This window comes from Sceloporus undulatus, chromosome 5 (genome assembly GCF_019175285.1).
Source record: "Sceloporus undulatus isolate JIND9_A2432 ecotype Alabama chromosome 5, SceUnd_v1.1, whole genome shotgun sequence".
NCBI lineage: Eukaryota > Metazoa > Chordata > Lepidosauria > Squamata > Phrynosomatidae > Sceloporus > Sceloporus undulatus.
The window spans coordinates 148,734,768-148,878,946 of NC_056526.1; the positions used below are offsets into that span (position 1 = coordinate 148,734,768).

General features: G+C 39.1%; 2 protein-coding genes across 2 annotated transcripts in view; one reads left to right on the forward strand and one right to left on the reverse strand.

Annotated features, from left to right (window-relative positions):
- Window positions 1-19,874: 19,874 nt before the first annotated feature.
- FREM3 (FRAS1 related extracellular matrix 3) lies at window positions 19,875-118,254 on the forward strand. The gene is made up of 24 exons (XM_042469683.1): window positions 19,875-24,999; window positions 26,176-26,265; window positions 61,595-61,741; window positions 65,768-65,998; window positions 66,244-66,369; window positions 76,219-76,470; window positions 93,053-93,202; window positions 93,831-94,040; window positions 95,352-95,549; window positions 96,215-96,379; window positions 96,697-96,879; window positions 97,383-97,513; window positions 98,611-98,769; window positions 99,517-99,820; window positions 101,566-101,697; window positions 102,453-102,784; window positions 103,869-104,061; window positions 104,980-105,084; window positions 105,795-105,922; window positions 107,960-108,094; window positions 110,225-110,351; window positions 114,141-114,328; window positions 114,424-114,570; window positions 115,389-118,254. Exons 1-24 carry the CDS (start codon window positions 19,875-19,877, stop codon window positions 115,917-115,919), a joined length of 9,489 nt encoding a protein of 3,162 aa, XP_042325617.1. The 3' UTR covers window positions 115,920-118,254.
- Window positions 118,255-121,198: 2,944 nt separating this feature from the next.
- SMARCA5 (SWI/SNF related, matrix associated, actin dependent regulator of chromatin, subfamily a, member 5) overlaps window positions 121,199-144,179 on the reverse strand; it is a 38,906-nt gene continuing 15,925 nt past the window's right edge. Inside the window, exons 5-24 of the mRNA XM_042468472.1 lie at window positions 142,201-142,301; window positions 138,987-139,166; window positions 138,139-138,294; window positions 137,893-138,024; window positions 133,028-133,096; window positions 131,663-131,772; window positions 131,322-131,548; window positions 130,753-130,874; window positions 130,514-130,666; window positions 130,082-130,214; window positions 129,208-129,356; window positions 128,942-129,061; window positions 128,720-128,830; window positions 128,310-128,423; window positions 128,020-128,142; window positions 124,864-124,996; window positions 123,874-123,992; window positions 123,337-123,549; window positions 122,050-122,160; window positions 121,199-121,489 (exon numbers count right to left, since the gene is read on the reverse strand). Of these exons, the coding sequence (XP_042324406.1) occupies window positions 121,424-121,489; window positions 122,050-122,160; window positions 123,337-123,549; window positions 123,874-123,992; window positions 124,864-124,996; window positions 128,020-128,142; window positions 128,310-128,423; window positions 128,720-128,830; window positions 128,942-129,061; window positions 129,208-129,356; window positions 130,082-130,214; window positions 130,514-130,666; window positions 130,753-130,874; window positions 131,322-131,548; window positions 131,663-131,772; window positions 133,028-133,096; window positions 137,893-138,024; window positions 138,139-138,294; window positions 138,987-139,166; window positions 142,201-142,301 (2,642 nt within the window). The 3' untranslated portion in view covers window positions 121,199-121,423. The remainder of the gene's footprint in view (window positions 121,490-122,049; window positions 122,161-123,336; window positions 123,550-123,873; window positions 123,993-124,863; window positions 124,997-128,019; window positions 128,143-128,309; window positions 128,424-128,719; window positions 128,831-128,941; window positions 129,062-129,207; window positions 129,357-130,081; window positions 130,215-130,513; window positions 130,667-130,752; window positions 130,875-131,321; window positions 131,549-131,662; window positions 131,773-133,027; window positions 133,097-137,892; window positions 138,025-138,138; window positions 138,295-138,986; window positions 139,167-142,200; window positions 142,302-144,179) is intronic.

Here is a 144,179-nt window from a genome sequence, read left to right on the forward strand (position 1 = left end):
TTTGATATTGTAAACTCAGTTGTCATAACAAGTCCCCAACAGCAATCTAGAAATGCAGACAGCCTCATTGATCTGTATCACCAGATGAGTTTGTTTCATCAGTGTTCATCTCAACTAGGGGTGTGTGTGGTGTGTGGTGTGTGTATTTGTAGAGCCAATGGGTTTTACTTTGCATTACAGCAGCTCACAAGAAGACATTATTCTGGAAAAATCAATTTCCCACCACCCTAGAATGGTTAATTAATTTTGCTTTGTTGTTGTTTCAAGGACTCCCAGATCCAGTGGAGGAGTATGAAGTGGACTTATTGCATTTGTTCCCCTCCTGAAAAAGCTGACATGGCACAACTTGAGATTTGTCTCCTGCATAGAGACCCAAGGAAGCAGCCCTAAGTATCAAAGGCAGAAAGCCTGTCTATATCAATTGTTGGAGGGGGCACGCATTGGAGTATGCCACTCCATTCTTGTCATGCTGTGGAGCTATCCATAGGCCATCCATGAAGATGGTTCAGAAATGTCAACCAGAACTAGACACTATGGCACAGCTGTCAATACACCTAACACAAGATCTGGCATTGAAAGCCCCCAATTTTCTCTACCTTTAATGTTATGAGACTTGGATATTAATTGAGATTAGCTGTTTGTGGGCTGTTTTACGCTTTCTGACTATAGTCGCTGGAAAGTGGACTGAAAATCCCATGTATAAAATTTGGTAAAATAGTTTTGCCACCATGGCAAAACAAGGTAAGAAATCCAAAATATTTCCCAATGCACAGCTAAAATAAAAGAGATTAAGTAGTGGGTGGATACTACTATAATGCTTAACTTGCATGTAATTTAATCTATCAATATACTGAGCCAGAAATTCATTGGGACAAAGATTTGCATTAAAAGCATACTGTTGGATATATTCAACCTGCTTGTTGAACAGGTTTCAGTCAGTGATATTCTGATGCTTTTTTTCAAAATATTCCAGATGCATAATATTAATCTTCACAAATGTTTCAGGCAATTGTTAAAATAAGGGCATCTAATGAACTTCCTGGAGCCTTAGCCTTAAATAGCCCACACAGGCTGCAGTTCTGCTTAGATAAAACGACCCACCAAATTCAGTGGGGCTTTCTACCAGTTCCATACAAGTCTGCTTAATATTGCCTTAATTGAAAAGGCAATGCCCACATTTTCCTTTATTTATTTGTGTGGGAGAAAAATGACATGGCTCAACAGATGAATACAGAAAATATGAATAATTCCTCATAATGTGTTTTCTTATTAGGTTATTTTTTAAAGCAAAATACAATAATTATGATACTGATTATCATGTAAAAATCTAGCATCTTTAAGCTCTACAGATGCTTCCATCAAAATTAAGGAAATGGGGAATATCATTTACAATTCCGGTATAATCATGCCTCTTTAGTGTCTTGTCAGTTTAAAGATTTAATACATTGTAGTATAATCTAATAATCTTTTCCCAGCTACAGAAGATTTACTGAATCAACTGTACTCTGTTCTGGTCTACTAACAGCAGGATTTAGGCCAAGAAAAGACAAAAGATCCCAGCCTCTGGATTGGCTAGTACAGATTGCTGTATCATTTTAAAGGCACAGTTGAATAAGATTAGCTATTCTCTCTTCCCCACCCTAGAATGCATCTTGTATGTCTAAAGTCAATTTATGTCTAAAGTCAACTAGATATAGTGAGTCTTGGGTTCATTTTTCATGTCACTTGTGGATCACAATATTGCTTTGGGTAACTCATAATGGTTTATCTGAAAAATGGGAATAATTGTTAGCTCATTCATTGAAAGTCCACTCATTCTTTTTTTGTTAATAATCACAATATCACCCTGTAAACATGTTCTCTATGTTCATGTGTTCTGTGAGGATGAAGGTATTGTGGAGATTAGTGAAAAAGGTATACTGCAATGTAATTACTGTCTGTTTCTCAAAGAAGAGAAAAGTAAAATTTTGACAAAATGGAAAGCCAACAATATCTATTGAAAGATCCGATGGATGCTTATCTTTACCTTCTGGATACAAGTAGAAACAGTGAAATTAGGAAGAGCTGAAAAATTATCCATGCTCCTAAAATTAGAGAGAGAGAGAGAGAGAGAGAGAGAGAGAGAGAGAGAGAGGTGGCAGCAGTCTTTCTAGAGCAAATCATAGCCAAGCTTGATGAGGAGCCAACTAAATCTGCTCTATATTTAACATACAGTAGGTATGAGATAGATTTTCAAGTATCTGTGAGAGAGCAAGTGGTACATACAGTAAGACCAGCATCTGGTTTCATAGGTCTTTACCAAACATAACACTGAAATAATGTCATACATCACTTACCAAGAATCTGCAATATGCTGTTAAAGGCCACTGTCCATGTGTAAAGCCTGATAAAAATAAAAGCGAGGCAGTTGATAGCTGCCAACAGAGCACATGAAAAGGGCAAGCTTTTGTTTGGTGCTGAATTCCCTCCTGCTATTGTTTTTCCTATGCACCATGCCACCAAACAATGGCAATTTGATTCACAGTCTTGATACACATAAGGCTCCAAATGTCTGCAAGTAAGAAATGGTGATGGGTGCAATTGTTGTAGTCCTTTGCTATCCATGGGGGATCCATTCTGGACTCCCCCGCTCCATGGATATCTATTTGTCCATCCATCCATCCATCCATCCATCCATCCCAAAGAGATGCAAAATCTTTGGTTTGTCATATTTTGGTTTATATTACTCACCAGTTCAATGGCCAGTGTTAAAGGATTTCTAGAACAGAAGTCCAAAATATATTATTTTTGAATGATGTTATGTATGCATTATCCCCAAAGTAACTTGTGGCAGGTAACAATGTGACTTACCATCTCTGGTTGTACTTTCCCTGAAGAAGCAGGTTCACAGACTGGACATACTCCTGGTTCTCTTTCTTAGTGTTCAGGTGTCATGAATGGCCAGCAATGCTTCTTGGACATGCCATCTCCCATGCCATTTGCATCCATTACTTCAAGAAGTCTAATCTGATATCCAAGGTCCAGTCAACTCCAAACAGGATCACTGTAATGCACATTTTATTTGGCTGCTCTTGCAAGACAGCCTGGGACCTTCAGTTGGTTAAGAACAAGGGTGAGAAAGGGCAACCTCTAAAGCCTCTTTTTTCAGTCCTTAAGCCATCCTCAAGCATTTCCTTCTCCTGGAAAACTCCAAGAAAGGCAATTCACCTTTCAAATAAGTTGCAGGCCCTCCCACTACTTTTAAACATCAAATAACACCTATTTTAAAAGACTAGATATGAACCTCTGGCACTTGTATTAGGTTCCTCGTTTTGGGAGGATTTCAATTTTGGAAATGAGGCCCTCAGACGGTCCCAGAGACAGAAAAATGATCCCTGGACCTGTTCTACCATATAGCTTTCAGTGTTTAATCTTAAACAAGATCAAATTAAACATGCTGGTCCCTTATCAACTTCACTGGTTGCAGTTTGTTTACAGGCTCAATTCAACATGCTGAGACTGAACATCAGTGTCTGAAGGAAACACTTACCAAAGAATTCTTCTCCTCTGTCACTTCTCTTTTGTTTCTACTTTGCTGTATTGTTTTAGTCTTTGTAAAACATTGTATACATTTTAATATATTTTATTGGATATTTAACAGTATGATTATAAAGAAAGAAAAGACAAACACAAAGAGAAAGAAAAAAGGATGACGGATATAAATATGGGCTAGAAATATATATTAGTATAAACTAGTTGTTCTTCCAAAAACACATTTTCTTGAAGTTGGCATCTATAAAATACACATTCATAAACAGCTACAGCAGTGAGATCTTCTGACCACTGGACAATAGATGGAGAATGTTTATCTTTCCAGTCTTATAGTAAAAGACATTTTGCAATACCAGGAACATGCAGGATACAACCACATTGATGATTAGTTAAATTCCATGTTTTGGTGATATAATTTATATGTGTCAACTGTATACATAAATGATGCACAACAATAATCACCACTTAAAAACTGCTTCTCTCCAAATAAATGTTCCTGGGAATTTCTCTTCATTTTGACCCCTTCTCTCTTCACTTCTTAATTCACACAATTGGCAGATGCAAGCATGCAGGACAAGATATTTTTCTATGTGGTGCCCAGATTAGGATGATCTTGCAAGACAGATGGGAACCAAGATGACAATGGAGGAGCATGATTTATTTTTGGAGCACCATGGGCTGTTTTTCTTTTTGGTAAAGATACCAAATGGGCATTGCTTTGAACCTCCAAGAGAGGTGGCATGCCACCTTTACTGCTCACTTTAGGAGAACTTGAAAACAGCTCTTTTTTCATTAGGCATGTTTAAAAACTTCTGGCTTATAATGTATTTTAAACCACCTGCTTCTATGGCAGTTTCATTTGCAATTTGTTTCATTATTTTATTGTTGTGCATCTTATGAACCACCTTTAATGTAAGTCATTACCTCCCAAACTGTATTCTTGAATATGACTGTTAACTAAATTTCTCTGCCCATAACAAGCAAGGCAATGACAATGATTTTTAGTTTATTTTGCAAATCTATTTTAAAATTTATCTAAAGAAACATAAAAGGAGGGAGAAAAACATGTTTTGAAATGTTTAGTCTTACCTGCATTTTCTAAAAGCCAAACCAGACATTTTCAGTGTCAACACAATTGTCTGTATTCCTTTATTCTTTTATATGCTCTTTTTTTTGGGGGGGGGGAGTGTTCATTTTCTTTTTTTGACATGTGAGTTGTTTTAGAATACCAGGGTGACTTGGAGGCCTCTCATTCATAAGGCCAAAAGTTAAAGCCAACTTGATAGAAAATAACAGCAAGAATAAGAACAAACAGCAAAGAATCGATAGACAGAATCATGCTGACTGGATTAACCTTAAATTAGCCTAGTTATTAATACAGTTTCATATTAAATTGACAGTGATCATTGATTGGCAGTCCCAAATAAGGATTTAATGATTATTTTTAGCATTAAAACTTTTATCCACTGATAGATTAAAAATACATGTAACACCATTCCTCATTGCATAATAATATGAGCAATGACCCTCTATTTATAGTTTTTGTTAACTTGTATGGGCAAAACATTTCTCCATCATTTTATCTGCCCAATGTATTAATAGCCAATTAAAATTGGCAGCTGTTAAAAATAATAACTCAAAGGGGAGAAGCTGCTTTATCACAGCTGTCGGGTCAACTCCCTGTTTTAATAAATTGTAAGGCAATTATGTGAGTGAAGTTTGTACAAAACTGATTAGAAGGCCGAGGGTCAGAGATCGAATGCTCTGCTGATCAAAGATATGGAGGTACTAAGATATAGCAGAATTGGTGATGTTCCCCTGAACTGGAATGCAGAATTTCACCTGCCCTAATCATTTCTGATGGGAGTCTTCTCTCCTCCACACTGCAGAACTCTTGCTTTGTAAGGAATCCCTGGATTGTTTGGTTAAAAGCTTACAATCAAACAAAACGTGTGTTTCCCTACTGCTAAATACAGGGTTGTACATCTGAGAACAAAGAATGCAGGCTATGCCTAGAGGAAAGGAGACTCCCTTCTTGGAAAGCAGCCCATTAAGAAAAAAGGGGTTGAGGTCTTTTTCAGATAACTGCCACAATATGTGATCTGTGTACTACTACAGTGAAGAGGTCTATTTTAGCCCATTAATATAGAAGAAAGGATTGTCCCAGAAAGCTCCTCAATAGGAGAGTTATGGGCCTTATCACAGATTATATTTTTAGAAGAGCACATGGGATTTTTTTAAAAAGTATACCCCTGCCCCTTGTGAATGCAACAACAAATGGATATTTGAAACTAACTTTTAGGGTGTGTTTTTTTCCTAAGAAGAGAAATAATACCAGCTTCATCTTCTAGTTCAATGTATAAGCTCTGGAAAACACCAGGCTGGCTTCTGTGATGTATGAAGTGGTCTATAGACTCAAGAGAAACAGAAAAATCAACACATTTTGTTTAATTTCATGGCCTCATCTGTAGTACCGTGTTCTTCTATAGCCTCTTTTTAAGAAGGCTATAGAAGAGGTAGAGCAGGTTAAGAGAAGGGTAATAAGCACAATGAAATGTATGAAGAACAGAATATATAAGGAAAGGTTGAACTAGAGCTAGTCATGTTCAGCTTGGCGAAAAGTAGACTGAGGGGTGACATGACTGCAGTCTTTAAATACCTCAAGGGCTATCACAGAGAAGAATGGGTGGGCTTGTTCTCTGCTGCTTCAGAAGGTAGGACCAGGTCTAATGGTTTGAAGTTGAAGGGTAGATTTTGATGGAACATTAGGAGGAACTTCTTAAAAGTGAGAGTGGTTCAGAAATGGGACCAATTGGCTAGAGAAGTAGTGAGGTCTTCTGCTGATGTTTTCAAAAAGAGACTGGACAGTTATCTGCTGGAGATCATGCACTGAGCAGGGGGTTGGATTCAATGGCCCATGAGGCCCCTTCCAACTCTGTGATTCTATGAAACACACAGTTTGAGATTTCTAAAGACAGTACACTGATGATGCTATATAAATATTATTGCATATAAAAAGAGAGGAAAACTGTATTTTTATTATCCTATGCTTGAAACCTTCAGTAATAGTAAAAGTGCTAAGCAATTCAAGTTTGTCTGCAAATCTAAGTTGAACAGTGAAGCACCTACATTTTGGATTAATCAACAAGCAAATTTAAAAGCTAACTTATAACAAAAGAGATGAGAAATCGTTTTTATGTCTCATGACAATGGATTTATTTACTGAAGCTTAAGTATATTAAAGAATGAACAAAGTTAGCACTGTAGATATCACAAAGTCTGGTAGCAAAGAGGCAGTAACATTCCATTTCAGATGTAGCAGTAAACCAGAGTTGACATATTGGACTTTATTGCTTGTCACCCATAGAGCCATAATGCATAGAGTAGCCATGCACTATACTTTACACTAGACTTTCATTTAGAAGTCATTACATTCAGCCCTCCATATTCGCAGCCTTGACACTCATGGTTTTGATTATTCACGAGGTCAAGACTGCTAGCCCTGGCATTCCTCCTCCTCTTCCCTCCCAGGATCTTCCCCTCAGGACAAAAAGCCCAGGAGCCAACTCCCATGTTTTTCCTGGCCAGCCAGGCAGCAATCCAGCTGGGAAAGGGGGGGAGGAGCCTCCATCTCCCCCAGGATCTGGTTCCCTGCCCCTGGTTTGCCTGGGGGGCAATGGGGTAGGGAATGGGAGGGGGAGCCTCCATCCCCCCCCCCCCGACTCTTTTCCTGTCCCATCGCTCCCTGGCCTGTCCAGGGGGCAATGGGCCTGGCAAACAGAGAAGAAGCCCCCCTCCCCCCCCCCCCCCCCCCGGACTCTTTCACAGCCGGATCACTTTCGGAGGCTTCAGAAAAATCGCCAGCTCATTAAAACCACCTGCACTAATGAGGACTGATGATAAAAAGCCTGAGAAGGACACCAGAGCTTTCATCAGAAGTTCTCCGAGTTCTCTGGAGAAAGCACCTTGTTTCCTGAGTCAGTTCTAATTTCTCAGCTTGACCATTTGGACTATAGACAGACCTGATCATGCTGCTCTTCTGGGACCTTTGACCTGGACTGCCTGACTTCACTCTTATCTTGACCCTTTGGCTTATACTCGGACTGATTCCTAACTTCATCTGCCTTTGCCTGTAAGTCTGCCTTGCAAGACTTATCTTGCTCCGCAAATTCTGTGTAAAGTCTCTTTGTGTTTGTTTGGACTCATTATCAGCTGTTGGCTGCTTTCCCGGACAGCCATATTCAAGAGCAGCCCCACATAGTGTGCATTGCAGTAGTCTAATTGGGAATTTACTTGTGCATGGACTACTGTTATGAGAATGTAGAAACACACAAGGCAAGTGCATAAACATTTCATTTTAGACAATACTATCTTACACTGACCTGGTACAAATAGGAATGAAAAGTCCTGAGCTCCCAAAAATTTCAGGATGGAGAAAACATCATACAGATCTCTGAAACAAAACCAGAAAGCAGATGAACAAAACCTGGGACTAACAGGGTTCTTTTTAATCCACCTGGAGGCAGCTTGGGAGTACTTACCTAACATCTACGTGAAGGACACCCTCTGTTAATGAAGTTGTAAAATTTGGGGCTTGGAGCTGTTCTTTGGAAAATTCCTTCAGATCTCACCCATCATAATAATCTTTAAAATGCTTAATTTCTGGCATAATTTATGACAAGTACTTATCATAATGGAACACCTAGGTTGTATATATCATATTTAATGTTTCTTACCTATTTATTTGTATAACTCATTATGCTATCACTAGATACATATAAAATTCTTGCAGTACATGGAAAAGACCGAATAGAAATTCCCTTATGTTTAAAGATCCAGAGATAATTTATCCCACACACTAACAATTATCCAGTTAAAAGCTACTTTGAAAGTCAGAGATAGCATGTCAGTACAACACCTTGGAATTAATTGGAAGCATGCCAGCAAAAGCTGCCCTTTAAATACCAAGTGTATTGCATAATGTAAACATGCTACAAACTGACTGCACACCATTTTAAATGTGTTTTGCTGCAATGGTGAGCAAAGTCAAGTGTACTTCAATATATCATAAAGTGATACATTTTTACTCACAAAAGCAGCACAGCATAAACCCCACTCCAAAAAAAAGTTAATAAGAATTCAAGAGAGATTAATTTCTATCAAATGAGATCTAAATCCAACTGCTAATCCCAATTGCAGTACATCTACTGAATCAATTAAAAATTGGTGCAGCTACACTTCTGTACCTTGCACTGTTTCAGTGGATCTACTCTATTTTGGACTAGCAATTGGCTTTATGGTGAAATCACCACCTCACAACTTGTGAGGGCTAAAATATGTTGCTTTTAATATGCAGCCTGCTGTGATGTCAGTACATTTTCCAACTCAAAACAAAGGTGGAGGGGGGAGAGATGGTCTGCCTCAGGACCATAGCGTAATGGGTAGAAGAACTTTACTCCAAAGATGGAGAATTTCTGCTCTGTGAGAGTCCCTAATCTGCCTTGAAAGCTTTCAGAAATGAACACACACCTGCTTGTCTGGTTTTCTACTGGATTTTACTCATTTTTAGTCTCCATTTCAAACCTCCGACACATTTAATAAACCATTCTCTGCGTATTTCAAAGCTTTCATGCTTGGTAGAATGTACTCTGAGTTTGTAGTGTTCCAAAAGCTTGGAAAAGTTACTCTTTAGGTTTGCAGTTCACAGGGATTCTGGAATTTCTAAGTAAAAAAAAGGAACTCTCAATTGTGATCTCAACTGTTTTTGGAGAACCTCCTCTAGGATAGTTTTTTTGTGGGTTTTTTGGGCTATGTGGCCATGTTCTAGAAGAAGTTGTTCCTGATGTTTTGCCAGCATCTGTGGCTGGCATCTTCAGAGAATGCTGCCATGGAAGTGAGTAGGGTATATATATATACTTTAGGATGGTTTGCTGCTGATCTTGTAACTCATGGAGGAGACTGAAAGACAAACCTATTTCACCCATCTGTTTAAGCACCTGTTTGGTCACAGCTAACAATATCATGGAGAGAATTTAATTGCCATGATTTCCTGAGTTGATTCACTCATGGCTAAACTTTGGTGAAGTTTATCACTTTGCCAATTATGGTTCCGATAGCTGCAATTTGCATATGAAAGAAGTTCCCATGGAAAAAAAAAGGAAGCTATCTCTACTGCAAATGACAAGCATGTGCCCCAGTGTGGATCAGTAAGCAAAACCTTAAACTTCTCTACTCTTTCACAGGTCTAAAACCTGCTCTGGGAACTTTCCAGAACCATATAGCAGATGGTACTAGGGCTAGAGGAAATGGGAGAAACCAGGAAACATCACAACTCTCTCTTCCTGCTGTCTGAAGTGCTCCCACTGGTGAGAGGAAACCCGGAACTAATCCATAGAGAATCTGCCCTACTACTCTTTTACAGATAATGTTGTCCATCTGAGAAGCTAACAGTTCACTGTTACACACAATGGCTAAATTAATGTGGAAAAGGAAAATGATACTAACTTCACAAAGCTTCTATTTGTATATGTTTACCACCAATCCTTTCAAGCATAAATGAATTGTTTCAAATGATATGAAACACAGTTGCTGAAGCAGGCACATCTCAAAGTTGGGCCACCTGTCTGCTATTTCATCATATAATCCAGGTCTCCCTAAGACCGCTGAAATAGTTCCAGTCTCAGTAATGTCTTCCCACAATTTGTCAAAGTTAAATGAAGAATTGGATATCTGCCTGTCCAATAATTCAGTACACTCAGAATCCTTCCATCTGTCGTCTTGATGTCTGTTCTTGATGTGACTGTGAATAAAGGATCATAGTGTGACGAGATGCTGCGTTACCATAAATCAGAGTTTCTGAAAGACCTTTCTGTTCACATGGCCTGCAGTTGGTAATTGCCATGGTAATCTTCTCTGAAATATCAACCCCCAAATACATCAAAGAGCCACCCCAGGAAGCTACTCTACTTACTCATCACCTAAAGGTTAATTTGTCTAAAAAGATGTTTTCACAGCCAAAATAATCTTTACTGAGGTGATAGAAATCAATTTCACATTAACTCGAAAGATTGGCCAAGAACTTTTTCCTCCCATTTTCATACTCAGATTCTTGCAAGAAAATTTTATGCAATGCTGCCAGTTAACCAAGGACATTACCACACTAGCCACATCCTTGCAGCAATTGTGCTAGTTTTTAAAAATATAGAAACATACCACCCATTATTGCACATCTTCACAATCATGTAACTGAGGCTGCCATTGTGCTCTTCTCCTGACTGCCCCTTAGCCCTGCCTCCCTGCTCTATATCCCACCCAACATGCCTTTTGTTTGATTGATTGATTAATTTTCATCAAGAAATTCCAAAGTTCTGCTACTGTGGTTGAAAAGAAATAGAAAAAAAATTTACAGGCAATCGGCCTGCTTGGGAAAAGTGGGGGACAGGGGAAAGGATGAGACTGGAACACCATAAACTAGCTGCCAATATTGCAACTGCCCCATGAGCAACTTTTTGCGCCTGTGGACAACTGCAAGCTTATTGATGGGCTTCCCGCATCAATGAAAGGACATACAGCAGCTATGCGTCAGGGACACAGCAGCTATGAGTTGGAGGCCTCTTCGTACAATGTATCTCTAAATGTGTTTTTTTTTCCAGGTCTAATTGTGGTTTAACTGCTGTGTGCAGTAATCTCTGAGATTGTTAGAAATATCACACCGTTATTCCCCCCTCCCCCAGTATTATATCTCTTATTCATTTACTGCAATTAAAAAGATGGTTTACAAATGCTTAGAAATATACAGCACACACACATACACCCCAAAGCAATGACAGTTCCAGGTCTCAAAGAATTTGGCAATATATTCACTACTAACATTTCAAAGCAGATTTGACTGAAATATAGACATAAGCCCTATTGTAAAGAAATATGATGGCTTTATCAGAGATTCCATGCTTTTTTATAATCAGAATATTAGAAATGAAGTATAACAGCATAATCCTACATTCTAATGTATTTGTATATTTTGTTCTTATGCACACATTTGGAAATAAGTGCAAACTGAACACATCATAAAACTGCAATCCTATACAGAGTTAGGGATAGCTAGTTTCATACACTGTATTGTCAGTTAGCCTTCTGGAATAAATTTATATTCTGGTTTTTGAAGTTTTTTGAGTCCAGCAGAACTATAAGTAGCCCGTTGGGATCAAGCTCAATGATACTAGGAACTGAATCCTTGATTACCTGCTATAATCAATTTTCTAGGCATTTTGAGGGGGAAATCACTCCTATTCACTTAAAATTTGCCATAACAGTTACCATGGAGTCTGAGGATGTGTCTAGTACATCTTCTGATAAGGCTTCTTGGGATCAATTTCAGTTGTGGCCCTTGCCCATCTTGGCATATGAGATCTAGGAAAAGTGGGTCGATTGGGTGGCTCCAGAGGGTAGTAGATGCTCAGTACAGAAGGAGTGGCATGCTGCTACATAAGCTACAGTGCACCCTTTCTTAAACAACTTTTTGGTCACAGAAGTACCAGTATGTGAAAACTATCAACCCTGATATTCTCTTTTTGGGTACAGTTCTTGAGCACATGGTGACTGAGCAACTTTAGACATTCTTAAAGGAAGCTGATTATATTGACCCTTCAGTTTGTTTCAAGGCAGAGTATGGTAAAGAACCAGCCTTGGTTGCCCTGAATGGTAAACTATTTCAGGTAAAAGGCAGGAAGAGTACTACCCTGTTGGTCCTGCTGGATCTCTCAGCAGCTGACAATATGACCAGCCATGACATCTTAGCAGACAGGTTCTGTCAGATGGCAGTGAGGGGTATGGTGTTGTAGTGATTCCACTCCTGCCTCTAAGGCCAGTTGCAGTGGCATTGTTCTTATGCACACATTTGGAAATAAGTGCAAACTGAACACATCATAAAACTGCAATCCTATACAGAGTTAGGGATGGCTAGTTTCATACATTGTATTGTTGGTTAGCCTTCTGGAATAAATTTATATTCAGTTTTTGAAGTTTGGCATTTCCTGTTTGGCTTCATAGCTATTAAGAGTTTCATCTTATCTTATGGTACTATTTGAAGCCACTGGCTGACATTAGAAGTGTTGAGGTTGAGTGCCATGAGTATACTGATGATGCTGAGCTTTTCCTCACCATGTCATCAGAGCCAGCTGGGTAAATGCTAGACCAGTGCCTGGGTGCTGCATTAGGCTGGATGAGGGCCAATAAACTAAAGCTGACAAGATGGAGGATCTGTGGACTGGTGAATATTAAGTATGGGGATTGGGTAAGCAACCCCTATTGGATGAAGCTGCACTTCCCTGAGCAAGTAGGTCCATAACTTAGGAATACTCTTGGATTCATCTTGCCCTTGGAGGTTCAGATGGACAGCTGTGGTTTGAAGGGCTTGGAATCAGCTTTCACTGGCCTATGGCCTTTCCTGGATATGGATAGCCTAGACCCAGGAGTCAATGCACTGGTAACCTTCCAATTAGATTATTGTAACTGACTCTGCTTCTGGCTGCCTTTGAAGATGACTTGTAAACTACATTTAGTGCAGCAGGATTGTTGACCAGAAATTTTATATAGACCACATGATAACCAGCCTCCAAGGAATTGCATTTGCTGCTGATACAACGCTTGTCTGAATTCAAGATGGTGATGATGACATTCTGAGCACTAAACACTGTGGAGACTCAATATTTAAAGGACCACCTCTCTTTCTCATGCGCGCGCTATATATACATACATATACATACATGCACCTGCCTGAAGATTGCTGAGGAGCCCTCCTCTGTCTCCCATCAGTGGGACCAAAACATTGTGAGAGGACAAAGTGAGGCTTCTCTGCTGTGGCGTCCCGGGTGTCCTTGGAGGTCTGATTGGCACTGGTATTGGTTTCGTTTCGGCAGCAAGCTAAACCAAAGCTTTCTGTTAAAGCCTGCAGGGCCTAATTAATTTTCACCAACATGTACATGTCCATGGTTTTGAACTGTTTTAATCTTTTAAGCTGTTTTAACTTGTTAATTTGTTTAATATACCGTACTTTAGTTTGTCTAAAATATGTTATTCTTTTAACATCAGACTTTTTAAAACTGTTTAAATTGATGTTGTTGTACACCACCCTGAAATCCTATAACAATTTAAATAAGATGTATACATAAATAAGTATATAGGCAAAATGATAACAGCCATGTACAAGAAAAAAGTGTCATCAGATATGGAGAAACCTTGACTTTTAGAGAAGTATGAAAAAAATGTTTTGGGGGAATCTACCCACAACAGCCCAAAGAGGGCTGAGTGAGACAGGATGCTGATTGCCTGTGGGGAAAACTGGGGCTGAATGGAAAACCATGTGCTAAGTGAAATGGACTAATAAGGTAGGAAGAATAAAGAAAAGGCTCATAGATATAAAAAGGCAAGAGAAAATAATTCAATTGCCTATAAAGGTTATTTCCTGTTTCACACTGAGACGTTATGTTTCTATATGTAAAGGGTCAGAAGTGAAAACTACCCATAGAAATCAACAGAGAAATCCAGATTTGAATGTAATCATGACTGGGCTCCAGCGTGTCCATTCCCTCCTTCTTCCTCCCCCAAACCCAAAAGACCCCAAGCAAAGAGAACAGTTTCTGCTCTAAGAGGCCTGTTACAGACAGGCCAAAATAAAGCTGCTTCGGGTCTCTTTGGAGGTATGCTGTTTAAATGATGCATGCATCCTAAGAATCTGGTAGCTGCACCAAAGCTGCACTCCAGTGCTTAGGAATGGAGTGTGGCTTTGGCACGACCTCTGGACTCTTAGGTCCCATGCATCATTTAAATAGCATACCTCCAAAGAGACCAGAAGCAGCTTTATTTTGGCAGTCTGTAACAGGCCTCGGTTATCTAATGTGAAACACTGAAAGAAACAAAGAAAAATTAACTTTACAGTGCAAATTCCAAAGCAAGTGCAATTCATTGTTCCCTATGTTTCAGGTCAGAAAGGGTTATGTCTTGGAAAGAGTGACATATTACAGTTTGGCAATGTAATTCACACTAAGCAATGCATGAAAACCTTGGAATAGTTTACAACAACTAGGTCGTGCTCTGGATTCAAACCAATTTGGAATCCAGAACCAAACTGGGCTGGTTTAGACAGAAGATGTGTGGATTGAATTCAATGAAGTACAATGAATCGAAATCTCAGTGGTCCTGAAAATTTATTAGAAATTGAAATTCAAAGATTGGCAGCTGTAGCTCTTAATGACAGGAAAAGATTTTACCAGGGTTTTCCAAACACCATGTTACTGAAGTACTATATCATGGGGTTCATTCAGTGTTCTCTGCTAAGAACAGCTATATTGATGACAATATCTGTGACACCTGGGAGTCTGTAGCCCAGGATGCTTCCATAGCCTTCTGCCTCTGCCACTCTGTATGCCCCATACCATCCATGTCTGTCCTGTTGTACTCTCTATGACTTTGCTGCCAACTGAGCAGAAAGCAAAAAATTATTAGACTGATTTCCATTCTTTTCACAGGCCTTTCAGAACTTACTGCCTTTGGGGAAAGGGCTTTTAATATGCTCTATTGTCAGTACTAGAGATCTAAATAGTCTGAAGGCATGTGATCACATGTAATCTCCAAAGCTAAGAAGGATCAGACCTGGTTAGTACTTGAACAAGGGACAGGTGCTGCTAGCCATATTGCAGAAGAAGACAATGGCAAACCACCTCTGAATATTCCATGCCTAAGAAAACCCTATAACATTCATGGGGTTGCCATAAGTTGATAGGCAACTTGTAGGTATATGCCCACCCATTCTCAGTATGTCTTAGTTTTCTAATGGAGATGCTTTTAAAATTGCTTTTAATTCTAGTGATAGTTTAATTATTCAGTATTTTAACTTTTGTATCATTCTTTGGTAATGTTAGCTTTTGGGAATAGAAGTAAATAAATGTTAATAAAACAGGGCTGGGAAAATAAATAAATGAATATCAAGGAAAGTATATTGCATTGCTCTCCTCTGTGAGCAGAGCACCAACCTCTACAATCCTCCCCCCCCCCCAGTTTATAATCTTCTAAAATACTGCAGTCTTTTTAAGTAGCACCCCTTCTACATTGTGTGACATTTTCATAGCAGTCGCAACCCTCTCCTCAATATAGTAGGCTTAAAACATGCTTTCCCCCCAAATTGTAATGACTGCTCCTACATAAAGCTTTCTGTGTCTATTCAACTGAAACTTGGCAGACTCAATCTCCTTATAAGAGGTGACACTTCTAGTCAATTCCATCCAATTCTACAATGAAATAATTAGCTTCTTGATGGACTCTGCATTTCTAGAGCTACAATCCTATACACATTTCTAGGAGATTAAACCTAACCATCCCATGGTGAGACGCAAATGTGAATATATGTGTGTAAGCCAAAATGCAGTTCTAGCAACTAGAATAAATTAGGAAATTGGGAAATATAATTAACTGTGAAAACCTGTACATGTCTATTCAGCAGTAAGCCCCACTGAATTCAGTTAGTTCAACGGGACTTACTCCCAGATATAGGTAGGACTGCATCCTAAACTGACCTAAAGAGTCCAATATCTCAATCCGAGAACTGAGCTGACTCATTAAGAGAGCCTGTTTTTTAATGTAGAAATCCCCACACACAGAGAGATTGACAGCCCAGAAAACTAATTATTTAAATGAATCCCATTTAAGCCAGAAACATCCAAAACATGCTTTGTTATGTTCCAAGTTAATGAATCCACATGAGGCTGCCTAGAAAGAAAGAAGCAGAAGGAACAGTGCTCTGGTGCAACTTTAACCTGATTTTTTTTAATTGCAGGCTTTGAAAGTTCCTTTGGGAGGAAAAGTTTTGAGAAGGAGCATATGGTAAATATATATTAAGTTGTGTCTGGTGTGGTTCATGAAGATCTGAAAATGAAATAGACATAAAAGTGAAGCTTTTAAATTGCATGGCCAATTCCCTAGTCTTTTAACCCAGGAGAGATGTATTTTTCCCTGGGCAATGAAAAAAGCAGAAAGAATTAATACCTTACATCGCCAGCTTGATACAGAGGGGAAGGAGTGCAGCCAGTGGGACACATGTGGCTACCACAATCATTTTTGCACTCACACAGGCGAACAAGCACATCTTTGCTGAGAAAAAGGTTCCCAACCCAAAGTGATTATTTTTTTGCATTGGGAAACCTCCAGGAAATCCAGTTTTGCACTCAAGCAGGTCCTAGCAGCATCCCCAATATCAGAAGTGGATTCTGTATCACTTCTGACTTTGATTTTTTTAAAGGATACTTTACAGCCTTTTGGCAGCATACCATAATGACTACCATTCTGGAACCTTATTTTATTCATATCTACTCAAGGGTGAGCTCCAGGTGAATTTAGATTACAGGCACCTATTTTTAGAATGCATACTTTTTAATCAAGTACTCTAGGACAAAAACAATTTTGATCCTAGCACATTTATGACCGAGAATTCATTTATTTCACTACTTGCTTTCTCCTTCCCTCAAGGGCTGATTTTATATTGAATATGTAAATTTATGGAGGCTTTATTTCCAGGGGAAATGAGAGAAATCAGAAAGAAGAATTCCATTTAATTTGTCCCACCCAGTACAGCCATTTCACTGTGGCTCTTATCCAGAGTTGTGGATGTGCACACTAACACAAAGCTTTCTACAGGGAATCCTCTTATGCCGATGGATTTCTTTTCCTTGCAGTTATTTAAACCAGCGGTTGAGTACTTGTGGCCCTCTTAGTATTCAACTCTAACTCCCATCAGTCCCTACCTGAATGGCCAATTGTCAAGAATGATGGGAGCTGTAATCCAATGGCATCTGAGGGGCTGTTGGTTTATCATGCCTAATTTAAATCCACACTACTGAGTCTTCACATATGCAGGACCAGGGAATTCTGATAGTGAGCAGAATATGTGTAGTACTCTCTAAGAGGCTCAAAAGGATGAGAGGGACAGAATATGCCACAGCATGAGTCTCATTATTGTGGGTTTATCTTACAGTTTTATATTTCAGACTATAGTAATATGATTCTAAGAATGTACATTTCTGTTGGCAAGAATAAAATTTTGTTTTCTTCCTGCTGGTATATTATGTAAGCCTGTGACCTCTACATTGCAGCCAGTGTGGTACTGTAGTTTGAACGTTGGACTAGGACTCCGCGAGACAAGGGTTCAAATCCTGTTCAGTCATGGAAGCTCAGTGGGTGACCTTAGGCAAATCATATTTTCTTAAACGTATGATTTTACTTTTGCTCATTGCTTATGTCACAACTCTTGCCATTACATCAAGTGATCTACAAGAATGATGACTTATGAATAACACAGGGGCCAGTGTGATGTAGTGGTTTGAACACTGCACTACAACTCTGGAGACCAGGCCATGAACCCCACTGACTGAATTTAGGCAAGTCACACTCTCTCAACCTCAGGGGAATTTAGGCAAGTCACACTCTCTCAACCTCAGGGGAACCTCTGAACCAATCTTGACAATAAAACCTCATGGTAGGTTGGCATTAGGGTTGTGATAAGTTGGAAACTACTTGAAATCACACAACAAGAACAACAAAAAGTACAAAATACATTACTAGGGATTCTGTATGATGTGGTATAGTGAACCAGTGTGGCATAGTGTGGTTTGAGTGCTGGTCTTTGTGCATGGAGTTGATGTGGCAGATGCAGCTTTGCATTGGGACTAGCCTGTGGTGAGGGGAACAGATGAATGTAGGGCACTCCCATGAGGATGGGGTCAGATAGTGTTGAAGTGCATGTAGTGTGTCAGGAAAGCATTGTCTTTGTTCAATTCATTGTCTTTGTTTCCTGACACACTACATGCACTTCAACACTATCTGACCCCATCCTCATGGGGGTGCCCTACATTCAGCTATTCCCCTCACCACAGGCTAGGTCCATTGTAAACCTGGATCTGCCACTTCATCTCCATGCAATAAGACCAGTTTCCTCTGTCTTTGTGCACTAACAACCATAGTTAAAACTGGACCTGCAACTTCATTTCCATACACAAAGGATTTGTAATTTGAATTCACATCCTCACATACCAATGGCATATATATGTCTTTCCCTGGCTTCCACTCCACCAAATGCATCTGAGGAAGTAGACTGAAGCCTGTGAAAGCTCATGCTGCCAACTTCTTTCTTTCAGTTAGTATGTAGAGAGATCTTGTAGCCCCTTTGAGATTATGTAGGCTGAAGTCTACAAAAGCTCATGCTGCCAATGTCTTTCTTTCAGAGAGTCTCAAAGATGCTGTGAGATCTTGCTATGTACTAACTGAAAGACAGACATTGGCAGCATGATCTTTCCTAGGCTTCAGTCTACTTGCTCAGATGCATTTGGAGATGATGATGAAGATGATGATAAATGTAGAGAGGTCTTGTAGCACCTTTGAGTGTAACTGAAAGAAAGAAATTGGCAGCATGAGCTATCCTAGACTTCAGTCTACTTCTGCAGATGCATTTGGATATACAGTAGTAGTAGTAGTAGTAGTAATAATAATAATAATAATAATAATAATAATAATAATAAATGTAGAGGGATTTTGGAGCAGCTTTGAGACTCAGTGAAAGAAGGGAATTGGCAGCATGAGCTTTCCTAGGATGATATTATTGTTGTTGTTGTTGAAGCACCTTTGAGACTTGCTGAAAGAAATAGGCAGCCTGGGCTTTGGGAGCCTTGAGTCGGCTTCCTCAGATGCAGCGGACTGGAGCCTAGGAAAGCTGACGCTGCCAATGTCTTTCTTTCAGTGAGTCTGGAAGGGGCTGCAAGAAAGATCTCTCTGGGGACTCTCTCTGTCCCTCGGAGGGTAACGGAGCCTCCTTCCCGGGAGGCCTTAAAACTAGAGCCCCGGGAGGCAGGCAGGGAGGAGTGGGAGGGAGGGAGAGAGAGAGGGAGACTTCGGGGGTCTTTAAACAGAGGCTGCCAGGACAGAGTCCTTTGGCGGGAGGGGGCTGGACTGGATGGCCCTTGGGTCTCCCTGGAGGGGGAAAGAGAAAGCCAAGGGGAAGGGTCCCTGCTAAGCCCCCTCCCTCTTGCCTGGCTGGCGGAGGTGGGGCTGGCTCCTGGGCTCCCTTCCCGGGGAGAAGCGCCCTCCCTGCCTGGGGCCCAGAGCTCCCTCCCATCCCTGCCTGCCTGCCTCCGGGGGTCTCGTCGTCTGTCTCCTGGGGAGGAGGAGGAGGAGGAGGAGGAGGAGGGGTCCTTCCTTCCCTGCCTGCCTCCTTGGAGCCGGGTCCCAAAGCCCGCCGGAACTCAGAGAGCCAAGGAGAGCGCCTTGGAAGCCGCACCAGAAGCAGCAGGAGCCGAGGCGTCATGGCCGGAGCCCGGGCGCTGCTTCGGGGGGCTCTGTTGCTGCTGCTGCTGCCGCCGCCCTTCCTCTGCAGCCTCCCCGTCGAGGGCCAGGCCGAGGGCGAGGCCGAGGGCGCTGCCGCCGCTTCCGAGGGGCATCTGGTGGCCTGGAACCGGGGCCTGCGGGTGCCCTTCGGGCGCTCGGTCTGGCTGGATCCCTCGCGGGACCTGGTGCTGCGGGTGCCGCCGGGGGAGCGCTGCTGGGTGCAGGTGCTGGAGCCTTGGCGGGGCCCCGAGGGCCCTCCGCTGCCGGGCGCCTTGTCCCCCGGGCGCTTCCCTTGCGCCTTCGGGCCCCGGGAGGTGAGCTACACCCACTTCGGCTCCCGGAGCCCCGGCCGCCACCGCCTCCGCCTCCAGCTCCGCTGGCACTCGCCCAGCCGGACCGTGGTGCAGCCCTTCACCCTGGAGGCCCAGGTCCTGGCCCAGCAGCTCCGCCTGGTCCGCCGCAACCTGCCGCTGCTGGTGGAGAAGCTGGGCGGACGCAGCCCGCCTCTGGAGCCGGCTCTGCTGGCCCTGGAGGAGGGCGCCCCCCGCTGCCGCCTGACCGCGCGGCCGGAGCCCCGGGTGGCCCTGCCCGCCTACGGGGGCCTGAGGGACTCCCAGGGGCGCCCCCTGCCGGCCGGGTACAGCCTGGACTGCGCCGCCTTCCTGGCCTCCGGCATCTACTACCAGCACACGGCCAGCAGCCCTTCGCCCGACAGGGACGCCATCCCCATGAAGGTCCAGGTGGGCGGCCCAGGCGAGGAGGAGGAGGAGGAGGAGGAGTACTTCCAGGTGGTGGTCCGCCTCCGCGAAGGGGCCCCCAACACGCCCCCCAAGCCCAGCTTCGTGGCCCTCCTCATGATGGAGGTGGACCAGTTTGTCCTGACCGCCCTCACCCCGGACCTCTTGGCCGCCGAGGACCTGGAGAGCCCCTCTGATCTCCTGCTCTTCAACCTCACCTCACCTCCAGGGGGCGGCAGCAGTGATGAAGGGTACCTCCTCAGCACCGATGACCCCGGCCGGCCCCTCACGGCCTTCACCCAGAGAGAGGTGCGGGAGCTGAAAGTGGCCTACCAGCCCCCCGCCACAGACTCCGACCGGGAGCGCCTCTTCCAGCTGGAGATGGAAGTCGTGGACCCCGAGGGGGCCGCCTCCGAGCCCTTCGCCTTCGTGGTGGTGGTCAAGCCCATGAACACCTTGGCCCCTGTGGCCATCTTCAACCGGGTGGCCGGTCCCCAGATGACGCTCTTTGAAGGCCAGTCGAGGCCCCTCGGGGACAACCTCCGGATCGGTGACGAGGACAACCTGGACGACGTGAAGGTGTGGGTCACCAGGGGCCTCAAACACGGAGAGCTCCGGGTGTTGGGTGCACCGCCCGGTCGCCAGTTTTTTACCCCGGTGGAGCTGGAAGCTGGACGGGTCGTCTACCAGCACGATGGCAGCGAGCACAGTTACAGTGATAACATTATCTTTCGGATGGGGGACGGACGACACCAAGTGGAATTTCTTTATCCGATCACTATAGCCCCTGAGGATGACCAACCGCCTCTCCTCAACGCCAACACTGGCTTGGTCCTCAGCGAGCACCAGGTGGTCCAGATCTCCCCTTTCGTCCTCAGCGCTACGGACATAGACTCTGACGACGCAGCCATTCGATTTGTACTGAAAGAGGTTGAAGGACCTCCAGATTCATCAAGCGATCGACGTCTTGGTGTGCTTTTGCTGAGACAAGCAGAACTCCCATCCTCTTATGAGAAAGATGAGGAGGACATGGAGGGAGATGGTGCTACTACATCCACCTGGCACTTTCTGGAGAGTGAAGGTCTGTATGAGAAGGAGGTGACCGAGTGGCTGCAACAAGATATCTTGGATGGAAAGTTATTCTACAGGCACATGGGGCCTCATAGCACCAGCCTAGTGATGGACCAGTTCACGTTCTACCTCCAAGATGATAATGACCCCCCAAATCAATCTGGAGAGCAGGTGTTCACCATCAAGATTCAGCCAGTAGATAATCTGCCTCCAGAATTGTACCCAGGTACCACCTTGCAGATGACCGTCCTTGAGTATCAGATCACCCACTTCAGGAAACATTACCTGCGTTACACCGATCTGGACACAGATGACAGAGAGCTGAGATACACTGTGCTGTCACCACCAACTGACACGGATGAAAACCACCCTGTGGTGGCTGGAGAGATTGTGTTGACTGACAATCCTTTGGTGGCCATTACACACTTCACACAAGCACAAATAAATCATCATAAGGTGGCCTATAAGCCACCGGACCAAGAACTTGGCATCACTCCAAGAGTGGTGCAGTTCACTTACAGTGTGGAAGACAGAGCGAGTAATTCTGCACTAGGCATCTTCACCTTCTTCTTGCAGCCGGTGGATAACCAGCCCCCGCAGATCACCAATGCTGGTTTTACTGTGTTTGAAGGGGGTAGCTTCCTTCTGACCAGCACTCAGCTAGATGCCACAGATAAGGATACAGATACTGATCGGATTGTCTTCACCTTAATGGAGGCACCGCAGCATGGCCACCTGCGCTACTTGGAGGAAGGACTGATGGTGCAAGGCGAATCTTTCTTGTTAGATGACATTGCTAATGGTCGCATATCCTACCAGCATAGTGGTGATGAATTCACCAGTGATTCCTTGCAGCTGGAAGTGAGTGATGGGGTGCATCAAGTTCCAATCACTGTTAAGATTGCTGTTCAGCCAGTGGATGATGAACGACCCAGCATCACCATCCCTGGCAGTGATGGACTTTTGGGGGCCTTTATTGATGTGCTGGAAAATAGTGTCACTGAAATAACAACTTCTCTTATTCAGGGGACAGATGAGGATACTGATGAACTGGCACTGACTTTTATTGTGGAGGATCCCCCAAAATTGGGTGATATCTTAGTGGATGGGGTACCTGCTAAGAAGTTCACCCAGCAAGATCTTATTAGTGGAACAGTAGTTTATGCTCACAATGGTGGTGAGATTGGTTTGAAGAAGCTGTCTGATTCCTTTAATCTTACTATCTCGGACCTCTCCAGTGAGTGGGTGGTGGGAGGCAGCACTGTGGAAGGAGTGCGTGTAACTGTGACCATTTTGCCAGTGGACAATATTGCTCCTGAGGTTATGGTGGGGGAAGAACCATTTACTGTTTATGAGGGAGGGAAAAATGTGTTAAACTTAAATTTGCTGGATGTAGAGGATGTAGATACTCCCAGGGATGATGTCTTGTGTACCATCGTAGTACAGTCCACCTCTGGGTACCTGGAGAATATCTCTCCAGCCCCTGGATCAGAAAAATCCAGGGCTGGGACTGCCATAAGTGCATTTTCCATCAAAGATGTTCGTCTTGGGCACATCAATTATGTGCAGAGCATTCATAAAGGAGTAGAACCGGTAGAAGATAGATTCACTTTCCACTGCTCTGATGGCATCAACTTCTCACCACACCAGTTCTTTCCCGTTGTCATTATCCCAACCAATGATGAGAAACCAGACTTACATGTACGTGAGTTTGTGGTATTAGAGGGGATGAGCTTGGTGATTGACACTCCCATTCTCAATGGTGTTGATGCTGATATACCCCCAGATGAGTTGCGCTTCTTTGTAACTGTTCCTCCAAAACATGGACAGATTGTTAATCAGCTGCCCACTGGCACAGTGTCAGTACACAATTTCACTCTGGAAGAAATCCAGGAAGCCTCCAGCATTGTGTATGAGCACAATGACTCAGAAACTAAAGAGGATAGTTTCAGAATCCAGTTGACTGATGGTCTGCACATAGTGGAGCAAGAAGTTTTAATTATGGTCATTTTGGTAGATGATGAGACACCTAGATTAGCTATCAATGATGGATTAGATGTGGAAATAGGTGAGTCCAAAATTATCACTAACCGGGAACTCAAGGCTACTGATATAGATTCAGAGGACAAGTCACTCATGTATGTTATTCGTTTGGTACCCAGACACGGACTTCTGCAGCATATGAACAAAGAAGGAGAACTGTTAGGCAATATCACACTGGGCATGAATTTCACACAGAATGACATAGATCAGGGTTGTATCCGCTATGTTCATACAGGCCATCAGGGAGTCCGTGACTTGGTTAAGTTTGATGTCACAGATGGCATGAATCCTTTGATAGACAGGTATTTTTATATTACCATCAGTGGTATTGATATGGTCTTTCCCGAGGTGATCAATAAAGGAGTGACTTTGAAAGAAGGTGGAAAAGTGACACTCACTACTGACCTGCTGAGCACAAGTGACATTAACAGCCCGGATGAGCTTCTCCAGTTCAGTATCACTCGAGCTCCAAGCAGAGGCCATTTGGAGAACTCTGACCACCCTGGAGTTCCTGTAGTTACCTTCACCCAGCTTCAGCTAGCTGGTAACAAGATTTATTACATCCACACTGCAGAGGATGAAGTGAAGATGGATAGTTTTGAGTTTGAAGTGACAGATGGCTATAATCCAGTCTTCCGTACCTTTAGGGTCTCAATTACTGATGTAGACAATAAAAAGCCAATTCTCACCATCCATGACCTAGCTATTCAGGAAGGGGAAACCAAACTGATCACCCCATTTGAGCTGAATGTTGAAGATCGGGACACACCTGACCGTTTCCTCCGCTTCGTAATAACACAAGTCCCAGTACATGGCCAGATAATTTACAATAACAGTTACTCTGTAACCAGTTTTACTAAGCAAGATCTGAATGAGAACATGATCAACTATAGGCATGATGGCACAGAAACTACTCAAGACAGCTTTTCTTTCACTGTGACTGATGGAACTCATTCAGATTTCTATGTTTTCCCTGATACTGTCCTTGAAACACATCACCCACAGACAATGAAGATCCAGATCAATTCTCTGGACAATGGTGTGCCACAGATAGTAGTGAATAAGGGTGCCTCAACTTTGAGAAGCATTCCAACCGGGCACTTAGGCTTCTTAATTACCAGCAAGTATCTGAAGGCAGAAGACAGAGACAGTCCACACAAACTGTTGAAGTTCAAGATTACAGATGTGCCAAGGCATGGGCTTCTTATTAATACCGCCCAAGGAAATGGAAGTGTTAAAGCCTTCACACAAGGTTAGTGTTAAGGGCTTTCTGTCTTATTTACTGGTTCTATTAGAAGTTAAATGTCATGCAAACAAGTTTGTTTGCTTTATAATCTTGGCATCATTGATAGTTTCCTTCCCACCAACCACTTATTCTGTGTCAGTTGCACAGACGTTTGGAACCTTCAGCTAGTACAAAGACTTGCAGCCAGAATGTTAACTGTGGCAGGTGAGAGGGACCCTAGAGATCCACTGCCTGCCAGTTTGTTTTCAGGCACAATTCAAAGTGTTAGTTATGCCCTATAAAGCCCTATGTGGCTCAGATCCAGGCTATCTAAAAGGCTGTATCTTCTTGTGTGAGCCTGCCTGGGGACTCAAATCGACAGAAAAGACCCTTCTCTCAGTCCCACCATTGTCAAAGGGGCCATGTGAGAGAGGCTGTTCTCAGTGGATGGCCTTAAGACTCTGGAACTCCCTTCCAAAAAAAGCCAGAATAGCTGCCTCCTTGTTGGCTTTCCAGTAGCAGGCAAAACTCATTTTATTCTGACTGGTTTTTAAAATAGAAGTTTTTAAAAGAATATTTTAAAACTGAACTGTTTTTAAAATCTTTTAAATTTCATTTTAACTTTCTTGAAATTGTTTCAAAATGGTAAATAGTTTATTAGTTTTACTATTTACCTTTTGTATGTTTTTAGCTGTAATTTTCTTTTTAAATTGTAAGTTGCCTTGAGTCCCAGTTTTTGGAGATAGATGAAATCCCCCCCCTTCTCTTCCTCCTTCTTTTTCTTCTTATTTTTGCACATTGCATTATGAAAAATGCATAATGTAACAGTAATGAGTTGAGTTTCTAGTTTCATTCAGTTTGGCAGGGCCTGCATGCTAGTTTTTGCCAGAACTTTGTTGTTGGTTTTGTTATTTTATATTGGGAGCATCTTCTGAGAATGCTTTTCATTGAAAAGAGAGATTTTATTTATTAATAAAATAAATAAGCCTATGAAGAAAATTTGTAAGTTGTAATCCTATCCTCAAAAAATTCTCTATTGCACAGTCCTATAGAAATCTACCAAAAAATAAGGCCCACTCAGCTTATTAAGATGTAAGTGTCCATGGGATTGAAGCCTTACAGTTCAAACTGCTCTGAAAAAGCTTTTTCTGTTAGCATAGTGGTGATACAGTGACTAATGTAGCTTTTTCCTGTCCCTGTCAGCTGATATTGATGACATGAAGATCTGCTATGTCTTGAGGGAAGGTGAAAATGCAACTAGTGATATCTTCTACTTCTCAGTTGAAGACAATGGTGAGACAATACTTTCTTCTTATACCAGTATATCTTAAAATCAATACAGTGGAATCAATACATGCTTGATTATGAGTTCGTTATAGTTGAGACATAACTTTGCAAACATATACTGTGTATGTTTTATTTCCCCCCAAAAAACAATTCTGTACATATTCATTGTCCACAGGTTTAGTAAGTGTGCATAACTTTGGCTTGCAGCAGATCCAGAGAAAGCTGCCGTCAAGCGATCGGGAATGAGGTTACAAGACCATGTGTGGACTTTCTGTGTTCACACAAATCTCTACCATATTCTCTCTCTGCTTGGATTTGATATTATGTGTGTGACTTCGTTTAGGTTTTCTTGAAATTCTTTTCCATTCAGGTTGCCAGTACCAGATCGGTTGTGCAGACCTAAATTTAAGTAGCTCTGGAATGATATCCACACCCCTATTGCCCATTTGAATGCTTTTAACTCCCAGTACAATTGGATTCCACTCCCTTTGCCTCAGTTTCAAATGGTTTTAATATTATTATTGCTGGTAATCTGGTTCTAACATATAATATGGTTCTAACATAACACACCTTTTTTTAAAACCTGACTTGCTACAGAGCCTGTGAAAGTTGCCTCACACATAGAAATTCAACAGTGTCCTCAGTCTGTGAGAACATGAGTTTTCCCCTCCTTATTTTTTTAAATAGACAAGGGCCATCCAGTCCAACCCCCCTGCCATGCAGGAACTCACAATCAAAGCACCTCCAAAACTCTGAGGGAGTGTGTTCCACTGTCGAATAGCCCTTACTGTCAGGAAGTTCCTCCTAATGTTGAGGTGGAATCTCTTTTCCTGTAGCTTGCATCCATTGTTCCAGATCCTGTTCTCTGGAGCAGCAGAAAGCAAGCCTCAGTATGACATCCCTTCAAATATTTAAATTGGGCAATCATATCACCTCTTAACCTTCTCTTCTCCAGGCTAAACATACTCAGTTTCCTAAGTTGTTCCTCATAGGGCATGGTTTCCAGACCCTTATTATTGCAAGAATGCTTTTGGGAGAAGGATGTTCAGGGGGGGAAAGGAAGAGAGGGAGGCATAGAAATGAATATCAACAAGAAGAATTGCAAGGATCTTCTGGAAGGTGGAAATGGAAGAAGGTTTTGCAAAGTGGAGGGGGGGGATGCCCTAGCTTTCTAAAATCTCATACTCTATACATTGTTGTCACATTTTGTGACAGTCTGTGTTTCTCCAGCTTTCTTCACCATTCTCCCAATGCTGATGCTTAAAAACTTTCATCTAGACAGAGGACAAGTTGGGCAGGTTTTTAAACATTGGTAAAAAGGAGTTTGTTTGTCAGAGGTATACCTGTATGTAGCCTGTAAGTACTCAGGCTTTCAGTTATCTTATTTTGTGATCAGGCTGCATGTTCTGTCACAATAACATTTGATTTCAAAAAGTTAACAAATTATAGCAAAGTTACTCCAACTTCATAAAAAAAAAAAAAACCTGATATTCCATATCAGTAAGCAAAGGTATTATTACTGTGTCACAAAAATTTATAGTGCAATAGCAATATCCAGTTACTGCATCTCACTGGATATTATACAGCAAGAACCAAATGTGGTACTATAGCTGTCAGGTTTTTGTAAAGATGTGTATGGCCTGTTACAGACAGCCAAAATAAAGCTGCTTCGAGTCACAGTGGAGGTATGGTGTTTCAATGATGTATGCGTCCTAAGAGTCCAGAAGCCGCACCAAAGCCATGCTCCATTCCTTAGGCCTATGAGTCCTAAATAACTCAGCAGCTATTTAAATTAGCACCAAAACATAGTTAAACAAAATTTATCTTGTTATTGGTGGCTCTGAAAGAGATAACAGAAATATGTTGCATTTACTTAAATTTATAGGTATGGTCCAGCTGTCTATGATATATAGATGATGTTGTTAATCTGAAACATATATTCAGTTATACAACTAGCACAAGTATATCAGTGTTGCTCTAAATTCTTCAGATGTAGCATTGATTGAATTCGTAAGGTACAGCATTGGCACCCAAGTACCAGATTTCAGTTGTTAACAGCTGGGACTGTGTGGAATGAAAGCATGTGCATTTATCAAAACTTCCTGTGTCTGAGACCTTTGAATGAGGTGATACTATACTAGTAGTAGGTGATAATCTGTATAGCTTTAGTTGTAGTAGCTGGATAAATAGTTATAACATTAGTGGAAATATATAGATGCTACATGTTAACTATCCTTTCCCCATGGTTTTTGTTTAAGCGGCAGAATAGCTATGAAGAGAATATTCCATACTGTTTCAGTGGATAGATCTATTTCATGGTTAATATCAAAATGAAATAGAGATAGAAATAGGGATTGATATAGATGATGATGATTATGATGATGATAATGATGGTGAATAAAGATATTCATTAGTGATTAATGTTGGAATGGAGATTTTTTTAAAAAATGAGGGAGATTAATTTCATTTTCCCAATTAAAAATCATAGGAACATATGTTTGTGGAACATATATCTATTAAGCCTTGTAGTTAATCTGTTAAACCTTTATTACAGTTTATTGCGGCACCAGAGCTCTCTGACAGGGAAGGCTAAATGTCTCACAAAACTACATTTGAGCCAGGGCAGTTAAAGCAGTCTCAAACTGGATTATTTCTGCAGTGTGTTTTGAACATGCCTCTACTTTAGCTGGGACCACATTGATTTTTACCTGTTTCCTTGTGGCAATGCTAAGGATGATATTAACTTTGCAATTTTAATTCAGAAAATTCTTCTGCAGTGGGATGGAACCACTAGTAGGTTATACTCCACCTTTTGTGGAGAGTGGGTGGGTTGCTGAGTGCTGTAGCCCACCCAGTATCCCTAGCAGGAGGGAAGAATAATAAAAATGGAAGTGTGAGGGTTACAAAAAAAAATGAAAAGGAAAATGACAGGACATGAGGAGGACTATTTTGAGAGGCTTATGAGGTGTGGAGGAAAAGTCATCTTTTTATAGAATGTCCTCTGCTTGGGTCCTGTGGATCAGCAAACTCAGCCTGAATTGTAGAGGCTGATTCATGATATCTTCAGAGCCTGTGGCCCAGAGTGATTTATTAGTCACAACTAGAGGGGACCATTCACATTATAAATTTTGCAACAGTATTGTAATACAGTCCGCCTTCTTTATCGGCAGACTTACAATCTGCTGATTTAACTATCTGCAGATGGCAAGCCTCATTTTTATTAATGGCAGTGAGGGCATGCAGCTGTGCTAGCGGGCATGCACACATTGTGCCACCATTGAGAAAAACAGGACTTGAGTGTGTACGGATTTTGGTATCTGCAAGTGTGTGTGTGTGTTCAGAATGGATCCCCTGCAGACATGGAGAGCCAACTGTACTTTTAATTGCTATGGTTCCATCACGTGGCTTGACAGTTGTCTAGAGATATGCATTAGGAGTCAGCATGGTGTAGTGATTTGAGCTTTGGACTACAACTTTGGAGAACAGGGTTCAAATCACCGCTTGTCAATGGAAACCCACTGGATGATCTTGGGCAAATCACGGTCTCTGAGCATCACATTTCCCTCTGAACAAATCTTACAAAGAGAACCCTGTGATAGGGTCGTCTTAGGGTTGGCATAGGTCAGAAACAACTTGAAGGCACACAACAACAACCTTTTAGAATTCTCAGCCAGAAAGCTCTAATGCCTCACTAGACTACAGGATTATATAGGATGCAGCTGTGGCAGTTTAAGTGGAATCATAGTGCTAGAGCTGTGTAGTGTGAATGGGCCACAACTGTTGAATCAGCAAGCGTTTGGTAAGTCAACAGTTATGCAAGTTCCATCCAATTCAATATATCTACTCTACTTAAGACTACCAGCTATATTTAGGCCAGTGTCTGTGTGTAACTTGAAGAAAGTTTCGTTACAGCACTGTCTGTTCTCAGGTAATTGTGGTGACAAATAATTTAGTAATATTTCAAAAGGAATTACCATATATACTCATCTATAAGTCTAAAAAAATATGCCCAAAATTGACCCCAAAATCCCAGATCAACTTATTTATGAGTCACTATGGTAATGTGATAGCACCTTTCAGATTTCCCTGTGCACTGTGGAGAGGAGTTTATTTCCCTCTGGAGCCAAGTAGAAAGAGTCCTGAGTGATTGATTGATATTGCTGTTTGTTTAAGAGCCTCTCAGCATGTCTGGCTGAAACGATGAAGCAAAAAGCCTCAGTGAGAGTCTCTGTTGCTATACTCACACTAAAGGGGCTTCCAAATTTTACCCGCAACCTGTCCATGGGTCATGGCAAAATCCATAATTTTGGCCCCAAAACCTGACCTTGACTCATACATGAGCTCGACTTATAGTTGAGTACATACAGTAGGTATCAGTATTTTAGGCTTCAATAAGTGTTTCAGTGATTTTTCTTCTTTTTAATTCAGATATTTTTCTTATGGTGGGTGGGGTAATGAAACTAGGCTATGGGTGCATCTCTTTGTTGATTTCCTCCTTTAAAAAAAACATTTTCAAAACAATTTGATTACTGTATCTGAATTGTATGTCATGGAGAAGCTTCCACTCATAGACTATCTGAATGAAAAAATGGACACCCAGTTACAATTTCTTTTAAAATGCCCCAATTATTTATTAAAACAAAAATACTAAATGTCTAGCTTATATGAACATTGAGTCATAGGGAAGGACCTTACCATCCATTCCTAGTCATCTTAAAATGCATCTGTTACATATGCTGGCCCTTATGTTAGCATGCCACTGGCTGTTAAACTAGGTGCTAACTTTTGATGCATTTAATTAGAGCATGTGTGGAAACTGTACATAATATGACCATTCTCTATTGTACAGAATCCTGAGATTTGTAGTTTGGTGAGGTATTAGCCTGCTCTATCAGAGAGTTCTGGTGCCTCACCAAACTACAAATCCTAGGATTCAGTAGGATAGTGGCATGGCACTTAAAGTGAGGTCAAACTATTTTTATTGTGCAGTGTGAATACAACCCCCTGTGATCTAGAACATGTATAAATCAGGGCAGGGAAACCACATTTATAGAAATTGGAAAGTGCATGGGCATTCCATAATGAAGAAACAACCAATTTTTCAGCCCTGTTGGCTTGTGTTCAGAGGGAAGAAGGTGGTAGGGAAAGAGGGATTTGATCTAATCTGAATCAATATTTACCAGTCTCGTTCCTGCTGTTTTAGTAGATTCCAGATGAAGTCCTCAGAATCATGAGCCAAATTGTAGGGGAAATTTCCCTGTAGTAAAGATTTACAATCTCTCTCCTAAAGGGATGGCAGATTAGTCAAAGCATGTCTGTCCAGCCATTGTCCAATTTTAACTTCCATGAGCTGTAGCCAGCATATCCATTGGTGAGCAATGCTGGGACCTGAATTCCAGCAAGAGCTGGACAGCTGTATTTTTACCATTTCTGATTTAAGACACAATCCTGTAATCCTTCAGAGGCTATCCCATACAACCGTGCTGTTCAGAGTGATGGTCCGTGCAATGGGCACAATTATGGTACTGGTTCCCGGCATATTAGAAAAAGAAATTGTTGGTCTCCCACACCATATCCTCAGAAGCACTGCCAAAAGATATGCACTGGCAAAGTTGGTGAGGGCATGAGACAGGGAATGTGATGTGGGTTTTCTGGAAAAGGTAGGTGATGTGGGTCTTGGGGGGGGAGGGAATTCAGAAAAACTTGCAGTGCTCTAAGTAATGTTATCTGATTTCACACATTTAGTTTAGATATATTTAAACACATTCAGAGCTTTATGTGTAAATTATTTTATTGGGATATTTGTAACAACGTGAACAGAAGAGCATATACTTCCCTTATATTTAGCAAAAAATGACCTTACCCAAGTAGTTAAAAACTACTTTTTAAGGTCACAGACCTAAAGAAAACTGAACCTGTTACACCTTAAATCAACAGTTTTAACTATTTGTCTGAAGTACAGCTGTATCACCTTCGCTCACTTTCTATACTACTTATCATTCCATTTCAAGCTAAGAAACTACTTATCATTCCATTTAAAGGTGAGAAAAAATATTTTATTTCACTAGAGAATGGCTGTGATTCTGTGGGTTGAGACAGCCTATCACATTTTGTCTTGGCTACATGTGGTTGTGACTGAGAAGTAATAGATTTGGGAAAAGGAAACAAGTATAGCAATATGTTCATTTGTTAGTTACTGTGAGTATTAGGGTTGGTCATTGTTTCTATACTTAGAAGAATAACTAGAACTTTATATGCTAAGTTTAGTCCATCTAACATGACCGATTGTAGTACTACAGCCCAGTTTACTATGGCGTTGTTGTTGTTGTTGTTGTTGTTGTTGTTGTGTGCCTTCAACTTATCTGTGTGACTAATGGTGACCCTATCACAGAGTTTTCTGGGGCTGAGAGTGTGAAACTTGCCCAAGGTCACCCAGTGGGTTTCCATGTCTGAGTGGGTGGGGATTCGAACCCTGCTCTCCAGAATCTTAGTCCAATGCTCAAACCATGATGGCTCTTTCTCATAGACAGACAGACAGTATGGAAGATATGCCACAAAGAAATAAGGCACTGGAAAATTTGCCACCCCACACCTCTAGATAGGTTGGCTATTCCTAAACTGTGCAGTTACCTTTTTGGGAGTTGCTGTCATTCCATTGGCAAATAAAAACTTTTTTAAATTTTTTTTTAAAAAATTGCATGTTAAACTTTTTAAAATGTTATTTATTTTAATGACATTTTAGTAAAAGGCGAAAGATTTATACGATCTGAAGAGAAACCAGAGTATTTTAATGACATTTTAAAGAGGTTACTAATGCTTTTCACAGTTTAATTACATTTCAATGTTAACCTGCTATATGCTATTATTATTATTATTATTATTAACCTTTATTTATAAAGTGCTGTTTATTTCTTTCCAAAACTAATCCACAAGAAAAATAGGAGAAATTTGGTAAAGAGGAAAAACAAATGCATTCTTTTAAACTTACACCCTATTACCTTCTGAAGTATTCTACAGCATCTTAAAAATTAAAAATGACCAAAGCATAAAAACAACAAAGTTGGGGAGGTTATCAGATACACAACTGCCCCCCCCCAAAAAAATTAATCCACATATTTGTAAATTGCTTTGAGTCCAGGCTTCCTGGACTTCCCTCTCCACGGCTGGAGAGGAAATCTTCCACCAAAGATCAAATTGTGGTGCTGGTGAACCAAAAGACTTAGTTCAGGCTCCCCTTTTACAGAATTGAAAAATGAGGGTGACATGAAAGATGTAGCAATGGGATGAGGCCAGCAGATTCTTGCTCTTTTCCTCTGTGCAATTCTTAACTGAGTAATACTATAGTCACCAAACTCTGATTCCTTCAATAATCGAGAGTGAATTCTGATCATTAGAATGTGAGGTAATTTAATAAGTGGATTATTGTTCTTTGGGGAAAGTTGAGTATTTTATTAGCTCCCCAACATTTTATGCTTTGGTCATTTTTTAAAATTTTTTAAAATGCTGTAGATTACTTCAGAAGGTAATGGGATGTTATTTTAAAATAATCCATTTTGGTTTTTTCTCTTTAACAAAATTTTTTGATTATTTTTGTGGATTAGTTTTGTAAAGGAAGCTTGAATGTGATCTCTTGGAAGTTGATGATATGGTGTAGAAATCCAATAAATAAATGAAGAAGGAAGGAAGGAAGGAAAGAATCTTCTCTTGTTCATATTGCTTCATTGAAATTGGCTTCACTTGATTCAGTGCAGTAAGAATTCTTTTGTTTGAGCCAAACAAAGTGCAATTGGCACTTTTGAACACCTGGCAGTCTTACAGCTGGAAAGATCTTCCCTTTTTGAAGGAAGCCAATAAAGTAATCAATAGACAAATGTAAATGGCCTGATATCAGTGAAAGAAAAACATTGACCCTAAGCCAGCTGGAACAAAATAGGCCGGAATACTGAACCCTTTCTGTAACTGATGAAGTTAAACATCAGATAGTTGTATTTACTTAAGGAAGGTGAGGAGTGCAGTTCTGAATTCCTTGAGCAAAAAGTTTTATTGCGCAAGACAAGAGGCTGTATATATCCTTATATGCAACTAGGTGTTATAAAAAGATATAAAGGAATCCTATAGCAACTGAGAAAATGAAATATCCAGCGCATGTTTTTGTGGATTAAGTCCACTCCATCAAATATCTGTTGCTAAGTTTGTTTTCCTTGTTTGTTTGGTTGGTTGGTTTTTTACTAATTGAAAAGAAATAGATATGCATATCAGTTCTCAGCAACAACTATGTAAAGTTAAAGTGGTGTGAAATTGCATTTATTCTACAATGTAGCAGTAACCAGGCACGACAAGTGAAGAAATATGAAATACATACAGTTTTCTGTTGCACACGTTGTTTTATGTATCAGGGTGCATAATTTATTTTGTGCTAGAAAGTTGATATTTGGCAGGCATGTCCTGTGGGAGTAACTTAAAATATTGCAGTCTATATTTACAGATCAGAATAGCCAGACCCCATCTCAAACTTTTTATTGCTTTTTATCATGCTTTCTATGTTTATTATCTTTTATTGATGTTATCTGCCTTGAACATTCGTTTAAATTGGAAGGACTGTAGGAAAAAGGATCCCAAGAAGTGATAAAATGGGAGGTTTATCATTTACTGATTAAACTTGCATGACTGCACTGCCTTTGTCCGCTAACAAATTAAGCAACTTTGTAAAAATTAAGCAGGCTTCTTTTGTTCTACATGCTTTATATGGAAAGGAGGGCAAGCAACCTGTGAGGTTTTCTGTTTCAAGACAGTCCTGTTAAAACCTGTGATATATTTAGATTTCTTCCTTGGTTTAAAAAGCTGTGAAGTATGTTGAAATAAGTGAATTATAAACAGTGAAATAGTTTCCAAATTAGGATGAGCATGTGAAACCAATACCTTTTAAGGGAAGAGATTCTGTGGGTTTGTGTAACTGTACAACAAAGGTTTTTTTTTAAAAAAAATCTCTTTTAATTAAGAGTGTGGAGTAATCCATGTGGTAGATTTTGCAAAGAATACTAGTTCACAAACATCCTTAGTTTTTCAGAATAATATCCATAGTTCAGCTGATCCCATTCACAATTAAGAGAGGGTTGTGTTGCTCCTAGGCATACCCAGAGCCTGTCACAGTGGTCATGTTCTTGAAAAACTTTTAGCCAGAAATCCTGCCTTATTATAGTGTGCATGGGCTTTGTACTGGTGTGAAACACCCATTTATTTCTCCAAGTGAGTGAACAGATGAAATATTGATAGTTTCCAGTTGCATTTGAACCCAGAATTATGGTTTATTGTGTCCGAACAAACAAGGATTTGCAAGCCAATAAACCTTGATATAGAGGTCAGTTATGATCTGGGGTTGGTGAAGCACAATAAAATAGACTTCTCATTAATGCAGAAAATAATGTTGCTATATGGTAACAGACTGCTTCATCTTGCAGATCTTCCTCCTTTGCCTTGCTATAGAAGACAGGACATAAAGTGTACTGACATTTTCTTCTTGTCACCTTTTCTGCTGGCCTGTTCTCTCTTATCTATCATCTTCTGCCTTCTCCAACCTATTGGACCATTTAAATTTGCTTTCTGGGGGGAGTCAGCAGTTACTGTAGATATGTCCTGTTCTGATTTAGTGGAACTCAGTGAGACACTCTTTAATTGTTTCCGCACCTTTGTCTCTAACACCATTAGAGCCCCCAATTCAGCTTTTAAGCAAGAAAAATAGACACAAATTGGACTTGCAAAGAGCAAATGGAAGGAACTTTCTCCTGATGTAGATATAGTGTAAGTATAGTGAAGAGGGTTATTATAGAATAGCCTAAGAGTTAATCAATAAACATTTCTTCTATAGGATAGTTATTTGAAAACTATCCTTCTTGTATCTCTAAGTCCCCTTCAGGGTTCTAAATTTTCCTTGCATCAGCAAATAATGAATAAGAAGGAACATAAAGGAAGCTTATAAACAAAGAAGTCCAGACACAGAGTATTCTTTCTATATGATATGAAATAATATTTATAATAGCAATCTGAAATAATATATGAGAATTATTAATTTTAGCCCCAGCCTTACCAATTCTGGGTATTAATACTTAATGCTCTGAAAGATTTTCTGTAAAGTTAAATTTAATGCATGATTTTCTGTGAAAGGGAGAGCTACAAACAAATAGTCCAGCTTTGCTTCTCTTGCAAATATTTTTGATTGCTTTTGTTTGACACCTGCCATTTAACTAATAATAATAATAATAATAATAATAATTTGTTTTATTTATATACCGCTATTCCAAAGATCATAGCGGTGAACAGCAAGTAAGCTAATTAGCAAGTAAGCTAATTTGCCCCCAACAGTCTGGGTACTCATTTTAGCGACCTTGGAAGGAATCGAGCTTGGGCCCTTTTGCTGGTCTTGAACTCGCAACCTTGTGGTTTTGAGTGAATGGCTGCAGTACAGGCATTTAACCACTGCGCCACCAGGGCTCTAGTTTCAGAGCCGTCTGGAATATTTGCCTGTACCTAAGCAAAACCATGTCCATGACAATCAAGTAACAGATACATTTCTGGCAATTTGTTATGTTTGGAAGCAAATGAAATACTTGACTGAAATGTTATTGCTAGTTCCCCCCAAATTAACATGTTAGAGTTTGCTCAGAGGCCATTAGTGTTTCAAGCAATATGTCAAATCAATTTTTTGAGCTTTCCGTAGACGTACTACGAAGGTTACGAAGGCTTCAGACTTTATAAAGAAAGCACTGCACTGATGACCACCCAGGAATATGTGAGAAGTCAACTTTGAGTCAAAAATGGTTTGTGAATTGTAGAACTGGCTTTATGCCTTGAAGATGGGTCTGCTCTCCTTGTGGAATGGTCTTTGTTACTACAGTTGACCCAATTTTTTGTCCCCTCCAATACAAAATATTGTGCGTTCTCAAGGCCATATAAGTCTGTGGATAGGATGCTCAGGTGTCTGCATTAGTACAGCTGTGTGCAAGCACTGCCATTCACTTATACGGGGCACAGCTAATCATGGATACTCAAAATTGCAGATAGCCCTTCAATATGGAGGGCTGACTGTGATGTGGTTGTCTCATCCAATACACATACACAGAGTGAATTACACACTGTGCTTCTTTTTTAATTATCTGAATTATGCGTTTGTTGCTTCTGAAGAATAACAAAGAAACATGCGTTAAAATGATTTGGCTTCCTTTTGATGTCATAGTGGTTGCCCGTGGTTTTTATGTTACACCCTCACACACAAACTCGGAATGTGGAAGTCCATCTTCAAGGCATTTCTCCATCACTTTGAAGTATCCGGGTGTACGTTATTTTGGCACTGCTTCTCCCATGTTTGTGCAATATTCTTGCCCAAGAATTGGAGAGGGACAGAGGTTGCTGGTGCTGTGCTCTGGTTCTTTAGCCTGGTGTTTTCTGGTGCCTCCACCTGACTGGAAACATTTTCTGTCTGGTTGACCCCAACCACCTAAGGGAACTATTTCTTCAACAGTCAGGGAAGGGATAACCAATAAGCCTGAACTGCAGGAATTTTGAGGGTCCGAAGCATTCCAAGGTGACAGCTGTGTTTTTTTAAAAAAACAACTTTAGCCCATGAAATTAACAACTTGTCATTACACCTTACAGATCATGTTGTAAAACGAATCCTATGTATTTTCTCAAGACTGTGGGTACATTTATTTATTTTGTTGTTTAGTTGAAATATTTTTACTTGCTCCATATGTAAGATCTTTGGGAGGCTTACAGTAAAATTAACTGGACAATTTAAAATGCAGAATAATCAAATAGATTGTTCTATCAACAATAGAAATAATATTCACATTCTAAGAAGACATTAAACAGTTGCATACTTTATAAAGCTGAAGTTACATGTATGCATACTTGGTTTTATATTAACTTCAGCTTTATGAACTCATTAGGTCCCAAAACCGTTTTTTAAAAGTCACGTTTTAACCTGGTGTTGAAATGAGACCAACATTGGTGCCAGTTAAGGAGTCACAGCTGGGGTGCCCAGTTTTGAAGGCCCTCTCCCATATCTTTGTGCAGAGTACTGATCCCACTGGTACACACAGGATGGCCTCTCCAGCAGATCTCAACTCTTGGACAAGGATATCTGAGTAGAAATGCTTTTTCAAACACCGAGGTCTCAAATCATTCAGGGCTTTACATGTCATTATCATCATATTGAATTTTGACCACAAACATACTAGTAGCCAGTGACATTTCTCTAGAACCAGCATTGTATGATTTGTACAAGCTGTTTCTGTCAACAATCTATTAGCTACATTTTGTAGTAATTGCAACTTCCAAATCATCTCCAAGGGCAGCCCCATGTAGAGTGCATTGCAGTAGTCTAACTGGAAGGTGGCCAGTACATGAACCACTATGGCCAAGTTATTTGTCAACTTCATAAAACTCATTTTTGTGGCCTCTTTAATAAATTCCATCCATCTAGCATGTGGCCTTCCCTTCTGCATCCTTCTACCTTTCCTAACATTATTGTTTTTTCCAATGATTCATGCCTTCTCATGATGTGTCCAGTCTAGGTTTTGTCATCTTGACTTCTAAGGGTATTTCTGGCTTCTGTTCTAGGACCCATTTGTTTGTCTTTTTGGTGGTCCATGGAATCTTCAGCATTCTTCTCCAGCACTACATCTCAAATGAATTGATTTTTCCTCCTATCTTCTTTCTTAACTGTCCAGCTCTCACATCCATATATGGTAATAGGGAATACAATGGCTTGTATGATTCTAACTTTTGTGCTGAGTTGTATGTCTTTGCATTTTAGGATCTTTTCTAGTTCTTCCATAACTGCACTCCCCATTCTTAATCGTCTTCTGATTTCCTGGCTGCAGTCCCCATTCTGATCAATGTTTGATCCCAGATATGAGAACTCATTTACTATTTCTATTTCTTCATTGTCTAATTCAAACTTGTGTAGGTTCTCTTTGGACATTATTTTTGTTTTCTTTATGTTGAACAATAGGCCTGCCTTTGCACTTTCTTCCTTGATTTTTCTTAGTACAGTAGTTGTTCCAGGTCTGTGAGGTTCTCTGCTAGTATTGTGGTGCTGTCAGAATACCTCAGATTGTTGAGATTTCTTCCTCCTATTTTCACTCCTCACTTTTCTGCATCCAAGCCTGCTTTCCTTGCAATATGTTCTGCATATAAGTTAAATAGGATAAGATGCAGTCTTGTGTGACCGCTTTGCCAATTGGAAACCATTCTGTTTTTCCATGTTCTGACAGTAGCATCTTGTCCAGAGTACAGATTCCTCATCAGGACTATCAAATATGTTGTAACTCCCAAGTCCTGAAAGGCATTTACTATCCTTTCATGATCTGTGCAGTCAAAGGCTTTGCTATAATCTATAAAACACATGCTGATTTTCTTTTGGAACTCCCTGCTGTGCTCCATTAGCATCTTATGTTTGCAATGTGGTCCCTAGTGCCTCTTCCTTTCCTGACCCCTGCTTGGACCTTCTGGATTTCTCTCTCCATGTATCGTTGGAATCTGTGTTGCAGTATTGTGAGCATAATTTTCCTTGCAAGGGAGATTAGTACTATGGTTCTATAGTTTCTACAGTCTCTTGTGTCTCCTGTTTGTGGATGGGGATGTATACTGATCTTTTCCAATCTGTTGGAAATCATTTTGTTTTTCGTATCTGTTGGCATATGTTGGTTAGCACAACAGTTAACTCTGTCAGTGTGGATTGCAACAGTTCTACTGGAATATCATCTATTCCTAGAGACTTGATTTTTTGCCATATCTTTTATTGCAGTTTTCACCTCAGTTTTTATAATTTGAGGTTCATCTTCATATGGCTCTTCATTCCATGTGTCCTTCATGTTGTCATCTCTTTTATATAACTCTTCTGTGTATTGCATCTAAAGTCTTTTTATTCCTTCCTGGTCTTAAATTATATTATTTTTATGGTCATATAGTATCCTGGTCCTTGGTTTGAACTTTCTTTTGATTTCTCAAATGTTGTGGAATAAGTCTCTTGTTCTTCCCCTTTTGTTTGTTGTCTTCTGTTTCTCTGCATTGGTCGTTGTAATTTTCCTTCTCTTTTGCAAACCGGAAACATGAAATATATAGTTGTAAGATTGAGGTTATGAGTTCTATTGGAATAGTTATTTGGAGAATACATATGGTAGTACCACAAAGAAGAAGAAGAAAAGAAAGAGAATATGATTAAGAGTTTTATTTTTCCTTGTTGTACAGATATTTTGAAACAAGATACGAAGAAAATATAAAAATAATCCAATAAAACCTTTAGAGCTAAGGAAGTAAAGAAATATGGAGAAAAATGAAGAAGAATTAAAAATAGATGTATATGTTAAACTGGATATGTATTTGTATGGAATAATGGAATGTATATATGATTTATGTAAAACTAATAAAGAACATTTGAACAGTAATTTTCCTTCTCTTTGCACACTAGCTGCTATACTGTTGCACTCATGGTTCTTAGTTTGTTCTTATCTACTTTTTGTTTTGTTTCTCTTCTTTTCTTTATTGCTTGTAGTGTTTTATCTGTCATCCATGGCTTCTTCACTTTCCTTTTGTCTGTTGGAAATGTCTTTGTGTATTCCTCTTTTATTAGGTCGCAGGCTTCAGACCAAAGCTCTTCTGGTTCACAATATATTATACTTAGGGGCTGTGCAGACCACCCTGTAGCCACCTTCAGCTCGCCGGATCAGGGCCACAGCAACCACATGCTGTGGCCCTGATCTGGCCTTTCCAGGGCACAAAAAGGAGCCACAAAAAGCAGCTCCCTTTTGCACCCTGGAAATGGCATGATAGCCATGGCGCCATGGCTTTAAGACACTGCTTTGGTGCTGCGTATTGTGGATGCAGCACCAGAGGAGTGCTGTGATGCCATGCACTATGTGGAGCGGTGTGCAGCATCACGACGCCCTGGGGGAACAGTCAGGGCATGCGGCATGTTGATGCCATGCCCCGACTCTGCCCCCAGGTTGGCCTTAATGGCCGGTCTGCACAGGGCCTCAGTACTGAAAATATGTCTCTTATATTGTCAGTGAATTCTGTGGAAATAAGCCAAAATTCCGGAGGGTTCTAGCTTATCATTCTTGAGCAAGTGTATGCCTCCCCTTTCAGCAGTAACAACTGCAGCAGTAACAACTCCAGTAACAAGGAACTCATTTTGAGGGCAAGAAGTAACAATATAAGCCAGGATTCCTGGTTTGTTGTTCTATTGGCAAGCTAAAGTGTGAAGGTCAGCATTTGAAGCTGGTTTTTTGCTTTTTTTCAAGTGCAAATATAATGCTCATGGGTTTTGTTTTTACTGGTGAGAGAGCCAGTGTGGTGTATTGGTTTGTGTACTGGACTGTGACTCTGGAGACCAAGGTTCAAATCCTCGCTTAGCCAAGAAACCCATTGAGATGGCCTTGGGCAAGTCACACTCTTTCTGCTTCAGAGGATGGAAATGGCAAACCCCCCTGAAGAAATTTGCCAAGAAAACCCCATGATAGTGGGTTTAGGCCTTAGGGTTGGCGTATGTCAGAAATGACTTCAAGGCACATAACAACAATAATAATTCTGATTACTTAGCTACATCCTGTGATTAGAGAAAACAAGCAGAAAGTGATTTGACAGTGTGCTCCAGCTTGTTCTTCAATGAAAAATGAAGAGCTTCTTAGAATTTTGTATGAATGCGCTTGTGTAACATACTTTGAAAGTACTGCTAAACATTTGCCAATACCTAATAGTTATTTGAAACACGATTCTTGCTCTGGCTTTATAGAAACATTTATTTACTAATTTTACAGTAGTAGCTGGAACTGCTGGTGGGTAACCAACTGAAGTTTGTGATTCAGCGTCCTCTAATGGAAATCAATGAGCCTGATTTTTGGGACAGTATACAAGTGGCTGAAATGTTAGCTTCATAGTTTAGCAAAGCGTCCATTGATGTAATTGAGTCAATGATCCTTTACTGAATGAGAGACTGTCAGGAATTCATTCTTATAGAAGATGTTGGGAGGCTGGCTAAGCCAACAATAAAGATTTGTTGTACTTCAGGATGTTGTTTCCGTAGCAGCTGAGTTAAAAAGTAATGCATTATGTATTAGCTAATCAGTTAGAGAAATCATTCTGCCCACCCATACAATTTCCACTGTATATTCAAGATCCGGGAGGAAGGAAACATTAGCTTACTTAATACGTTTGCAGGTAAGGGGTGGGGGCAAGACAAATGCCTAGTTCTCATGAATGTTTGCCATTCCAATTAATCCCTATTAGCTTTTCTATGAATGTCCATCTGTTTCAGCTTGACTTCTTTTTCAGTTCTGTTACTTACATTTCTTGGTGCTTTTAAACATGCATGACTTTAAAAGCCCCAACTTTTTGTACCGTGTTTCTCTTAATTTTAACTGAACAGTAGTGTTGAGTAGGAAGAGGGAAAATGTTTGAATAGGGCAAAATGCAAATTATGGTGTATTTGTCCAGTGGCCAAAGGGGGAGGTGTCAGCCTGCAGATAAGTCTCCCTACCATCTGAACTAAGACCAGATACAGAAAATTTATTATTATTATTAACCTTTATTTATGAAGCGCTGTAAATTTACACAGCGCTGTACATACAATCTTTTAGTTAGACGATTCCCTGCCCTCGGGCTTACAATCTAAAAAGACATGACACAGAAGGAGAAAGGAGTGGTGGAGGGAAAGGGTAAGAGGTCCAGCAGTTCCTCTCTACCTCCAAGGCCTGGACCAAGGCAGATGGACTGGAGGGAGGGCGAGGCGTCATAATGGATGGTTAATCATTTTCCAGGGAAAATACATACTCTCAAGTAGGATAATACATATACAGTACATAGCAATACAGGAAATGGTTCAATAAACAGGCACCACAAGAACATCAAATAGTAAGCGACAATTATGCAATGCCTGGGAAGGCTTCTCTGAACAGGATGGTTTTCAACTCCGTTTTGAAGCTGGTTAAAGAAGTGATGGCTCTTGCTTGTGGGGGAAGAAGGTTCCAGGAGTGAGGGGCAGCGAGTGAAAAGGGGGCGAATCCGGGATGGGGCAGAGGAAATCCTGGGCTGAGACAGCAGACCTTGACTACCAGAACGGAGGGCCCGAGTGGGAAGGTGAGGAGAAAGAAGGTCTGATAAGTAGGGAGGGGCTAGTCCATGGAGGGCTTTAAATGTGGACAGCAGGAGCTTATACTGAATGCGGAAAGGGAGGGGGAGCCAGTGAAGGGATGCCAACACAGGAGAGATGTGGTCAGAGCGGTGGGTGGAAATGATAATGCGTGCAGCTGAATGCTGAACAGAGATTAAAGGACGGAGGTGAAAAAGAGGAAGCCCAGCCAGGAGGACGTTACAGTAATCAAGTCGGGAGATCACTAGGGCATGGACCAGGATCTTGGCAGTAGAGGTGGAGAGATATGGTCGGATTTTGGCAATATTGTATAAAAAGAATCTACAAGCCTTGGCTGTGGTCTGGATCTGAGGGATATGCAGGCCTGTGGCTAACATCTTCAATTGATTTTCCTGATGAAGAAGCCAATGTGACTTCAAAAGCTTGCAACATGTAATTGTGCATTTTGGTTGGCTCAATAAAGGTATCATTATTTGGATGGTTTTGGATTTGCTATATGGCCAACATGGCTGCCCCTAGATATAGGTCCAGTAGTCATCCAAGACTGTTTATGTGGTTGCTGAGTCCAATTGGACCCTCTTCATGCCACTAGCAAAAAAAGTATTTTTTTGCAATACCAGCACCTCTTGCCTGGCATGGGTTAATGATTTTTCTCTTGGGGATGAAGACAGAGAACCATGACAGAGCTTGGAAATAGTTTGTTAATACTTAATTTGTTTCCTCCAATTTCTTCATTTTGTAGAAATGTTTTTAGAAGTGTTGTTTAAATCATTAAATAACAATGGTGTTAAAAGGCTGAGTAGCAATTGTACTTTCACATTATTTTGTTACATTGGAAGCATTTGGGGGGGTGCAGTTTTTCTAATTTTTAGTCATATTACGCATAGTTAACTGAGCCCTGCGGCACAGTGGTTAAATACTGGTAATGCAGCCACAACATTGTAAATTCAGTCCAGCATCCACTCAGCCTTCCATCCTTTTGTAGGTCCCCACCTTGTTGGAGGCAACTGGCTTACAGATTGTAAACTGTTTAGGGAGTTCTAATCCACTGATAAGCAATATAGAAATGTACTTGTTATTGCTATTAACTTTTAACATAACCAACCGTTTTATAATTTTCATGAAAATGATTCATTTTTGAATGAATATTGACAGTAGTGAATGGGATTAACACTTAAGTTTCTGCGCTCTGCAGTAGAAGACACCCAACGGATTCCATCTGTTGTAGTTTTACTCAGATGGGAAGGATACATTATGGCCATCTGTTGGGGATGATTTGATTGTGATTTCCTGCATGGCAGGGGGTTGGACTTGATGGCCTTTATGGTCTCTATGGCCCAACTCTATGATTCTATAATTCTAGTTCTGACATAATACTTAATAATACTTTTCTAAAATTTTTAGAATATAAAGCTAAGAGTTGTTCCCTTCTGTGCAGGGCTTGGTGCAATTACAAGTGAAGGAGTAATAAAACTAATTTACCTTGTAAAGTTGTAACCATTAGTAAGATACTGTATATACCAACTATAAGTCGACTTCATGCATAGGTTGAGGGCAGGTTTTGGGGCCAAAATTATGGATTTTGATATGACCCATGGATAAGTTGAGGGTAAAATGTAGGGGCATGTAACAAAGGATGTAAAGGATGGTACAAAGGAAAATGATGCCAAAGAACTTAGAAAATTCTTCCAGGCATAACTGTTTGTGCTCATCCTAAAGGCTGGATGGATGAGAGAGTAGAGGGAATCCATGCTTCTTTTTTGTGCTCCCAGGATGGACTAAGCTTTTGCCTTTTACCACTCTATTTAGAGAAAGGGGATGGCTCCTTTTATATATATATATAAGAGTTAAAGTGTAGTAATTACATTGACTCATGAATAAGTTGACCCAGGTTTTTGGGGTCAATTTTTTGACTATAATTTCTAGACTTATACATAAGTATATACAGTAATAGCTCAGTACAGCATGAGTTTCTCAGGTGAAACTCTATTATGTCCCATTTCTCACCAGCTACAATACTCATAGTTTTTCTGAAATAGCCCCCTTGAAAGACCATTCTATAGCTGCTGGAGAGAGGGATGGGATTGGAAAAGCATCTGGCTATGCTCCAGGGCCAGATGCAGACCAATGACATCTTCGGTTGACATCTGGAGTCTTGGTGGTTGTTGTAATTGGTCTGCATGTAGCTATCACCCAATCCAGTGCACCATCAACCATGGAATGGTCCTTCACCAGATCTGTTACACAAAATCATGGGTCCAGGGGGATCTTTGATCATTAGAAGGTGGAAGAGAACATCAACTTCTGAAACAACCAGAAAGGACATACAGGTGTAAGGTGAGTGTACGCTGGTGTATGTCATGAGTATGATGTTGTCCAATGTGTGTTAAGCAAGCTTCAGGTTGTACTATCCTGTGCTAGCCTGACTTGTGTAGTTGTTAGTTGCTAATTTATATATTTTTTTCTATTTTAGGATTTTATTTTATTGATTTAATGTTTATGCCTCCTGGTTATATCAGCATTTAGGGGGGGGGAACCGTTTTTGTTAGAACTCCTATATAAATACACTGATCAGCAGTGCTGTATACTTTAGAAATTTAATTTTTGTTGATTGCACAAGAATAGAAAAATGATGAACTAAGTAATTAACAAAATGGCATGTTGTGTTTCGCAAAGCAGTCCATGTGCAAACGAGACCCAGATAATTTGTTGGAGTATTGAAAGGAAATGGAGACTAGGACTTTTGTTACTCTGCCAGTAACTTTTGCCAGAATAACAATTAGTGTCGGACTTTGTGGCAGCATCACCAGCAGATGCCAATTAGGCTATAAGAGTCAAAGGGAAACGCAGAAAAAACTGTCTTTCATTGTCTGTTCTTTCACTGTCTCTCATTGAGTGGAATACTATCTAGCAAATGATTCTCTGGCATGTGAAGGAACTTATATTTCTGTCACAGCTTTTGGAACTATTCCAGGATGCTGGCAGGATCCTTAGAGTTTTATGAATAGCTATCTATTCTTATAACTGGTTTATTTTTACATCCTGTATTCATTTCACTAGAATACAGTGTGCTGGCATCCACAAAGGGCATTTATCATATTTTTTCCAAGGTTTAAAACATGCTGATCAGTGCACCATGTGTGCACTCATTAAGAGGATCGGTTTTGTTTGTGTGCTAATAGGATAAGTGTTCTTTTTTTCCACATCCTACATTAGCAGGTCTGTGATTTCTTTGATTTGTAGGCAGATAGTCAGGCAGATATGTTGGGAGCATAGTGACAAGTGTTTGGAAGTTCTCATATAGGAAATTACCAAATTTAAACTAAAATTAAAGCTAGAGTATAGTGTATTTGGCCATACTTATCAAATCTAGGAGAAAGAGGGGGGAGAAAGAAATAAAACCCTGTTGCAAAATAAAAGAAAAGATATGAGTGATAAAGGAAGGCTTTGCCTTAAAACATTGGTAGAGCATCCCTTTTCATTGATAGGAAAACCCATCAGTAAGCTCCCCAATACTGCTGCTTTCTTATTAGCCCTCAGGTGTGATATGTCCCTTTTGCTGCTGTTCTGATATTAACATGGTGGTTAATTGGCATGGTTTTTCTACCCACTCCCTCTCTCCGCTGCTTACTATTCACAACAATCTGATTTCCTTCACCCCCTATTTATTAGCTTTTTCTTTTAATTAAAATGCATTACTATAACTCTGCAACTGTGCTAAAGATAAAAATGGGCACAAAAGGCACACTGGATGAGGCACAGGGCAGGAAGGTGGATGTGTGGAAGGGATACTGTGGGACAGCACCTTCATGCCATTCCTGAGAAGTGCCTTAATAAATGCTCCCAAACCAGTATGTTTCAGTTTCCTTAAATAACACAACTATGGCCTGTTACAGACTGCCAAAATAAAGCGGCGGCGGGAAAACGGCCCCTTGAGGGCCGTTTGTAACCCGCCTTTGTTTCTTTCAGTGTTTCACATTAGATAACTGAGACCTGTTACAGACAGCCAAAATAAAGCTGCTTCTGGTCTCTTTGGAAGTATGCTATTTACATGATGCATGAGGTCCTAAGAGTCTGGAGGTCGTGCCAAAGCCACACTCCATTCCTAAGCACTGGAGTGCAGCTTTGGTGCAGCTTCCGGATTCTTAGGATGCATGCATCATTTAAACAGCATACCTCCACAGAGACCCGAAGCAGCTTTATTTTGGCAGTCTGTAACAGGCCTATAGCAAGATGTTTGTGTGATAATGGCACGTTACATACCGCCTGAAAGCGGCGGACTGCCGGTTGCCGCATCCGGGAATTGCAGCGGCCAAACTGCATGATTCCCGGACATGGCAAAAAGAAGCCCGAAAATGGCGCTTCTTTTTGCGCCACGGAAGTGGTGCCGCAAGGCACTAGTCACACACTCGCGGTGTCACTTCCGGGGGTGCGACATGCGGATGCTATGTGTCTGCTACGTCAAGATGGCGGCACCCATGTGGAAGGGCGCCACCATTCTGTACACGCTCCGCGTGTACTGTACTAGGGTTAGGGGCGTCAGGAAGTGATGCCCCTTCCTAACCCTAGTACGCGCAGAGCACGTACTTTATGCCCGTCCAGAACGGGCCAATGTTCCTAATCTTAGACCTCCTGTGGGTACTTAAAGTTAAATCTGAGATATATGATCGCTAATACATTACTTGTAAGCATATTATAATTGATACTATTAATTAAATCTTTATTTTGGGGTGATTTGTATCTGTTGGGAAGAAACTGAAGTTGTTGATATCTACATTATTGAATCATCAGTGCAACATAATTCTCTCAAGAAAAGACTAGATCCTCCAATTTAGTCTTAAGAGGATGTATCTAGCTGTTATGCTGCGTTAAAGATTTTACATCAATGGTATTACAGTATGAGCCATTGAGAGAAAGCCAAGCAAGACCTTCCTGCTGGGATGCCTGTTAGATGCTAGTTACTGACATAAGAGTTGGCTCTTAGAGAGTGCTTAGTGTTCTTGCCAGATCAGAGTACATGTAGCTGAGGATCATCTATTCAAAATGCATTATTCCTCATCTCTCTAACAATATGGAAAAAGCACACCTTGATAACAGCAAAATGACCTATCTTGTCTAGCCTCCAATTTTAAAAGGTTTACATTATAACCATTAGTATTAATATTAATATTAATGAAAAATATTAGCTAAAAGAATTTGAGGAGCTAAGGAGGAGCACTTACATTCTTGTGTTAATAGTATTTAGAAGTTGGAGATTGTGTCCAATGGTTCTTGCATTTTGGACTAGTGAAAGGTGTGATTCCAAAATAAGTTGTTTAAAAATAAAACACATAATACAAATCAATGTAACTATTGGGTTGAATATACAAGTGTTGTCAGAATCAAGAATCTATGAATTACTCTGGAAACAGAATAAGAACAGTTGAAGTTAGTTTAACTATACTGTACAGAGCAAGGTATCAGAAAATGACCTTCTTGGCAAAAGCTGTTTGATAGTTTAATTTATTAGTTGGGTTTATGGCCTGTTTTTCTCTTTTAAAAAATCTAAGAAGCAAATAATTTGTTGGTGGACATAACTGTGTCTTGTACATTTTTTTATCAGCCCTGAATCTCCTACCATTTTTGAGCGACATTATACACTTTCTCCACAGCTTGTGTCTCCCTCCTCCCAGCCCCAGTTGACATTTTTTGTAAGCTAAAAAGACCCAAACATTGCAGCTGCTGTTCATACTTCAGTCCCTTGGTAATAAGTTACTTCAGCCCTCTGATCATTTTAGTTGCCCTTCTTTTCACCTTCTCCAACTCTACCATTTCCTTTTTGGGATGTAGTGACTGTACACAATATTCCAACTTTGGTCACAGTGTAAATTTGTATCAAGGCATTACAATGTTCTTTATTTTCATTTCCAAAGAAGCAGCTTACAGATGGCTATGTGTTCCTGTAAATGGGACCTCATTTGCTTTTACTGTTTTTTGATTGCCGGACTCTTGAATCACTCAACTCACTTTTGCCACAGTTATTGGTAGAGAGCACTTTGTCATTGATTGTTTTTCCTTGTCTCATTGAAAGTTCAGTTTCTCTGCTTATGCAAGAAATATCCGATGAGATTGTTTCATTTCACCTGTGCATTTTGCTAGTTTTCATTAAAAAGTTAGCTGGAACAAGTTGACCTGCTCTTCCTTTCTGAGATATAGGGATCTATCTTTACTCTTTCCATGTTGTTTCTTCCCCTGGTACCAGATTTTCTGTTAAAGAAGTATTGTCCAGGAATACACAGAGAGACAGTGAAGCACAGTGTTCAAACCTGTTCCAGGCTGTTCACTGTTGTTGTTGTCTGTCTTCAAGTCATTTCTGACTTATGGCAACCCTAAGGTGAACAAACCATGGGGTTTTCTTGGCAAGATTTGTTCACAGGGAGGTTGCCTTTGCTTTCCTCAGCCTGAAAGAGTGCCTGACTGTTGACAACAGAAGCATGCCTCTTTTTCTGAAATATTTTGTTTTAAATATGTGAGATTTATCTTTTATATCACATGCTTTCTGTTTTTCTTCTGCTCGAAATAATGTTCCCCACACGCTAAAGGCCAGAAAGATAAATAGATAAGGGGAACGTGAAAATTGACATATCATCAGTTTTTTGTGGGGTTTTTGGGCTATGTGGCCGTGTTCTGGAAAAGGAATAAACTCTTTCAGTACACAGCCACAGCCGAAAACCCCACAAAAAACTATGGATTCTGGCTGTTAAAGCCTTCGACTTCACATATCATCATTATTAGGAGTTTAAGATTTGTGGATATTTTGGAGCAGCATGGATAAATTTTGTTCTCCCAGTTGTTGGATTACAATACCCAGTAGCCTTAGGCAGTATGGCCAGTATTGAAGGAATGTGGGAGTTGTACTTCAACAATATATTGCCCACCAAATATGTACATTTTTTTCCTTTTTCATTTTTGCACATGAGAATGGAAATTTTGAAAACTCTTTTCCCTGTTTAGTGAGAATACAAGAGTCTTTATATATTTTTAAATCTTTTTATTTTTGTTTGGCAAAAAATATCATATTTTGTGCAAAATACAGTTGTGCACAATTTTATGTAAATTGCAATGTTTTGCACAAAATTGCACCATTGTTTGGAGTGTGCAGTTCATAGTGGTTGGTAATTTTTTCAGTGGAGTCTTTCTTGTCAAGAATGGGAAAATATGGTTATTATTCATATCTCTATTGATTCAACCTGCTTTACAGTATTCTTCTGGTGAATGGGAAGGGTAGTCTATATCATATAAAGCAGGAACGGGCAAACCTCAGGCTTGTAAGATCGCCTCATTTTTCACTGGAACCCTGAAATCCATCAAATTGAACCTGGTGCAGAAAAGACATGAAGAATTTTGATCCCAGGAATGTGTTGTGAGTACCAGGGCTGAATAGAGTTCAAAGGCATTCTGCTTAAAATTCCAGTGTTGGTTTACACTTCCCAACTTTCTTGATTTAAGTGGCATAATTTGGGTGGGTGAGTAATTATTTTTCTTTCTTTTTTTAAAATAGTTTTTAATGGGTTTTCTGTTCTTACATAATTAAATACATTTGCATAACAGTAAAATCTTCAATCAAACCATTTTTCCAATACACAAAAAATAAACATAAAAGAAATAAACTACTTTTTTCCCCTATTGTACAGGTGTCTTAAGTGTTACTGTGAGGTAACATCTCTTTTTCCTCATTTATCTAACAAAAAATTCCATTTACGTTTACACTGTTGTACAGTTCTACCAGTTGATAGCATAGATAGGTTGTCCATTACTGCATATTTATATATTTTTGCCTCCCATTCCTTAACTGGGGGCCATAGGATTTCTTCCAGTGTTTAGCGTAAACAATTCGGGCTGCCGTTATCATGTAGATTAGTTTACTAGAATCGTCTTGGTTCAACTTCAAAGTGTCAGGGTCAATTATATTCAATAAAAATAATTCAGGTGAGAAAGGTACACTTCTTTGCATATAATTTGTAATATTCCTAAATATATTTCTCCAGAATTTCCTTACCACTTTGCATTGCCACCACATATGATAAAACGAGCCCGGAGCTTTCCTACATTTCCAACAGGTAGTATTATTAGATTTTTTAGTTTTTGCCAATTGACTGGGTGTTAAATAACTTCTGAAGAACATTTTAATATAATTCTCCTTTAAGTTAGTACATTTTGAAAACTTATGGGTGTTTAACCATGATCTTTCCCAACAATCCATAGAGATATTATTTCCAATATTTTGCATCCATTTCGTCATATTATTTTTCACAATTTCATTTTCCATCTCAATCTTTAATAAAATCGTATAGAGTTTGGAAATCATATGTTTCTCTCCTCCTAACAATATTTTGTCTACAGAATTCCCTACATATTCAATACCATATTTTATTTTATCCTTTTTATATTCTTCTATAATTTGTTTATAAATAAACCAATGGATTACAATTCCTTCATTCTCAAGTTCTTCTCTTGTTTTGATTCTTACTCCTTCTGGGGTTTTAATTAGTAAATCCTTATAACATAGCCATTGCTTTCTTTTTATATTCTGATGTTTATGGAGGGCTTCTTGGGTAGAATGCCATCCAGGAAGTCTTGAGTAGAAATATTTTTTATAGATGTTCCAAACTTTAAAGAGTGGTTTTCTAATAAAATGTTGGTTGAATTCTTTCTTTACTTTACAATCTTCATAATTCAAATAGGCGTGCCACCCCATAGTTAAATTAAAGCTTTCTAAATCAATTATCTTTTTATCCCAGGAATGTGTTGTGAGTACCAGGGCTGAATAGAGTTCAAAGGCATTCTGCTTAAAATTCCAGTGTTGGTTTACACTTCCCAACTTTCTTGATTTAAGTGGCATAATTTGGGTGGGTGAGTAATTATTTTTCTAGTTGATTTTGTTAAACAGCTGAGGGCCAGAATTCTTAACCCATGTATGGCATATCATTGAGATAATTTTGTCAGTAGATTCAGGTTTACCTTCTGCCCACTCCAGTGGTAGAGAACGAAGATAAATACAATCCAGTTGATAGTAGGGTCAAGCACTTGATTGTGAACCGTGAGGCTGCCTAGAAAACTACTGCCAGTTTGTGTAGGCAATACTGAGCTCAAGAAACCAATGGTGTGACTTGATATATCTCAGATTCCTACACCATATACCAGACCCAACTGTTACATAGAGCTAGATTACAATTCTCATAACCCACCCAGTATGGCCATTGATCATACTGACCTGAGGAGTATGTGATTTTAGTCTAAAATTTGACTTTTCTAAGATCTGACCATTTCATATAGCTACTACATTGGCAGTGTCAACCACTGTAATTCCATCTAAACAGGATCTGAAAAAAACATCAGGACAAATTAAGTTATTGAAATACTGATAGGAATTAGAAATACATAAATAGAAATAATATAATTGTTTCAAAGCTCTTGTTTCAAAGATCTTGTTTCAAAGATCTTGATATTTTGTTTAATCATTTAAATCATTCATTTTTTCATTTTTCAGTCTGCCAAGGCTGACTGATGAACATTTGATTATAAATGTTGACAGATGAGCGTTGATTATAAATAATTATAAACTTACATTTGTTGTTGCTCTTGTTGCGTGTCTTGAAGTCGTTTCCAACTTATGATGACCCTTAGGCAAACCTGTCATGGGTTTTTCTAGGCAAGATTTGTTCAGAAGAGGTTGCCACTGCCTTCCCCTCAAGCTGATAGAGTTTGACTTGCCTAAGGTTACCCAGTGGGTTTCATTTCCCAGCTGGGAATTGAACTCTGGTCTTTAGAGTCATGTCCAGCACTCATACCGCTACAGCACACTTACACTAAGGAATATAAATAAATATAGAAAATGGGAAATCATTAAAGCTTTTGGGCTAGATATTAGAAGCCTAGAATGATAATAGATTGGGGAAATAGATATATAAAATCTTATGTGTACTAGAGATAAAATAATAATAACTAGCATTGGAAAAAGAGGGATAATTGTTATCAATGGGTTGAAACATGAAGGGATTCTGCTGTAGAACGCAATGGGGCAATCCTATCTCCTCTTTCTCACCCATGAACTTGGGCATAATTGTAAAACCAGACAGTGGCATTAACTTTAATGGTCTGTGGAACCAGGTTGCTTTCACTGGTCATCTAAAGCCAAGTTCTCAGCCAGTTGTGCAAGTGTCACTGGTGGGATATAGAAGTAGAATCATAGAATCATAGAATCATAGAGTTGGAAGAGACCACTAGGGCCATCCAGTCCAACCCCCTGCCATGCAGGAAATCCAAATCAAAGCATCCCTGACAGATGGCCATCCAGCCTCTGTTTAAAGACCTCCAAGGAAGGAGACTCTATCACCCTCCGAGGGAGTGCATTCCACTGTCGAACAGCCCTTACTGTCAGGAAGTTCCTCCTAATGTTCAGGTGGAATCTCTTTTCCTGTAGCTTGCATCCATTGTTCCGGGTCCTGTTTTCTGGATCAGCAGAAAACAAGCTTGCTCCCTCTTCAATATGACATCCTTTCAAATATTTAAACAGGGCTATCATATCACCTCTTAACCTTCTTTTCTCCAGGCTAAACATCCCCAGTTCCCTAAGTCGTTCCTCATAGGGCATGGTTTCCAGACCCTTCACCATTTTTGTCGCCCTCCTTTGGACACGCTCCAGTTTCTCAATGTCCTTTCTGAATTGTGGTGCCCAGAACTAGTCAATAAGTAGTCAATAAGGGACACAGATGGTATAGGCATTGCAGTAAAAATTACTTCCAGTTTTACTACAATATTTTTATTTATATTTGTGTTCTGTCGTTAATTTATGTTCCCCAGTATTAACGCAATTTTCTACAACAGTGGAGTACTGTACTGTAATTTTTTTGAGGTTTATTCTTAACAATGTTACTGCTTGTTTGTATCTCTAAGATTTATCATAAAATATGAATCCAACAGCAGAATCCCTGTAAAAAATCTTTCTTATTTAAAAAAAAACTGTTGTTTTTTTATTCTGTTATAGATTCAGATTTTTTACAGATTGGTGGGTGGGAACCTTAGAGAAGGTTGAGAAGCACTGGTCTAAAGGATATTAAAGAGGAGTAAAGTCTAACCTTTCTGGGAATTATATACATTTTGGATGCTGCTACACTAAAGGCCTTGTCCTGAATACCCACCATACTCACCATACTTTAGGAGCTGGCAGGGCTTCTGAGGATTCCTGTCAATTTTGGGCAGGTTTATACAGGACAAGACATTCTTTCAGATACCTGGCTCTGAGGCCTTTCAGGCATATATTGACAAGAACAAAGACCCTGAATTGGGCTCACAAACAAACTGTAAACCAGTGCAGCTGTTTTAAGACTGGTATTATATTGCTTGTAAATCACACATGAGACTAACAAGCTGACTGCTGTGTTTTGCTTTAGCTGAAGTTTCTAGGCACCCCAAATGTATAGTGCATTATAATAACATTACAGTACAACGTTTCACATGTGAAAATTGAAACACAAATGTCTCACGAAACTACAGTTCCCAGAATTCCCTAGAATTGAACCAGGGCAGTTAAAGTGATTTCAAACTGGATAATTTTTGCAGTGTGTTTTGGCTCTCAGGTGGCAGAAGTTATTAATGAGGAAGAACACACAAGCTGGGAGGTGCTGCAGCAGTTTGCTTTTGCCAGAGCCTACTGGGAATGATCAGGTGCTGCCCGTTCTCTCCCTTTGCTGAGTTAATTTGAGTGTGAACAACTTTTGAACTCTGTACAAATGGCCTGAATGCATGGGTAGGATATGGCAATCCCAGCATATCCCACCCACGGATCTGGCCCATTCCAACCCCTGGTACTTACCTGGTTCGATGTGGCAACAGAGGTGTGTTCAGACACCTGCCCACCACCATACCATGGAGCCACCACCACCTTACCCATTGCCGCTGCCGCCACTCTAATTACAGGCTTCTGCTGTGGCTCATAAGGGCAGAAACAGACAGCCTAGTTTCACCCCTATAGCCAAGGGCACCCTTCTGGTATCAGAGGTTGTGACAAAAACCTGCAAGTAGAATGCAGGTTTTTCGTAGCAATAGGTAAGCAAATATGCAGCTGTCTGGTCTACCGACTGTTGTAGCGGAATTTCTGCATACCGGGAGTCATTTTAGACTGGGTTAAAGGCCCATCAGAGAGCCATTGTGGAGTGGTAGTTTGATTGTTGGGCTACAACTCTGGAGACCAGGGTTCGATTCCCAGCTTGGCATGAAGCCCACTGGCAACCTTGGGTAAGTCACATGTTCTCAGCCTCGGGAAGGCAATGGCAAACCACCTCTGAACAAATCTTGTCAAGAAAACCCCATGATAGCTTCTGCTTAGGGTCACCATAAGTCAGAAATGACTTGAAGACCCAACAACAAAGGGCCCACCAGGCCAAGGTCAGTCTGGATCTGCCCAGAATAGTATCCAGTCTCCCTGTCCTCGTCCTGGAGCTATTGGCCTGCATCTAAACTGGATGATGACAGGCTGGGGGCAAATGCTGGCCTTTGGGCTCATGTGTAGAGCCCCTCATTTGCAACAATTGAAGTCAACTGAGGACAAAAGGGGAAAGTGGGAGGAGGAAAAAGAAACTAGGGCATTTTAAAAGCACCTGAAAATGTGAGGTCAAGAGGATTAATGAAGGATGCCCCTGCCAAACAGGGACAGTTGGAGCATCAAAAGTGAAGTGATAATGATTCGGCATATGAAGGACTGGGTTAACGGAGAAAGCGTGTAGGACCTGAAATAATGGATTAAAATACAAGAAAGGAGATTCAAATGAAATATTAGGAAGATGTTTCTGATGGGAATTGCTGTTGGACGGTGGAAGGTGGTAACCTCTCATTTACTAGAAATTTCTAAACAGAGGTTAGATGTGAAGTCAAGGCTTTCATGGCCAGCATCCATATTTTTTTGTGGGGTTTTCAGGGTGTGTGGCCATGTTCTAAAAGAGTTTCTTCCTGACGTTTCGCCAGCCACAGATGCTGGTGAAACATCAGGAAGAAACTCTTCTAGAACATGGACACATAGCCCAAAAACCCCACCAAAAAACTAAAGGTTAGATGGCTAGTTATCAAGGATGCTTTACCTCTGGATTTTTGCAATGGTAGGGATTAGACTGAACAGCCCTTAAGGTCCTTTCCAGCTTCACAATTCCGTGTTTATATTAGTCTATGAAAAGTGAGGAGATTAAGGTATCTGTTACTGTGGGAAGATTATATAACAAGTTGGATACTGTGTGATCTAGGAATATGAACAGTTTGGTTATTTCCTGTTACTGTTTTCGTGACTTCTCTTCTGTGTGTGTCATTTATTTGAATAACAATAATTAAAAGGTGGGGAGGAAGAACACTTGAGACTCAGAAGGAAAACACATTTGGGATAATTATTGAAATGAAGTTTGCAGAGGGAAAAACAAAGCAAACTGAAATGGAACAACTAATTATGGAGTTAGAAATTACTATTTCCTCCATATCCTTGATCAGGGGGAAAATTCCTATATTTTTCATCACAGACCTATTTGTAATAAACTCCTTGTAACTTCCATTGAACATCCCCAAGTGCAGTTTTAAGATGTTTAAAAAACAGAGTGTGATATTGCATGAGCCCAGAGAATGGGGAATTCAAGACTGGAATATATATATATTAAATGGACTGTAACACCCAGAATCTTCCAGCTGCTATGAGCATTCTAACTGGTGGATTCTGGGAGTCATGGTTTCAAAAGTAACTTTCCCAGGCTCTTGGGGAAGGTGTGCATTGCAGCTCCTAGTTCTACATACTTATGTGTAACTTCATGCAGTAGTTCTCTTCAATCAATTAAATTCTAGCCTTTCTGGGGGGGAAATTACCTGATGGCATATGTTTGAAATCTTGAGGCATGTTAACATGAACTGTGCTTTTTAATATATATCTATAGTTTATAGTAACTTCACTGTTATCAAAATAAACAATAACTCTTCTTTGTGTTTCACAGTATAGCTTGATGTATAAAGGGAATATGTTCTGTCATCAGTTGTAAATGAATTTGTTCAGATATTAACATTTTCCAGTGCCTCTGAACATAAGATAGCTTTAAATAAGGTGATGGATTAGGAGGCCGGTCATGTCTGTGCAAAGCTTGTATTGTGTATAGCTATATATAATAGTACATCTGTCTTAATCTTAGTTAAAGTAGGGTATCAGATATCTGAAATAGATATGATTGGGCTTCTCACCAGCTAATTTTTGACCAGTTAAAATCCAGCACTCTTTTTGAACATTTAAAAATGGCTCCTTTACAGTTCTGTAAAAATAATAATAGCAATATTACTGGGACCTTCAGTATTCCCTCAGCTGTATCATCCATTCTAGATCTTATCAGAGCAATCAGTCCAAATAAAACTTTATGACATCCATTTTCTGCTGATATGTTAAGTGAAGCCACTTTATTTTTTAAAAACTGGGGGCAATAGTAACCTGGAGAGAGCCAAGGTGGTACAGTGGTTTGAGTTTTGGACTACGTAGCTGGAGATTAGGGTTCAGTTCCCCACTCAGCCGTGGAAACCCATGGGATGACTTTGGATGAGTTGCATACTCTCAGCCCCAGAAAATCTTGTCATGTGGCCTTAGGATCTCCGTAAGTTGGAAAAAAATTGAAGGCATACCACAACAACAACTGACTTGGAATTCCTGGTGTAATTGAAATCTATCTATCTATCTATCTATCTATCTATCTATCTATCTATCTATCTTCCTTCCCAGAGTCTTCCCATGTTAAAAAAAACAAGTTAACAAACACACACACAAAACAGACTCATGTTAAGAAAAGTGATATCTAGCAGTTGGAGTTTTAAAAGTAAAAGGAGGAATCCTGTTGGGACATTATATAAATGTAAAAATAGTTGTGCTTTTGTTTCCAGTTACTCAGAGGTTGTATGCAGTGTGTGTGGTCTAATGCAGCCAATCATTTCAAACCACACACACAGTCTTCCCATTTGCTTTTGACCTGTAGGAAAGGAGGTAGCTGCGTAAACTCAAGGTTAGAGCTCGCCTTGCATAGTTGGTTGTGCAACTGGGGGAACTGGCATAACTATGCAAAGTTATGTTTACTGTACATTACGTTAACATCATGGCTGTAATCTGCAGAGAACACAACTATTCTGTGATAAATGGGAGCCCCTCTCTGAACCAAAATCTTGTCAAATCTGTTACCCTCATTTTCTTCCACTAGTAACTATAATAATGGTTATTAGTTGACTGGCATTGTTAATTTGTTTACTCATAGTTTGCTTTGTTAATTAGTTGCATCATAGACTCATAGAGTTGAAAGAGACCACAAGGGCCACCCAGTCCCACCCCCTGCCATACAGGAACACACAATCAAAGTATCCTCTGCTTAAAACCCTCCCAAGAAGGAGACTCCACCACACTCCAAGGGAGCATGTTCTACTGTTGAGCAACTCTTACTGTCAGGAAGTTCTTCCTAATGTAATGAAATGGAATCTCTTTTCCTGTCATTTGAATCCATTGCTCTGGGTCCTGTTCTCTGGAGCTGCAGCAAACAAACTTGCTCCATCCTCAATATGACACCCATTCAAATCTTTAAACAGGGTTATCATATTGCCTTGTTATTGAAAAGGACTATACTGTATTTTCAAAGTGAATTTTATGGATACAAAATCAGATAAAAATTATTTAACCTTTGACAACTATCTCAAAAAATATCAGTAGGGTCCTTCTTAGAGAGAACCATCTGCTGTTTCAAGGCATCCTCTGTTTGTAAAGGTGTCTAGTTTACCATCTTAAGATGGGAGAAGATGACAGTAAAGATTTATTACTTGCCCATCTAGTGTTAGGGCCAAAACAAATGGCCTTAAAGGGGCGGCTTAACGCCATCCCTTTGATTGCCAGATCAGGACTGCAGCAACCACATGCTGTGGCCCCGACCCAGTGTTTTTCCAGCACAAAAAGAACTGGCATTTTACAGCTCGTTTTTGTGCCAGAAAAAGCTACCCTTTCTGCCACTTCTGAGGCTTTTTGGCACTCCTGCAGTGTGTGGCATCTAAATGCCATGCCGTTGGAGTGCCGAAAAGTTGCCAACATGTAAACGGCCAGGTGACTTCATGGTGGCTTCTTGCTGGTTTAGGGGCATGCATTGTGTGTACACCGCACCCCCAAATCACTGGGAAGCCAACTTTTTTGCCAGTCTGTTCCAGCCCTTAGTATGTGGATAGCAGACTGACTAGATACCTGGATCAGCTGAGGCTCATTCACACTACAGAATTATAGTACTATACTCCATTTTTAACTACTGAGAGACATGCATTTGGAATTCAAAATCAGGCAAGGCAGTATTTTTTTTCTACCAGTAAAAAAAATATTTACTGCCTTACCTTGCTTTGTGTCCCAAATACCTGATAGCCTAGAAAGGTTGTGGCCTTAACCTGCATGAGACCTCCTTCCACCACCATTTTAAATTCATTTTTAACATTTCAGGAAAACTGCAGCTCTTTGACCCTCCATCATCACATTTATTCCTCCAAAATGATTTAACATCCATGTCTGCTGAAGAAGCTTATTTATGAGTTTCAAAAGTGTGTATAATGAATTTTGTATCATTTGGTTGCCCTAATAAAGGTGTCACTGCAGTGTGTTTTTTGGGAGTTTAGTAACTCTTAAGACAGCAGTTCTCAACCTGTGGGTCGCAATCCCTTTCACAGGGGTCGCTTAAGACCATCAGAAAACATATTTTTAATTACAGTTATGAAGTAGCAATGAAAGTAATGTTATGGTTGGAGTCACCACAACATGAGGAACTGTATTAAAGGGTCGCAGCATTAGGAAGGTTGAGAAACATGTCTTAAAAGAATAATTTCAAAGGTACTTTGTGGTCTTGAAACCAGTTCTTCAGTGCTGTGGGCAGTTTTGGGGAAATATGGACTGGGAAACATATGACTGTAGCTGAGTTGCAGTGGATGTGGCATGGAGGAATCAGTAAAAATACACATCATACACAGATATACACTAAATAGTACACATATAAGTTCTATCTGATCACAATATATTTTATGCAGAATATATTTATATATCAGATGAGGATTTATTTTAGTCATGATACCTTCAAGACAAAAAAATCTATCTTATTATAATTTTTTGACCCTGATCTGAAATTAGACTTTTTGGGGAGAGAAAGGGAAGGGGGAACGTGGAGACTGTAGAAAACATCTGTGAAATATGAGTGTGCTTCATTTTGCTTTCACCAAGGCTCGCTCACAAAAGTTCTCTCTCCCTCTCCCCCTTTTTCTCTTTTTTTGAAAGAGGAGAAAAATGCAGACCACTTGTCATGAGCTTACAACATCTGTCATCTTTAGGAGGCACACGTTAAGCTGACAGAGCCCTTGTGGCTCCACAGTAGAAGAATTACCAGCCTTATTAACCATAATAGCCTAGTAAAAGTGGTATAGATCATTTACTAAGAGGCATACAGCTGCTATCTGCACTATCTGTCTATTTCTGCTGGTAGTTTTCACCAAGATAACAGCACGTAGAAAATGAAAAATCATAGTATGTGCTTACATTTCTCAAAAATACTACCAGGATTATTTCCAAAAGAAAACAAGCATGTGTGTATAGCGGGAATTACATGGCTAATTCTGTTTGATTTGGTCAGTAGACCTTCTACCAGCTTCTCATGCTATACCAAATTGCCTGCCCAGTTAAATGTCTTCTGTCAGAATGTCTTAGCATTGCAGTCCCACTCCACTTTTTTTTCTGGTTTGTTTGGCATATGCTGCTGAAGTATTTACTCTGAACTTAGCCAGGTTCTCATTGTTTACATCCATTCCTGATGTGTACCATATTTGAAGTACTCAACTAACATCGTCCACATAGCCTGAAAGGTAGCCAGTTCACTCTATATGTTGTTCTTGTTTTCTTGTGGCTTTTATGAAACCAACCCCACAAGTAGCATTATTGTCGGTTAACTCCTCTCTTGTCACTTTTTCACATTTTCTAATGACAGGATTATTTGGAGGTTCCAAAGTGACAAATATCAAAATAATTGTTATCTATGTATTATGTTTATGAGTGTATTGACATCATATATGTAAAGAATTCTAGACCTCCTGGATCAGAGTACATATTTTGTATGGTAACTTTAATTTTATTCTGATTAATTTTAGGAGGAAACAAGCTGAAGAGCCAGCCTTTCCGTTTGAACTGGGCATGGATTTCTTTGGAAAAAGAATATTATATTGTAGATGAAGATACCAGGGTTCTGGAGGTAACTCTCAAGCGCAGAGGATTTCTGGGGGAAACATCATTTATTAGTGAGTATAGCTTTAATATATCTGAACATTAGAAGGTAGACAACTTCATTACAGAAACTTTACACCTTGTAGTGCTATATATAAACACCCCAGAAAAATAGTTTATAAGTTCCTGTTGTCAAACCAACTAACATATTTAATAAATATGTTTCTGCAGTAAAACATAGTAGAAATGCAATTAAAGTGGGTTTTACCTTTGTGCTTAAGTAGATTTTTCCAGTTTATTAGAGTACTGTAGTTTTAACATGGCTCAAAAACTATAAATGCACACATTTTTGAATGTTCTCAGGACCACAGATTGCAGGTATTCAGCTGTTCCATGACTACTTGGGAAATTACTTATGATTTATTTAGTACTTTCAGTAAATATTATGACATAATTTTCATTTATTATCATGCTTGTTTCTTTCTATCCTAGGAATGCTTTTAGCTAGAAATATGATGAGCTCTGGTGGCGCAGTGGCTAAATGCTTGTACTGCAGCCACTCACTCACAAACCATAAGGTTGCGAGTTCAATACCAACAAAAGGACTCAAGCTCGACTCAGGCTTGCATCCTTCTGAGGTTGCTAAAATGAGTACCCAGATTGCTGGGGGCAATTAGCTTACAATTTGTAAACTGCTTAGGGAGTGGTTAAGTGCACTGATAAGCGGTATAGAAATATACTTGCTATTACTTGCTAGAAACATCTCGGTATATTAAATTTCTATCTGTTCTACCCAGTTTTGGGTCATGTGATCCCTTTAAAAAGCATTGCAATGAATATTAACCTTCAAAAGTAATAGTAGACAGTGAATGAGATAGTGTGTGTTAGTGACATATTTTAGCCAGCCCGTTGTTAGTGTTTAACATTTCACAGAATATCAGAAAGTACTTTCAGCTTTAGCAAAATGTCTTGACTGCTTTTGTTTTAGTGTAGCTCAGTGCATTCCTCCGAGAAGCAGAGAAAACAGTTAGTTAAAAAATACTGACATTTCTTTATCAGATGCCTTTCACAAGTATTGAGATAAGTGTGAAGTAGAACATTTAAGTATGCAGCTAGATAATGCATGGGGCAAGCAGAGATTTCCAAACACCTTTTTAAGGCTCCATGTGCAGAAATGTGTTCCGTAGATGCAAAATAGTTTATGAATATATGCATTTTTTAAAAAAAATAGTAGCTCCCTAGATCAATCCCCCTTGGTATACTACATATAACTCACTTTTGTCATTTATTCACTGGCAGTCAGGAAACAACAATAACAACAACAACAATAAAAAAGACCAGCAAAAATTAGAAAATCAATGGAAAAAACATTTCTTATTATCCAGTGATTTTTCTGATACTAATGGTTCTACTTTAGGAAAAGCTAATCGCTGTACTTTTTTTTTTGTTATATAGTCACCCCTCCTAAATTTCGGATCTGAGATCCACGCCCTTGAATATCTGTGGAGGGGCGACCTTAGCTATTTTCAATGGCCTGTGCACCTGGGTTGTGTGTGTGTTTCCCATTCAAGTCTGTGGGGCTTGAATATGCACAAGCCTCCATTTTTTTTGGGGGGGAGGGGTCTGGAACAGATCCCCTGCAAAAACGGAGGGCCAGCTATACAACTAAAATTCTGCTTTACATATAATTCATAATTAACATAAAATCACAATAAATCACATAATATTTATATAAATAAATGAATGTCATTCCATGTAGTATTTTTATTATGTTTATCTGGAGTTAGGTTGTGGTTTGAATGGTATACCAGGATTTATATTCCTACTATTATTATTATTATTATTAACCTTTATTTATGAAGTGCTGTAAATTTACACAGCGCTGTACATACAATCTTTGTAGTTAGACGGTTCCCTGCCCTCAGGCTTACAATCTAAAAAGACATGACACAGAAGGAGAAGGGAGTGGTGGTAAGAGGCCAGCAGTTCCTCTCAACCTCGGAGGCCTGGACCAAGGCAGATGGACTGAAGGGAGGGCTTGGCTTCAAAATGGGAAGGTTAATCCAGGGAAAATACATACTCACAAGTAGGATAATACATATACAGAACATAGCAATACAGGAGATGGAGCGATAAACAGCCAACAACAGAACATCAGATAGTAAGCGACAATTATGCGATGCCTGGGAAGGCTTCTCTGAATAGGATGGTTTTCAACTCTGTTTTGAAGCTGGTTAAAGAAGTGATGGCTCTTGCTTGTGGAGGAAGAAGGTTCCAGGAGTGAGGGGCAGCAAGTGAAAAGGGGCGAATCCGGGATGGGGCAGAGGAATGCAGAAACATGCTGGGTGAACTTAGACAAGTCACCATCGCTCATCCTCAGAGAAATGTAATGGCAAACCCCTCTGAACAAATGTTGTCAAGAAACTCAGGATAGGTTTAGATTAGGGACTCCATAAATCGGAAATTAACCTGAAGGTATACAACAGCAACAACAAATCACATTGTGGTTTAAGAATGTGAACAAGGAAATCCTAAGTTCAAATGTGCCTTGCAGGTGGACTTTTGCAAGTTAATGTTCTCCCAGCCTCATCCCAAAAAGCTGCCCTAGATAGCTAGGAGACTTTCAGATCCAGTTTTAGGGCAGCCTGTGGGGTGGCAAGTGGCTGGAAGGGGAAAGGAAATCCCAATATCATGCTGGATTTAGATCCTTTTCTTTAACAGAAAAATATTGGAGGCAAGTTGGACACCATTTGCACACTGGGCCAGGTTTGCTGTTAGTCCTGCACAGAGCAGATCCATTGATATGCATGGGATTTCTTGGTCACAACTAACTTAATTTCTACTGATTTCAATGAGCCTACTTTAAAGCCTATTTTATATAGGACTAGTGTTGAGTTTTCTCCATTTAATATATAAACAGATAATGGCATAAACCAGGGGCACCCTCTTTAGCCCCCAAATTCTGTTGGGCTGAGTCCTAGCAGCTCTAGCTGATGTAGCCTATTGTGAGAAATGCTGGGGGTTACAGTCCAACAAGATATGGAGAGCTTCATAATTTCCACCATTGGCTTAAATCCAGTTGTTAGTCCCAATTAAAGTAGCCCAGTTGAATCAGTACGAACTTGGTTATGTAAGTTCCATTGGTTCAACAAGTCTCCTCTTGTTAGAACTAACTGTTGAATTTTGGCCAAGGAATTAAGAACACTTCATCTACATAGGAATTGCTATTAATTTAGCAGTGTATCTCCCAATAATCTACAACCTTGTGAACAATGGCTGCAGCTGAATTGCAGGATTAATGCAGTTTGAGACAGCTTTAACTGGAGAGATCCAGGAGTGATCATATCTCACCAATATTAAAATCACTCCACTAGCTGCCACTTAGTTTCCAGGCAAGGTACATAGTGTTGGTTTTTAATTTTAAAGCCCTAAAAGGTTTGGGTTCAAGTTACCTACGGTCACATGAGAACCAAAGTGGCTTACAGTATATGTTAAATATAGCTAAAACAGTCTGAAATACAAAAATTGAAAAAGTATTATACATAATCCATGTAAAAACATTAATTTATAACAGTTAAAAGCACATTAAAGACTACCTGTTGTACTACCTCACCCAGTTAAAAGCTTGTTTAAATAAAAAGGTCTTTTCCTGTTGATGAAAAGAAAAACAGGGAGGGGGCCAGGCAAATTTCGCTTTGCAGAAAGTCTATAACCTGTGGAAAGCCTCCAAAAAGGCTCTATGTTGACAGTGGAACCAAGAAAAAGCCTTACCCCAAAGATCTTAAGGGAGCTGTGGTCTTTGAAATAGTCTGGAGATATGCTGTATAGGGCTTTAGAGATCATAAAAGGCACTTTGAATTCTGTCCAGAAATGGACTGGTAGCCAGTGAGGCTGTTTCAGAGAGAGATCTGTATTTTCCATATAATGTGTATGCATGTGATTTTTTTCCTAATATTTAAAATATTGCCTCTCTCACTCTCTTTTGTTGTTGTTGTTGTTGTTGTTGTTGTTGTTGTTGTTGTTGAAACAGTTTTCTTTGGGGGAAGATAATCAATCATTTCTAATTTCCTCACTGTTGTTTCTTCTAAATATTATTTTAGGCATTGGGACGAAAGATGGCACAGCAGAAAAGGATAAAGATTTCAAAGGGAAAGCCCAGAAACAGGTTCAGTTCAACCCAGGACAAACCACGGCAACCTGGCGAGTAAGGATAATCGTAGATAATGAATATGAGGAGTCAGAGGTTTTCCAGATTATTCTATCAGAACCTGTTATGGCTGCCCTGGAATTTCCAGATAGGGCAACAGTGGAAATTGTGGATCCGGGTGATGGTAGGTGGTATCCTCCTTCTCCTCCTCCTCCTCCTCCTCTCTTCCTCCTCTTCCTTCTCCCTCTCTCTCTCTCTCTCTTCATATACGCACAAATTTTATTCTTTTTTTCTGATGGTAGAATCCTCCTAAACTTGTTCCCAAATGAGCGAGCTCCATATGAAAATGTAAATAGCAGTGTCAGAAACTTGTATTTTTTGTACTATTTAATGTTTAAATATAAAAAATATCCTTGCACTCTTTTCCAGAATCTACTGTGTATATTCCTGGGTCAGAGTACAGAATAGAAGAAGATGTTGGTGAGCTGCTAATACCTGTCAGACGACTGGGAGATGTTAGCCATGAGCTAATGGTCATATGTTCCACACATCAAGGTAGGGTGTTCTTTACCACCCTGTGCCTGCTGTCAGCTGTGGCGAGATATTTGCAGTCAAGAAAGAACTTGCACTGACTAGAGGAGTTTGCTTTTTGCAGAGTACATTCATAGAAGAGTCATATGTATTATATGGTTAAAAATGCAAAATTGATTTATTGGCCAGACAAATTAGCTCTGAAATCTTAGGTTGTTTATATTTACTAAGTTAGGCTCCACATATGATTTGATAGCATTTAATGAATAATAAGAAAATAGTATATAAGAAACAAGGTGATTCATATGCCAACCACAAGGCAAATGCATTTGATTTCAGATTTGTTTTAAATTTTAAAATTAACATTCTTATGTGGGTATATTTCCCTGAGAAATATGTGCATATTTTTCTAAAACAGTACTGGTTGGCATGTTTTCTTAAGACTACATTTGGTGACATTTATTTCTGAATAAATGCAATCAAACAGGGATATCATGTAGTAGTAAAGTGATTTACAGCATACAGTGATGATTTAAGAGTTAACTGTCAAATACTAAGTACCAATGATGAGAAATGTATGCCAACATTTATTTGCTAGTGTAATTCATAACCCATTCCCTCCCCACCGCCCTTGTTCAGCTAATTCATACATTAGTGGAAGTGTTAGTCGAGAACATATACCAGGTATTTTTTAATATTAATATTAATATTAATAATAATAATAATAATAATAATAATAATAATAATAATAATTGTTTCCTTATTAGGAAGGACTCTCTTCTGCATGTAGCACATGTTGAAAGATTTATGCTCTTATGGGATAGACAGCTAGTCAAGTTGTGTTTGTGAAGCATGACAGCTGTTGGTCAGTCTCAGATGTTAAGTATGTCAGCACAGCTGTGGGATGTAACAGGAAGATGAAAGTATTTAAAAAACAGGTTCATAGTGCCTTTTTGCAGAGATTAGATTGCTTTGGCTTTACAGACTTTTATGCTGAGGATTGCTCGGTGCACGTTCAGAAATGGAGATAGTGGCATAAGGTTGTTGATTGCTTTCTGGTCTTGTAAGTTGCAACCTTACACACATTTACCTAGAAGTAAAACTCACAGAACTCAGTAAGACTTACGTCTGAAAAGGCATGTATAAGAATACACCAGCAACTTCATATTTGTCTTTGACTTGGAAAGCACAGTTGACATTGTGTAACTCTGAGTATGTTGGATGAAAGAGAGCAAATGAAGTATGTCATTCCTGTTTGAACAGATCGGTGTGTGGGTCTAGAATCTTCCAAAGTGTGTTCATGAGCTTCACCATTTGCTTTTCCTGTAATCTATGATGACTCTGTTCATAGGAAGCCAAAGGCAAACCCCTTTTGAACAATTTTTGCCAAAAAAGTCCTGTTTTGCACAACAACAATGATGGATCTGTAAGTATGAATTACAGCTGAAAAAAGAGCAAATGATTAAATTCTGCTTAGATATTGTAGATATTATGCTTCCATCATTGTTGTTACATGCCATCACGTTGACTACAACTTATGACCCCAACTTTTGTACAGTTTTCTAGGCAAGATATATTCAGAGAAGGTTTGCCATTGCCTCCTAGGCTGAGAGAGTGTGATTTGCCTGAGGGAGGGATGTAGGTCTTGGTTAATTTTCTTTTCAAAGGAGCAATGAGTATAATTATAGCAGTTTTTTTCTGTTGCTAGGCCAAGGTTACCCATTGTGTTTCCATGGCTGTATAGTGACTGAACAATTGAAAAATCCTACTCCAACAATCAGTCTACATCACATGCAGTATATATAAGTCAATACAGGTAGTTTAAGAGTGACTTTTACCATCGTTCTAGCTCAAGACTGGGAACCATAAAAAAGAAATTGATTATTTTGAGTCTTCTTTTTTAAGTGTTAAGCAGTGCAGTATATTTACTTAGATGCAGAACACAGGAAATTCTGCAGCAATCCTAAGTAAGGTCAGACATATTGACTAAGCAGTAAGTAGAACTTAGAAACATTACAGTTTTGGACTGTGTCTCCCAGAATCCCCAATCAGGCTTGTCCTCTGAGACTTATGATTTTTTTTTAAAGTGCAACATTTCCAACTTCTGGCAGTAAGTCCTATTTCCTTCCAAGTAGATAGACTTTTTAATATACTGTTGGTATCTTTGGTTTATAGCCACTTTAATCTAAATTTTGTTTTAATTAAAAAATAAAACCCACTGCTTCAAATAAATTCCTTTCTTTGCACGTTTCCCCTTCTAGAGATAACAGTTCTTCTTTACATTCCTGACATTACTTGTCCAACCTTTTTATGCTCCCTAAATACAAGATGAAACTTTCACCTCTACATCATATTTTGGAATTGGGTGTTTGACAAGGGGATTTTTAAAAGTGTGTTTTTCAACAAACTTTATGGGGAGTTCTTTTTTTAAAAGATAAGGACTAATGGCTAGATAAAGATTTGCTTGTGGCTAGGCTCTGTCATGAGGAGCCAACTGAAGCAAAAGAGAGAAAAAAAAACAAATATAACATCTTCAGTTGTAGCTCAGAGCAAAACAAAAGATTTATTCTTTATTATACCATAAAATTGTATTATACCTGTGATAAAGCAGGTGGTGGCTTGAATTTTTAGTTTCCTACACTGTCAATATAAGAAGCCTTTGATTTGAATCCAGAGATACATGTAACACAATGGCACTTTAATTTCCTTTTGTACCAAACAGCTCTCTTGGCATCCCATTGGAAACGACTTCCAAAATTTGAGACAACATAGATTTCCAAACATTATAGACATGTGCTATTTTTTTTTAAAGAAAAGAACATTTTCTAGCATGCAGAGAGAGGGAAAGAGGGAGGGAGGGAGAACGCTGTATTTCATTAATCAGGCTTTGATCCTATTGAAATTAGTGGGTCTTAAGTCAGAATGAATCATGACTAATTTTGTTTGGATCAAACTATTCTGTCTGTCTTCTTTCCCGCTTTCTCGTTATCTCTCTGTCAGATAGCCAAGGTTTTATATAGAATGAGTGTTTTAGTGTGTTGGGATTTGTGTTATGATTTTTAATATTTTGCTATATATTGCATATCTCATTGTAAGCCAGGGTTTAAGCTGGTGCCCTCCAAATGTTTGGATTATAATTGTCATCATTCTCAAGTAGCAGTTAGCCTGGAGAAGAGAAGGTTAAAAAGTGATATGAAAGCCCTATTTAAATATTTGAAGGGGTGTCATACTGAGGATGGAGCAAGTTTGTTTTCTGCTGCTCCAGAGAATAGGACCCAGAACAATGGATGCAAACTGCAGGAAAAGAGATTCCACCTGAACATTAGGAGGAACTTCCTGACAGTAAGAGCTGTTTGACAGTGGAACACATTCCAAAGATTGCTACACCAGGGCCAATTTGCAATAATTGACATAGTGAACAGAAAAAAGAACAATTGCACTATAGAGCTCAATGTTTTCTTATAGTCACACTCGCAAGCAAAAACGTAAGTCAAAACCCCTAGAATCGCGCTACTGATTTCCACACATATCTGCACTTGATTCGCTGTTACATTGTAATTGATTATTGTGCGCATGCACTGTTTCCATTTTAAATTTCCCAAGCTGCTTCCTGCAGTCCTTTAAATTTCAAATAGCGCTGCCTGCTGCCTGCAGCTGCTTCTAAATGGAAAGGTTCCTTGGCCAGTGCTGTCAGAAGCCCTTTAACTGTTAAATAGACCTGGCAATTGTCCACAGCCTTTTCTAAAGAGAAAGATCCCCGGTTAATGCTGCCCTTTCAAAATGCAAAGATTGTTTCCCCAGTACTGCGAATGAAGCATGATTGCCTTTCACACCCTGGCAATCGTGCTTCAATCACGGTATTGACAAGACTGTTCATGGGATGTTCCGTGAATAGTTTGTTCCTGTTTAATTGCTGATTCTTCCCAGGAGAAGTCCTGATTTTGCATGACATCATCTGGAAAACTGAGATGCAATCACACAATTTTTCTGAGATTTTGTGTTTTTCTTCCCCCTTTCCTCCCCATCAGAGAGTGGTGGAGTCTCCTTCTTTCGAGTTTTTTAAGCAAAGGCTGCATGGCCATCCGTTGGGATGCTTTGATTTTATATTCCTTATACCAGGTGTTGGACTGGATGGCCCTTAAGGTCTCTTCCAACATTTTGATTCTATGATTCAGTTCTTAAAAGTCAGAGTACTATTATCATAAGGTAGGGATAGATAAACTTCAGACTTCAGTTTTGTTCTCATGGTCTTAAATCCCCCAGACACTGATGTTCCCCCTCCCCCTTCCATCTCTTTTGGCCAAAAATGTGGCTGATTTGCAAGTCTTAGAAGGCTGCAGAACCATAAATATGCATTTTATGTAGGTTGCAAGAGTCATGTCCCAGCTCTGTTTAATACTTGCAAAAACACCCTGAACAGAAAAAGATAAGGAAAATAGAAAAATGGGAATAAACTTCATTCAGAACCCCTTCTATAAGTATGTTCTGATAACGACACAGATACTGAAAACAAATTTGAAAAATATCAACCTCAGTTGATGGCACAAAAATCAGATACTGTATTATTTTTTTACAACACAGCATACACTTTATGGAGTTGAAAAAATTATGTCCAGTTAAACATAACTTAGCAAGAAGGCAAGCTTCAAGTATATGTAGAGGGTGACTTGAGTGTAAATTTGTAAGAAAGTTCAAAGCAAGGGCCTCACTACAAGCGTCCAGGCCACATTGGGTTACACGTCGGGGTAGAGGTGAATACCCAGTAGGACAGTTGATCCTGTCTGTCCCAAGAATCCCCTGGCCACCCTCCTCTGCCAATCATAGTGGCTCTGCTGTCCATTAGTTGTGGCTTCTGCTGAGGATAGGGGTGTTGCTACCACTCAGCAGCTCCTTCTGGATCGGGCAGAGCTGCTGCAACAATGCCAGTGTCCAAGTTGGCTCTTATCTGAGAGATTTTATTGGTGAAATGATTGTTTAATGCATCACAGAAGGCTATGGTAGATTCTAGTAATGGGTTCTGGGTGGCAGGCGTTAGACCCCTTCCCGCCCTGAACAGCTCAGGATGTGACCTCGCAGACACAATGCGTGCAGAGGGCATAAAATTCTTCGCTGTGCGTATTGCCACTCCATAGGAATCAAGGACATTCGCATGGTGTGTCTTCTCAGATAAAAGTCAAGTTTTTCGCAAGTGGTGCTCTAGTCATTGTCCAGCCTGCTTCATTATTCTACAATCTTCTGTATACTAAGGTTTTTGGTTTGAAGTGGGTTGGAAAAGATACTTGGGAGTGATTGTGTCTATGGCCTTGGTAAGATCGCAATTCCAGGTATTGACCAAGGTATTGGCAGAATCACAGGCATTCAAGTGACAGTAAGTCTCTCCTGCATCTAGAGCGCTGATACCTCTAAGTTTAAAGATAGTGAAATGTTGGAAAGATTTCCCTGATCTGTCAAGTACATACTTACAAGAGACAAAACGTAATGGGAACAATGATCCAGTATTGTATTAGCACAGTGATCCAAATCTCCTTGGGACAAAAAAAAGTGAGTATGAATACACCCTAAGCCTACACACTGCAGAAATAACTGGGTTTGTCACCACTTTTAACTGCCATGGTTAAATGGTATAGAATTCTGAGAACTTTCATTTGTAGACTCCACTCTGGTGCCACAACAAACTACAGTTCCCAGAATTCCACAGCCTTGAGCCATGGCCATTAAAATGATGTCAAACTGAGTTATTTCTGCAGTGCAGATGCAGCCCAAGTCTCAGCTGTGCCAGGTTTTTCCTTGCAGTTCACAAGCTACTTTTCTTTTTGCAGTACTTTTTTAAAATGCTTTTTGCTTAGTTGCTGCCTGCTGGTAGCTTGGCTGTCACAGTCAAAAAACTCTCAGTACTTGACAGGATTTTTTTTTTTTTTTGAAAGTCATGAATTCAAAGGTCATATGTTCTTTAATCAGTGAGTTATTACAGATCCTTAATACTGTGTGTTCCTCCCCCACTCCACCTTTTGTTGTGTACTGGGGCACAGAAAATCTTCAAGAGTAGCTTGGGATTTTGCCTTCATGTAAGCTGTCAACCCTTTTTGGTTTTAACAAAACTAAACAGTTTACTCCTACTTGTATACATAGTGATCCTGTTACAGCTGTGCTCTCAATTGTTAAAGAAAATGAGTTAAATACTCAGAGTCCCTCTATTGGCTGCACACATCCATACTCCCTCCTCATTTGAGACAAAAGTGTGATGGTATTGTCCTTTGGTTTTTGTTCATTTGTTTTGTTCTGTCACTGCATTGTGATGACAATACACCATAGACACTGCAGAGTTTATAAGGTGGAATAGCAACCCATGTCTCTAGATTTCAAACTACAGAGGTATATTTGCATGTATTAGAAATATGTTAATGTGCTCTTTCAAACCTTAGCAATTTATCTTGAACTTTTCCACTGCTGTGAAATATCTTTTCTTCTTTGCAGAAGATTTATTCAAAACAGCTATAACTTGCCATTTGTACATTTATACATTAAAAGTTACTAACATGCTTTTATAAAGTTAAATTTAAAAGCATGCTACAAAAAATAACTATAAAACAGAAACTGTGATAAGAGGATAGCAAAGTGATAATCTAATAAGGTTCTCATCAGTTACCATTTACTTGGAAGCAAGTCCGTTCAAATTACCATAACTGATTTCTGAGTAGACATGCAGAGATTTGCATTGCATAAATATCCATGAAGCTAATCCTGTTTTGATTTGGCACCTAAAGAGAACTAGGACTAGGCAGGGGCAGCAGTGTCAGTGGAAAGAGGAAGAAAGCAAATAGTAGGGAGCCCTAATGTCACAGTGGTTAAATGCCAGTACTGCAGCCACAAGGTATGAGTTCAGTCACAGGCAGGACTCCAAAGTCCACTCAGCCTTCCATCCTTTTGTAGGTCGGTAAAATGAGTACCCAGCTTGTTGGGGGCACATTGGCTTACATATTGTAAAATACTTAGGGAGTGCTAGTTCACTGATAAGTGATATAGAAATGTGCTTGCTGTTGCTATTGCTGTCCACTGAAATCCACAAGAGAAACAAAAGCCTGCAGTTTTATTAGCTGAATGAAGAGCACTACAGATCAACCCTTTTTGCTCTGGATCTGGGTCGCAGCAACCTCATGTCGTGGCCCCAGTCTGGCCTTCCGAAGGCATCATAGCTGTGGCACCGCAGCTATATTGCGCCCCTTCGGCACTGCAACATCTGGATGCAGCACTGGAGGCATACCTAGGGCTGCCATATCCCGCCTGGGGACGGGACTTTCCTGGTTTGCGGCGGGTCCGCACGGTTTGGCCCTGCCCCAGGATTCCCCCCCAGCGAGGCCCTGGGGGCGGCTCCGCAATCACGGAGTCGTGCAAGGCCTCGCCGGGGCCTGGGAGACGTCGAGGCCTTGGCGGCGGCTCCGCAATTACAGAGTCGTGCAGGGCCTCGCCAGGGCCAGGCAGACACTCCCTCCCAGGCCCCGGCGAGGCCTTGGCGGCAGCTCCGCAATCACAGAGTCATGCAAGGCCTCACCGGGGCCTGGGAGGAGGAGGAGGCTGCTTGCCACCGCGGCAATGGCTGCGATGACGGGCGGCCCCCGCGCCCCTTCCCGGCCTGAGAGGAGGCCAAGGCTTCCTCCCAAGCCGGGAAGGAGGACAAGGTTTGTAAATGTAGGATGGCCAGGAAATGTTTTTTTAAAAAAGGTCCTACATTTTTAAACCTTGTCCTACATTTTTCCCGGTTTGGAGGTCCTCTGGGATGGCAACCCTAGGCATACCATGATGCCGCACGCTGTCTGGAGCAGCATGTGGCAACAGGCGCCCTGGGAGGGGGGCGAAGTCGGGTGTGTGTCATCAGGATGCTGCGCCCTGACTCTGTCCCCAGACTGGCCTTTCAGGCCGGTCTGTAAAGGCCCTGAAAAGATCATTCTTTTATCATCTTGAGACATGTTTCCTGTTTATCTTGTGGATTCCATGTCATTCATTCATTCATTCATAGTTTTAATTTGAATTTCCTTAAAAGTATAGACCAAAACCCAAAGCAGATTCACTGGCCCACTAATATGGAAGCCACTGGTACTAAGCAGATATTTGTGTAAAATGTGTACTATAAATGTCCGCCGCATCCACAGAAATAACCCTGTGCCAGATCAGCTACCTAAACTTAGCCTCAGTAAATGATGCCAAAGATTAACCAAACTGGCAGGTTAAGCATTCCATATTTAGATCTTGCACAGATACTTGTAAGTAAAACTTAATTATGGATGTGCCTAAACACACTTGAAACATGATTTTAAAGTTAAATATTGAAATATGCTAAAGTAATCTGGAAGGAATTTTTTACTGTTTTTAAATTCAGTTTCACTTGTTTTAGAAATGGCCTATTATAATCTTTTATTATTCTGGAGAGGAGAAATAGCCATATTTCTCATTCTTTTCAAGTCATGGCAAATACTTTGATTTAAAACTTTAATAATAATTTTTACAATAAATTTCTTTATTTCTGTGATGACCTTTTATTCAACCTAGTATATGTGACTCTTATAAGCGGGAAACTGTGTGTATTTAAATGTATATGTATATGACTTTAATGACTTTTGCACCTTCATTGGAATCCACTGTAGTTTTTCCTATGAGAAAGAGTATTTTGAACACTAATAAATCTCTTAGCAAGGTAGCAGCAATTTCAGTGAAACCTATTTATTTACTACTATGCCTATTAATCTTAAAATCCCTTAGGATAACAGCAAGCAGTGACATGAAGATAATTCATCCTGTAAAATTTATGAGCCTTTTGTGCAATCCAACAATAGATCTTGTTGAGCGATTGGTTTTGCTATCCTTTGCTACACTGCCAGATTTTTGTGTGGGGAAGACATTAATGTACTATTCAGTGGAGGTATCTTATAGTAGAGTATGCATTTGGTGTGCAGTTCGACTGCTTTCTTGGTTACAATTTTTCTTCATGGGATTGATCCCATTTGGGAATAGATAGGTTGGGAGAACTGACAAAACTACCTCTAAGTATTCCTTGCCTAAGAAAATCCTCTGAAATCATCGGGGTTGCCATAACTTGATAGGGGAACACACACACACACACACACACACACACACACACACATATTCCCTCATACCTGTATGATACTCAGTGTTCAAGTTTGCATAGGGAAAAAAATGTGTTTCATCTGATGAACATTTGGAAACAAACAAATAAAAAAAGACATGGCGAAAAGAGGTCTTCTGTTTAACTGCTCTCATGGTTAATCCTGTGTAACAACCAGGTACCTACATGTCTAAACTGTATTTATTTCTGTATGTAGTTGCTTACTGGTTCAATGAAAGTGAACCACAGAGAGGTCTTCAATGACAAATAATTCCACAGTCTGAAACCCACATGCTTTCTCTACAGGTCAACCAACCCTCAACCATATTTTATCTACACCTAGCAAAGTAGCTTACTTGGCAGCTTGCTATGTATAACAATGGGAAACTGATGCATTAGTCGAGATGATTTTGTGATTCAGATCAATTGCAAAGAGTGTTGTCATATTCATGTTTTGCTCATAGACTGCTCATATACATCAGGTTGCTAACTGTGGGAACAGAATGATGGCCTAGATAGGCCTTGGTCTGATCCAATATGGCTCTTCCTATGTTCTTATAGAGTAGACCTGGAGAGAGTTGAGAAATAGAGTAGTTCAGAAGTTGGGTTCTATACGTATAATTGGTTTTTCTGCAGAAAATAATGGATATATGAGGGGAAGGGAAAGGCTTTTAAAAATCATATGCTATTAGACTTCAAGGTTACCTCTAACTGAGTTCTAATGCTTCTCGTTTATTCTTTCTCTCTTCTTTTAGGATCTGCCACTGGCACAATTCCTTCCACTGTCTTGTCTTACTCTGACTATATTTCTCGTCCAGAAGATCACACAAGCCTCCTTCGCTTTGATAAGGATGAGACAGAGAAGAACTGCCGTGTCATCATTATTGATGATTCACTTTATGAGGAAGATGAAACTTTCAATGTTACATTAAGTATGCCAATGGGTGGGCAAATTGGAACAGAATTCCCCACCACCAAAGTAATCATTTTAGCTGACACAGATGATGGTGAGTAAAAAAAAAAAAACTATGAGAGGTTTGCTTCTTCAGAATTTATAGTACAGTGCACCCACATCATATGTGGGCACCTTTTATGTGGCTTTCAACTTACACGGAAAGCCCTGCACCAATTCCTGTATTTGGGTGACTGCTTCTGTAAACAAAAAATCTTTTTGTTATAAAATCTTTGCCAGAATTGTTTCCTATGTTTCTACTTAGAAAAAAACAACAGGTTGGATCCAGACTAATGGCAACATTGACAGTTGGTTGCTCATGCTTGCGCCACACAATGAGACCTTTCCTTCCTTCCCTCACTCCCTCTCTGTCCTTTTGTGCCCACTAAATCTGTCTTGGAACATTAACCAAATTTCAGGCCAGGTTGTAGGTCATGGAGAAGGGAAGGAAGATTCCAACGGTGTCCACTGAATTGGCTGATCGACACCATTGACTTTTATCAAACATGAATGGTAAGAACTTGCTGAAATTGATGTGAAAAGTTGATTTTGATGTAAGTCCCATAGAGTTCAGTAGTAACAGTGCAACAGACTTGTGGTATAATCCGCTATATGTATAGTCAGATTTCAGTCTCAGATGAGTGTTTGAAAGATTTCAGCATGAGTGAGAACAAAGTATCTTAATACATGGTTAGGATTTGTTAATTTTTTTATTGTAATTTTCCAATTCTAACCACTTATGTTTAAAAGAAAACCCCCTTGACATCTCTATGACTATCTTCAAAGCAACTGAGTTGGAACCCAGGTTGGAAGAAACTATTTCTCTTTGTAGAAAAAAAAATATTTTATACAACAAAACATTCCAGGATGGAAAAGTTATGCACCAATTATTTCTAATAGTAAATATTTTTGGATGGCTTTCTCTGTACATAAATCAAAATGTACTAGTTGGTCTTAAATGACAATGTTAATTTAAAGCTTTGGTCAAGACCATGATACATAATTTCCCCAAATACATGGATTCAAGACTGAGAACTAATAGAAAGAAAGATTAAAAAAAATTAGAGGAGGGTAGAGAATGGCTGAGTGGATTCCCCAAAGCCTGGATTTAATCAAGTCATTATGGCCTCTTAACTAAACAAAAGTTGTCTAAAGTCCATTATACTTTTCACTTACAAGACATCCCTGCTCCTTTATCCTGTTTTGCTAACAGGAAAGGAGAATAAAGAGAGAATTAAGCCATTGTGAAAAAGAAGAGAGTTATTTTCTTTCCCTGATCTTAAAGACCAGAGTTTGCTTGACTTGCTGAAAAAGTGCATTTGGCAGCAATGGATGAAGCAGCTTCCCATGCTGTGTACTTGTCTCAAAACTAATGGCATTAATGGGCACAATAACCAATGTTCCGCAGTGTGTCTCTTATCTCAACTTGATTTGGCGTCAGGGTAGTCTGCCCGTCTGACTTTTTAGCAGATTACTGTCTTGTCTTACATTTCATTTACACACTGTCTTAAGCAGGAGAGTGGTTCAGCTGACCAGTTGCTGGGTTTTACTGTTAGCTACAGTATGGTTAAAAACAAACACCACACATAAAAATATCACACTGTGCTTGAAAGAGTTTATGAGCATGTTCTAAAGCTCCTGTGTTCTCAAGTAACGGTTTTGTTTAGGACATTACTGGGAGTGGAATCTTCTGAATGCAAGCAATTGCAGGAGATTCCACTAAAAGGAAATAGAATATCTCCCTTCAATTTTTATTTTTATTTTTGGAAATATTTTTGTAATATTTTAAAATACTTTTATTCAAAAGTTTTAAATGAGAAAATAAATCTTCAAGGTTAGTTTAGGGCTTGAGACTGACTCGATGCGTGAAAAACTTTTAGAATGGGAAGTAACCATTTTAACACCAGTGGCAAAATGATGTTCAAGCTACTGTGGTAAAGAAAGCTTGCTTATCTATTTATTTGATTTATATCCTGATTTTCTCCAGAATGGGACTCAAAGCTTCTCCAGAACTAATTTGTGCCATCAAATTCAGTCTATGCTATGCTAAGCTACATTGTTTATGTTTCATTGAATAAAGAAGAGAAAAGTAGAATATGCTTTTTAAAACTGCTGGGAGAACCTATTGCAGTGTGTAAGAGTGTGTGCTTGTGTGTGGTGAGAGGGGGAGAGACAAACACAGACAGAGAGTCAAGCACAATTGGACATAAAAAGGGACACAGTGGGGCAGTCAGCACTTTACAAATTAGGTTGAGACACAGAACACCTTTAACTCTTGACTCATTGAAATGTATCAGACATTTCAGGCCTCACCTGGAATATTGTGTCCAGTTCTGGGCACCTCAATTCATGAAGGATGTTGAGAAGCTGGAACGTGTCCAGAGGAGGACAACTAAAATGGTGAAAGATCTGGAAGCCATGACCAATGAGGAATTACTTAGGGAGCTGGGAATATTTAGCCCGATGAAAAGAAGGTTAAAAGAGGGCATGATAGTTATGTTTAAATATTTGAAGGGATGTCATATCAAAGAGGGAAGGGGTTTGCTTTCCATGGCTCCAGAGTCAAACTACTGTACAGGAAAAGAGATTCCACCTAAATCTCAGGAGGAACTTCCTGATGGCCAGAGCTGTTCGACACTGGAACTTGCTGCCTTTGAGTGTGGTAGAGTCTCCATCTTAGGAGGTTTTTAAGCAGAGGCTGGATGGCCATCTGTTGGAGGTACTGTATTGTTGTTCCAGCATAGCAGCAGTTTGACCCGATGGCCTGTGTGATCTCTTCTAACTTCTAACACAATTTCTACTTATGATTCTGTGATTCTGTTATTTTTAACACATGATTTTTACCACAATCCAGTAAGCTGGACACCAAATGATGTGCTGGAACATGTGCCCTTGGATGTATTGGAAGCCATTTCCTAGATGTTATTATTTCTTCTGTGTTGTTTCTTGGGGTCTTAAAAGACCCTTGTCATCTTTCCAACTTGGGGAAGGAAGAAGAAAAGTCCTGGAAGACTTGTTGCCATTGTAAGGTGGCCCTGTTCCAGTTACTGTTGACTGCATGGTTAAAGCATTGCAGTGCGGTCCATTGGTGAAACAGAATACTGTGAGCACTATGGATAAAAAGTTATTATTATGCAGAAGTAACCATGGATGTCCAGCATTCACTGACTGATAGTAAGCTACCTCTATTAATTTGCAACAACCTTTATTTATATGAGATTTTTTTTTTAATTGCTTGGATCCAAGATCTGCTTTCCACTGGCTGAAAAAATCACTCATGACATCTGAATTTCTGGGATCCCAACTAGCTTTACATGCAGCTCAGCCTCTTCAAATTCTATGATTCTATGGGTCCGAACAGACAAGCCAAAATAAAGCTGCTTCGGATCACTTTGAAGGTATGCTGTTTAAATGGCATATGCATCTTAAGAGGTCAGAAGCTGCGTCTTAGGACTGAAGTGTGGCATTGGCGTGGCTTCCGGCCTCTTAGGATGCATTAATAGTTTAAACAGCGTACCTCCAAAGTGACCCAAAGCAGCTTTATTTTGGCCTGTCTGTTCGGGCCCCAAGAAACACAGTCTGTCAAATGTCTGTGTAGCACTTTCAATTCTTTGATGGCATTGCTATGGGGAGGAAGGAAATTCACACAGTCAGTTTAAACCAAACATATTTTACCCAAAGTAAAAGTTATGGTATTTAATATTGTGCCTGCCAGTAGATCTTTCAAAGATGGTCATTTGGAATTACCACACCAAATGAAATCCTTCTGTGCCACTCTATGGAAGCATCAGTATCTCTCTGTGTTGCCTCTTTTGTGAAAGTCTGGTTAAGAAACAAGAAATAAACACAAGGCACATTAACCTTACATCTGAATGTTTATTCCACTTCAAATAGGAAGTGGATTAATGTTGGAATTTTGTCACTGTAAAAAAGTTGAGATAAAGATAATAAATTAAGGCTACATCTGCACTGCAGAAATAATCTAGTTTGACACTACTTTAACTGCCGTGATTCAGTGCTATAGAATTCTGAAAACTCTAGTTTTGTGAGCCATTTAGCCTTCTCTGTCAAAGAGATCTAGTACCACAACTAACTATAATTCCTGGGATTCAATAGTACTAGGCCATGGAGGTTAAAGTGCTGTCAAACTGGAGTATCTTCAGTGTGGATACAGCCTGAGATCAGGTTTAAAAATTCAGATTAAACTTTATTGATAGTGAGATGTGGGCCAAACACTGAAGTGTGTATACAATTGAAAGATAAGTTAATTTTGGAAAGCTAATGAAAAAGTGTAGACATTTTGTCTGGCTGAATGTTGATCAAAAGTGTGAAGCGCTTCACCACAGGAAATAAATGAAAACTACATGACTTCTTTTTTTCTTTGCTTGCTTCTCTTGCTGAATAGGTCTGTATATAATCATAGGCTCCCAAACTGTATCTCTTCCTTGTTGTTTAATTGTTAGCTTCAGAGAGCTAGAATTATGTGCTAGACACAATTGCAGCCACACAATTGCTTAATCATGTTTTATGAGCACAAAAGCACAATTTCCACTTTTCTGGGTCCAATCATTTGTAAAGACAATGTACAGCTTGGCAAATAAATGTGACGAGAGAGTAAAAGAGATTGAGGAAAAATTGAAGGTACAAATTGAAACAGAGCGTCACTGAAACAAGAAGAAAATACAAAATATCAAGGTAGAACAATAGAAAATAGGAAAATGTAGATGAAATGATTGAGACAATTTGTCATATAACTAATTGGAAAACTAAAAATAGAAAGACACTCAGACGTACGTTAATAAAATTTCAGAACTGGATCAAAGAATACAGCAACAAGAACTTTCTGAAAACAACCCAAAAATATATCCAAATTAATATGTATGAATGGGAATTTGGTTTTCCCTATTCTGGGCTCCCAACAATTTTAAAAAGGGAGAGAGCTTAGATTTTTGATTTTGCTAAATGTATGCATTCAATGCAGCATAGGAGGGTTTAGGGTTTTTTGTTTGTTTGTTTGTTTGTTTTGTTCTGTTTTTTAGGGTATAGTATATTTTTGATACTCGAAGAATGAAGTCAGGCGGAGTAGTCTCTTGTGGATGCACAAATTAGTTGCTACAGACAGTTTTATGAGAGATTAGTTGGACATGTAGAGGGAGAGAATTTTAATAGCAGTGGGAGTTTTTAATGGAGTGATAAATGAAAAATTAGTCAAATCAAAATAGGACATAAGTTGTGCACAGTTTTCTAAGGTATTGCAGTATTTCCAACAAGGAGATAACAGATATTTGGCCAACCTTAAATGAAAATCAGACAGAGTAGGGATCCTTATAAAAATTCATTCAAAATAGCTAGTATATCCAGTGCTGTAGAATGTTAGCCACAGTTACGAAATAGTATAAATCCGGCAATGCAGAGATAATATATTCACATCCTAATAACAAGTGTTTATATTTTAAAAGGATGTATAACTGTAATTATTTCCATTTAACATGGATAGAGTACCTGCATGGAGGTGGCTCAGGAGGAAAAAATGTTCTTAGAGAGAGGACAGTATCATAATTCAGAGAGATCATTATCTGATACCTATCTGCTATTCACTCAACAATAAAGTAATTACACACAGTATTTCCTTTCTGTAAATCTGGAAATAGAGCTTGAAAGAGATAATATTAAGTGGTAAAAAAAAGGTCTGCATAAAAAGTGTGTGTATGGCACAGATTAAAATACAGGAAATGCCATGTTATATCTAGGCAGAAAAAATAGTATATTTGAATCTGGTGGGGACAGTTGTGTAAGCAGTACAGCCATAGGGCAAGAATTCAGGTCCAAGAGTTCTATACATTATTAACCCCAGAAAGTTAACCTGCATAATCCTTTCTTTTTGTTGTGCTATTTGTTTGTTTGTTTATTTCTTATAATTTATATCCGGCATTTTCCCCAAAATAGAAACTAAGGCAGCTTGCAATGTAAGTTAAAACAAAATATAGCTAAAACAATACATAATATAAAAGTTAAAAACCATTAAACAAAGAATCCAATTAAAGCATTGTTAAAACAGTTAAAAACACATTCAAATCATGCTAAAAACTATCTTGTTACTATGTGACCTTTCAACTAAAACAAGCTCAAATTATCAAATCCTAATTGATTTATACATACACACATGGTATAAAGTAGGGGAAAGCAGTTTGAGCAACAGCAGCAGGTTGCTCTTATGATCACAGAATTCAATTTGCTTCACAGGCACCTAATGCTTCCTTAGGGAGATCCATGTAAGAATGAAAAACCAGTACAGTACTTCAAGAAGGTACATCATTGCTTATAACCGTTAAGAAACATTTGTTTAAACTGGAGATTAAACCTTTAGCCTTCCAGATGTTCCAGTTCTCCGCTCCCCAAGCCACCATGGCCAGTGGCCAAAGCATTGTCCATCTTGAGAACCAAAGATTTCCTCCATCCTTATTTTAAAATCTAATTTCCTTGATCAGTCTTAAAGCCCAATGTTTGACATGCATTCCTAAATGGGTTATCAGAAGTTTTGAAAGTGTGCCGGTAGCAGACTGTGGTGTGGGAGAATCTGACTTCTGGAACTCTGGGAACGCTCTGCTCCCATTCTTCTCTCCTGGTTTGAGCTCAAATGCTGTGTGACCGTTTCAAAAGCTTGTTTATGAATAGGGTTGATTGACTGCAAACCAGTGATGGTTCCACCTTTTCAGCCTAATATTTGGTGTTTTAATAACTGATTCTGGTTTTGATCAATGTACTTTGTGCAGCATATATTTCTAACCTGGAAATGATAGAATCAGGTATCAGCAGTCAGTGTACTCCAGTGTCAAATATGTCATGAAGATGAGAGCTGTGAGAGGGAAAAGCACATATTAGGTCTTGGTAGGGAGTCATGCACCTTTTAAGCATCCTTTTTTCCCCCTCCCTATTTCCAGTCTAGTAGTGGGCAAGTTAACTGCAAGCAAGTTAACTGGGAACCCTAAATGTCAGCCATGTAAACTGATTGTAAGGATGTGAATGGACTCTTGAAGAACAGACAACTGGAACAAAAATTAGAAGGAAGAGCAGTTCAGCTTCAATGAATCTGAGAAATTTAACCTAAAATCTATATATGATCATATTTAGCTATAGTGATGCAGAAATATTTTCTTCATCTTTAAGGACAGGTGACTTATATATGAGGTCATTATACTTGTGTTTCATATTCAGTTTCATCAAAGAATACAAGCAATAAAATATTCTAAAAGTCTTAGTTATTTTTTTTAGTAGTACAGGTTCATGTTGATGTTTCATTTTTAAAAAAAACAAGAAAAAGAGTTAGCTTAATCAGGTAGTCAAGACAAAAAATCCCAACCCTTTGATCTTCATTTTCGGCACAAGGCTAAACAATATAGGTTTTGTAGCAGGGCCTTGATCATACACGAATAAATTGGGGGATCTGTATTATTTTCCTGTTACACAAAAGCATGCTGTCAGATCATGTGTAACTGAACAATGGATCTGGTTGTATGGTAGTGAGCTTTGAAGATGGAGATACAAACAACTTGTGATTTTATAAGGAAGTGGAAATCTTACTATGGTTTTCTGCAGGAATGTTTAAGTGGCATGGCAAGTAGAACAGGTTTCAGGAGTGGTGCATGGGTTTCTAAATAACTGAGGGAACAACAGTGATATCCAACCTGAACAAACACTTTAAAGGCCTCTTTGAAAAACCAGAAGTGGATTTTAAATGAACAGTTTGCTCACAAAATGTCATTGTCGTTGGGGGGGAAAAGTTGAATTAGCTTTGGAAATACTTATTACTTACTGAAATGGCTGATCATTGTGAATAGACAAAAATATTATAACAAAAGGATTTTGTTATAACAAAAGGATAAAAACCCCTTTGATACGTTTGTTTTCTTTATTACTGTAAATACTCATGTATAAGCCTAAAAATTTTAGTCAAAAAATTGACCCAAAAAATCTGAGTCAACTTATCCACGGGTCATTGTAAGTACTGTACTTTAATGCTTACTTTTTAAAAAGCAAGCATCCCCTGGTAAAAGGCAAGAATATAATCACTTATGGAAGCACTGACTTCCCCTCTACTCTCTCATCCATCCAGCTTTTAGGGTGAGCAAAAACAGTTATGCCTGCTGGAATTTTGTATGTTCTTTGACATTGTTTTCCTTTCATTCATCCTTTAAATCATTTGTTACATGCCCCTCAACTTATCCACGGGTCATAGCAAAATCTATACTTTTGGCCCCAAAACCTGCCCTCGACTTATACATGGAGTCAATTTATAGTTGAGTATTTACAGTAGTTTAAAGTGTTCAAACCTGAATGAATTTTGGCACTTTGTGTTAATTCACTACTTTTGTTATCTGTAGAGAACATTTCTTGTAATTATAAATATATTTAAAAAACATACACTACCATACAGTCGCTGTGTAACAGTTCTGCTACAGTTTAATGTCAGTGTACACTTCTGGATGTTGGCTAAGTTTTGATAGGAATCAGGGTCAGACTAAACAATACATTTAAAATGTAGCTAGTAGAGACATCTTTCTTAGTCTTACCCTAGACCTTATCTAGATCAGGACACTTTGCTGTCTGTCATGATCTTGAGCTGGCCTGGGGACTTTGCAATGCTTATTGTCAAAAGTGAGCCTCATATTCTAGTAGATTGCTTTGGAGCGATAAAAATTGCCCTGGGGAGACAGGGTGATTCAAATTGTACCACGGCAGTAGAGGGTTAAAGTGTTCATTTCCTGCTTCCACAGGTTGGTCTCTGTTAAAATTATCCCCTTGTTTTTTGCTTAGAGGCAGAAAGTGACTGGTAATCTGTAAAGCTAACCTTAATCTGTTGGATCCCTCTAGTTCTAGACCCATGTAGTTTCAGCATGTTTATTAAAAAAGGAGTTAATAGTAATTGTGTCAGGATGTAGTAATGTGCTTGAGGAAAATATGCGGCAGTATTCATATCTATGAGAGCCAGCATGGTATAGTGGTTTGAATGTTGGACGATGACTCTGCAGACCAGGGTTCAATTCCTAGCTCAGCCATGAGCTGGATTACCAGGGTCACCTTCAGCAACATGCTCTCAGCCTCAGGGGAAGGCAATGGCAAACCTCCTCTGAACAAACCTCCTCTGAACAAACCTTGTCAAGAAAACCCATGATAGCTTCACCTTTGGGTCACCAGAAGTCAGACACAACTTGAAGGCACACAACAACAACAGTTCATATCTACATATGTCTGAAGGCTTTTACTCTTTATAGGCATTACAGTTTGTCTTCCAAAGACTGTGCTGAGAAATCATGGCTGGAATAAGTTCAATTGAAACATTTTACTGTCATAAGATAAATGACTTCATTCTTATTGGAATAACCTACCAGTATCTGATTTGCTTCTGTTGATATAAATTTGAAAACATTTGTGTTGTTTCACACAAAATGAAACCAAGATGAATGGCCTATAGCTCCCTTGATTTGATTTGGTGGTTTAACGATATTGGTTTAGCTTGCTAGAAGTGTAAAAAGAAAAAGTCAAAAGTACAGAGATTTTCTATATCAGGAGTTAAAGCTGGTTATATTTTGGCAAGAATGATGAGGAGAAATGTGTTAGTTAAGCTGCTGTTCTCTTCCAATTATTAGTAGGTTCCACCTCAGAGCTTGCTGGCAATGTGTTTGAGTCCACCTAGCAAGACTGGATTATATTTCAGAGACAAATGATTAAATCTTTGTAATAACTGAGGCGTGACTAGTGTCATGTTCTTAAGGCCTCCAGTCATGTCTGTTTTTGTAGTCTCCCAATTAATTTTTTTTAAATTTCTGGGATATGGGGAAAGTAAGTGTATTTAATTAAAATGCTGGTGATGCTACCAAATTGCTCATCTGACAGTGAATTCTTGGGCTCTAGGCTTGACTCCATACCATGGCTTTCAAACTTTGTTCTCTGTCCATTAAAAAAATTGCTGTTGTCTACCACTCGACTTCCAGGAAGAATTCAAAGCAGTGGTTATTACTGTTATAGCCCTATACAGCTTGGGTCAATGCTGTCTGAAATACCTTATATCCCTATATGAGCCTGCCTGAGTTTTAAGATATTTGGGGAAAAGCTTTCTCTCAGTCCACCACCATCACAAATATATATGGTGAAGTCCCAGAAGAGAGACTTCTCAATGAGCGCTCCCAGATTGTGGGATTCCCTCTCATGAGTAGTTCAGTTTTATCCTTTAATATCTTTTTATCCAGGCAGGCCTATGATTGAAATATGTAACAGAAAGGGATTGTACTTTTTTAAAATCATGATTAGTTATTTTGTAGTATTTATTCTTGTTTTTTTGCTGCTGCTGCTGCTGTTGCTGTTATTTGCTTTCAAGTTGTTTCTGAGTTGGCAATGGGTTGCTCAGCGGGTTTTTGTGACTGAATGGGGATTTGTACCATGGTCTCCAGAGTCATAATCCAACACTCAAACCACTATATCATGCTGGCTATTATTATTTAATTCTTTTTAAACTTTTGTACACTCGTCCCCCGGGTTATGAAATTAATTCGTTCCGGCGCCATTTTCGTAACCCGGAAGTTTTTCGTATAAATAATCTTTTAACTCAGTGGTACTCAATTTTTTTTACCCTTGAGCCTCCCCATTTATATCTACATGCAGATGCCAAGCCCCTCTACTTGACACAGTATATGAATAAAAATATTTTCTTTATTTTGGTTTTTTTTATTTTGGAATAAATTAGAACAATTTCATTAAAAAAAATTGGAGCAATTTCATTTAAATACATTCAATACTTAACACATGTCTAAATTTTACACATAGAAAAGTTTGGAAAGAGGAGGAGAGATCACAGTCTCGAACTCTCATGCCCCCCAGGGGTCCTGCTCCACTGTTTGAGGACCACTGTTTTAACTGTACAGTTGCCCCTCTGTTTTCATGGACTTGAAGTCCACAGTCTTGATTATTCACTGAGGGGAAGCCCCATTGGCTAAAATGGCGTATGCACGGCCATTCAAGCTAATAGTTTTTGCGGGGGGGGGGTGTGTGTGTCCGGAACATTTTTTTTAATGTTATAGGACACCTTGGCTCCTGCATAGGAATAAAGGTAGCATATAAATCAAATAAATAAATAATTGAGGGCAGGACATTCTATTGCCTACTATGATTTGGGTTCTCCAGTCAGGCCAGCTATCTTAGTGCTTGAAGGCACAGTCATGGGGAGGGCATTAAGTTCCACTCATTGACAGTCATCCTTCAATAAGAAGAGTCTTACAAATACATTGTGTACTTAGGACTCCTTTCCATGTGTTCAGCATAGCTTACTCCTAAGTAAGAGTGCATAGGATAGATTGCCTGCAGCCTCTGGTATTCTTAAGAAGGTTCCACTAAATTAGCTGTCTTAAATTTTCTATATGTGTTTTCTTGACCATTTAAGATACTTCAGATGGATAATTCCTGTTGTGGCTCAACTGCATTCTAGTCTTGGTAGGCCAGTTTTGCCTACCAATTCAGCTCAGCCTCCCTTCCATCCTAGTCCCGTTCCAGAGTTTTGTGCTTAGGAGTCCTTACGTGGCCCCCACTTAAAGGAATGGAGGATGCATAACAGAAACGTCTCAGTGGATTGCATTTACTTTCTTGCTTATCTTTATTTCCCTGTTTTAGTGGAGGAGGGGGAATCTCTTAGGTGTATTAAATTTTTTCCCCTTTGAGGTTCACGAGTGGCATTGCAAGCTATCCAGATCCACCTTAATATCATTTTAGTAGTATAGCTTTTAACACAACAATAAAAGCACATGGAAATTTTGTGTAGAACCACATTAAGAATCCCTATGATTTCCTGACTTCCATGTCACATGCTACACTACTTTTTCTAAATGGGCCTTGGGAGGTACCTTTTAATGAACTGATGTCCCACAGCATGGTCAGACTTACCCATTGGATTATTTAGATTCAACCCACAGTCTCATGGCTGTAAAATGAGTGTTATCATGGGAAACCTCATAGACACAAAATAGGCAGTTAAGCATTTTAAAATACAATGTCATTTCAGTTAGGTGCCTCAGCATATAAAACTGTTGTTGATGAAAAGTCTTATTGCTATCCCCTTATCTTTGTGGGTTTTTTCCATCTTACTTAAAATACTTAAGCTGAATGTTCCCTCCTAGAACATAACTATTGTCTGCTTATGCTATCTTTTGATCTTGTCAGAGATAGGTAACTGTGCCCTTCCATATTTTGTTGAGTTGCATCTCCCTCCTTGCCTCATTACTGCCTGTGCTGGCTAGGGCTGATGGGAATTGCTGTCCACCATCAGCTAGAGAGCTACACTTTCACAGACCTACTATAGGCCTATAGGTCACTTGTAGGCTAGCACGAAGGCTAGGGGGTTTATTATTGTGATTTTGGAGAATTCAAATCTGTATTTACAATTCTTCAATTTTATTGTACATATACTTCATGATTTTCCTAACAGGGGGTCAATATATTCTCCTCTAGTCTTTGGAGTTGTGATTGGGCATATACGTAAGACACAGAATGGGCATGAGCTAAAGCACCACAACACCTTTTGGAACAGAAATTAGGGGATAAGATATTAAAGTAATTTTCACACATGGGGCATAATTTTACATGGAGCTCGTTGCATTCTATTTCTGTCAGTGCCTGAATACTGAGAATGCAGAAGACAGCATAACTATTTAGGTTGCAGTTTTAAACTTCAGATACTTTGGGTGTGTGCTTTATCACAGTTACAGTAGTGCAAATGTGAGAACACGGTTGCTATTGGGAGAATAATCTGAGAGTGAGATCAGGATTTGGCCTTGTGCCCACAAATATTGATATAAATATATTTACTCTGAAATGGATCTTAATTGCAAAGGGTTGCAGAAATGAAAATATGTGTAGCATAAATACCCCACAGCATATGCGCATAGCAACAGAAACACAAGCATATTTATATCCAACAGCTGTTCATTGCAATTTACAATTGGGTTCTGAGCTGCTTACCAAAGTTGGCAGCTAACAATTTCTTTGCCCTTGATTTCTTGCTATATCTATTGCATAGTTTGCCAAAATACAGAAAGCAAAATCTGGCTGGTGGCTGATTTGCAAATAGGCAATAATAATAATAATAATAATAATAATAATAATAATAATAATAATAAGTTTTGTAGGTTTTTTAATAATACATATTGTGAAGTAAATTGTCACCTGCATGGCCTTGAATTCAATAATACTAGTAATCCCAGTTGATTGCCTGTAATTTGGTATTGTGTTGCATCCTAGACGTGAAAGTGAGATGAGGATTGTAACTAGAATTCAGGTAGCTCACCCATCGCTCCTGTTTCTGATTAGAGTGAGTCTTTTTCTTATTAATATTACTATTATTTGCAACCCACTTTCCCCCCCAAATTGGGATTCAAAGCAGCTTACAGTCTAAAAACACAGTAAAATAAATAATAAAAAAACTTACAAAACTACTCCAATATTAAAACAGACCCAGGGTCACACAATGTGTGTGTGTGTGTGTGTGTCAGTCCAGATATTTGATTCTGCAGTTGATAGTTCACCATAAAAGATAGCTGCACATAGAGAAGGTCATGCATTGGCCCTGGCTGTTCTGGATAACCTGTAGTCATGAAGGCCTGGAAGAAAATGCCTATGCATATTTAAAAGAAAGACTAACATGTTTTATGGCAGTCCCATATAAAATGTGTTATGTTTTGAAGATGTGACTTGTATCTTTGTTTTTGATGTAACAGACTAAAAAGTCTAACTTTCTGGAAATTTTTTGAGGGGGAGAGGATAAAATAATTTAATGAAAATGAACATTAATATAGCTTGGGGAAACCAAAAAAAATGGTTGCCTCCCCCCCATAAATGGGGCTACTACTGTAGATATCTATGTTGTATGATCTATTTTGAAAGTCTCACTGGGAAATGTGAGGGAGAACAGCAATTTCAGACAGTAAATAAATCCTAAACCTACTGTATTCGCTGTGCTATGCAAAATACAGTATAAGGTTGGGTTTTTTTTGTTGGAAGCGAAGATATTTTGCTTCCATGGGCCAAACTAATTAATGTGCTGAGCTGCTAAATGAGTGCTTCTTTCATTCAGTCTTGTGATGTCTGATCTCTTACACTAAACAATGGGGTGACCACTTAAGCCCATGTTAGCTGTGACCTTTTCTCTGACCTGAATTGTAAGACTTTGGGTTCTCCCCAATAAAAGGCAGGGTCATTTTCTTTTCTCTTTGAGGAATCAAGAATTATCAAACCTTTAAAATAACCTTGTTTATAGTAAATAAGGGATATTTTGGCAACAGTTTTTTGTAAACTGTTGGGAAAAAAGGAATTAACTTCATTTTGTGTCTTTGATTGGCATAGTCCTATCTTAATTTAGTTAAAAGGGTTTTTCCAAAAAAAGATTACCCTGGTGATTGATTCATTCCTGTCATGACTTAAGCTTGCCATAGTTTCTTATATGTCATCCTTAACATTGGTGAAAACTCTATTAGTATATGTAAGTCTTCTTTTTCTAAAACAAAGGAAACCCCTAAGATACTAGCAATTGCTCTTTGGTAACTTCTAAAATGTGTTATTTTCTTTTTGCATCTTCTAGTCTGTAAATTTAGATGTGGATTTTCAGTAACGTTGGTGGCTTCACTCTTGTAGCATCTATTTTGGGGGAAGGCTTCACTAAATCCTGAAGATCCCACAATTTCTCTTGTTCAGAGTATTGCGCACGACTGTGCACTTTTCTATAAGCATTATTTACAGATGCAGTGATTATTGATTTTTTTATTCATGTATTCATTTATTTAGAACATTTGTACACTGTTCATCAGTGCTGTCAGCCTATGGAACTGTTTACTCACATCTACAATATATTAGTGTGTTGTGTGTTTTCATGTTGCTGCTGACTTATTGTGACCATAAAGTGAATCCGTTGTGGAGTTTTCTTGGCAAGATTTGTTGATTAGGGGTTTGTCTTTACCATCCCCTGAGGTTAAGACAGTGTGGCTTGCTGAAGGGTTTCCATGGCTGAGCGAGAATTTAGATCCTGGTCTCCTGGAGTCCAAGCCTAGCACTCAAACTCCTGAACTACATTGACTGTATGTTATGTTTACATGTACATTAAAAGGCTACTGAGAGGTCAAAGATGGACATGCTCTGGTCACGTGCTCTGGTCACGTGCTCTGGATGTGCTCCCTTGGTCAAAATATCTGTGTCAGACCAAAGTTTTGTCTAGCCAAGCATCCAGGAGTTAACACCTTGCCGTCTTGACTAATAATAAATAATTGATAGACTTCAAAGACATAGTTGTGTTCTGGAAAATCAGTGTGCAAAAGGATCTTGTGGCACCTTTGAGACTAACTGTAAGAAAGAAGCTGGGAGCATTCGCTTTCGTAGACTTGAGTTGCATCTGAGAAAGTTGACTCAGATCTACAAAAGTTCATGCTACCAGCTTCTTTCTTTCAGTTTGTTTCAAAAGGTGCTACAAGATCCCTTTGCATATTGATAGCCTTTTCATCTATGAGTTAGCTTGTATTAAAGTCAAGTTCTAATATTTTCAGTAAAACTGTTCTATCAGCTTCCTTCACACCACACATAAATTTATTTGTGGGACTATATTCCCTCACACAAACCTGTCTCAGCTTTGAAATCTTCAAGAGAGGACTCTTTCTTGGTCCCAGTTCTGCCTCCTTTAGTGTTTCATTTGGTAGGAACATGACAGAATTTTCTCAATGGCTACTCTAGAATTCCCTGTTGAAGGAAGCTGGGCTGACCCCCCCCCCCCCCCTATTGTTCTTCTGCCAGCATTTTTGCTCAGCCAAACCTTTTATTTTGGCTTTTTATTCAGACAAGTTTTTGGTAGCTGGCCAGTTGCTGATGAAGGAGCTTATTATAAACACAATATTTTTGTTTTAAATTGCTTTTAATTTAATTCAGTTTTAATAGTAAATCTTGTTTTGTCAGTTGGTGGTTCTTGTTGTTCAGTATTACTAAGAATCACCTTGACTGAGTTTGTGGACAAAAGGTGGGATTTAATGCCAATAAATAAAGATAATTATTTGTACATTTTTGCCATGCCACAATTTATTCACCATTTTTAAAAAACCATTTAGCATCAAACACTGTCCATTTTCCTCATAGGGCGAATGATCAGAGTAGTTTTTCCCTTTGACATGACTACCTGTGCTCCTTTCAAAATATGTGGTTATTAAAACATAAACCCAATATATCAGTGAATCAAAATGTTATGCAAGTCAGCAGTTCCTGTGCTTTTGCTCCAAAACACACTGCAGAAATAATCCAGTTTGAGACCACTTTAACTGCCCTGGCTGAGTGCTTGGAAATCCTGGGAATTGGAGTTTATTGTGGCACCAGAGCTCTCTGACAGAGAAGGCTAAATGTCTCACAGTTCCCAGAATTCCCTAGCATTGAGCCAGGGCAGTTAAAGTGGTCTCAAACTGGATTATTTGGACCTTTTTTACTTATATATCTCTTTACCTAGAAAGTTCCTTTGTTTGCTCAAGTATCCATATTCTGCCACTCAGATAAATGGTACCTTTGTATTTAAAAAACATGATGACTTCCCCCCCCTTTTCTCTCCATATTTAATGTTTTGTATTTAGAGCCTGCTTTCTACTTTGGTGACACTGAATATCATGTGGGTGAAAGTGCTGGTTATGTGGAAGTTCGTGTTTGGAGAACTGGAACAGACTTGTCCAAAGCAGCCACTGTCACAGTGCGTTCCAGGAAAACAGAACCAATGTCTGCAGAAGGTGAGTTCTCTCCTCAAGTAGTATTACTATTGCATGTGCACCCTACTCTGTGCCATCATGTTATGTAGAGATGTTGTTTTAAGTGCTGAGGTATTTGGATTTCACTTTCAGATATACAGAAAAAATGCAAGGCCAAATCTGGCACCAAATAAATTGTACTTAGCTTCTCATCACATTCATTCAATTCAAACACCATAATCCAGGGGTTCCCAACCTTTTTGACTCACCAAGGCTTTTTTAGAATCAATTTCTTTGGTGGAGCCTCTCAGAGGCCAACTCTATGTCTTACAAGTTAATGGTGTTTAGGAGTAGTTTTACTTTTTGTTTCTTATTCTTTCATTTCATTCATTTTCCTGGCACAGCTGCGGAGCACTTTGGAAGTGCATGTGGAGCCCTAAGGGCAATTTGGAGCATGGTTGGGAACTGCTGCCATAATCTATTCTTTTCTGGAAAGCTCCTCAACCCTCTGGTTGCAGACCAGCAAGGCCTTAGGGAGCTGAGCAGATTAGCAAAGTTCAAGTTCCCTGACTCATGCAAACAGAAGCACTTTTGTCCGAGGATAGCCACCGTTGGATGCAATCATGATATGGCACAAATAACTGAATATCTCCTCTTGCTTCTTACACAGCTGGAGTTGATTATGTTGGCATCAGCAGAAACCTGGATTTTGCTCCTGGTGTTAATATGCAGACTTTCCGTGTGACCATCTTGGATGATTTGGGACAGCCTGTCCTTGAGGGTCCAGAAAAATTTGAACTCGTTCTTCGTATGCCTATGAATGCAGTGCTTGGAGAGCCAAGCAAAACTACCATCTTTATCAATGATACCATCACAGACTGTAAGTATCTTAAAGCTTTTATCAGGAACTGTTTAAAATGGCAAAATTAAATATGGCAGAAAAAGGGCTAGTAGGGAAAAACACCAACAGCAACCTCTAGCAATATACACTTTCCTTATGACACCAGAAGCATGGTGGGGACAGTGAACAGAGTCAGTTCACATTATGCTTGTTTTTCATGTCCTTGAAGTCTTTTGGTTGATGTTTTCCTTCTGGGTAGTCAGTGTTAAGCAGAATAAACATGTACCATGGATCTTACCTTTTATATCTTATTTTCCCCAAATTACTCTATAAATGAATGTGGCCCCACCATGTGGAAAATAAAAATCATTCCCCAAGAAGGGCATTTGTTATGTTTGTGAGCATTCTGTCATTATGTTTATCATTTTGATAAGTTTTAAGGATATTTTAAACAATTTTAAAGTAGTATTGTTGGGAGTAAACACAAGTGTCCAAAGTAGGAATTATTGCTAGTTTGCCAAAAGGTCACAGGTCCAGAGAAAATATGTAAGAGACAGATTGTTGGAGGACCTAGATATTGAGAGGGAGCAAATTCATTAGAAAAGCAATGTGTCCAAGCTACACTGTTTCATTTCTGTGTTCCACTGGTTGTAGACATAGCTGAGATTGCTTCCCTTGATGCTGCTTTTCCAGTTTTCTAGTCCATAGCTATTTTGGGTGCCAGGGAATGAGAAAGAACACAGAGATTAGGTGACATCTCTCAATAAAACCTGTTTGGTTTCAAAAAGTAGATTCCTATTGTCTTCAGCCTTCCACCGAGGGAATGGGTCTGTGGTTGCAATGTAATATATTTGTGTTTATAGACCGCTGAGGTCATCTGAAGTCAAGAGTGAGTTATTTAGTAGAAACATGTTAGCTTGTGTTCTTTTAAGTTCTGTGTTTGTGCATCTGAATTCCATTAAAGACTGCCCACTGTATCCATGGCTTGGAAATAGTCAAAAAGGAGTTTCCAAAAAGCAAACCATGGATTTTTTTTATAAGGAACACTGTTTTAGTACACCATTGTATTGGGTATCCAACGATTTTGATATCCATAGGGAGTCCTGAAACCAAACCTCAGTGGATACCAAGGACTCACTTTTCCCTCCCCCACTATCATATCTATAGATACTTTTATATATATTTAGTATTATCCTGTGTGACTACAGTGGATACAGATTTCAAATTTAAATTTTATTTTCTAATCTCAGTTACATGTTACTATTTACTAATCTAAATGCAAATCAAAAGGATATCACAGTAGAATACCAGAAAACCAACTTGTTCTTCTGGGATTGTTATGTCTTGCAGTACCCAGAGTCCAATTTAAGGAGTCACTCTACACAGTGAATGAAAAGGATGGGGAAGTGGCAGCTATCATTTACCGTAGTGGTGATGTTAATCATAAATCAACAGTCCGCTGCTACACTCGCCAGGGCTCTGCTCAGGTTATGATGGACTATGAAGAGAGACCAAACACAGATGACTCTGTAGTGGTGTTCCTTCCAGGTGAGATGTCAGCCTTTTAAAAATAAAGTGTTTCCAAAGGAAGCAACAAACTACATTCTCAGAATTTTCCCTTAATTTTTCCTTTACATCAAAATGTATGTTACTTTGATGCTAGCAGCTGCTACCTGTATCCTTACTCATAATTAGGTGTGCAGGGACCTGATCCAGACTGAAATCCTTGCTTAGGGGGTCAATGAGCTTTCAGCTTTTGTCCTCATCTATATTAGCAGGCTATATGTCCAGAATGCGCTGCTTTAAGAAAGGATTCATTTGTTTGAATGGAAGCCAGTATGACTAAGTTGAAGCTGTCGTACTTTGGCCACATCATGAGAAGGCATGACTCATTAGAAAAGACAATAATGCTAGGCAAAGTAGGAAGCAGTAGAAAGAGAGGAAGACTGCATACCAGATACTTAGACTCATTCATAGAGGTCACAGGCTTGAATCTGTAGGGGCTGAGCAGAGATGTTGAAGACAGGAAGACTTGGAAATGTCTCATCCACAGGGTCACCATGAATCAAGCCAATCTGAAGCCAGTTAACAACACAATGTATATTGCAGACATGCGTTGGCTGGTGGGTAAGGTCATCGAGAGCAAGAGCACAGCAAGGAGGATCTGCAAAAATCCTTCTGGTTCACTACTGTTGCCCTTTTGCCTCCTGCAGGAGAGATTGAAAAGTCCTGTAAAGTGGTCTTGGAAGATGATGCTATCTATGAAGAGGAGGAAGAGTTCAGGCTAGTACTTGGAACGCCAAAGAGTACTTCTGCATTTGGTGCTTCTGTTGGGGAGCAAAAGGAAACTTTGGTGAAGATTAAAGATGAAGAAGACAGTGAGTTTATGATCTATTTTGTACACTTCTGGTTGTGTAATGTTTACCAGATCCTGTTCCTTTCACCAGTTGAGCAGATTAATTGATGCACACAACTGGTATTCTCACTGTCTTATTACAAAGCAAATGGGTGCATTACATTGCTAAGCATGAAACAAATTCAGTGAATTAACAAAACAAAAAAAGTTGTTTTCCACATTCTGTTTTGGTCTGTTTTTCTTGGTCTATTTTTCTCCCTCAGACCATTTTAACTATTCATCAATAAAAATTGTACTTGATTAAACAGGAGAGGCTGAGGTTTTTCAGTTCTCTTGCAGAACCAGTGATTAAATTCTCCGAAATCAAATATAGCATTCAAGAACCTGAAGCGCCTGGTGAGGTTGCAGTTGTAAAGATCCCTGTCTTACGTCTTGGGGACAGTTCTAAAGTTTCCATTGTAAGAATCCACACTAAAGATGGCTCAGCTACCTCTGGAGAAGACTATAATCCAATGTCTGATGGTAAGACTTTGATCATTAGAAGAAGAAAAATCAAAGTTAGTTGTATCCAAATGTGTTGGGTTTCTCCTCCCATCACACAGATCCAGAATTCTAACTATACATGCTGGGAGTGCATCACTGGAAGGTACTAGGTTAGGGAAGTCTTGTGCAATAGAATAAATGAAGTCAGGAAATAGCTGCATTGTTCCTGCTGCAGAATTTAAATGGAAGCCCGTGATCAATATTAGTCTGTAATATTATACAGATATGACCAGAATATAGTCATTTCATATCTATTTGTTTTCACAAAAGTGAAAGGACAAACTTGGTATTAAGCTAATCAAAATTCCTATATTTTATTTTTATTCTTAGCTTTTATATACTGCCGTTTTGCCAGCTAGGGGCCCAAGATGAATTTGACACATGAGGAACTAAGTTTTCTGCCTTTGGCTCTTAGCCCAATTCCACTGATGACAGGGAATAGAATTTCATTTTGGTGCTAAAAAAAATACTTTTCATTTCAGATATTGAATTCAAAGAAGGGGAAACAGAGCACTTTGTTGAGGTTGAAGTATTATATGATGGGGTGAGAGAAATGCGTGAAGCATTTACAGTACACTTGAAACCTGATGAGAATATGGTAGCAGAGACACAGGTAAGAAGTAGGCTATTTGATATGCTGTACTTCAGTTACTTTGCATTCAAATCACAAAAAGTTGGAAGCACCTAGGAATAAAAGGCAACTTGTTTTCTAAATTTCTAAAATATCATTTTTGAGTGCCTAATGTCAGTTTTAATAGTTTGGCAGTAGTTACATGAAGCCCTTTAAAATCCTCATTGCAAGACTGTTGGCCTGAAAGGGAAAACCAGGGTGCCATCTCCAGTCTTTTATTGTGCTCTCAGTGAAGAATGTCCATAAGTGTTTTGCCTGAAATTCATGCTTGGATATTAACTACCCTATGATAGAAAAATTTTCACACATACGGTACAACCTGATGTCAGCTAGACAATTTCCTTCATTCGATTGTTCTGAAAACTATCCTAGATGAATTACAGGCTTTTGATGTAATTGACTGATTTTTTTTTTAAATGCTGTTAAAGACATTTGGTTAGATCTAAAGATCCTCTTCCTCTGATTAAAAAACAAACACACTTTGGATCCATTGCTTTCTATGGATTTTGAGAGCTGGCTCATTAGACAAATAATGCAACCATCCTAGGAAGCTGATTTTTAGTGTCACATAAAAGTTACTGCTTTTTAACTACTTTTTATATTTTTAACTTTTTAAATTCTTTACAATATTTTAAGAACAATTTTAAATGTATCTTTATCTATATTGTCTTTTTTTTAGTTGTATAAGCTGTCTTAAATCACAGTTGTTGGGGAGAAGGTGGGGTATAGTAAATGGAAAAATAAATAAATACAGTAATATATTTTTTTTAAAAAAATATTTACTTAATTTATTAGTATTGCATTTGTACTGCCAGGAAGAGGTAATGAAGTAATCTTTTTTCTTGCAAGAAGGGCAGTACTGGCTATTCTGTCTCTGGCAGTAAAATATTTTGGACCATTTTATGCACAGATATAGCAATATCATTGGAAGAAAATTATTTTTCTCCATTCAAGTTTGAATTCTGATAATATTTGTGCATGCATGTCAACTTTATCACAAAGATTTCCTCATACACAATCATCCTGTTTATAGCTGTTTTTCAGTTTTGGATAGAAGCTTTTTCTGTCTTTTAATTCAGCTGAACAAAGCCATTGTGTACATTGAAGAAATGGACAGTGTGGCAGATGTGACTTTTCCAGCTGTGCCCCAGGTCGTGTCTCTTCTGTTGTATGATGATACTGCTAAAAGCAAAGGAAACCCACAGCCTCCAACAGGCTATCCTGTTGTGTGTGTAACGGTATGATTTGTTCCTGCTGTCTCTTCTCCAGTTAATAATGTTTAAACATCTACTGCTAATTGAGAAATTAGTGTTCTGGAGATGTGTAAACATTTTACCAAGCTATGGGGATGTTTAGAGCACATATTTCGAAATCAGAAATCCACTTTGTTGATATATATTTATTAAATAATGTTTGGTGTTTATTGTGAGTATTTTAACAGCAATCCTCTGAAAGACCACTTTTATTCCCATTTCATGGGTAGGAAACTGAGACCAAAAGATAGCAAGCTGCATAATGCCACACAAAGAATCTTCCATAGAGGTGGGGTGTGATCTCACTGTGACTAACCTTGTTTTATTTTCAGTATTTTAATATTCTTATAGGTACTGCTGTATTAACAACAGCATATTTCTGTCTTTCTTCTGGCTTGCTAGCTAATATATGGTGGGATTTTCATATATAGTCCATCATTTTGTTTCCTCTATCAAGCTTGGGTAATGTGAAGTCTTTACAGAACATCAGTTTTTAAATTTAAATATTGTAGACTCTACTGTCTAGTTCCTTAATTAAGATTAAAATAAAACAAGGCTTTCAGTGCTTAAACTAGCAGCAAGGAAAAAAATGCAACTGTTAATTAGGGTGACTTACAGCAAAAGATAAGGGAGAACCCTTATTCTAAGAATTTGATCTTTAATTACTCATTCTCATGGTGCAGACTTTAATATAATTAAGTGGATTTACTGTGTGTATCTGTTAAACTTCAGGCATGCAACCCCAAATATTCAGATTATGACAAGACCGGGTCTATTTGTGCTGCTGAAAACATCAATGACACCTTGACTTTGTATCGCTGGCTGATCAGTGCTCCAAGTGGCTCAGATGGTGTTACCAGCCCAATGCGTGAGGTGGACTCCAACACTTTCTTCACCAACACCAAGTCAATTGCCTTGGACTCTATATACTACCAGGCTGGTTCAAGGGTTCAGTGTGCGGCACGTGCTGTCAATGCCAATGGAGATGTGGGTTTAGAATTGCTAAGTCCAATTTACACAATAAACCGAGATGAAGGTAAGGGTTAAAATGCTTCAAGCAAACTTAAGAAAATCAAGTGGCTTTTGTTAAGATGAGGAAATTGTTTGCTCCTAATATTCTTGTCTAGATAGAAAATAATTGTTCCAGAAATGCAACAAAATATAATTGTTACATCAGGGTTGCTTTTACTAAGTAAACCATGCATGTAATTAGAGCTGCATTACTATATTTTATTATTTTTAAAAGAGAGAGTTAGTTAATGTATTATATATAGGAAGCCCCCACTTATCCGACAGGTTGAGGACTGCAGGCTCAGGGGAAGGCAACGGTGAACCTCCTCTGAACAAATCTTGCCAAGAAAATCCCATGATAGCCTTAGAGTTACCGTAAGTTGGAAATGATTTGAAGGCACACAACAACAACAACAACACAGCTTAGAAAGGTTACTTTTTAAACTACCATTCCCAGAATCTGCAAGAAGCATGACCAAGAATCTCCATGAAGCAAGAAGTGGCTCAGAAACTACGCAGTCTACTAGGAGAATGAATGTACAGGTGTTCCAGTCCCTACAACAGATCCTATGAAAGAGCATAAGGGGACTCCAACCTAGTTTACAGAGATTCTTTGTCTCCTGTTGCTTCTTCTGTCTTTCTGATTGGTAGCTGAAAGTTTTTTTATCTCCCCATTCCCATTGTGCTAAATCATGTTCTTCTCTTTGGCTGTATGGAATAGCCAGCGGTACTATCTCTATTTTTTCCCCAGTGAACTGAAGTAACATTCAGTAAAATTGGCTCCAGTTAGAATAGGAGCATGTTGTGTAAATTAGCCTTCTCCAACTCAGTGCCCTTCAGATATCTTGGAGTATGACCTCCATCTCCACCCAACATAACTTGTGCTGACCATGAATTATGTGGGTTTTAATCCAACACACCTCAAGGGTGTTCAGTTGGGGATGGTTGCAGTAAATCATAGGGTGATGTAGGCCCGTTACAAATGGGCACCCTAGCACAGACTCAGTCCGTACTAGGGTTAGAAAGGGGCATCTCTTCCAGATGCCCTTAACCCTAGTACGGACTGAATCCATATGAAATGGCGGCGGCCGTTCCACACGGCCGCCGCCCTCTTGATGTAGTGGACGCGCTGCATCCACACATCGCGCCCCGGAAATGACGCCGCAAGTGCGCGCTTCAGCACTTGTGGCGTCTCTTCCGGGGCGCAGGAAGGAGTGTGATTTTCACGCTGCTTCTTTGCAGTGTCCGGGAACTGCGCCGTTTGGCTGCTGCGGTTCCTGGACGCTGCAACCAGTGGCAGCAGCAGACCGCCGCTTTTTGGCGGTCTGTAACCCGCCGTAGATTATTAAAAGGGTAAAGGTAGTCCCTTGACATGAATGTCTAGTGGTAACTGACTGTAGGGGGCAGTGTTCATCTCCATTACTAAGCCAAAGAGCCAGTGTTGTCCAAGGACTGCTCCTGTGGTCATCACTGCACCAAATGTTGTTACCTTCCCACTGAAGTGGTACCTATTTATCTGCTTGTAGTTTCGTGCTTTTGAACTGCTAGGTTGGCAGAAGCTGGGACTAGTGATGGGAGCTCACCCCATCATGCAACTCTCAGACCTCGAGCTGCCAACCTTCTGATCTTCCAGTCATCAGAATTGGCATCTTAACCACTAAGCCACCACATTCCACTACTTAGATCATTATGGCACCAAAGAAAAGCATAGGAGAATTTTCCTAATCTATTGTTTAATTACTTTCTCCCATGTTACTCTTGTCTACACAGGCTTGTGTCAGCCACGTATACCAGGAACAGTAGGAGCAGAGCCTTTCTCAGCCAAAATACGTTATACAGGTCCTGATGATCCTGACTATCCCAATTTGATCAAATTAACAATTACAATGCCTCATATGGATGGTAAGTATTGGCTGCATCCATTTGATCAGACATAGAACTGTTGTATTGATATCACTACTTGCTGCCAAAATGAAATATTTAAAACAGGAAAGAAATGAAATTAGCATCCAAGTTTTGGCACACTTTTACACTTATTATTGTATTTATTTATTTATTTACTTACTTCATTTAATCATAACTACAGATTATAACTTTATTAGAATGACTCAGTATGTGCATTACATAATTTAAGATATTGTATAGTGTAATGGAGCCAATATGATGTACCGTAGTGGTTTGAGTGTTAGATTGGAGAATTTTGGAGACCAGAATTCAAATCCCAGCTCTGCCATGGAAATCCACTGGGTTACCTTTGGCAGATCATACTCTTAGCTTCATAGGAAGACAATGGTAAATGCTCTCTGAACAAATCTTGGCAAGAAGACTTCATGATGGGTTCAAATCAGTGTCCCCGTTAATTGGAATCAACTTGAAGGGAAATGATAACAACTAGTAGTGTAATGGCTTATGAATGTGAGCAAGGAAGTCCTCAGTTCAAATTGTGCCTCAGCGTAAACAAATTATTAAGTGCACTTTGGCAGACTGATGTTCTCTCTGCCTCAAACCTGCTCTGTAATACATGTTGCTGTAAGTATCCTTGAGATAATATCATGTGTACATATATGAAGCTGCTTGAGCATTATGCAACAAGCATTATGCGCATAACAGTTAGTACTGCTGTTATGCATGTACTGATAACATATTTCTGGTTTCAGGGATGCTCCCAGTTGTCTCAACACGACCTTTGTCCAACTTTGAGCTGACCCTTAGTCCTGATGGCACTCGTGTAGGCAATCACAAATGCTCCAACCTCTTGGATTATAATGAGATTGAGACAAAATATGGATTCATCACAGATAATGTCAAGAACCCAGAAGTCATTGGGGAAACCTCACCATACCAGTATAGCAGTGCTGTGCGCTCTGCTAAGACTTTGCGCTTTTACCGTAATCTCAATTTGGATGCCTGCCTATGGGAGTTTGACAGCTATTATGACATGTCAGAACTGCTGACAGACTGCAGTGGCTCCATTGGCACAGATGGTCAGGTATGCTCCATGCAAGAGAAACAAGCACAGATAACTAAAAGGAGCTAGTATGACATAGTGGTTTGAGCATTGGACTATGACTCTGGAGAGCAGGGTTTGAATTCTCACTTGGCCATGAAAACCCACCGTGGGCAAGTTGCAATCTCTCAGGTTCAGGCAATGGCAAATCCTCTCTGAAGAAACCTGCCAAGAAAACCTGTGATAAGTTCACCTTAGGGTCACCATAAGTCAGAAATGACTTGCAGACAAACAACACACACGCGCACGCACACACAGAGAGAAACCAATAATGCTTTGTCCAGGCATTTTGTTTTTCTTTTCATTCAAATTGCTTGCAAACCTAGCCATTGCTTCCACTGCTTCCAATGGCTATTTATTGTTTAGATTTTTATCCTGATTGTACTTGTTAATACCTGTAGTTTTGCTTGGCCCATTTCTTGAATCCCCATCTGATTAATAATTCTGAAAACAGCTACAGGGGAAATGGGGAATGGGTTTAAGTTTAACTACCCAAAACCCTCTGCATTGTTCCGTTTGGGAGTGAGCTTTTGTCTGACAAGAGATTAATCATTATGCTTCTTCTGTCAGTAAGTTGGCCCAAAATGCACCAGAGGTCACAAATGATTGTGAGGTTGTTAGTATCAACTTAATCCTATTACAGAGATAGTGCTGTAACCCTAGATTGCCAAATACACTCTGGATGTCTGTCAAATCAATTCTGGGATGTTTTTTGCCTTTCACCAGGGTTGTGTCTTAGAAGCCAGCAAGGGTTTCAGCCTCCTTGCCCGCCTTCCTGCTTGGATTTGTTTTCTAGTCTGGTTTGGCCTGTGTTTCATTCACACGTCAACACAAACTGGAATTCATTCATTAAGCATTAAAGTGCATTTCTAATCACAGCTAGTAAAGTTTGTTCAGGAGTCAACACGTACCAAAGAGATAAATGCAGAACAGATTAGAACATCTGTCAAACTGAAAACACATGGGAGGGAAGGAAAATGAAATTTAATACTCAGAAAGGCTGTGGAATTAAGTCCATAAAACCCTCTTGGAGCATTACTTGACCAAATACCCTGGTGTTTTGCAGGTGTTGAATCTGGTTCAGTCGTATGTGACTCTGCGTGTGCCCCTCTATGTCTCCTATGTCTTCCATTCACCTGCTGCTATTGGGGGCTGGCAACACTTTGATCTGCAATCCGAACTGAAGCTCACCTTTGTGTATGATACTGCCATCCTATGGAAGGATGGCATTGGAAGCCCACCAGAAGCAGAGTTACAAGGTGAACTGATTGGTTTTTCCCCTTCTGTTTCAAGAAATCATACATCTGCTCTGTCTGTGGAACTGGTTATTAACTCAGTGTGACAATACCACTAGTTTAGATGGGTAGGCAGAAATTAAATCTATGACAAGTGACTCACCTCTGATAGATATGTAAAAGAAATCTGTTTGAGGAGATGAACTCTCTTGGAAGCCACAGTGGCTGTATGTGGTCTATATGTGACACCACTGCACTGAACATGTCTATTGCTGGCAAGAAACTGTCAAAAGGATGCAATTTTCATGTTGCACTGTGGGTTTCCAAGAGGCACCCAGTTGGCCACAGGAATAAAAATATCTTTTAGTCCAAGCTGAATTTAATGAACCTTTGGTTTCATTAGCAGAACTCTTCTTGTATTTTTAAATTAAGGTGCTTATAGGGTGGTTAAACTGATACATGCCTTTGCCTCTAGAATGAGACATTCAGTAGCGTTGGTGCACTGGGTGTGTTTGCATGCATAAAGCAAGAATGAAGCTTGTAGAACCCTCTTTCCTGATATATTTGGTGTTTAAGACCTTTCTCAGGATTATATTACGCTACGTTGCTGCCTACAAAGCAGGGTAAAAAGTCTAGATTGCTTATTTGATACGTTGAATGAGAAAATACTGTATGAGAAAAGTCTAACTTCTGCATGCTTATATGGGGATAATGGTGATGGCAATCTAGCCTGCAGAAGATTAGCCCTACCTTGTTGCAATGCAGGTGAGGAGACTTAAAGGATCTGAATATCTAAAATTTTAGGCATGCATCAAATAAAAGTGACTCAAATGACTTAAGATGTAGCAGCACCTATCTATAACAGTAAATTTTTCAATTGTTATATATCTAGCTATATAAAAATAAAGAATTGGCATAACAGTAGTTGTGATTTGTATCTAGGCTCTCTTTACCCAACCAGCATGCAGATCAATGAAGAAGGACGATTGGTAGTCTATTTCAGGACTGAAATCCGATTCAGAGGGCAATTTGTAATGTCCCACCCAGGTAAGAACCCTTTACTTTGTAGAATTTAGCCATGTTAATCTGTAGAATCAGTATGTAGAGAGATCTTGTAGCACCTTGAGACCAACTGAAAGAAAGAAGTTGGCAGCATGAGCTTTCATAGACTTAAGTTTACTTCTTCAGATGCATTCCTCTGAAGAAGTAGATTTAAAAGATCATGCTGCTAACTTCTTTCTTTTAGTTATTCTCAAAGGTGCTACAAGATACATTTACTTTGTATTTAGTTGTACAATCAATTTTAGAAGCAGTGCTGTTTTGATAGGTTTTAAAAAAAACAACCTAATTATCAAAGAGAATTTTTCAGTAGGTTGAAAATGATATACTTATCTTCAGAGGTAATAATGAATTGGTGGGTTGGATCTAAACTTCCCCTTCTACTAATGGAAGAAATCCTTCTGTATCCCTGAAAGGTTTTGATGCAGTGGAGGGAGACCATTGATGGAAAGATAGGAGGCAGCTTTTGCCAGTTTCATGCTACCTCTCTTCATCCAACTTACAAAGCTATCTCTTATACTGTTTGAGAGAGTCCCCTAAACAATCTTTTCTGAAGGTCCAAGTTCTGATGGGGGAGAAGGAACTGGGAAATTTATCCTCTCTTCCAACAGTGGGAAAGAAGTGAAGATCTGATGTTTCACAGTGTGTTGGAAAAATCTGTTCATGTCATCATAAAAATGTGTTCCTTGCTTTTGCAGGAACATCTCTGTCATCCATGGTAATGTCTGCTGATCACCCTGGCCTTACATTCACTCTCAGCCTTTCACAAAGTGAGCAGACCTTCCACCAGCCTATGCAGCAATGGAAATTTGTCTCAGATTTTGCTGTGAGTGCCAACATTGCAGTATTTTATAGAACTTTCCAGTTTCAGTGGCATTTGATACTTGTGTTGCTATTCTTACAACTCTGGTTGATCAGAGAGGCACCAAGTATATGCCTATTTGTTCTGCAAAAACTACCCTTGTACTAAGCTGGGTTATCAGGGATTTCAACATGAAGCCAATATAGTATCCACTAAAATGCTCTGACTACAGATTTTATCACAGGGGGAAAATAGGAGTTTAAACAGCAATTTCCCCATGAAAATCGTGCAGCTGTGATTAACATTTTCACATGATGCCATGCTTAAAGTGTTATTATCCCAAGAATAAACAGGCAATAAACAGCAACAAATCATTCATGGGGATGATGGCTGATGATGATGATGATGATGATGATGATGATTATTATTATTATTATTTATATCCTGCTCTTCTCCCAGGACTGGGACTCAGGGAGGCTTACAACATAAAAAAAACACCATACAGTTAAAAACATACAAAAATAGTATATTAAAATAGGATTAAATTAATTAAAACAAATTCACTGCTAAAATATCAAATACTTTAAAAGATAAAAATGTTTAAAATACATTAAAACAGTATAGTACCCCGGCCATTCTTTAAAAGCATTCTGTTTTGAATGCTTGTCTGAAGAGGAAGACCATCAAAGAAGGGGCCATCCTGGCCTCCCTGGGCAGGGAGTTCCAGAAGCTAGGGGCAGCCATGGAAAAGACTTGTGTCTCCACCAACTGTGCTTGTGATGATGGTGGCATGGAAAGAAGGATCTCCCCTGCAGATCTCAGAGCCCAGGCATATAGGGAGATACAGCCTGTCAGATAGCCTGGATCTGAACCATATAGGACTTTATAGGTTATCACCAGCACTTTGAATTGTGCCTGAAAACAAACTGGCAGCCAGTGGAGCTGTTTCAACAGGGTACTGTCTATAACCTCCCCTTGTTAGCAGCCTGGCTGCAGCTCTTTGGACCAGTTGAAGTTTCTGAACACTCTTCAAAGGCAACTCCGTGTAGAGTGCATTACAGTAGTCCAGACTTGATGTAACCAAGGCATGTCCCACTGAGGCCAGATCTGGAGTCTTGGCGCATAAGTTTTAAATATGCAAAAGCACTCCTGGTCACTGCAGAGACCTGGGCCTCCAGGTTCAAAGATGAGTCCAGGAGTACCCCCAAACTGCAAACCTGCGTCTTCAGGGGGAGTGTGACCCCATCTAACACAGGCTGGATCCCTATTTCCTGATCTGCCTTCCATCTGATCAGGGGCACCTCTGTCTTATCTGGATTAAGTTTCAATTTAATTGTGATGTATGTGAAAATATTCATCGCGATTGCACAATTTTCATAAGTAAATTGCTGTGTACACCCCTGATTTTCCTACGTGATAGTCCTACGAAGACAATTAGGCCCAAATTGCTTTTTGATGGGTAAAACTATCACACATGATGACTTCAGTGTAACAGTCAATCAGTTAAAGTTGTGTAGATGATTAACTGATATATGTTTTATTATTAAAACGTCCATTTAGAGATCTGTACATTTGGCAACGATCATGGAAATCATAAGAAAAGTGAAAGCTGGTGAAAGAAACAAAATCTTCCCTGGATTAATTTTGGGAGAAGCTTTCAACAATTCCAGAAAGTGCTGCACATTTACTTATGAAGGAATTACTTGACATAGTTGTTTTATTTCATATGTGCATATTGTTAGTTTTGAATAAAAGGTTAGCTGGAACATTTTGAACTGCTCTTCTGTAATGAGGTGCAGGAAGCTATCTTTATTCTTTCTGTGTTATTTCTGCCTCTGAAACCAAAACGTGAAAGTAGTATAGCCCAGGAACTCATCTACTTTATTAAATGAGGTATTCCTGTACAGACATGTCTAACAAGGTAGCTGGAAAGCACTACCATGCCACACACTACACTGATAACTGTTATCTTCTTTTTGTTCTCATTTTATTTGTCTAAACTGAATCACATTTAAGCCCCAAACTGTTCACATCCTGATTTTATGCTTTTTTCTCCTCTAGGTACGTGACTATTCTGGTACTTACACTGTGAAACTTATCCCCTGTATTGCCGCACCCAGCCAGGAATATACCCAGCCTGTCATCTGTAGCCCACGGGAGCCAATCACCTTTGATCTAGATATCAGGTTCCAGCAGGTAAAACATCTCAGTATGTTCATACACTCAATGAACAAAGTATTTTGACTGCATTTATTTGGCACATTACATACACTCCCTTGGTAATTAAAGTGCTCTTAGCAGCTTACATGTACTAGCACTCGTTTTACATGTTGCCTTTCCTCACTGAATTAAAAGATTTGGTGATTAATATCTATAAATACCACAACTATGAAAAATATTTTTACATCTAGTCATTCTAAAAATATTGATTGTCTTATAAAGTTGCTTCAAGACAGAGTTCTAGGACTGAACTTCAGAAGTTTACTCGTGACATGAGTCTGCATGTGTTATTTTCTTTCCTCACATTTATCACATTTAGGCAGAATTTTCTGTGTTTCTCATCATGTTGTATTGTCCTGCAGTTCCTTACTGACAAGGGTAGGGAACATTTTGGTAAGCATGCCTGGATTACTTTATACAGAACGGGAGTGGAAAACCTAACACAGGTCAGTCATTTGTGTCAAGCTCATTTCCACTGCAAGAGGAGTGGAACTCCTCTAGGCTTATTCTCTAGCTCCTTGCTCATTCCATTTCAAGCTCATTTCTACTTCTTGAGGTGGAAGAAATGGTCATTTAAGAAAGCGGTATGCATTAGTGCAGGGGTGGGCAAAGTGCAGGCCATGAGCCACATGTGGTCCCCCAGGGCCATTTTGTCACCCAAGGGATAAAAAAAGCATTCCAAAATGACTGGAGATATTTTTGCCACATTTTTGCCACTCTCTTTTTTGCCAATAAAAAAGGGCATCCCCTGGGCCTTAAATGGCTGTGAGAGGGGGCAAAACGTGATGATAATGTCCCCTAATTAAAAAAAAATAAATCCCAAGGGGTGTAGCCCTCCAAAGTCTACTGGGAGGCCAGTGTGGCTCCCTAGCCTCTAACAGTTGTCAACCCCATATTAGTGCAAGCAGTCACATTTTATTAATTGATTCTTGATGTCCATCCTACTGTACATCCAGTATGTCATTTTAAGTAGCCAAAAGAAGCATGGAAATGAAAACAATTCCTTTGTGGCTTGTAGCTATGAAGCATAAAACTATGCACCTACATAGAAGTCTCATAAACTGGCCTTGGTATAGCAGTTGTACTGACTCTAATGTAGGAAAAGAGAAGGGGCACATTCTGCCTTAAGTACAACACCGCCCTTCCCTGCCCACCCCAATTAAGTCCCTATAAGTTCATTAATATAAGTTCATTAAAGGGATCAGATAAGCAAGTAGTGGAGAACAAAACTATCAGTAGTGGTTACTGCTGAAGGTGGCTGGATGTCACCATCAATATCAGGAGTGTGTGTGTGTGTGTGTGTGTGTGTGTGTGTGTGTGTGTGTATATCAGTGTTGGACTACTACACTGAGTTTGTGCATGTGGCCTTCTTGAATGCTAAACTAGATAGGTTTTACATCTGATCCAGAAAGTCTCTTATGAAAAGATTATCCTTATGAAAAGATCTTGGCTTGATAGAATCTTTAAAAGCAGCTGCTAGTTAGAACAGACAATAAGGTCAGTGAGTCTTAAACTTTTGGGGGTCACATGCCCCTTTGAGAATGTGATTAATGCTGTGGATCCCTTTCCCATAAAAACAGACTTTACAAACAAACAAATTCTCCCCCCATATAGGAGAAACTGGCAACTGGTTCAAAAATCCCTTGACGTCCATCCAGGTCAGGAATTCTTAGGCTAAATGGATCAGCCATCTGTTTCTGACAGTATCATAAAGGAGAGGAGTAGAAATCAACCACCTGTAGTCTCTCAATATGCACAAGACTTTCTAATTCTGTCAGTTAATTATTTTATTCTGCTTTCAGAGATTTTGCTGTAATTTGAAAAGTAGTTTGGATGTTGATCTCAGAATCAAGGACTCTCTGTATGATCTGTTGATTCAGATAGTTAAAGAAATAGTTTTTCAAGCCTGTATATTACATGCAGACACATTCCACTCTGCACTGTTTGATTTGACATGATTTGTAAGAATCATGAGTGCTACATAGGTGATATTTATAAAGATACAGATGGATTTTGCTAACATCACCCCTCCTCCTCCACATACACACACACAAAAGGAATCAACCTATAATGATTCCCACCACAACTCTTTTTTTATTTTATCAGGTCAGTGACCCAGTAGCAGCAGAATTTAATCTCAACACCCAAATGTTCCTCTTGTCGAAAAAGGACCTCTGGCTGTCTGATGGCTCCATGGGATTTGGAGAAGGAACTGATGTTGCATTCACAGAAGGTAAAACTAGCTTTATTCTTTACATACTATAGACAATGGCATGACACAGCCTTTAACAAAAGCTCAGTGATGATCAAGTGGCAATTAACTGATTAAAGAAGATTAAAAGCTAGGCATGAGCCAAATTTCCAGCCCTACAATTAACACTTTTGAGTATTGAATATTACCTAAAAGAAGTTTCAAAGTAAAAACACAACCCCTCACTCCTGCTCTTGAATTCTCAGCAGAAATTGGCTGATTGCAACACAGATCTTAAGTACCACTTTTTTTAGTTCTTTGGTACCAGTATAGAGGAATTTCATCCAGTACCACTTTGCTCTTTTGATGGGGCATCTCTTCCAGAAAGAGGAATCAGGTTCTAAAATATTTCAGAAACTTGTCTGGCTATTGTTCCCATGATAAGTGTGCTTGTGTTGAAGATTGCAGAAACCTCCCTTCTTACATTCATTCAGTCCACAGGATCATCTTGCATACGTCTAATGAGGCAAACAGACTTATATCCTATACAAGCATACATTTATATAAAAGGAAAATAGGGTAAGGAGTGGAGTAGAATAAACTACAGAAACAATAGACCCTATGATACAGGAGTAGGCAGATGCTCTCCAGATGTGTTTGAATTGCAATTCCCATTACATATTGTTGTTGTTGTTAACTGTGGTCATGTAAACTGCATTGGTGACCCTCTGCTCATTCATAGTGTGACCTCAAAGACACACTGTCATCAACAGCTTTTCTCAGCTCTTGCAGACTCAGGGCCGTGCCTTTCTTGATAGAATGTATCCACCTGTAATGCAATCTTCCTTGAAAAAAAATTTAATCCAAAAAGCAAATCTTGATTTTACTATTTTATATAAGGAGCACCATTTTACTACACCACTGCATATAGTGGGAATCAGGCACTGATGGATTTTGGCATCCGTGCGGGGGGGGGGGGGGGGGTGGTCCTGTAACCAAACCACAGCAGATACCAAGGACCCATTATATTGTAAATATGTTGTTACTACGTGTCTTCAAGCCAACAATGACTTCTTATGGTCCTATCTTAGGCTTTCTTTGGCAAGATTTATTCAGAGGAAGTTTGCCATTGCCTTTCTCTTAGGCTAAGAGAAAGTGATTGCAGGGTCTCAAGCAGTATTGGGAAGAAAATGGTTTCAGGAAAAAAATACTTTGAGTGGCTAGGCTTCAGGGATTGCAGAGGAGGGTTTGTTTATTTGTTTGTTTGTTTGTTTGTTTAGGTATTTATTTATTGTACTTTGGTACTAATGGTTGAGTTTAAACATGTATTGAATAAAGTGGCCATGACAAATTTCTTTTAGCAGGCACATTCACAGTATTCATAACAGGTCTCCTACTCAGACAGTTGCATAGAAAACAAAGCCATCTGTTGGCTCAGCACTTGCTGTTGCCAGTATCAACCGATAAACTCCTTTGGCTTGTGTTGTTGGATATGGGCTGCCCCCTAGTGAGGAAGAAGGGATTTGTATGCAACAATTCTTAACCATGGGCTTGTGTCCTTTGAAGTTGCCAAGAGACTAGAATTTCTGTTGATAAACAGGCAGTGACAGCAGGTATTTCCTGGGCCTGGTGGGGCTGAAGGTGGGGCCATACTAGGTACAGCCAAAATGTCACCAGAGCAGTCTTTTAAATCCCTATCTGTCAGCATCCCATACCACATAATGGACCTTCTGTCTATTTTGTGCATTTGCAGCATTACAATCCCACTGGAACTAAACAAATCACAGGTTTGCTTACATGTCACTGCAATCAAGGAACAGGCTTAAGAGAAGAACCAAGCCATGTGTTGTAATAAGCCTTCTTTTTGCATTTCCAACCATCTTTCTCAAGCAGAGGGATTCCCCAAAGGCAGCAGGAAAGAATGCAGTGATCAGATGGGACTATTGAACCCCTTATATCTTCATTGTACAATATATTTGATTGTGTAGTATTCCACAAAGCAATCAAAGTTATTTCATTCCAGGCTTGAAAAGTTCCTCCTTGTTTCCCCTCTTCTCTGCTTACTATTTTGCCTCTGAAACACTGAAACCTGGCATTTTTCATACCTACTGGGGACATTTCCAATTATAGCACTATAATTCCATGTTAACTGCCACGGCTGCATCCTATGGGAGTCCTGGAGTTTGCAGCTTGGTGAGACACTGGTGCTGTCTGGCAGAGAATTTTAAATGTTCCTCCCTATACTGCAGATTCCAGGATTCCATACGATGTTGCCTTACTTGAGCAGCAACAGTAGCCTAATCCCCAAAAGGTGGAATGATAAAATGTTTTTTCACTGCTGTCATGAACCTGATACAGTTTCCTTTGTTACTTAAACAAACACACAGTCCAAATTAAGGTCGTGGAATGCATATGTCACCCCAAAACTAAAGCTATACAAAATGTTTTCATACATGTGTGTGGGAGAGACAGTGTGTCAAAGACACCTAGTTACTTTCAAAGTGAAAATTTGGGACACTGCAGGGGTGTGTGATTATTTAATCAGCAGAGGTTGCAGTTTGAAAAGGCACTGGAGCTCCCTGGCAGTGAATTTTATATTCCTTGCAAAACCACAAACACCAGGATTCCGTAGGACAAAGCCACAGCAGCTAAAGTGGGGTCAAAGTGCTATAACTGTGTAGTGAGAAAGAGATTTAAGACTAAGATAGCAACCCTATATACACTTATGTGGGAGAAAGTTCCACTGTGGTCACTGTACACATATATCATTTTAATTCTGGAAAGCCAAATCTCCCACTAAAAGTCATTTTAAAAAAAGCATTTAAGAAGATCAGGAAGAAAATGAGATTTTAAAAAATAAATTATGTTCAGGATTCTTCCTATAAAAAGCCAGAAGATCTTTCCCTGACACCCCCCCCCCCCACTATCACTTGCTATTAATCCTAGAAGACTAAAGATTCCCAATAGATAGCACTTTAATAGATAGCACTTTTGACAGTGAGCTGCCTTGAGTCCCTCTGGAGAGAAAGACAGCATATAAATGAAATAAATACATAAATAAATGTGGCACTCTCTGACCAAAATTCTCCATGGTTCAGTGTTTTGCACTGTTTCCACATGCAAAGCTCTCCTACAGCTCCCCTACTACCATTCCCAGGATACACCATTGGACTGTGATATTATTCACCCTTCCCCCAGCCATTCCATTGCGGCTGGAAAATAGAGGGGATTGAAGAAGCATTTGACCAAGGACATCTACCAAGATCTGCTGAGGTTCTTCAGCGGTCTCAGCAGATGATGTCGTGGGGTGGAGAGAAGACCAGCAAAGTCACAATTGAGCAGTCATGGTTCCTCATGCTGCTATTATAAGCCTATTGTATATAGTTACTGAAGGGGGCCAGGGTTACCACCAGAACGCTTCTACAAGATTGTAGAAGGTGCTGAATGGTGTACTGCGCAGGCACAGGATAACCATTTGTGAGACAGAGAGACCACGAAGAAGAAGAAAGCTTTCTATTGCAGTTCCTTGCATCCAGACTGCTTTTCACCAAGACAATTAGGTAATGGGCCCATTTAGGTGTCTGGCAAAATCATTCTTGTTTGGAGTTTTAAGAACATTTAAGCAATTTCATTATTTTTACTGTTTTCTCCATACAGATTTTCTGCAATTTCTTTTTTAAAACACGCGTTGTTTATGTTTTTCTATTTTAATTATTATGCTGTATATTGTTCTCATTACATTTCCTTTAGCCATTGTGAGAATGTGATTGTATTGGAAGGTGTGAGCTATAAATGGTATAAATAAATAAAAACTTTTTGTTTCATTTTTAGGCTCTGAAATCTATGGTCGAGTCATGGTGGATCCTGTCCAGAATTTAGGAGACTCTTTCATTTGTAACATTGAGAAGGTGTTTTTGTGCACTGGGGCTGATGGATATGTCCCAAAGTACAATCCAGATAACAAAGAATATGGTTGCCTAGCTGACTCTCCTTCCTTATTGTACAGATTCAAGATTTTGGTATGATACATTAGTCCTGTTCAGTTCAGGTTTAATGCACTAAGCCAAATTTGAAATCCTGAACTTCATAATGTACCAATGTTTGTGTATTCTAGGATAAAGCTCAACCTGATACTCAGGCGAAAGTATTTGGAAGTATGCCCTTTAAAGCCAAACTAGCAGTTGATCATGTAGATGGTTATCCTTTAGTAAAGCAACCTGGTTCTGATGGATTCAGCCTGTTGTCAACACCACTATTCCAGGTAAAAAATGAGTTATACTGTTCTTGGACTGGTATGTTTGTTTGTCCTCCCTGGCTGGCAAGGCACTTTAAAAAAAAACTTTCCATGGTATTTTGAGAGGTTGGTAGCATAACTCTGAAATAAGACTAAGGTTTTTTATTTTATTTTAAGAAATCACAAGCTAAATTTAAGAAGCTACCATATTCTCAGAGAATGCTTCAGCATTCAGTATTATTTGTGTAATATTATACATTGCTTCTTTTGTGTGTGTGTGTTTTCTTCCTAGTCTTACATTTTAGGGGGAAAGGATAGAGGGTACAGTTCAATCTTCCTGGTTTTTTTGCCAATCCCCAATGATTTTATTATGACTGAAGTATAAAGTATTTGTATTTTTATCATTATTATAATTTGTCTTTTAAAAACTGTTTTAAATCAATGTTGCTAGTGTGATTGTTAGTTGTAGTACTGTCCATTGTTTTAGTTGTATTATGTTTTAACTCAAATTGTGAGCTGTCTTGTTTCCCATACTGGGAAAATGGCATATTTAATTAACAAATACTGTTAAAAACTTCAGTTCTATTGATTTCAGGGTAGAAGTGGGCAATGGGTTGTGATTGTTACCTTCAGAAATAACCAGGAAACAGGTTATAGAGTTTCCCCTTCTTTCGTGGACCTCACTGATCTTGAACAACTCACTGTGTTAGCAACTAAATCTAGTTTTCTAGTGAATATGTCCACCGTCATTTTATTTTTGTATACTTTGACATCTTCAATCATATACGGAAACATGTAGAAATTTCTTTTGCACAATGTTTTCATGTATGTTTATATCTTAACAGGTAGCAGCAGGTCGAGAGTGGTACATTCACACTATCTATATGGTTCGATCACATGAGAATGCCCACAGAGGCCTTGGAAAGAGAAGTGTTGAGCACCACAATATTTTATCTTCAGCTAATAGAATTTCTGGCGATGTGCATGTTGGACGCACTCGGAGAGCCATCTCAGATACTCCTGCTCTTGCACAAGATATCGGTGTAGACAAGAACAGAGGCACAAACATCCAACATATAGCACTTGACCGATCTAACAAAATTGTTATCAAGCAGAAAGATAAGTCCCAAGAAGGTAAGGCTTATGAAAAGCCAATCTTGGAAATCACAGGAAGTGAGGTGGAAGACAGGATTGTACCCATTATCGGAGGTGCAGCTGGTCTGCTGCTTCTGTGCTGCACTGTTATGATTATTGTCTTTCTTCTGAAGCGACGGGGACGTTCTGCTGATGGGAAAGCAGATTCATGCATCAACTATTCTAACAGCAACGAAACTGTAACCACACAACACAGCAACAGTGACAGCTCTGAAGTCTAATTGTATTGCAAAGGTGAGGGTTACCTTTTGAAGATACTCCATTTCATCACAGAAACTACTATTGTGGGGGCTGAATTTGCACAGACTTGAAACTGGCAGCTGAAGTTTCGATGCTAGGTTGTGTGTGATTCCAGCATATGAAAAGTATAGCAAATAAGATGAAGTATATAGGAGTATGAGTGGCTTATTTATGACTCTCCCTTCTCCCCTAGGAGCACAGAAAAAGCTCCTGGAGTAAATGTTCATTAAATCAAGGGGTTTTCTCCCTGAAATGGTGCTCAAAAAACATCATCAGCTAGCAGCTATAAATGTGCCTTATCTACCATCATTAAAGCCTGGTGCTCTTCAAAAGAATATTGATTTTTTTTCTTTTGTCTTGTATAGTGTCTAGAATTATATGCTTTTTGTATATGAAAAAGTGGGGGTGTAAGGAATTGAGAAGGGTCAGATTATAACCAGATAGAGTAGACATATTTGTAATGAGATCTCAAAATAGAATTGTATTGTCTGTGTGGATGAGAGAAATACTGCACTGGAAAAATGCTAAGCTTATTTAAAGAGTATTTCTTGAGTGTTTTAACTACAGGTATTAGGAATGTATCTTAATAGACAACTCAAAGGCTCCTGTACTGTCTATTGTGCCTTTCATAAGTCTAATAATTGTTACATATCCCTTGCTTTTGTCTATGTTCAGTTAGTAAAGTTTGCTTCTTTTGCTTTCTTTTATTTCAGACACATATGTTAGGGGAGATTGGCAAATACTGTAAGATATTGTGAATAACATAAAGACACTGATTTCCTGTAATTTGTTTTCTGACACTGAGTATTTTGGGTCATATAAACATTTCTTATACAGCTAAACAGCCATAGTAGATTCTAAGCTCAGTGAACTTGGAATCATTACTACCAAATACTTGGAAGAGAAACACTTTTATAAAGGGGCCCTTATCAGTAGCATGAGGAAGCTAAACTTCACAGGCATCTTTCTATACAGTGCTGTTTGTGTGAAATGGTAGCATGCAGTTCAAAGTGTTTCTATTTATGCCAGGTAACCCATTTCCTTGAAAGCATTTATCTTCATCTTTTTCAAGCAGTGCTTTATACTAGTTTGCATCTTTAATTCAAGCCATATAAAATTTACATTAAGATTTCTTCATATTCATTTAGATGTTTTTGTGAACTTTCTGAGCTATGGCTATTTTTTCCCAGCCATAGACAGGGTTTTGGAAGTACAATCAAAAGGAAATCAACTCATTTGAGATGTGGTGTTGGAGATACCATAGACAGCCAGAAAGACAAACAGATGGGTCCTTGAGCAAATCATACCAGTAATACCCATGGAGGCCAATATGATTAAATTGAGGCTCTTGTACTTTGGCCACATCATGAGAAGGCAGGACTCATTGTAAAAGACAGTAATGCTGGGAAAGGTTGAAAGTAGGAGAGAGACCGCACACCGGATGGTTAGATTCAATTAGGGAGGACAGAGGCATGAATCTGCAGGAAATGAGCAGAGCAGTGAAGGACAGGGAGACTTGGAGATGTCTCATTCACAGGGTTGCCATGAGTCGAAGGCTGCTAACAACAAATTTGATTGCCTGAGTGGATCTTCCACATTGTTCCAGTTGTGATTTCTTTAAAACAGGGGTAGAAGGTTAGGGAAGTTGCATTAATCCTGTAGGAGACACTGGAAAGCCACACCTGTTCCTACCCCCAACCCCAAATGCCTTTAAGGTTTATGTGATCATTTTCATCTTGTATGGGGTTTTTTAAAAGGGCCTCTTCTGGGCCTAACCTGGCCCAGAAGACCTGCAGAATATGATAAAAATGCACCCCTTGTCTGTCTCTTCATGGACATTTTGAAGCTATGAAATTTTTTTGTAAATTCTTTTTGATTCCAAGACCCAAGAGGCACTCAAACATGATAGAAATGCCTTACACACAGCCTAGAGTGCATTTGGGGGGCATTCTGGAAATGGCCTTGGGGCCACATGCAACCCATGGGCCACACTCTGCCCACCCCTGCTTTAAATAACATCTGCGTGCCTTCACTTGTTCAACTTTCCATTATGGCCCATGTCAGGGATCACTTTGTCTACCTCCAATAGTCATGTCGCAGGATACTAGTTTACATTATTTCCTTTAAATTACACATGCCCCTCCACATTTGCAGCTTTGACTTTTGCAAATTTGATTATCCATGGGTTTTATTAATATATTCTCTCTAGGGATATCTAGGTCTTCAAGCACAACTCTGTAGTAAACTTTAACCAAAGGTCGCACCAAAAGAACACTCCACTAAGCATTTGTAGCTTACCCAGTGCAATTCTGTAGTCAATGTCTAGCAGATATTGACCACAAAGTGGCACTAAAAGATCTAGAGATTCCTAGAGAGGTATTCTCTCAGGTTAAAACAGTTTTTGTTATTTGCAGTTTTTCCATATTCACAGGGGCCCTGTGCCTCTAACCCCAGCGAATGTGGAGGGATGAGTGTAGTTGCATATTGATATATAGTCCCTCTCTCTTTTGAAATACTAGAGGATGAAGCAAATCCCTTACTAGAAACAGAAGCCCCTTACTAAAAACAGAAATGACATTTATAAGTGACATGGCTTGCTTTGTAAAGAAAAACCCCTTACTAAAAACAGAAACAGCACTCAGAAGTGACATGCTTTGCCTTGTAAAAGAAAAAGAGGCACTCTTTTCTGCCTTGTTTAAAGTTAAAGCTATGTTGGATTACTACCAACCAGAGTATAACCCCTGAATCATCTGTTGAATAATGTATCAGTCAACTGAATCTAGCTGACAATAGGATTTAGTTTTAAAAAACAACTTACAATTGCATCAGCTGATTTTTTTAAATGAGCTCTTTGCATAAAACTGCAGTCCTATACTTATTTACCTGTAAGCCCTGTTAAGCATAACATAAGTTTCAACTAACTGCTACTCCTGCCTGGAGTTTCATGATGTACAAGGCAAAGCTAGTTAATCCAAAAAGCTATACCAGTCCACTGTACATTGCAGTTGCTGGAAGGTGTCTTGCTTCCTTCTTTATCAGCCCAAGAGGACTAAAATACAAGCCATTCCTTCTTTACTCTCCCTAATGTGTGAACAGCTGTTGACTGCAATTTATACACTGAAGGGAAACTGTAAATTATACGTTAAACTGTTGTATATTTCTGCAATTTACATATCTTTTCTTGCAAGTACCAGCAAAGCAAGTTCAGCCAATCATTAAAGCACTGAAATGCTCTATCGTTGAACTGTATTATACTATGGCGACCATGTTCTGTAATTGTAACCTTTTACTTTTTATTGTAAAATTGCCAAATTGTTTTTAGACAGTTATTTTATAAAAGTGTTTTCTTTCATAGTTGTCTTGTCCTGTACTGTCATATTCCAAATATAAGGCATTAGCGCTCCTCAAGCTGGCTTGATTTTTTAGGCATATTTCTTACTTATGCCATAGGTCAGTTTGAACAACTTACTCCAGGGTAACAGGTGGTTCCAGCAGCATTGGAGTCTACTTTATTTCATTGTAAACAATTCCACCAGAACTTAGCAATAATGAGCAAACTTACTGAAGTTCTCAATGAAAATTCAATAATGGATTATTTTCCTAAGATGACTTTATGAAATAGCCAGTCAGCCTTCGATATCCGTGAGGGCTCCATTCCACCCCCACCCTACCCGGGGATACAAAAATCCACAGATACTCAAGTCCCATTGTCCTTAATGGCAGCACAACCATATGGCCATGCTGCCATTAGAGACAATGGGGACAGAAGTCCTCCCTCCTTCCTTCCTACCTTCCATTCTCCCTCCCTCCCTGTGTCTCCATCCCTTCCTTCCTCTCTGAGGTTTCTGCCCTGTTCTTGGCTTCAAAGACAGAGATTGGAGCCCTGTCGGCTGGAGGGAGCTGGAGTCAGGTCTCAGAGCCCCCTTCCCAGGCCCAACACCCAGGAAGGCTCTGAGACCCCATGCCGGCTCCCTCGGGCCGATGGGGCTTCAGCCTTCGCTTCCAAAGCCACACCATGAACAGAAGCCTTAGAGGAAGGATGGAGGGAGTGGGGAGGGAAGACTTTAGTGGCATTGTCCCTAATGGTGGCGTGGCTGCATGCGTGCTCTGCCATTGGATACAATGCGGGCCTGCCATCCACGGATGCTCAAATCCACAGATACCAAGGTCCCACTGTACTGGAGCAGAACACAGATTATTTGTTGCTTAGAATGTATTATTATAAAAGTTATTAGAAAGCACCTAAAAGAGAGCCAGCAACTACATGCAGCTATATAAATTATGACTTATTACATGAACAGGCATTTGTCTCAGGCATTCCCCCTTCTTCCTATGTAGTAGTTTTTGTGTCTGTTTTCAATTTACTATTATAGTTTAGGATTTATACATGCTATTCTTCATCATGATTTACTGAAACAAGCCAACTTTATTCAGTAACAGTGAGTTTTGGCTTGTTTCAATTAATCAGTTAAGACTAGTTATCAGGGTTTGAATATAACAAAACATGCAGGTGCTTATGCTTTTCTCTTTAAGTTGCACTCTCAGCCTTGAAAATCTCATTTGCATTAACTGTTTTACGGTGTCTTCATATAGGTTATGGCTTGCAAACCTTCATGGCTCTGTAACAAAGTAGGTCCTCTTGCAGAACTATGCTGGGCCATATACCACTGTACAACCATGGAAACCCCTCCCAATCGCCCTTTCATGCTGGATGGCTCACAGAAGTGTCTGGCTATATCCCCATAGCCAAACACAAAAGTGATTAGATCAGCCACTAGGGTGCTCAAGGTCTCAACAGCTGATGTAGTCATTTCACATCTGGCCATAGAGACATAGCCAGATGCTTCTGTGAACCCCCCCCCCTTTTCCAGAAGGCATGTTTCAGGTGTGTAGAACATCAACAGGATGCCACTTGCTTTATAAAAGGATATTAAGGGAGCAAGTCTGAAGTCTTGTTTCATCCAAGGCCTATTAGTCCAGATCCATCACTATTCCACAGTAATTATCAACATGTATGAATATAAGCATTTAGTCCCAAAGCATATTATCTGTGGGGTGATGAGCCTAAGCAAATGAGGGACAAATGTCTGTATCCCACAGTGTAAAATACACAAGTCAGGACATGCTGTTAATGAGCTAGCCAGGCTTTGTGTTTCTACTGTTATGGACACAGCTTAAACAAATTTTGACTTAAACATTTCAACATTACTGAGGCATAAGAAACGGTATAGGTAATAAAGGAAGATTAACAACAAGTACATGAAGCCTATTTTTTTTATTTCAAGTGTTAATGGTAAAAAAAATTCAGCACAGCTGTTTCATTTAAAAAAGTGAAACTACACTACTGTTCTTCTAGTTCAGTAAGTAAACACATGAATCCAATGTCCTTTAATGACATAATAGTTGAGAATTGTACAGTACATCTTATGAAGACCCGTAAAATTAAAGAACTACTTTAAATTTAGTGAGTACAAGAATTCAGTATTCACAGCTTTAATTTCTTTTTCCGTCCTCTACCATCAGGGGTGCCATCCAGTTTACGTTTCTGTACCTGGTGAGGAAAGGAAAGTGAAGATGTTACCTTACCTCTAGAATTTGAGCAGTCATGATTCAAAAACATTTTTTTAAAAAAAATAGCAAAAATAACGTTAAAAAAAATCCTAATTGACTTGTTTTTTGAACAGCAGCTGGTATTGCATAGTATTTTTGATTCCAAAAGGAATTTTGAAAGCACCTTTTGAAGTGGGATAATGAAGTCTATTCAAAAGACTGTTAAAAAAACCCTACTAGGCTAGGACTATTCCTGGGTGAGGTCTTCTGTAAATTACATTAACTGACAAAGAACATTGCAAAATGTAGCTCAAATGTGTTTAAAGCCATGAGGTTTATGTTGTCTAGAAGACAAGAAGAAAGTAGTGGGCTGCAAATTACAGCACTTACACATCCAAAGTCTTTTCTCTGGACATATTCTCTAAGGGGTAACATGAATTAGACCTTTAGATTTACTGATTGTGGTGACCTAAGATAAAGGACAAATATCTGCTTTCATTTTATTCACAAAAACTGGCAGATTTTCACATGAATTACTTAAAGGACATTTTACACTCTCACCAAAGATGGTTTTGGTCCACGTTTCTTTTTCTCTGCTTTCTCCTTTTCTTCTAATTCCATGTTTTCTCTTTCAATCAAAGTGATTAAGGTATTGCATCTTCTCTGTAGTTCCTGCACCATGAATAAAGTAGCAGATTCATTTACATAGTAGCCAACTGCACCTAGACTTTTCAGTGTTCTATACCAATCACTGCCTCCACAAAGCAGATGAAATGAGACAGGCTACAAAGTAAAATACAGTAGCCCAGCCTTATCCACAGTTTCAGTTACCCACAGTAAATCATGATCTGAAAATATTATTGGTGTAGGGTTTGGTACTATCCACAGTTTCAAGAATCTTGAAATGTATCCCCATAAATAAGTGGGGACTACTGTGAAGGTGGAGGAGGGCTGATGTATTTTCAGAACTTCAACCATTCAGCAACCTGAAAGCTAACAGCAGCATGAACCAAGCAATGTCAGAGAAAATGTAGAGGTCCTCAATACTCTTCTCCAGGAAGCAAGGAGAGTGATACAGTGTCATGCCTGAGAACTGAGTTACAAGTGTCAAACTTGTAATCTTCCATTTTGTAGGGCAAGAGGAGAGGGAAGAGATGGCAAGGCACCCATGGTTCTTTAAGTAGCAAACCTGTGGGCCTTTCCAAACCACTTCTACATGGATGTCTTCCAGCAGGCCTTTCCTGAATAGAGAACCTGGCCACTAACCAATTGAATTGTCCCTTTGAATATGTTATAGCCCTCTTTGCCTGCTTTGTTTTTTTTTAAAGTATGTTTTAATAGTTGTTTAATTCGATGTTTTAGGGGAGGGTGGGAACTACTGGGACATGGGATTGTATCTATCTTTTAATCTGTAAGCCTCCTCAATTGTCATGGACAGAGAGGCGGGATATAAATAAAGTTCTATAAATTTTCATGACACTATTCAGACTCATGCATTTTTAATTTGAGTCTGTTGCAGGCCTGCACAATAACCTTTGCCACAATGCCAATAAGTTAATTATACTGATAGTTATTATTCTAGGTTTTGAAAAGGTTTCTGGAAAAAACATTCCACAACCTCTTGATATGTTGTGGACTGGTACTAAGTTACAGAGAATTCCATAAAACACTTGTATTCGTGACTCTATTTTAGCAAACATGTTTTGGAATGTCAGGCCAAAGCTCCTTTTTAAAGCTATCCACTATAAAAATATTTCCATTTAGAAGAACTTACATAAACACTGAAATGCAAGTGAATGGCTTTAATCGTTTTAAGAAACAAGTATGTGGATGCATAATAATACATACCATTGCAGTTCTAGACTTGAGAAACCAGTCAAATCTGAATTGGGGAGAGTTGCGAATACATTGTCTCAGCTCGTCATAAACATTTTCCTTATCAAATCCTAGCTTGTGAAGCATACAGATCAAAAAGCGATCTTCTTCTTCTGTATAATTCTTCCCTTTGTTAGTACCATATGATATTCTCAGTTGGTGAAATGGTGCTTTGTATCTGCCAATCTAAACAAAGTAAGCGTTCAATACAAAGAACTAGAAATGCAACAGTTCACTACAGCATAAACAACATTTTACTGTACTTTGTATATAGTGTGGTATCACTGGAAGCTTGATTTATCTATTTATTCTTTACAATCATATTCTTCTAATATTGAAAACTTCTATGAGAAGAACCAGACTGGACACTTCGAACTATGCTTTTAAGAGGGCTAGATTTTCTTTCCAATGTATAAAATAAACTAGCCATCTACAATTCACAACAATAAGTACATACAGTAAGTAATTTTCCCTCCAACAATGCAAATGTAATTTTAAAATATACATTACCTTTGTATCCAATGCCTTTTTAATACTAATCCTCCTCTGAATCCGAGCTTCACCCCTTTCAATTTGTGCCATGATTTTTTCTATATCCTGGAGCTCATTACATCGCTCCCAAAAAACAGCTGGAGACAAAAACATTTGTTAGTCTGCTCTCTTTAACATTTACAAAAATAAACAGAGTAGTTGATGATCAGTGAAATACCTAAATTTCTATGTGCATCTGACTTAGAAAAACTGATCTATTCAAAAAATTCTCAAATTTGAATTATTTATCATAAAAAGCATACTGGCAACTTCTGAAATACTGCCATAGCTTTATTAGTTAAAGACAGTTATATTATCAGCCTGTTCATGTTCTGGATCAAGTCAGTCAAAACTAGTCACCCCAGAGTATCAATTAACTTTAAAGTATCAAGGTTGAGGTTATTTATTTACTTATTTGTTTTTCATTTATTTATTTATTAATTCATTGAAGAGATGTTAAGATTCCCTACAGGACACCTTGTTTTGCCAAGGTTCATACCAGACGCCATTGGGAAACAGCTTCATGTATGTCAACAAAGCAAAAACAGTGGGTGATACTCAGGTTTGTGTTTTAATTCCTTTCTAACCAATCAAAGAAGCACCCTTTTTCAGTAACAATAAAACACAGTTTTTAAGAGCATAACTGGTGCTGTTGTCTCATCAGCACTTTCCTGCAACTCACTCATTTTTAGAAAAAAGGAGTCCAGGGTAATGATTGTAATTTTAGTCCAACACTCAGGGGAACTTTGGCTATTACCGTCGATTAAAAAATGGAATTTTCACCCATTCCAGAGGGAGAACTCAGTGCACTTACATCATGGAGTAAGAAGCAGAGATGTCTGCTTTTTTATCAACTCTGTTAAACAGATACAATTCTAGATCCAACTCAGTAGGACTTACTTTTGAATAGACAGATAACATGATGAGTACATCAAAACCATCTATTAGATCTTAAAGGGGAAAAATTACCAGAATATTCAATGACTTCTTCTGGAGTTTTTCCTTCTACTTCCCGAGCTATGTTTTCAATGTCATCACGACCCCATTTTTCATTTGCTTTGATGAACTGATTGAAATCTCTTTTATTCCAGTTTGTAAATCCCTTAAGAAATTAAGAAAAATAAAATGTAATATTTTTGTTTCTTTATAAGTTACACCTTAAGTTGTTTCTTGCCTTAAGTACTTTTTTTAGATAGAGAAAATCATTAAATGACTTTTATTGTTTCATTATATAAAGCTGTATCTTGCCCTTCAATGTAAAAATCTCCATGGTAGCTTACAACAATGTGATTAAAAGAACTATGAAAAAAGCAAATGATAAACCACAATGGTAAATAGCCACACTAAAACAATCCCATCAAAATGTACAAAACAGGGAAAGATCTTTGCCTCTGAATCATCGCGAGCAGTGTGCTTTGGACCTTCCATTACCTGAAGGAGTTAGAACCGCTGAATGGCAATGGCAACTGATCCAATGATGTAGATTTTAAAATCACAGGAAGAGCAGTATGTTTGGTCAATATTGTGAGTTTAGGGATAGATTTTGTCAAAGCAGTTGCAAACCTGGCAGCCCTGAGCTGTTCAGAATCATCTTGAATAAGAACCAATATTGAACCAATGCTCAATGGAGGATAGGAGACAGGGAGAGTGCTTGCCACACCTTTCCCAGCATGGCCATCTAAGTCTTGATGCTTGTTTTAATGTGGCAATAGGATTTCATCATATGAGCTTTCCCAAGACATGCTGAACACTTCTTATCCATCAGTGGGAAGCCGCAAATATGAAGAATTGCAGAACAAAGCTGCTGTGAGCATAAACTTGTAGGCAACATTTGTGATGCCTAAGGTACTAAAAAACAGAAATGCAAAATGGAATGGCAGAAGGCATAAAAAAGAAAAACTCCAATCAAATATTTAAAAGAAGATAATCAAGAATCAAACCAGTTCTGGTAAATCAAAGGGATATATTCAACACAACATCACACAAAAGCAGATATTTAACAACAAACAAAATAAGAAAAACAAGTTGCACCTTTGGGTGTGTGCTGTAGAATAAGAGGACAGGTTCTCTACCAAAATCTTTTTATCTCTAAGCCATTCCAAACTAAGTTCTGTACATATGATGTTCAAAGTCCATGAGAAAGAAAGCTAAGCATTTCCCATGATAGACTTCAGTGCTACATTTAAATATTATGTTTCCAGTTGATAAGAAATTCTATTTGACAAACTATTCAGTAACATTTACTTTTCACTCTTAATTCCATTTTATCTTTGATTCAGATGCATACATCTGTTTACTGCCAGTAACAAATATCTACAGATTTTTAATTTTAATTACTGTAAGTTTCCCATGGCGTTTGTAATTCTTTCCACATTTAAAACATTCAAGATTGACAGCACCTGTGACCTAGCTCAAATGGAATTCAAAGTAAAGCCTGAAAATCCAAGATTAAAAGTCTAAGAACCAGGAAACAGCTTAGGGACTGAACAGGCCACCCCTTTCAGCGCCGGACTGGAGCTGCAGCAACTATATGCTGTAGCCCCGATCTGGCCTTTCCGTGGTGCAAAAGCTGTAAAAAGCTCCTTTTTACGCCACAGCTGCCAGTGCAGCAACTTTTCTGTGCTCCTTTGATGCTGCGTCATATGAAAGCAGCGCTGTGACGCCACCCGCCATGTGTGCCCCCACTCACTCTGATGCTGGCCTTTATGGCTGGCCTGTCAAGGCCCTTAGTAATTACTACTGCAGCCCTATTCAGGCAGGACATCAGTTCTTCTCATTTTATTATGTCCATTAACAACTGGGTCCTAAGCAAGTCGGCAGTAACAGGTAATTCTCACATCTCTTGCGTAAATTATAAAGTACAATTGCCACATGTAGTTACAAGTTAATGTTCATCATCAAGGCATAACAAATCAAAACCTGTTCATCCACAAATGTAGGATTAGTTTAGAACTGCTACCAGGAAAGTTCAAGCTGTTGCTTGTAATATGGATATCTCACAAATCTCAAACTGTGTGCTGTAGTATTACTCTATTAAAAAGCTTATCATCAGTTAAGTGTTGCTATTTTAGCTTCTGAATGTGTATTTTATACTAAAAAATCATCTGAAGATACAAAATTTCCCTGGCACAGCAAATCAGCTGTTCCAATGGTTCAGGTGATTATGACATCAGGGATATCTCACTGTTCTTTCCTAAGTGTGTAGAGTTATTGTATCTGAAGATGCCACCAATTATTCATTAAAGTGAGTGAAAAAGAGCATCAAAGGAAATTCAGGAAATCTGTTATTTTTATGTGATAGCATCTCTCTTCACATGCAATGAAAATCAATTTATTAGAAATCATTTTATAATTAATTCTCTTTCCTCACATGCAAGTGAACATGTTGCTCTCCAGTATAGCATGTCATATAAATGTTTTAATTTTTTCCTCATTTTGTAAGAGAAGTAAGTGTGGTTGGTTAGCTCTGTTAAGATCTAAGAAGGGCTTCTATCAAGACTAGCTAAAGCTCATGAAATCTCACCCCACAACTGACCAAGAAAGCAGATATATCTGAAAAATAAAGGGCAACCATTACACTTGAGTAATATAACTCACTGTCTAAGGCCTGTTCTCTACACAGACCTTGTTTCTTAGCAGTAATAGGCTTGTTTTAACTGATTTGGTTTCTCAGATAAAAACAGACACAGGTCTACTGTTAAGACACAACACCAATATGAAGAAAATATTGCTCACCATTTTTCAGTCATACTGCTAAAACATTTTACTCTGTGTTCACCAGGCCTCAAAGATAAATTAGCATGTACCTGCAAACTGGGCTACTACCTTGGCTAGTACCTTCAAACTGGAATTTTCATCTGGGCTAGTTCTGCCTGGGCTAGTACCTGCAAATTGGAATTTCCACCCTTGATTTCAGTTGTGTATGAGAGGTGAGGTATCACCAACTTCTGAAGAGGATTTAACATAGTTTTTAAAAAAGAAATCCCTTTTAAACAAATGAATAAACTAAATTTGACATCCCAGATTTTTGAGCCATTGTGTTTTCCTCCATATTAATACTGTAACAGAAAAGAGAGAAAATCCTGATTTAGTCAGAATTTGCCATGGCTAGTTGGTTGACTATACCTGAGTGAGCAATTTTTCCTTTTCTTCTAATTCTTCTTCATTAAGGGGCTCAGCTTCATCAATTTTAATTTGCTCTTCCTTTTGTGCCTGAGCTGCATTTGGCAGGTCTGGATTACGAGGTACCTGAGAAAGTTAAGTTAGCAGACATTATTAGTTCTTACAATGAGAAACAAGTTTTCCACATAAAAACTCCTTTGGCTTTACAAAGATTACAGGGATAGCACTGAAATAAATTGCCAAATATCTTAGAAATACAAATTTCTAAAATGAAAAACAAATTATGACTTTACCTTGTACCCAATTGTTTTTCTATAATATAGAATCTCTTTTTCCAACAACTCAAACAAACGTGGTGGGAAAAACTGGAAATCCTGAACATTAGGCTGTTTCGGAGGTCGTGGAGCCTTAAAAAACAAAAGAGAAAGGCCAATTGAATATCTGCATCCTATTACATTATACTCAGTTCCATTTATTAGGCAGCACTTAAAGTACTTAAAAGTCTACTAATAATATAAACGTATATAAAAATCTGAAAACTAGACTTGCTTCTTATTTTCTCCTAACTTTCATCCAAAGTTCTCTGAACTTTCATCCACAGAAAATTTTGTAAATATAGAGGCTTGTTTTTTGTCTCTATGGACAAGCAAGTTAACTTTTCTTCAAAATATTTTCTATTTTTAAAAGGTTTAAAATAATTCACCTTTGGTGCTTTTGGTTCACTGACACGAAGAGCTTCCCTGAAATAAGCATCAACAGCGTAGTTTGCTTTTCTCTCACGCTTAGGTGGCTCAATCCACTCTGTGAATGCCATCTGAAATAGGCAATTTTATAGGAAAATTACAATGAAACATCAATGCAGCCTTCAATAGGAAAAATGTAGTAACAGCAATGTGTAAACTCCTGCTATCAAATCCACCATTACCTTTTGTTTCTCTCTATAATCCTCTCCTTCAAAGTTATACACACTAGACTCTGTATCCATTGTGAAGTTCCTTAGTGAGCTTTCACCCATCTTGGAGAGTTTCTCATTCATTTCCGCTGTCTACAAATACAATGAAATCTACTTGGTAAGTATGTACTTGAAAACGTTAATGAGTTCATAAGATTATATACGAATCAAAGAGGATTTTAAAAAATTTTTAATTCAGAAGAAATAAAATGGACATATTCTAGTATTGTGGCACTTACTTTCTTTGCACCTCTTTCCAGAATACCATCAATATCATCATCTGTAATTTCACTCTCCTTTGAAGCAAAAACATGGGTAGCTCCATGTCGAATCATCTGCAACATTTCATCTTTTCCCAGCTTATTTAGATTTTGATCCACCAGTCTTCCTGAATATGAACAGAAATAGTTGTCAAGAATCCAAAAACGTCACAATAGTTAAAATGTAAAGACAATTACTAAACAATTATTTGACAACATCAAATTATAGTGAAATAGCCTGCTGCCTGTCATTAGAATTTTTTAAAATAACTTTGTACTGAGATTTGGGTGGCTATACAACAAATTTTTGTAGTGCGGTGGGCCCTTTCCTTACGCATGCCATTTCCTTAATTGTTGCATGGCTCCTACGTAAGCTGGAAGCTGCGTATAGTGCACTCGCATATGGCGCGGGTGCACTGTATTAGCAAAGTACACTCCATATGAAGCATTTATTCTTTGTCCATAATGCTATTCAAAAACAGAGGAGACAATTCACACGATCTATCATAATAAAGGACATTACCCTGGATTATTTTTCTTATAATAAATATATATATTCCTAAATATTTGTATTGCACTTACAACTGATTCATTAAGGACAAGGCGTTTTTCCAACCACTTTGTCAAAGAGTTTGTTTCTGTAATTTCAATTGTATAACCTTATTTTCCTTACAAACATTACCACTAAATAGCACTAATGTCACCATGCAAACTATACTTTCCCCTGAGATGGTGGGTATTTTTTTCTCACACGTTTCCAAACCTTACTTATATGTACTGCCACAAAATGTGCATCATAAAACAATTACATTTAACTTATTAAAATTGCCAGACATGAAACAGAGGTAATTACCTTGCTGAATAACAATGGAATCCAAACGAAGTTTCATTTCTGCTCTTTCCACTATTCTTTCTTCTACAGTGTTGTCTGTAATAAATCTGAATACTCTAACAGTTTTTGTCTGGCCAATTCTGTGTGCTCGATCCTGCAAGGCAAAAAACGGTTTGAAATTGTCTGTGCAAAACTACTAACATTTATCTTTAACTACAACCTTTGTCCCACTAATGCATATGTTTAAGTTATTTAAAAAACCCACAAACAAAAATCTTTGGAGACCTATATAACTGAATCCCACCAAACCTTTCAGAGGAAAATTAGTTATATTAGAACAACAGATAGTGCCAAAGGCCAATAAAGAAATGGTCAAAGTATGAAGCGACTTCCTACAGACTTTGAAAATAAATATAATAACATAAAAGCAGAAATAACTGTTTTGAACTTTACCATAGCTTGAAGATCTACTTGGGGATTCCAGTCAGAATCATACAAAATTACAACATCAGCTGTAGCCAGGTTAATTCCCAGACCACCAGCACGTGTACTGAGCATAAAAACAAACTTTGAGCTGCCAGGTTCATTATATGCATTAATGGAAGCCTACAAAGACAAAAAGAAAGGAATCATTTAATGCTCATCAGAACTCTGAAGCAAAGAAAATGAGCTGAATCCTTCTGAAGACTTACTTGTCTCTCATCATGAGGTGTTTGCCCATCAAGCCTACAGTATTCATAGTTTCTCCACATGCAGTAATCTTCTAAAATATCAAGGACTCTGGTCATCTGACTGAAGATTAGGACTCTTGATCCTGTTTCAAGATTATGGTTCAAGCTAATTAGAGTTCTAATTTCTCATTTATATGGAAGTGTGAAAAATGATTTCAGAGCTGATGTAACAGATGTTCCAGAAATAACCAAAAGAGCTGAGACCTCAAGTTTTATGCGAAAAACAACAATGCCAGCAGTTGAGAAAAATGCAGCAGGCAGAGGATGCTCCTTGACAGCAGATGCAAGATGCCCAACACCAGAAGGCAGGGCCAAGTGAAAGTATTATCAGTTTGGGTTGCCCAATGCAACCTATGCTACAGTTAACAAGCATATGAAAGCCCAATGTCATACAAATACAATTCCAAAAAGTCCAAACTAGCTGGACAAAACAAGAAGGAAAAATGAGTTGGTAGGACCATGTTTCCTCATGTTTATCGAAGAAAAGAAACTATTTATACCTATGTTCAACATTAAGAGAAGCAGGTTACCTTGTTCTTTTAACTTTGGCAACAGTTTATCCAAAACTACCATTTTGCCACTGTTAGTAACCAAATGCATATCTGTGGTGTAAGGTGGACCAGGCTCTGCTCCATCAAAAAGGTATGGATGATTACAACATTTTCGTAATTGCATAAGAATATTCAGCAGTCTCATTTTGTCCAGTTTTCCAGCAGAATTCAATATATCTATGTCCTTCATTAAGATCCTTGTGTACCTAAATTGAAAGATAAAAATAACTGAGGCACATGCCATGCAAACATTAAAATGTTTTTTTTTTGTAAGCAAGGAACAAAATGGAACAATTTCTATACTTATTTTTGTTACTTACCATTCCCTCTGCATTTTGCTGAGACCTACATATATTTTAACTTCTTTCTTTGGAGGCAAACTCTTTTCTACATCAGCTTTAATACGACGCAAGAGAAATGGCCGTAACACCTGAAATTTGCAATACAAATTTTCAGTTCATAATGCTACGCAACAACATCACACTGGTAACATAACACTAGAGCTTTATGCTTTCTTTACAATACTGACATGTTAGATATACACTGTTTAACACCCAAGATGTCAAATTTCTGAAGAGGATAGAAACTGGTGATGAATTAACTTCTGCAGGGCCACACAATAACTACATTTCCATATACAAGTTTGCCTGATTTCTAGTTGTGATTGAAGCTTTATTCAGAATAGAAGATCTCTCAACTCTTAGGTGTTGTTTGTGTGACATAACAAGATTCAGAATCAGGAGGTACATATCATATATATTCTACTGTAAGTCCATCTTATATATGTCAAGGGCAGGTTTGGGGCCAAACTTTTGATATGACTCATGGATAAATATAGAGGGTAAAATTTAGAAGCATGTAACACAGGATGTAAAAGATAAAGCAAAAGAAAACAATGCCAAAGAACTTAAAAAGTTCCACCAGGTGTAATTGTTTGTGCTTGCCCTAAAAGCTGAGGAGTGAACTACAGTAAATCGTAGCTGAGCAATGTATTGGGGAAGTGACCAGGCATGGGTGGGGCTGAGAAAATGAACACATATTAAAAAAAGATGTAAATGCAAAGCAAAAAATGGTGACTACCTTAGCAGTGATAATAGCTTTTAACTTTAATGTGACAACTTGGCCTGATTTTACCCCAGAAAATGTAACAAACATGCGCAAATGTCTTATTTAATTCCTTCAAAGTCTGATTCCTCTTGAGAGGAAGCTCCAAAGTGCTGATGCCACTGCCATTTTCCTGCCCAACCATTCAAAAAGTTCAGAAGGTGCCATGGTGAAGGGAGTAAAAGGTTTGGTTCTTCCAAGATGGACTAAACTCTCACCTTTGTCACTCTATTCAGAGAAAGGGATGATTTATTTTTTTAGTAAGAGTCAAACTACAGTACTTAAATTGACCCATAGATAAGTCAACCCAGTTTTTGGGAGTCACCTTTTTTAACTAAAAATTTTAAACTTATACATGAGTATATACAGTTATTGCTTGTACCAGTTATAGACCATATTTTCCCATTCTCGCTATCAATGTTTTAGGAAACATTTACAAGGTGATATAACTATTAAGTTTCTCAAATACACAGCATTGTAGTAGATGAGCTGCACTGCACAATATAATATATTCCAGCAAGGTAAAATGGATCACAATCAATTCTTTTAATCTAAAATGTCCAAAGAATTTAAAAACTCACCATATGAAGCCGTTCCACTAGTTTTTGATCCCCAAGACAGTTGTTTGTATCGAACCATGAATCAAAATCCTGTATTAAAGTATTAAAATGTTATAATCCTTTATATTCCATAGTCAGCTTAGCATTCAAGCTCTCATGATTTGTCTAATAACAGAAATGTGGAAAGGCTAAATGTAAGTTTCCATTAAGCATACATAAACATTTGTCGTGAACTGGCATACATTTTAGCCTTTCCATACAAAATCATAAGACTATCTCTTGGTTCTCTTCCAGAATGATTCCAGTTTTCTTTCATAAGGACTATATAGATATAAAATATGCTACAGATTTTCCAGCTAAGTGAGAAACACATAAAACCTCCTTTAGACTACACATACAGTGACACAAAACATAGTTAATGAAATAAAAGATGCCTTTGTAATAATGCTTTACAATCCTACTTAAAACCAACTTGTCTCAGATTTAGAAAGGAGACTCATGAGGGCCCGAACAGACAGGCCAAAATAAAGCTGCTTCAGGTCACTTTGGAGGTATGCTGCTTAAATGATGCATTTAAGAAGTCAGAAGCCACGCCAAAGCCATGCTCCAGTCCTAAGCACTGCAGGGTAGCTTTGGCGCAGCTTATGGCCCCTTAAGATGCGTGTGTCATTTAAACACCATACCTCCAAAGTGAACCGAAGCAGCGTTATTTTGGCCTGTCTGTTTGGGCCCTTAGTCAACATTTGTTCACATGTACCACAAAACCAAACCACGTCAATAAAGCTCCACAGAAAATGTATAAATATCACCATAATCCAAGTACAGCACGCCTGCGTCATATGCGGGCACACTTTACGCGGACTTGAGCTTACGTGTTCAAGCCTCAGGGCACACATGGGGCGGAAGGGGTGGCGCATCCCATTCAATTGAATGGGTGCGCGCTCCTATTGCGCCCCACGCGCCTCCGCGCCGCTGTGCACAAGCCCCATTGTTTCCAATGGGGCTTGAGCATAGGTGGAATTCGCCTTACGCGGAGGGATCCGGAACGGATCCCCGCGTAAGGCGAGGGCCGACTGTATATGCACCAACCACAGAACAGAGGTAAAGAATAAGAAATTGAGAGATTCTATGAAAGGAGTCCAAGATGGAATTGATAACACACCAACACAGGATGTCAAGGTGATAATAGGCAATTGGAATGCCAAAGTAGGAAGCAAAGAAGAATCAAAAACAGTAGGAAGAATCAGAGTAGGCATACAAAATAAAGCAGGTGAGTGTCTGATAGATTTTTGTGAGGCCAACAACCTATTCACTACAAAAATCTTTTTCACCCAGCCAAAGAGAAAACTATACACATGGACATCACGAGATGGTCAACACAAAAATCAAAGTGATTATTTAATAGGAAGCAGAAGATGGAAAAGTTCCATTACAGTAACCAAGGCTAGACCAGGTGCTAATTGTAGTTCAGACCATGAACTATTTATATCAAGAATAAGCTGAAGAAGAAACAAAAACCAGTACATTATATCCAAATATGATCTGTACAACATCTCAACAGAATTTACTAACAACATAAGAAGCCTTTAAGAAGTCTCTTAAGACGGATCTCTTCTGGCAGGCCTTCCCAACTTAATTCCTCTCCCCACATACTTTGTTCTACACTGGCTGCCTACCTATTATTTCCCCTTTTTTAAGTTATTGTATTTAACTGTTTTTAAATTGTAATAGTTTAATTGTAATTTTAGTATTGGGAGGGGTTTGGGAAGGGACTAAATTTGGATTTTATTGTACTGCATGCATTTTTACTGTTGTAACAAGCCTGGATTCCTTGTGATTGGGCGAGCTATAAATAAATAAGTTAGTAGTAGTAGTATAACAGATTTAAACAATTAAACATAATCTACGGAACCAGAAGAAATACGGTCAGAACCCAGGGACAAAATAAAGGATGAATACAAACACACACTTTCTGTGGTCAAAAAAGAAGAGAAGAAAAAATGGATTACAGATAAAACACTTCAAGCAGTAACAGAAAGAAGAGAAGCAAAACAAAAGTAAAATCAAAACCATGAATGCAACTGTGCAAAGACTAGTACAAAAAGATAAAGACTACTACAATGATCAATGCAGAGAAATAGAAGACAACAACAAAAAGAAAGAACAAGAGACCTATTTCACAAAATCCGAGAAATCAAAGGTTTGGGATGTTATATGACAATAAACCACAGTTTTGATAAATCCACCACCAGAAAAGGTAGCATCTAGAAGATATTATTTCAGCCTTGCAGGATTCTGCATTAATCTACAACCTATTTTTTGCTCAAAAATCATCTGAGACATAAAAGTATACCAACTAACTATACAAATTAGGTTATTCTAATGAAATTTTGCACATAGCTACATGGAACCAAATCCAGCTGAGCTCAGTGGCATTCAGTGGCAAGTGTACACACTTGCCAGCAAAAGCTGGCAAGCAAGCAAAGTTCAACTGGCAGGCCACATGCACCCTGTCAGCCCCCCCTTTTTACCCTCTAGCTTTAAAAAAATAAACAGTCCAGTTAGTTGCTGAAATTCAATTGCTAAATGCACTACACTGCTAAATTGCTAAATGCAATTTAGCTGGCTGATCAATGTAATTCCACTCTTATTGACTGCAGTCAATATTCAGTAGCCAATATCACTGTAACTATTGTAATACAGTCAATTGATATTCATTTATATACAAATATAAATTTTAATAATAATTAATTACTTGCTTCAAACATGAGTAATGTGATTATTTGTTAATAACAAGCAAAAGAAAGTAAATGAAGTTTCAATGTAAAAAAGAGATATGGGAAAGTAGTTATTTTAAATGTTTAATTTAATTTAATTGTTTAATTTAATTTAACTGACACACACACACACCATTTTGAAATATTTGGTAAGCTCCACTCTTTCCTCTAAGGTCTGCACCCCTCAAGCACTTAGTTTGCCTGAAAAATGTTATCCAGTAATTGTTTGCCCTTGGTATACAGTATGCAACCTAATAGGGGACAGCCTGATGCTGCTTGCTTCTATTCTAGTCTTCCGATTAAGGATAAAACAGATCAAACCTAGCAGTCAGCTCTTTTGCTGGTCTTTATGGTTCCTTCTTTATGAATGAAGCTTAGGGGACATTCAGACTACCTTTTACCCCGGATCAGGAACTGAATTATGCACATGAAGTTCATATTCGCCCCCAATCTCCCACAAGCGAATTTGAGTTTTGCACACCCGTTCTGGGGCAAATGCCCCTTGGTGCAGGTCTTTTGGAAGTGGAGTAAAAGCTGTATCTTTTGAAAAAAAAACGGGTTTGGTGAATATGAACTTATCCCTGATCATGATTGGGGCAAGTTCAGGGGAGGGATTTAGGTCAGTGGAAGGGCAGAACATTCCTCCCCTTCATCGGAGGAGGAAGGAGCCGGAGGAAGGATGCAAAGGTCGATCAGAGGTAATGGAGCAAGAGGAGGAGGAGGAGGAAGGAGCCAAAAGAAGGATGAAAAAGGTGATTGGGGGTAACGGAGCAAGAGGATGGAACTGGAGAAAGGGTCAATTCAGGGCAGGTCAGAGGGAGGGCAGGGAACGGAGCAAGCCTCCGCTCTCGCAGGCAGTTTTCTCTCTCTTTTTATTTTTTAAAATTTTTTGACAGACTATGCACATGGTTTTTGCTACAGGTAGATATATATATAGATAGAATGTGTGTCTGCTTGTGTTCTACTTTCCCTTTCATTTCCTTGCTCCTAGCATGCACTTTGCAAAAGGCTTTTTTTCTATATGGGAATGCTACAATGCAAATGTTACAAATGTTTCTCTTTCAATTTGGCAAACTGATACAGAATCCTTTTGCTACATATGTGTATTCTGTACTGGCAATGAGGGAAAGCAAAGGATGCAGAGATGGCATTCCAAGGTGAGGAATTATTATTATTATTATTATTATTGTATGTTATGTGAGGCATTCTGGGGTGGCAAAGCAAGAGGTTGCAAAGATGGCATTCTGGGGTAAGGAATTATTATTATTATTGTGATGGGAAGAGTATGCATGGGGGGAGGCAAGGGCTTCGGAAGTAGCATTGGGCTGGAAGTGAAGAGGAGGCTGGGAGGCTGCGGAGACCCATAACTTTGGGGGAGTCACACTCTCTCAGTCTCAGGGGAAAGGCAATGGCAAATCTCCTCAGAACCAATCTTGCCAAGAAAACCCCAGGATGGGGTCATTTTAGGGTTGCCATAATCTATACTGACCTAAATACACACAACACACACACATCTGGAGGTTTTTAAATTTGACAAAATATGCACACACACTCCCGCCTGTTTTTTTTTAAAAAGGAGAAGGGACGCACGCTTCCGATTGCCCAATGGGTGCAGGAAACATCACCTATGATGAAAGCAGAACTGAATTTGATTGACAGCAAAGGTGCCTTCATTTTAAACCAGCTTCTCCACAGGAGCTATAAGGGCATTCAGAGTTAAAATACCCTGATTGAGGTAGTGGGCATTTGCTTCCGGAGGGATGGGGGGGAGGGGACCGAATGTTCCCAGTTCCATCCAGCGCAAATAAGTCAGTCTGAATGGGGCCTTACTTTCAAGTCAGCCAATACAGGATTGCAGTCAAAGGCTGTTTAACCAAGAACTGCAGGGGTATTGTCATTATATCAAAAGTGACAAATACATTCATTGTTAAGCTTCTTTTACTACACAAATCATAAATCAGCAGCACACAACTTGCTACTCTCCAGAAGTTTTGGACTACAAATCCCATAACCTATAACCATCTCCCATGAACACATATTCCAAATTTGAATAATTGAATCTACTTGATAGTTGTAGAGTACATTTGATTTTCAAAAACCCAGTTTTACCTCAGCTGAGTTAAAGACATCCGGCAATAAGAAGTTAAGAAGTGCCCAGAGCTCATGTAAATTGTTCTGCAGTGGAGTTCCAGTTAACAGCAATCTATTTGTGGTCTTGAATTCCCTCACAATCTCTGACAGCTTAAAAACAAGAAGTATTATTTAACATTTACAGTAAAATTATTATTTAACACATATAGTAAAGTAAAAAAACCCTCCAATTTAAATGCTTAAACGATGGATGTTTAAACATACCTTTGATTTTTCATTTTTAATCCTGTGAGCTTCATCAATAACTAGGTATCTCCAGTTGAATTTTTTGAACACTGATTTCTCTTTGATGAGCATTTCATATGATGTCACACAGACATCCCATTCACCTGGCAACAAGACATCTCGAACAAAAGCAGCCTATTAGGAAAACACAGAAAAGATTACTTGAAACACAGCAAAAAAGAAAAACACCAATGACTTCACAACCCATATAGCTTATCATTAATTCATGACTGAACAGTCCTGTCCATTCATCTAAACTTCCAAGTATTTAAAATACTTTAATATTTTCACTTACTATAATCTTGCTGTTATTAAAACTCTGGGTTTGATACAGTTCTGTAACCTCAATATCATTTGAAATTTCAATATTTTATTTGAATAGTCAATGAAAGATTTTCAGTATGTCTTGCAGAAAATAGGCAGGAACAATTGAATTTAAAATTCATCATACAATTTAGTACTGCAGAAGCATCATACTTCATGATATTCAAATCCAGTTTTTAAGATAGTCACACTTAGGCTTATGGGAAAATAATTCCCAATTCACTAGGCTATGCAGTAAGCAAATTTGAATATTCAAAGTAAGTATATTTTCTCAGATGGAGATGAAGGTACCAAACAGCAGTTTGACTGCTTCTCAGCTTCATTACTTCACTGACAATATTTAAGTGGTATCGTTTCCAACCATACTATACTGTAAAACACAGTACAAAATGTTTCTGTTAAATTCTTTATAAAACTGAACTAAGAATCCTACTCAAAATTCCCTGTGGCAGCTGACTGGCAGAACAGCATGTATGGCAAACACAAAAGGTATTTATACTCACTCGCTGGTCTTTGTCACCTATCAGACAGACTGCCCGAAGAGTCGGCACCCATCTTTTGAATTCATTCATCCAATTATGTAAAGTTGATTTGGGAACTAATACCATGTGAGGACCAGGAATATTTCTGTAGTGCTTCATATATCCAAGAAGAGCAATTGTTTGCAGTGTCTTTCCTAAACCCTATTAAAAAGAAAGTTAACATGGAGAAACATCCAGCCCATTCATATAGGCCCAGTATAGACCACCAGTTTGTGGCGGCCTGGGGCCAAAATTAGGGCTTGCGAGTGCAGAGTATCCGCACACTCCTGAGCCCTAGCGCACGACAATAGCACCATCATGGCGGCCTCCCATCCACACAGGGACCATGATGATGGAAGCGCAGCACCACGTCTGCACATCACGGAGCTGTGCTTGTGTCATCGATGTGCGACAGTGCACCAATGGCATACTCATGGTGCCAGCCACCTGCATCAAAAAGAACCCACGTTTAGCAGGTTCTTTTTGGTGCAGAGGGAGCCTGTGTGGTTTGGTTGCTGTGGGCTCTGTTAGGAGCAAAAATGGGCGCCTCCAGCCCCCCCCCTTTTAGGGTGGTCTTTTGAGCCCCATAATTAACAAAACAAAACAAATGAAAGAATGTGTGTTTTTTTAAAGTGTTTTACCATTAGTTTTTTAAGCTAATGAGCAAACCTGAAATAGCTATGTAAGTAAAATTAAATGTCTGTTCAGTTGCTACTCCATCTTGCAAAAATAGCTGCACAGATCTGGGGGCATTTTTGGGATAGACTGACTTGAAATATAGGCTGCATGGCATATATAAAATGTACTTGGTGGGGGTCCTGGGGGGAATATTCCAATTAGTTTCTCATTCATATATAGTAAGCTTGGCAGCCAACTAGGACAGGCATATTCTTTATACTGCAACTAAGACAAACACACAATTTGAGGAATGCTTGAGCATTCAAAGAGATAGGTATCCTCCTGAGCATTTGAAAATGAATTACGATTAATAATGATTAATGATTCTCCCAAACAATACACTAAGTTCTGCTATTTATCATTGCTGTGTGCCTTCAAGTTGCTTCTGCCTTGTGGCAACCCTATGGTGAGCCTATCACAGAGTTTTCTGGGGCTGAGTGTGAGATCACCCAGTGGGTTTCCATAGCAGTGTGTGTATTCGAACCCTGGTCTCCAGAATCACAGTCCAAATAAAAAAACAGTACACCACACTAGCTCTCAAGTTCTGCTATAACATGTGTTTATAAAGTGCAAATTGGCAATAGCATGATTAATAAATAGAGGCACACTATTCAAAGAATGTGAACTCTTAATTAGCTATAGTGGAATTGCTTCTCAGTCATTCAAAATTGGCAAAATGATACCTCTCCATATATCAGCTGTTAAGTGGCAACCACTGCATCTTAGACATTCGGTATGTCAGTTGCATGTGTTTGAGAAGATGTCCAGAAGTGCTTTGCTGTGTTCTCTGTTATTCACAAACATGGATAAGCTGGTAAGTAAGAGTGCTTCAAAGAAAGGTCCTTGTGATAAAAATGTCTGGTGATTGCAAAAGAAAAGCAATAACACCTGAAGAGAAGCTTGAGCTTTTTGAGCTAAAGGAATGTGCATGTGACACTGATCATACAACAGGAATAAAGGAATCCACATTGCACACTGTAACAGAAAATGCAGAGAAAATTAAAGCAAGTTGCACTGCAGGAACGAAACTGACTGGAAACACATTTAGATTTTGAGTGTATGAGACAGAAGAGATGTAAAGCTACTACTAACTGTGTGGATTGAAGGCCAGAGAAAAGTGATCTAAGACCACATAACAGACAATAAAAGAGAAAACATTTCCTATTGATGCTGACCTTAAGAAGTCAGAAAATCCCAATAATGTGTTTTCATTCATTGCTAGCACTGGTTGGTTTGCAGGGTTCAGGATCCAATGTAGTTTTGATAACATTAAGTTGTGTACTAAAGCTGCAAGTGATGAGGGGAAAATGCACATGTTCCCTTCCATAATAAAGAAGTTATTGAAGAAGTCTACAACTTGGATCAGATTATTAATGTTGATGAAACAGGATTATACCGGAAACACATGTCATCCAGAACATCTGTTTCCCAGAGTGAAGTGCACATCTCTGGTAACAAAGTTGCAAAAGACAGACTGACTGTATTGCTTGGTTTGAATGATAGTGGTAATCTGGAGTTGAAGCCTATGGTTTGTTTGCCGCTCTGCAAATGTGTGTCCTTTAAAGGGGTACATAAAGTTGACTTTAGAAGTGCATTTTAGATCAATACCCTAAAGATACAAGATCCCATCTGATCTTGGAAGCTAAGCAGGGTCAGCCCTGATTAGAACTTGTGAGGGAGACTGCCAATAAATACCAGGTAAATTTATCTGAGGAAGGAACTGGAATAAACTGTCCTGGACTAAGAAAACCCAATGAAATTCGTGGGGTTGCTATAAGTCAGCAGGCAACTTGAAGGAATACACACACATGAACAAAGATGGATGGTAGATAAACAAATTCAAAATAGTTAATGTTCTTGAAGATGTTTTTAGAAAATTAAAGGCAATAACTTCATGCTCTCATTCCACAGATGACCACATTAACATTAAATTTCCCAGCTTTGAAATGTTTCCCCCCTCTTTTTCCCAATTAAGTTTTTTTTCTAATTTGCCATGTTTTTTTCTAAAACTTTGAAATACCTCTCCTAACAGTATTTGTTATCCAAATTATTGTGCATATCTTGAAAAAATCTTTCTCAAATTCAAATCCAGATACAGCTTTCAGCTGGTAGACAGTAGTAGTGGTGATTAAAATACAAAAAAGCCTTTTAATACCAGTCTCCAAAGATCACTGAATATCAGTTAGTGAGCAGCTAGAAATGTTTTCCTATCTTGCCAGTACATTGGTCTTTAAAATATAAAGTATTTTTAAATGAAAGTCGCAACCTGAAAGGATTCAATGTTCAACAGAACAAAAGGATATTCTCCAGTCTGAATTTCCTTAAAACAGATCACTGTATGAATTATTCTGCATTGCAAGATGAATTGCTGTTATTCATATTGCTTGCTGATCCATATCTACTTTTACATGTCAACTTTTACTCACAGTGTAAAAAAATCTTTATGACTAGTATACCACAGTTTTTAGAATACTATTTAAAACTATTAATTCCAAGCAAAACCAAAAGTTTCACATACCATTTCATCTGCTAAAATACCATTGATACCATTTTCGTATAAAGAAATAAGCCAGTTCAGTCCTCGGACTTGATAATCACGTAATTTCCCCCATTTTACATCTGCAACAAAGATAACAGATATTAAAAATATTTGAGTCAACATATAACAACTACTCCCAACAAGACTGAGATGAAACGCAAGAAGAAAGAAGAATTTGCTATACATCTGAACAGTGGATGTCTTTGGGTATGCTAGAACCAAAAAAGCCTGAGTTTCAGGAGCCATTATGTAGAAGAATTCCTCTCAATTCTACCTGCAGTTTTGCTAACTCAGTGCTTTACCAAACAAGATGTGCTTCAACCTCTTATTAGTCATAGCACAGTATTTCCACAAATGGATAACAATAACCAATTGTCTTGTAATACATTCCATTAAAAAGGGGAAACATTCTGCTGCAGAATTATGAACACTTTCTATTTGTTCACTGATACAGCACGAGATGTGATACAGCAGATTCCTCTTGGTAAGAAGCGAGGGATATGACAAGGAGATACATAAGTCCCAGAAACAATCTCAACCCACTAGAGTCCAGAAAGAACCCACTGGATCTCTCGATCCCTGCCCTTCTTGGTTGACCGCCCAGGATGGTGATGCAGTAACATCACTATTACAACTTATAATCAATGCATCCTTCAGGGAGGGGAAATTTCCATCGAGTTTGAAATTAGCAATTGTCAAACCTTTACTTAAGAAACCCTCCCTGGACCCCCTGGTGAGAAATAATTATAAACCGGTCTCCTTGTTGCCATTCTTAGGTAAGGTTATCGACAGAGCGGTCGCCTTCCAATTCCAAGCAGTCTTGGATGAAACCGATTATCTGGACCCATTTCAAACCAGCTTCAGGGCAGGATACGGAGTTGAATCTGCCATGGTCGCCTTAGTCGATGATCTCCGTCTGGGCATCGACCGGGGAAGTGTGACCCTGTTGGTGCTCTTGGACATCTCAGCGGCTTTCGATACCATTGACCACAGTATCCTTCTGGAACGCCTCAGGGAATTGGGTATCAGGGGCACTGCGCTTCAGTGGTTCCGATCCTATCTCTCGGGAAGATTCCAGATGGTGCAGTTGGGGGACATTTGCTCCTCTAAGAGGGAATTGGCATCTGGTGTCCCTCAGGGAGCTATTTTGTCCCCCACTTTGTTTAACATTTACATGAAACCGCTGGGAGAGATCATCCGGAGACACGGGGCGCGGTGTTATCAGTACGCTGATGACACCCAAATATGTTTCTGTGTGTCTCCGACTGACGTAGTGACTAAGAATGGCATCTCTCCTCTAGAGAAGAAGAGATACAATTAAAGGATATGACAGGATTTAACATGACCAAAAAAGCAAGATATCTAGGCATTATAATAACAAATAAAAATGCAGACTTAATTTGGAACAATTACGTTAAAAAATGGGAGGAAGTGAAGAGGGATATGAAAGAGTGGAAAAACCTGAAGTTGTCTCTCTTGGGAAGGATCGCAGCTGTTAAAATGAATTTAATTCCAAAGATATTATTTCTATTTCGTACCATACCTGTGATTAAAAATGACAAACTTTTTGTAGAGTGGCAAAAACAGATTTCAGAATTCATTTGGGATGGCAAGAAACCAAGAATAAAACAAAATTATATGCAAGATTCAACAAATAGAGGTGGGCTAGCAGTTCCTAATGTGAAAATTTACTATGAAGCATGCACTCTAGAATGGTTAAGCGCTTGGGCTAGATTAGAAGATAAGAAATTACTAAAACTAGAGGGTCATGATCTTAGATTTGGATACCACGCCTATATGTTTTATGGTAAAGCTAAAGTACATGCTGCCTTCAAAAATAATTTTATATGAGCTTCCCTATACAAAATATGGGAGAAATATAAAAGATGGATCAGTTCAGATATCCCCCTCTGGCTATCCCCCCATGAAGCATTGTTTAATACTGATGTACAAAAAAA

Coding starts and splice junctions, on each gene's coding strand:
- FREM3 (XM_042469683.1), top strand. CDS start 19,875: ATGGCCGGAGCCCGGGCGCTGCTTCGGGGGGCTCTGTTGCTGCTGCTG. Junction 96,880..97,382: donor CTATAATCCAATGTCTGATG/GTAAGACTTTGA, acceptor TTTTCATTTCAG/ATATTGAATTCAAAGAAGGG. Junction 97,514..98,610: donor ATATGGTAGCAGAGACACAG/GTAAGAAGTAGG, acceptor CTTTTAATTCAG/CTGAACAAAGCCATTGTGTA.